The 144,179-nt window shown below is 37.2% G+C and overlaps 2 protein-coding genes and 1 pseudogene across 2 annotated transcripts; 2 read left to right on the top strand and 1 right to left on the bottom strand.

Moving 5' to 3' along the window:
• The first annotated feature begins 41,666 nt into the window (after positions 1–41,666).
• LOC101424985 (olfactory receptor 2T2-like) lies at positions 41,667–69,071 on the top strand. The gene is made up of 3 exons (XM_058277241.1): positions 41,667–42,016; positions 42,836–42,914; positions 67,935–69,071. Exon 3 carries the CDS (start codon positions 67,956–67,958, stop codon positions 68,919–68,921), a length of 966 nt encoding a protein of 321 aa, XP_058133224.1. The 5' UTR covers positions 41,667–42,016; positions 42,836–42,914; positions 67,935–67,955; the 3' UTR covers positions 68,922–69,071.
• A 12,499-nt stretch (positions 69,072–81,570) lies between these two features.
• On the top strand, positions 81,571–82,524 carry LOC101425429 (olfactory receptor 2T11-like). Its single transcript, XM_004467489.1, has one exon. It carries the CDS (start codon positions 81,571–81,573, stop codon positions 82,522–82,524), a length of 954 nt encoding a protein of 317 aa, XP_004467546.1.
• Positions 82,525–92,061: 9,537 nt separating this feature from the next.
• On the bottom strand, positions 92,062–103,583 carry LOC101425887 (olfactory receptor 2H2-like; annotated as a pseudogene).
• Between the last annotated feature and the right edge of the window lie 40,596 nt (positions 103,584–144,179).

Raw genomic sequence — 144,179 nt, 5'->3', positions numbered from 1 at the left:
AAAGGATTTCTATCCAGAACAAATAAAGAAATCTTTCAACTTAAAAACAAAAAAGGCAAACAAACTTAAAAATGTGCAAAATTCTTGAACAGGAATTCCTCCAACAAAAGCTATACAAATGAATATAGTACATGAAAATATATTTAACATAAATAGCCATCAGGGAAATGCAGGTCAAAACCACTATGAGATACCATTTTATATCCATTAGAATTGCTATTATTAATAAATTGAAATTACTAAGTGTTGAAGAACTGGAGGAATATGAACACTCATTCATTGTTGATGACAATGTAAAATCATTTAACTGCTGTGGAAGGCAGTTTGACAGTCCTTCAGAAAGCTAAGTGGAGAGCTACTATATGACCTAGCATATAGGCATATATCCATGAGAATTGAAAGCAGGGACTCAAACAGATATTTATTTGCACATTGACGCTCAGAGTGGCATTATGTACAATTGCCTAACATGAAGGCAAATTAACTGTCCTTCAACTGATGAATGGATACATAAAATATAGTATGTACATACAATTGAATGTTATTCAATCTTAAAAAGGAATGAAATCCTGTTATATGCAACAACATGAATGAAACTTGAAAATATGATATTAGGTGAAATAAGAAAATTGAAAGAGAACAAAGGCAGTCAATTCATATATATTTCACTTCACTGCCATTCATTTGTGTAATTCATGGCATGTAACTGTGCATTATTATTTACTACTGAACACTATCTTTAATCACAAATTAAGTTCCTGTTTTTCACTTCCTAGTAAATTCCTGTTTCTCACTCCCTAACAAGTTCCTGATTTTTTCCTCTCCCTCATATAAAACTTAATACAGTTGTCACTCTAGCCATAGAAGAAATTGTGTCATTCATATGTAGACAGTGGCCACTGAAGTTGCTAAGGGTAGGAAGTGGGAGGAAGATGTGTGATATGGTGCATTTTCAGGACATGAAGTTGTCCTGAATATTATTGCCAGGACAGATGCAAGACATTGTATATCCTTTCTGAACCCACTAGATGGACTGGGGGAGAGTGTGAGCTACAATGTAAACTATGGTCCATTTGGTGTGGTAGTGCTCCAGGATGAATTCACCAAATGCAATGAATATGCCTTATTGATGAAATAGAATGTTGATGTGGGAGGAGCAAGGGTGGGGTGGGGAGTGGGAAATATGGGAACCTCTCATGTTTTTTCTAATGTAACATTTTATGTGATCTATTTACCTTTTTAAAAAAGAAAATAAGAAGAAACAAAAAATAAAAATTAACAAATAAAACATACACCAGATGGAGAAGCCTGAGAGAAAGGACACTTTAAGGAGCACAATTAAAGTGATCAAAAACAGTGGCTCTGAGCTTACCCATTCTCCTTTTCCTCTTATGCCCACTTTGCAGACCCTAGTTTGCAGGAGGACTCAGGTAATAATATCCCTTTTCCTACTCTATTTGTCTAATCCTAAGTGAAATCTTGCCTCCTTTGTTCAGGGAGAGCAGATTTGAGACTATCTTCTTAATTCTGGTATCTTAATAATTTTTCCCTAGTGTGCTCAGTTTTGGTATAGATTGACATTCTCTGTACTGTTTAAGAACCTAGAGAACCCCACAGGTTCCCCTTTAAAGGTGTAAATGTCATACCATGCAAAGACTTCACTCTTTGAAACAATTAGAAAAATATACTCATAGAATCAGTATCTAAAATGCATTTCCAGAAAACTGGTTGAAGATAAGAAATGGGATATTAAGCCTTAAAGTATAAAGGACTCTTATTTGGAATGAAGGAAATTTAACTAAAGGATGGTGATGAAGGTAGCACTACATTGTGAATACAATTTGCAACACTGAAATATGTATTTACAGTATGATTTGAAGTGGAAATATTACATTGAATATGTGACAATAGAATACAATTTTTAAAGTACATGGAAAGCACTATACAAACAATGAAAACTAAATTAATTCTTGGACTTTATTTTTTTAATATACTTTTTTTTAAAGAAACTTAAATTACATAAATGTTACACAAGAAATAGGGGATTCCCATATGCTGTCTCCCTAGTTCTCCCACATTTTCCCACATCAACAGGATCCTTCCTTAGTTTGGTACATTTGCTACAATTGAACACATCTTGGGGCATTGCCACTAAGTGATGATTACAGTTTACATTGTAGTTTACAGTTTCTCCAGTACAATTTTGCAAGTTATTACAAGATATACAATGGCCAGTATCTGTCATTGCTATGTTACGCAGGATAACTTCCAAGTCCCAAAATTCCCCGTATTACACCTATTTTTCTCTATCCCTCCCTACCCCGTGGCCACAAGTCAACAATAGAACAACTGTAAGTCTACTCTAGCCCATCATCCATTCTCCAATACAGAGGAATCTCTGATGGTGATGCTCACTCTACCTCTAATTGAGAGGGGGCTTAGATTCCATGGTGCAGATGGCTGGGACTTTCTTGCTTGTAGTTATGGCCTCTCTCTCTTCCTTGAAAGAGTTGTTTTCAGTAATCATCACCTTGTTAGTTGTCCTGGGTGAGTCTAATGAAATGAAGAGTAGGTAGTGCAACTCTGTTGAGATTCAGGGCCCAGCTGTGACATGGGCTGCCCAATACTTAAGTTTCTTGGACATACAACTACCAACTTCAATACTAACTATAGTTATAGTAAATTAGTTCAAATAGAGGGGCAGCAGGATCATGTATAGGGATAACATGACTGAGTCCAACTCTATCACACTGATTTAATGAAGAGCACTCTGGGCTCTAAATCATGGACTTTAATTAATAGTACAATTATCAAAAATATGCTTGTCTTAGAACAAATGTTCTAGATGGATGCAAGTTGGTGGTGTAGTGGTATACGAGAATCCACTAATTTATGTATGATTGCTCTGTAAACTCACACAACTTCTCTAATAAAGAAATAAATGCATTGAAGTAAAATAACAGTGAAATTTGTGGAGAAGTGAATTGGGTAGTGTGACAGTTATGTTCACGTACCAACTTGGCCAGGTAATGGAGCCTGGTTATATGGTTAAGCAAGCCCTGGCCTAGTTCTTACTGTGTAGACATTTTGTGTACTTAAATCATTAATAAATTGATTGCATCTATGGCTGATTACATCTACAATCCATTGAGAAGAATGCTTTCAGCAATGAGAGAAGTCTCATTCAAAAGTTGATGGCCTGGGAGAGAGATCAAGACGGCGGCTGAGTGAACTTGCCTTGCGGTCTCTCCTGGGAAGAGGTGGCTGGAAGCCACTGGAGGTTCTCCGAGGCTGGGCTTTTTCGGGATTTTTGCAGGGCAGGAAGTGTCTGGACATCGATTTGGTGGAAAGGTAATGGAGAGGATTGGTCTATAAGATATAATTTGGGTTCTATGGCCCAGAGGTGAGACCTGCACATGGGTTGCTCCCTCTTTGGGGGTGGGTGGAGCACAGTATCAGCACGGGGTCTCTGCTTTTTGGTGGCTCTGCAGTGCTGGGGAGTTCACAAGTCCTGGGCGGGATGTTGGGGGGTTGATGGGACGGGACACCTTTGCGGATCGATTTGGGGAGACAGATGGTGTTTTGCTGGGAAGCGGGGGAATTTTTGATTGCGGACACAAATAATAGTGCTTCCACCTGGAGCCCCAGCCCCACAAGCCCAGCTGCTGATCTGCAATGGAATTAGATTGTTGGCAATAAAGGGATGTAATTGGGAGGCTGTTACAGGCTGCAGTGAGGAAGGGGGACACATCGGGAAGCCAAGTGGGGAATATTTTGCGAAGCCTAGGAATTTCGGTTTTGGAATCTGTTTTCGGCGTTTCCAACTGGAGCCCAGCCCTCGGCCCGGGCTTCAGATCTGCGTCATTAAATTGGCTGCAGTGTAGAGGCTCCCTCATGTGGCCGTTTCGCAGGATCACAGGGTGGGAGCTGTCCAAAAGCTGAATTGACGATATACCCACAAAATAAACCCTACTGAGTAAGTGAATTGCAGGGTTCAGACATAATATAGACTTTGCAGATCTGACTTCCCCCATAGGGCTGGCACCCAGCTGCGGGGATCCCTGAGGGCTGTGTTACACTGCAGTACTCCTAGGCTTCCTGTTGACCAGATTTGAGGTTGCCGGGTCTGAATCCCCTAAACTCTGGTGGCCCACACCCCAGAGTCTTACACCTCTTGTGCCTTCAATATCTCAGACTTTCCACTCTTGAATCCATCATGCCCTGAGGTCCATCTGAGGCACTTGAATGCCCTAGCCTACATCGTTTGCGTTTTTTCTTAATCATTTCATTTTGTTTTGTTTTTTTTTAATTTTATCTTATTTTTTTTTACTTTTTTTAATGTCCTGATTGCTAATATTGCATTATCCCCTAGTCTTTTCTCCCAGCATATCCCCCAAAGTCTTTTTTTTTAATTCAGTTATTTAGGGTTTTTTTTTTTTTTCCTCTTTTTGTTGCTGTAGTTGATGTTGCAATTTTGGTTTGTGTATATCTGTTCTTTTCTTTCCCCTACCTGTTCCCCACCCTTTGCTCACCCCCACTTTCTTTCTTCCTTTCTTCTCTTTTTTCTTTTTTTTCATTTTTTTTTTCTGTTTTCTCTCTCCCTCTTGTCCCTCATTTTCTACTTATTTTATTTTAACGCAATTATACAATAGGTGTGGCAGGGAACACCTCACATTTGCTGGGTTTTCTCATCCTCCACTGCCTCATCTCTGTGTGAACTGATTTAGGCTACCTACACTATCCCCTTTCCCCTACATCTTGATATCTGCCATCATCTACTGTCTCTCTTATATTCCATCTCCCACCTCCCTTTCTTTGATCCACAAAGTGTTTAACTCTTAATTTCTAATACCTTTGTTTTGTTTGCTGTCTGTTATCCACTCTTGAAACTATTACCTTTCTTTTCTCTTTTCCTCTCTCACGTAAACAATAGCTTTTTAGATCATACAATATTCCTCCCATATTCAGTCATCTACCTCATAATAGGTACTCTATCTACTGTTATAACTCTACACAATTTACATGAATCTAACCTCCATCCTCCCAGATCTCATATTCTTGCTTTGTTAACATATATCACCAATACTACTTTACACTTTTTCCTTGCTTACACAATTGCCTTTCCCCGGCACTAATACTTTCCTTTAAAGAGAACTTAATCAGCAACAAGAAATTAGAATAAGAAGAACAAAGTGACAAAGAGAAGATATAACACTTAGGCAAAAACAACAGCTAATTAATCTCCAAGACTAGACAAAGAAGCTAAGGAACTAATTAAACCCGTCAAGATAAAATGCTGACCAGACAGCAACAGAAATCTACAAACCAAACCAGTAATCAGGAAAACATGCCTGAATACAATCAGCAAACCAAACATCAGGAAGGGGAGCAGAACTTCGCACAAGCAATGAAAGATCTCAGAACATTTATCACCGACAAATTTGATGAAGTAATGAAAGAGGTTAACAACATGAAGACAACATTTGGAGGGGAAATTGCAGACATACACAAAAAGATCACAGATATGATGGGAATGAACACCACAGTTCAAGAAATCAAAATACACTTGCAGCAAATATCAGCAGACTAGAGGAGGCAGAACAGAGAATTAGTGATGTGGAAGACAGTACATCAGAAATCAAACAGATAGTGGAAGGGGTCGATAAAAAGATAGAAAAAATCCAGCTAGGACTTAGGGACCTGAATGACAATGCAAAACGCTCAAACATACATATAATAGGCATTCCAGAAGGAGAAGAGAAGGGAAAGGGGTCAGAAGGAGTGTTGCAGGAAATAATGGCTAAAAACTTGCCAAATCTACTGAAAGAGACAGAAGTACATATCCAAGAAGCACAGTGCATTCCACTAGTCATAAACCCCAACAGGCCACCCCAAGACATATACTTGTCAAATTATCCAATGCTCAAGACAAAGAGAAAATCCTAAAAGCAGCAAGAGAAAAGAAAACCATCACATACAAGGGAAGCTCCATAAGATTAAGTGCTGATTTCTCATCTGAAACCATGGAGGCAAGAAGGCAGTGGTATGATATAGTCAAGGAACTAAAGGAAAAAAATTTCCAACCAAGAATACTCTATCCAGCTAAACTAGCATTCAAACATGATGGAGAGTTCAAAATATTCACAGATAAACAGAAACTGAAAGAGTATACCAACAAGAAACCTCCCCTTCAAGAAATTCTAAAGGGAGTTCTGCAGGAAGGAAGGAAAAAACAGGACAGGGAGAGTTGGAGGAGAGTATAAGAGCAACAAAAAAAGACTAAAATAGAAGAAAAAATACAAACAAAATATAACAAACACAAATCCAATCAAAATATGGCTAACACAAATAATTCCTTGAAAGTAATAACACTTAATGCCAATGGATTAAACTCACCTATCAAAAGATTCAGACTGGGACATTGGATAAGGAAATATGACCCATCCATATGCTGTCTACAAGAGACACATCTTAGACCCAGAGATGTATGGAGATTGAAAGTGAATGGCTGGAAAACAATCATACAAGCAAACAATAACCATAAAAAGGCAGGAGCAGCTATATTAATATCAGACAAAATAGACTTTAAATGTGAAACAATTGTGAGAGACAAAGAAGGATACTACATTTTAGTGAAAGGGAAAATTAGTCAAGAAGATCGAACAATCATAAATATTTATCCTCCTAACAAGGGTGCCTCTAAATACATGAGGCAAACGCTGGAAAAACTAAGTGAAACAATAGATGCATCTACAATTATAGTGGGTGATTTTAATACACCACTATCTACCTTGGACAGAACATCTCAAAAGAAAATGACTAAAGAAACATTTGAATAGTAAATTAGAGGAGCTTGATCTAATAGACATATATAGATCATTACACCCAAACACAGCAGGATATACATTTTTCTCAAGTGCACATGGAACATTCTCCAAGATAGACCATATGCTAGGCCACAAAGAAAGGCTGAATGAATTCAGAAAGATTGAAACCATACAAAAAATATCTCTGACCACAGTGGAGTCAAGTTGGAAATTTGAAAGGGACAGAGGCCCAGGTTTCACACCATGGTTTGGAAATTACACAGCACACTCTTAGAAAAACAGTGGGTCAAAGAGGAAATCTCAAAAGAAATCAATTACTACCTTGAAACAAATGATAATGATAACACAACATACCAAAATTTATGGGATGCAGCAAAAATTGTACTGAGAGGGAAATTTATAGCCATAAATTCATATATCAAAAAAGAAGAAAGAGCAAAAATTGAAGAGCTAAGTGCACATTTGAAGGAATTAGTAAAACAACAACAAAGGAACCCAACAGGAAGAAGAAGGAAGGAAATAACAAAGATAAGAGCAGAACTAAAAGAAATAGAAAATAAGAAAGCACTTGAACAGATAAACAAGCCCAAGAGCTGGTTTTTTGAGAAGATCAAAAAAATTGACAAACCTTTAGCAAGACTAACAAAGAAAAAAAGAGAGAAGATGCAAATACACAAAATAAGAAATAAGAAAGGCGATATCACCACTGACCGCACAGAAATAAAGACTATCATAAGAGGATACTTTGAAAAACTATATTCCAACAAAAATGACAATTTAGAGGAAATGGACAAATTCCTAGAAACACATAAGCAACCCAAATTGACGAAAGAAGAAATTGATGATCTTAACAAACCAATCACAAGCAGAGAAATAGTATCAGTCATTAAAAATCTCCCAACTAAGAAGAGCCCAGGGCCAGACGCCTTCACAGGTGAATTCTACAAAACATTCCGGAAAGAACTAACACCAATCCTGCTGAAAATATTCTAAAAAATCGAAACAGAAGGAACATTGCCTAACTCCTTCTATGATGCCAACATTACCCTAGTACCAAAGCCAAACAAAGACACTATAAGAAAGGAAAATTACAGACCAATTTCTCTAATGAACCTAGATGCAAAAATACTTAACAAAATACTGCTAATCACATTCAACAACACATTAAACGAATTATACACCACGACGAAGTGGGATTTATTCAAGGTATGGAAGGATGATTCAACATAAGAAAATCAATCAACGTAATACACCATATAAACAGATTGAAGAAAAAAAATCACATAATTATATCTATAGATGCAGAAAAAGCATTTGAAAAAATACAGCACCCTTTCTTGATAAAAACACTCCAAAAGATTGGAATATAAGGAAATTTTTTGAACATGATAAAGAGTATATACGAAAAACCTAAAGCCAACATTGTTTACAATGGAGAAATCCTAAAATCCTTCCCTCTAAATTCAGGAACAAGACAAGGATGCCCATTGTCTCCACTCCTATTTAACATTGTCTTAGAAGTACTTGCTCGAGCACTGAGGCAAGAACCAGATATAAAAGGCATTCAAATTGGAAAGGAAGAAGTCAAAATTTCATTATTTGCAGATGACATGATCCTATACATAGAAAACCCTGAGAGAACTACAACAAAGCTTCTAGAACTCATAAATGACTTTAGTAAAGTCGCAGGATATGAGATCAATGTGCAAAAATCAGTAGCATTTCTTTACACCAATAATAAGCAAGATCAGGAGGAAATCAATAAACAAATACCACTCACAATAGTAAATAAAAAAAATCAAATACTTAGGAATGAATTTAACTAAAGAGGTAAAAAACTTATACACTGAGAAATATACAAGACTGTTCAAGGAAATCAAAGAAGACCTAAATAAATGGAAGAATATTCCTTGTTCATGGATAGCAAGACTGAATATTATTAAGATGTCTATCCTACCAAAACTGATCTACACATTCAATGCAATCCCAATAAAAATCAACACAGCCTTCTTTAAGGAACTAGAAAAGCTAACTATGAAATTTATTTGGAAAGGAAAGAGACCCCGAATAGCCAAAGACATACTGAAAAAGAAAAATGAAATTGGAGGAATCACACTACCTGACTTCAAAACATACTACAAACTGTTCAAGGAAATCAAAAAAGACCTAATTAAATGGAAGAATATTCCTTTTCATGGATAGGAAGACTAAATATTATTAATATGTCTATCCTACCAAAACTGATCTACACATTCAAAGCAATCCCAATAAAAATCAACACAGCCTGCTTTAAGGAACTAGAAAAACTAACTATGAAATTTATTTGGTAAGGAAAGAGGCCCTGAATAGCCAAAGACATATTGAAAAAGAAAAATGAAATAGGAGGAATCACACTTCCTGACTTCAAAACATTCTACAAAGCTACAGTAGTGAAAACAGCATGGTATTGGCATAAGGAGAGACACACAGACCAATGGAATTGAATTGAAAGCTCTGATATAGAACCTCATGTATATAGCCATATAATATTCGATAAAGCCACCAAACCCTCTCAACTGGGAGAGAGTGGCCTATTCAACAACTGGTGCCTGGAGAACTGGTTAGCCATATGTAGAAGAATGAAAGAGGATTACCATCTCACACCTTATACAAAGATCAACTCAAGATGGATCAAAGACCTAAATATAAGAGCCAAGACCATAAAGATCTTGGAAAGCAGTGTAGGGAAACATCTACAGGACCTTGTTATAGGAAATGGATTCATGAATATCACACCAAAAGCACGAGCAGCAAAAGAACTAATAGATAAATGGGACTTCCTCAAAATTAAAGCCTTCTGCACCTCAAAGGAGTTTGTCAAGAAAGTAAAAAGGGATCCCACACAATGGGAGAAAATATTTGGCAATCATATATCTGATAAGAGACTTATAACTTGCATATATAAGGAACTCATATATCTTGAAAACAAAAAGATAAACAACCCATTTTAAAAATGGGAAAAAGATTTAAACAGACACTTCTCCAAAGAAGAAATACAAATGGCTAAAAAGCTCATGAAAAAATGCTCCAAATCTCTAGCTATCAGGGAAATGCAAATCAAAACTACAATGAGATACCATCTTACTCCCATAAGATTGGCAGTTATGAAAAAAAACAGAAGAATACAAATATTGGAGAGGATGTGAAGAATGGGGAACACTCATCCACTGCTGGTGGGAATGCAGAAGGATCCAACCATTCTGGAGGACAGTTTGGTGGTTTCTCAAAAAACTAACCATAGATTTGCCATATGACCCAGCCATACCACTGCTGGGTATATACCCAGCAGAACTGAAAACAAGGACACAAGCCGATATGTGTACACCAATGTTCATAGCAGCATTGTTCACTATCGCCAAAAGTTGGAATCAATCCAAATGTCCATCAGCAGACGAGTGTATCAATAAAATGTGGTATATACACACAATGGAATACTACTCGGCTGTAAGAACAAATACACTACAAACACACGTGATAATATGGATGAATCTTGAGAACCTTATGTTGAGTGAAGCAACCCAGGCATTGAAGGACAAATACTACATGACCTCAATGATATGAAATAAGCAAACTGCCTCAGAGAGCTAGAGTCTGGAAAAGAGGCTTACAGGAAATCGGGGGGTGGAGGAAGGATGTGAGTTAACGTCTGCAGGGGTCGAATCTGTGATGAGCTGGTGGTAAGTATGAGCACAAAGAAGGGACAAAATGGGGGCAAGGGTTGCTGTTGGGTGGGGCTTTGTGGGTTTGAGGGGGGCTGGGGATGGGAAGAGGGGTAATATTGTCCAAAAATTGGGGGGAGGGAGGGGCAACATACGAACATGGGAGAGTGTCAGGTGTTCTTTGAGAACAAAATGTTGAGAAAATCGTATCAAAGTATAAGTAGGAGGGTTACCTGTTTAGGATGATCAGGGGGTATGGTCTGATGCGGGACGGACTCCGGGGGAATAGCTGAAGGCTCATTTTGCCAAGGTGGGTTGTACCATTGGGAAGAGACCCAAGAAGTGAGAGTTGGGGTGGACCCACATCCTGAGGAGGACTAATGCCGTCAAATAGAGAGAACTGTATCTCTTGTGAGAAAGGATGGCTCCCAGGGCATTAGGGCAGTTGAGAAAGTCAGGCCCTGAATACTGCTGCAAGTATCTCTGGAAATGGCTTCTTGGGAAATGGAGATTGGCTGGCATTGTGCACCCCAAGGGGAGGGGAAAATGGATGTGGAATGGATGGAACCAAGGTAAATATGGGGGCAAGAGAGGAGTTCTGTGAGAGTACACGAGGATGAATATAAAACATGTAATATTACACCAAAAACATATAGGGGACTACAGACAAATAATGTAAACCATAAGGTAAAACATAGGATAACTAAAAAATTTAGAAAACTGTACAACATAAAGTATGGACAACATAGTAAGCACAGATATCACCTTGTTTGAAAGCTATTGTCTCGGAATCTGTACATCAGTTTCAGGAAATATGATATGAATAAGCTAAAAGATTATCGCTGTGGAAGGGAAAAGGTTTTATGGTGGATCTGGGGAAGTACTGTATATTGTATATATAAATTTCGGTGATCTAAGACTCTTGTGAAGCTGACATTATGTTGGGATTCACTTTACAAGAAGTTTTGGATCACAGAGTGGTTCAACAATGGCAGTGGAGGAATACTGATATAGGATATTATTGACAGGATATATATGGTTGACAGGGAGTTATACAGGGCATATGCTCAGGGTATATAGTAATGTCTAGATATACTCATAGTGGAAACAATTAAAATCAACGGCTGGGGGGGTACTGGGCCCCTGGCCGAGGGGTCACTGTCATGGACCCTGGGGGAGCAGCGGCAGTCCCGCAGGTGCAACGGCAAGAACCAGGAAGGAAGGAGGGCCCAACAGTGGGCTCCTGATACTAATGGCTATGCTTTTGAACTTATACACCTGCAATAAGAACAAGGAATAGAGTAGCACTGTGCCTGGGAGTTTCCTCCTGACAGCCTTCATGTTACTCAAATGTGGTCACTCTCACAGCCAAACTCAGCATGTAGATGCAGTGCATTCCCCTCAGCATGGGAGATGATGCCCAGGGATGAGCCTCTCTGGCACCGAGTGATCACTACCACATACCAGCTGAAGATGCAACTAGAAAATGACCTTGAATTAAAGGTTCAATACAGATCAGCAGAATATCCCTGTCTACATACAATAACATGACTTCAAAATGCTGTTTTACCTAATGTAAGGGGGAAATGGAAAGGAGAAATGAGATTATAAGGCTATGAGTCTCTAAAAAAGAGTCTGGAGGTTGTCAGAAGGAATGTCCTTATGCACAACTGAACAGAGTCTAAGAGACAGATAAAGTAGATACAAGCCCAGGTATTGGTTCTTTTGAGGGCTAAAGAAACCCACGGGTTCTATGGACATGGCAGATGGGGTTCACTGCCATGGCAGATGGCCCTTCTTTGGAACTGGTGTTTCTGCATAATGGAATTGGACTCAGAGGGGATCTCATCTCACAAGACTTGCATGCTACTTTATTGGAATAGTAGTTGGTGCTGGGGTTTAAGATATATTTAGGGGATTTGAATCTCTGGACTGATAATATGACACCCAGGCCCAGAGCCTCAACGGACTTCAGCTCCTACACTTTGATTTATTGGACTTACCCCACTCAGCTAACATGGAATTGAAGAAGGTCAACCACCACACCATGGAGGCTAGAGTGTCTACAACTGAAAGCAGGAGGAGTGCATCCAGTATCCATGTGGAATCTAAGCCCCCACTTCAGATAGCTGTGCAATGGACACAACCAATCCGATGTCCACAGAGAAAATGTGGAATGGGTGTGGAAAGGGTAGCCATGGTGGCTGCTGGGTTTGGGGAATGGGAAGAAGAGATGAGATGTGGAGGCATTTTCGAGACGTGGAGTTGTCCTGGGTGGTGATTCACGGACAATTACGGGACATTGTAGATCCCTCCAGGGCCCACTGGATGGAAACGTGGGAGAGTGTGGGCTATGATGTGGACCATTGACCATGGGGTGCAGTGTTGTTCAGAGATGTACTTACTGGGTGCAATTGATGTGTCACGATGATGGGAGAGAGTGTTGCTGTGGGGGGAGTGGGGGTGGGGGCGGTGGGGTTGATTGGGACTTCATATTTTTTTAATATAATTTTTAAAAATAAATAAATAATTTTAATTTAAAAAAATACTACAAAGCTACAGTAGTGAAAACAGCATGGTATTGGCATAAGGAGAGACACACAGACCAATGGAATCGAATTGAAAGCTCTGATATAGAACCTCACATATACAGCCATATAATATTCGATAAAGCCACCAAACCCTCTCAACTGGGAGAGAGTGACCTATTCAACAAATGGTGCCTGGAGAACTGGATAGCCATATGTAGAAGAATGAAAGAGGATTACCATCTCACACCTTATACAAAGATCAACTCAAGATGGATCAAAGACCTAAATATAAGAGCCAAGACCATAAAAACCTTGGAAAGCAGTGTACAGAAACATCTACAGGACCTTGTATTAGGAAATGGATTCATGAATATCACACCAAAAGCACGAGCAGCAAAAGAACTAATAGATAAATGGCACTTCCTCAAAATTAAAGCCTTCTGCACCTCAAAGGAGTTTGTCAAGAAAGTAAAAAGGGATCCCACACAATGGGAGAAAATATTTGGCAACCACATATCTGATAAGAAACTGATAACTTGCATATATAAAGAACTCATATATCTTGAAAACAAAAAGATAAACAACCCATTTAAAAATGGGAAAAATATTTAGACAGACACTTCTCCAAAGAAGAAATACAAATGGCTAAAAAGTTCATGAAAAAATGCTCCAAATCTCTAGCTATCAGGGAAATGCAAATCAAAACTACAATGAGATGCCATCTTACTCCCATAAGAATGGCAGCTATGAAAAAAACAGAATACAAATGCTGGAGAGGATGTGAAGATAGGGGAACACTCATCCACTGCTGGTGGGAATGCAGAAGGATCCAACCATTCTGGAGGACAGTTTGGCGGTTTCTCAAAAAACTAACCATAGATTTGCCATATGATCCAGCAATACAACTGCTGGGTATATACCCAGCAGAACTGAAAACAAGGACACAAACCGATATATGTACACGAATGTTCATAGCAGCATTGTTCACTATCGCCAAAAGTTGGAATCCACCCAAATGCCCATCAACAGATGAATGGATCAATAAAATGTGGTATATACACACAATGGAATACTATTCGGCTCTAAGAAAAAATACACTACAAACACACGAGATAACATGGATGAATCTTGAGAACCTTATGTTGAGTGAAGCAACCCAGGCATTGAAGGACAAATACTACATGTTCTCAATGAAATGAAATAAGCAAGCTGCCTCAGAGAACTGGAGACTGAACGATAGGCTTGCAGAAAATCGGGGGGTGGAGGTAGGATGTGAGACAACATCTGCAGGGGGGGAATTTATGATGAGCTGGCGGTAAGTATGAACACAAAGAAGAGACAAAATGGGGGCAAGGGGTTGCCTTTCGGTGGGGCTTTGCGGGTTTGAGGGGGGCTGGGGACAGGCGGATGGGTAATATTGCCCAAAAAGTAGGGGGAGGGAGGGGTAGCATACCAACATAGGAGAGCGACAGGTGTTGGTTGAGAGTAAAATGCTGAGAAAATCGTATCAAAGTATAATTAAGAGGGTTACCTGTTTAGGATGCTCGGAGGGGATGGTCTGATATGGGATGGGCTCCTGGGGAATATCTCAATGCTCATTGTGCCAGAGTGGGTGGTACCATTGGGTAGAGACCCAGGTAGTGAGAGTGGGGGTGGACCTACATCCTGGGGAGGACAAATGCCATCAAATAGAGGGAACTGTATCTCTCCAGAGAAAGGGTGGCACCCAGGGCATTGGGGCAGTTGAACAAGTTAGGCCCTGAACACTGTTGCAAGTATCTCTGGATGTGGCTCCTTAGGAAACGGAGGTTGGATGTCACTGTGGGCACCAAGGGGATGGGAAAATGGATGTTAAATGTGTGGAACCAAGGTAAATGTGGGGTAAGAGAGGAGTTTCACGAGAGTACACAAGGATGGATATAAAACATGTAATATTACACCATAAACATATAAGGGACGACAGACTGAGAACGTAAACCGTAATGTAAAACATAGGATAACTAAAAATTTAGAAAACTGTGTGTCCTAAAGTATGTACCACAATGTAAGCACAGATGTCACCTTGTTTGAAAGCTATTGTCTCAGACTCTCTACATCACTGTAAGTAAATATGATGTGAATAGGTTGTAAGATTATCTCTGTGGAAGGGAAAAGGTTTTGTGGTGGCTGTGTGGAAGTGCTGTATATTGTATATATGAATTGCTGTGGTCTAGGGCTCATGTGAAGAGAAGTTCAATAATTAGGGAAAAAAGAAAAAAAAAAGGAAAAAGATAGGATGTAGAATTTTTCCAAGTCAACACATATTCTATATCTAACCTTTAAACCCATCGCTACATGCCATTTTACTAGTAAGGGATCCTGACATTATATTGGGCTTCAATTTTCAGGAAGTTCTGGATCACAGAGTGGTTCAACAATGGCAGCGGAGGAATACTGGTATAGGATACTATTGACAGGTGATATATGGCTGAGAGGGAGCTATACAAGGCATATGTCCAGGGTGCATGGTAATGTTTGGATACACTCATAGTGGCAACAATTAAAAACTACAGCTTGGGGGGGGTACTGGGTTCCTGGCCGGGGGTGCTCTGTCATGGTCCCCAGGGGAGCAGCAACAGCCCTCCAGGTGCAGCGGCAAGGACCGGGAAGGAATGAGGGTACAACAGTGAGCCCCTGATACTAATGACTATGCTTGTGAGCCTATATGCCTGAAATAAGAACAAGGCCTTGAGCAGCACTGTGCCTGGGAATTTCCTCCTGACAGCCTTTATGTTACTCAAATGTGGCCAGTCTCGAAGCCAAACTCAGCATGTAAATGCAATGCCTTCAACCCAGCGTGGGACATGACACCCAGGTATGAGCCTCCCTGGCACCGAGGGATCACTATCAACTACCAATTGATGATGCAACTGGAAAATGACCTTGAATTGAAGGTTCGATGCGGATCAGCAGAATATCCCTGTCTACATATAATAACATGACTTTAAAATGCTGTTTGACCTCATGTAAGGGGGAAAAGGAAAGGAGAAATGAGTTTATATGGCTATGAGTCTCTAAAAAAGAGTCTGGAGGCTGTCAGAAGGATTTCCCTTATGCACAACTGAGCAGAATCTAAGAGACAGATAAAGTAGATAAAATCCCCAGGTATTGGTTCCTTGGAGGGCTAAAGAGACCCACGGGTTCTATGGTCATGGCAAATGGTGTTCACTGCCATGTCAGATGGCCCTTCTTTGGAGCTGGGCTGGGTGATGAAACTGGACTCAGATGGGATCTCTTTTCATAAGACTTTCATGCTCCTTTACTGGAATTGTAGATGGTGTTTGGGTTTAAGATATATTTAGGGGATTTGAATCTCTGGACTGACAATATGATAGCCAGGCCCTGAACATCAACAGACTTCAATGCCTACACTCTGATTTATTGGACTTACCCCACTCAGCTAACATGGAGTTGAAGAAGGTCAACCACCACACCATGGAGCCTAGAGTGCCTACAACTGAAAGCAGGAGAATTGCATCCACTATCCATGTGGAATCTGAGCCTCCTCTTGACATAGAGGTGCAATGGACACAACCAATCCAAGGTCCACAGAGAAAAGGTGGCATTGGAGTGGGAAAAGTGGACATGGTGGCTGATGGGTATGGGGAATGGTAGGAAGAGATGAGATGTGGAGGCGCCTTTGGGACTTGGAGTTGCCCTGGATGGTGCTTCAGGGGCAATCACCGGACATTGTAAATCCTCCCAGGGCCCACTGGATGGAATGGGGGAGAATATGGGCCATGATGTGGACCAGTGACCATGAGGTGCAGAGACGCCCAGAGATGTACTTACCAAATGCAATGGATGTGTCATGATGATGGGAGTGAATGTTGCTGGGGCGGGGAGTGGTGGCGTGGGTGTGGTGGGGTTGAATGGGACCTCATATTTTTTTTAATGTAATATTTTTACAAAATCAATAAAAAAAATTTATATTGAATAAAAAAATAAAAATAAAAAAAATAAAAAAATAAGCTGATGGCCTGACAAGGAGAAGTGATTATTTCAGCACTCAGAAGAATTTTCATCTCTACTTCAGGCAGCCAACTTCTTCTAGGGAAATCATTGGAAACCTTCATCAGAGTTCCCAGAAAGTACCCTGTCCTATAGAATTTGGATTCATGCATCCCCATAGTCATGTGACACAATTTTATAAAATCTCATATTTGCAGTTCTCTCCCATCATTTCTTTTTACCTAGAGAATCCTGACACATACAGGAGGAGATTCATGAATTTAGTGAGGATAAAGCCTATACTCTAGAACAACCAGCTTTCAGGAGACAAATTATAATGCAACTTAGAGGAGGTCTTCTGAGGTTAAAACAAATATGAAGTACTAAATTTAAAAAACTATTCTGTTGATGGAGCAACAATCTCTTTAGTTTAGTTTGTAGAGGAACATATGACCTATGGCTTTGTTGTAAATGAAACAGGATTTTGACCTAGTCAGTGGAGTTTTAGCATCTGTTTATAGGCAGCAAAAGAAAGGAAGAGATTCCTACAAGTACCCTGCCATTCTGGGGTGACTTCTTGGCATATCCAAAGCTGCACCTCCTTGAGGAACAATATTATAAACTTAACACTTGGGGAGGATGTAGACATCACTAAGACAATCCTTCAGGTAAATAAAAATGTATATAAGTACCTAATGGAGTGCACTGGAGGTGGGAGAGGGAACAATGCTCAGAATTGCTACAGTATATTTTTTTAAGCACCCAGCTTCCATAAAAGGGGGGTCATGCAAAGCAACAGGAAAGTAAAACCCATGCAAATTAAAAAATAGCAGGAACCAAAACTGATTGTTAGAGTGACCTGATGTCATATGTTAACAGGGAAATATTTCAAATTACCCATTAGAAAAGGGGACACAGAACTATAACATTGATAAAAGAAGTTAAGCAGTGTATTACAATATCACTTCAATAAGAGAACATTAGTAAAGAACTCTTTTTAAATAAACAAAGGGGAATTATGGGATTGAAAAATGCCTTAACTGAAATTAAAAAGAAAAGCCCTAGACATTTTCAAGAGTAGATTTGCACAGGCAGACAAAAGTGTTAGCAAATGTGATGATAAATCAAAAGAGAATATGCAAGCTGAAGAACAGATAAAAATAAGAAAAAAAATAAAACCACAACAGAGCCTAAAAGGAAAATGGGACATCATTAAACACATCAACATATGCAAGTTGGAGTATCAAGACAGGAGAAAGAGGGGGAGGAATTATTTGAAAAAAAGATATTTGGCAACTTTCAAATTTATTGTAAAATAGTAAACAACAAATTGAATAAGGTAAACAATGCCAAGCAAGACAAACACAAAAATCCACAGGCATTTTAAAAAACATAAAGTAAAAAACAGAGAAATCTTGAAAGTAGAAAGAGGAAAAAATGTGTTGCTTACAATAAAATCTTAATAAGAATATTAGCTAACCTCTCAGCAGAAACAATGGAGGCCAGAAAGCATTGAGATAATGTTTTCAAAGTGCTCTAAAATGCAAAACAAACCTGTCAGCCAAGAATCTTATATCTAGCAATACTATAGTCCAAATAAGAACATGAAATAAAGACCCAGATAAACAAAACTGAGTTCATTTGTTGTTAGCAGATTTGCCTTACAAAAAACAGAAAAGTAAATTTTTCAAACAAAAGGAAGTGATAACAGAAGATTATTCAATTGATGGTACATTGATGAACCTCATTCTTGTAAAATTGAAACTCAGCCTGGTATTATATGCCAAACAGTTACTTCTTGAAAGCCTACTTGTTTTTCAAATGTTGTCTTTCTCTAAGCCAAACTCAGCATATAAACTCACTATCTCCCTCCTGACATGGTGCCTGGGGATGAAACTCCCTGGCACCAAAGGATTATTATCAAGCACCAATGAAAATGCATTTTGAAAAATATCTTGACCAAAATGGGAAAATATTAAATACAAGTGATTTTTATGGCTAAGAGATTTCAACGTGAGTCAGAAGGTCATTCCAGATGTTATCTTTATGCACATCTCAGGAAGATCTCATTGACTGCCACAGTAAACAGTGCCTCATGAAAGGGGGTTCCTGAGGACTTGTAGACACTATGGCAGAACAGACAACCACAGGAATTTGCCACCCTGTCAATGGAACTTACCTTGGAATATATGACCCCCAATATAAAAGAGTTAGGCTCATTTATATTTTCCCCACCCCTTGCTCTTTTGCCCTTTATATTTGAAACTATAATTAGCACTATACTCATTAAATGTAAGTCCCAGAGTCTTAAATCCACTGTCTGTTCATATGCCAGTTGAGCTCTGAATCTCAGCAGAGTTGAAACACCTACTCTTCAGTTTAATGAACTCACCCAGGGCAACTAATAAAAGGATAAAAATGGACAGTGACCCCCCCAAAACAGAGATTACACCTGCAAGCAAGACTGTTCAATCCATCTGCCCCATGGGATCTAAGCCTCCTCTCAATCAGAAGCAGAGTGGGCATCACCATTCCCAAATGCTCAAGATTTAGGAATGAACAAGCAGAAGAGGAGAATGCAAATATGGATTAAAGAAGACTTATTTTCTGAGTGATGGAAGAACTTCTATTATTGATATAATGGCAGTGGTCACCAAAGTTTCTGAGAGAACGGAGAGGGAAGAATTCATGTAATGTGGGGCATTTTGGGGGACATTGGAATTCTTCTGTATTACATTAAAATGATGATACAGACCATTATATATTTTGTCAGAAACTTTAAAATTGTGTGGTGCAAATTTTAAACCATAAGGTAAACTTTAGAATATATTTAGTAGCAATACTTCAGTATTTGTTCATCAATAGTAATAAATGTATCACACTATTGAAAAATATGGTTAATGGGGATAAAAATGTGGGAAAGGCAGGGTGTTGAATATATGGGAATGCCTCTATAGCTAAAGATTGGTGAAAAAAATTAAATAAATAAAACAAATAAGGACATAGGTAAAGGTAATTATGCATTCATATAAGGCTATTAATCCATATTTTCTACTTTATATTCAATTTGTTTGAAAAGAAATTATATTAAATAATATGTATATAATATAATTTGGAAACTATTACATATAGAAATGCAATATATGTGTACAATATTTTCCTTTAACACCACAACAGAAAAGAATTAGGAAATTATTAAAAATATTAAACCAACAATTCTAACAATATAATATTGGCCTTTTAACATTATTTGACAGATACAGGAGTAACATTTTATATATTACCATGACTAAAGCTAACATAAACTGAAGCTGATTCTGATAATTTAAGATGTATATGATAACCCATATAAAAACAATTAAAAATATCTATAAAAAGGGAAATTATTAATGAAATTAATTATTACATTAGAAAATATTTACTAAATGCAAAAGAAAGGAGGAATAGATAATTTTTAAAAATGTAATAAATGGGAAATAAGATGGTAGATATAAATCCACTTATTTGAATAATAACATTAAATGTGAATGGATTAAACATTCCAATTAAAAAGCAAAAATTGTCAGTCTGGATTAAGAAAACAAGTAACTTGATGTTTTGTACCCTGATGAAATATTTTAGATTCAACAGCACAAATAGATTAAAAATACAAGGATGTTAAAATTTATATCATACAAATAACAGCCATAGATAAGCTATATTTTCTATAATGTTTTCAGATAAAGATATTTTAAAAATTAACAAATATTATTATAGAAAGGGACACCTTATATAATAAATAGTTCAATCCACTAGTAAGATATAATATTTAACTACTTTTTTAACCCATGAAAACATATGAAGGAAAAACAGACAGAAATGATGGGGAAAAACAGCAGTTCAGCACAAAATTGAGGGACATTAATATCCCACTTTCAATGAAAAATATTTCATTTGGGCAGAAGGGTATAAGGGAGTAAAAGAAATAAACCCAATTGTATACCAAATCGACTACATAAACTTCTATGAACATTCTTTAATGGCAGAAAAGAAATTATTTTTGGTGCCTCATCATCCTGTCTAACTTATTCATAAGTTACCCTGTTCAGCAACCACCCACTTAGCATTGCTCTGGGCATACATGAAACTAGCAGGGTCTACACCTCCATCATTTTGGATGAAAAGAATTATCCATAGCTTCCCCAAATGGCTCCTATTTTTTCTTTTTTTGACCTTCTGCCCTTTGGTAGCACATACGTAATTCATAATGTATGTATCACCATTTGGTTTGAATGTTTTTTTAATAGGTGACATTCCAAATTTATTTTCTAAAGTCACAGAACATACTATGTACAGTCAGGTTCTCCTAATGACCCTGGGCACTTCTGCTTTCTGTGCCATTTACTTTAAAACCATCTGTTTCTAAAATACACAAGAAGATTTCTCCTCCCTGGGTCACAATAAAGGCAAGAAACCAGGACCCACTTATGTCCTTCTATTTCCCCATCGGTGCAACCTTTCAAGGAGGCTAGGTAAAGTAAATCCACTATCCTTTAATACTTTTTCAGTGAGTTGGGTATTTATACTGAATCCTCATCACCAGAACTTCCACATAACATCTGTGATGGTTAGGCTAATGTGTAAATTTTTTCCAGGTAATTTTTCCCAGATGTTTGCTTAAGCAAGAACTCAGCTGATTGTAATACCAGGAAATTTATGGGCTTTGGTCATCAGTGAGTTTATTTATAGATCACTGATCACATCTATTCTAATTGGACTCAAGTGTACTAGTGACTCCAGTTTGAAAAATCAAGGTTCCACTTACAGTCCATGGCATGAGTTGACAATGGAGATACACAAAATATCACCAATTGATTACCCTTCTGCCATGCTTATAAGAGGCAAGCATCTGGGTGAGAGTGTTTTCAAAACTTTAACAGAGTTTCATGAAATCAAAAGTCAAAATGATTTTGACTGGCTCCTCCTAGATAACCTGGATACAGTTAGAAAAGAAAAGGAAGAGCCAAAGTCTTCAAATTTAAACTTAAATGCCACACAAATGATATGAAAGTTTCTATGTTTGCTCTTAAAGAAAATATTGTTTCATGCAGTCAAGGTTTGAGATCTCTGAAAATCTGTATCAGTCTCATTGCATGAGTAGCAGAGGTACAAAGGAACTAAAATCTCAAACTCACATGTGTCTACTGTTAATTGAAGTCATTTCATTAGTTTTTCCAACTTATATAGATAGAAATTGGGGGATATGTGTGAGAATGGATACTAAGTTATGGAATAATGGTGGAAGAATATAAAGTAGGATCAGGCTGAGTTTATTGATATGGACCCACAAAACAGAAATTCTGGATTCAACATTGTACCTCAAGTGGTTAGAAAGGGGTTTGGGCATCTGACTGAAACATGGACAAAAAGATGGTCATCATTTCTGAGAATGGGATGCACAATTTATGCTGATATAGAGAAGAGGGTATCCAAAGACTTTGAGAGATTGGAGTGCTAGAATTGATTTATCACTTAAGACTTGCACCCCACCCAAGAATGTCTAGAGGACATACCTTTAACCATGACTGTGAGGAATAAATTTGTAAGATGAGCTCCATCTTCCTTGAAGAGTTCTGTGGTTGCTCTTCTTTTTAGGCTAGTTATTATTGTAGGAACTACTATAATGGAACTGTAATCCTTAAGCATGATCAGATCTTGGGCCAGTAAAAGTCAAGTATTGGCAGTTAATTGCAAAAGATAAGGTGGGAATGGCTACCACACTGAAAGGCAGACTCAAAGCAGCAATCAAACAATTCTTAGTTGCATAAGGTTATGGCATTAGCTAATAGATATAGGGGTATGTAGAAGTGAAATAGATGGCAGCCTAGTAAATTCCTTCTTGATCTGTACAGGCAGAAAAATTTTAGGTTGAGTGAACAAAATCCTAAAAGGAGTTGCAGACACAGGGAATCATGGTCCCTTAATCAATTTCCAGTCTTGTGATAGTTTACAGACTCAGAGCCCCTTGAATGAGGAGAAGACCAGGTCCCCTTGGGGAAGGATCCTGTTACACTGCCAAAAATTTAAACTGTTAATCTTCCTCCCAGCTTTCCCCAAAGGACACCAATGACATCTTAAGAGAGTAATTGCATTGGGGAAAAGGAAATGAACAGATAATTTGGAGATGATTAAACATTTGTTCAGAGGTGACATTAGTTCCAAGACCCCCAAAATGCCACTGCAGTCCACCAGTGAGAGTAGGACCTTATGGAAGTCCGGTGATTGATGAAGGTTTAGATATGACCATCTAACAGTAGGTCCAGTGAGTCCCCAGACCAATTCTGTAGTAACTTCCCTAGCTCCAGAATGCATAATTGGCATATACATTCTCAGTAACTGGCAGAATCCCCACATTGGAACACTGACTTGTGGGATGAAGAATATTACGGTAGGAAAAACCAAGTGGAAGCAACTAGAAATGCCCCTAACTAGCAAAACACTAAATCAAAAGGAATATTAGATTCTTGGATGGATTGCCGAGATTAGTACCACCATCAAGGGTTTGAAAAATCCAGTGGTGGTGGTTCCCAGCATTTCCCCATTCAACTCTCCTATTTGACCTGTGCAGAAGCAGATGGATCTTGGAAAATGGCAGCAGATTATTGTAAACTTAATCAGATGGTGTCTTTAATTGCAGCTGCTATCCTGCATATGGTATCAATATTTGAGCAAATCAACACATCACCTCACAACTGGTATGCAGCCATTGATCTGGCAAATGTTTTCTTCTCAATTGCCATTAGTAAAGACCATCAGAAATAGTTTCCTCTCAGTTGGTAAGCCCAGCAATATTCCTTATAGCAGTTTGATATTATTGATGAATCCCAAAAAGAAATATTGGATTACATTTGTAAAATGGACTTTTCCTCTGGACACAAATAAATAAATTATGATTCCTTCACTGTCCTGCCAAAATGGTATACCAATTCTCCAGGAGTGCTATATCATAATATTGTCTGCAGAGAGCTTTATCTTACCTCCCTCCCAAAGGGAACAACACTGGTCCATTATATTGATGATAACATGCTGATAGGATGTAGTGAGAAAGAAGTAGTAAAGACTCTAGACTTATTTTTTTTAATTCATTTTTTAAAAAATATTACATTCAAAAAATATGAAGTCCCATTCAACCCCACCGCCCCACCCCTGACTCCCCCCACAGAAACTCTCTCACATCATCATGACACTTCCATTGCATTTGGTAAGTACATCTATGGGCATCGCTGCACCTCATGGTCAATGGTCCACGTCATAGCCCATACTCTCCCACGTTCCATCCAGTGGGCCCTGGGGGGATCTACAATGTCCCATAATTGTCCATGAAGCCCCACCCAGGACAACTCTAAGTCCTGAAAATGCCTCCACATCTCATCTCTTCCTCCCATTCTCCGCACCAAGCAGCCACCATGGCCACCCTTCCCACACCAATGCCACATTTTATCTGTGGACATTGGATTGATTGTATCCACTGCACCTCTATGTCAAGAGGGGGGGGGCTTAGATTCCACATGGATACTGGATGCAATCCTCCTGCTTTCAGTTGTAGGCACTCTTGGCTCCATGGTGTGGTGGTTGACCTTCTTCAACTCCATATTAGCTGAGTGGGGTAAGTCCAATAAATCAGAGTGTAGGCATTGAAGTCTGTTGATGTTCAGGGCATGGCTATCATATTGTCAGTCCAGAGATTCAAATCCCTGAGATATATCTTAAACCCCAGCACCAACTACAATTCCAGTAAAGTAGCATGAAGTCTTGTGAAAAGAGATCCCATCTGAGTCCAGTTCCATCATGCAGAAACACCAGGTCCAAAGAAGGGCCAACTGACATGGCAGTGAACCCCATCTGCCATGACCATAGAACCTGTGGGTCTCTTTAGCCCTCAAAAGAACCAATACCTGGGGTTGCATCTACTTTATCTGTCTCTGAGACTCTGCTCAGGTGTGCATAAGGGCAATCCTTCTGACAATATCCAGACTCTTTTTTAGAGACTCATAGCCATATAAACTCATTTCTCCTTTCCTTTTCCCCCTTACATGAGGTCAAACAGCATTTTAAAGTCATGTTATTATATGTAGACAGGGATATTCTGCTGATCCGCATTGAACCTTTAATTCAAGGTCGTTTTCTAGTTCCATCTTCAGCTGGTATTTGGTAGTGATCCCTCGGTGCCAGGGAGGCTTATCCCCGTGTGTCATGTCCCATGCTGGGGGGAATGCACTGCATCTACATGCTGAGTTTGGCTTCGAGACTGGCCATATTTGAGTAACATGAAGGCTATCAGGAGGAAACTCCCAGGCACAGTGCTGCTCTAGGCCATGTTCTTATTTCAGGTGTATAGGCTCACAAGCATAGTTATTAGTATCAGGGGCCCACTGTTGGACTCTCATTCCTTCCTGGTTCTTATCGTTGCACCTGGGGGACTGTCACTGCTCCCCTAGGACCATGACAGAGCACCCCCAGTCAGGAACCCAGTACCCCCCCCAGCTGTTGATTTTAATTGTTTCCATTATGAGTATATTCAAACATTACCATGCACTCTGGACATATGCCCTGTATAACTCCCTGTCAACCATATATCACCTGTCAATAACATCCCATACCCGTATTACTCCGCCGCCATTGTTGCACCACTCTGTGATCCAAAACTTCCTGAAAAGTGAAGACCAATATAATGTCAGGTTCCCTTACTAGTAAAATGGAATATAGCAATGAGTTTAAAGGTTAGATCTAGAATACATATCGATTTGGAAAAATTCTACATCCTGTCTTTTTCCTTTCTTTTTTCCTAACTATTGAGCTTCTCTTCACAAGAGCCTTAGATCACAGTACTTCATATATACAATATACAGTACTCCCACACATCCACCATAAAACCTTTTCCCTTCCACAGCGATAATCTTTTAACTTATTCATATCATATTTACTGAAACTGATGTACAGACTCCGAAACAATAGCTTTCAAACAAGGTGACATCTGTGCTTACATTGTGGTCCATACTTTAGGATATACAGTTTTCTAAATTTTTTAGTTATCCTATGTTTTACATTACAGTTTACATTATTAGTCTGTCGCCCCCTATATGTTTTTGGTGTAATATTACATGTTTTATATTCATCCTTGTGTACTCTCAAAAAACTCATCTCTTGCCCCCACATTTACCTTGGTTCCATCCATTCAACATTCATTTTCCCCTCCCCTTGGGGCCCACAGTGACAGCCAAACTCCATTTCCCGAGGAGCGGCATCCAGAGATACTTGCAACAGTGTTCAGGGCCTGACTTGCTCACCTGCCTTAATGCCCTGGGAGCCACCCTTTATCTCGAGAGATACAGTTCCCTCTATTTGATGGCATTAGTCCTCCCCAGGATGTGGGTCCACCCCAACTCTCACTACTTGGGTCTTTATCCAATGGTACAACCCACCCTGGCAAAATGAGCATTCAGATATTCCCCAGGAGTCCATCCCACATCAGACCATCCCCTCTGAGCATCCTAAACAGGTAACCCTCCTAATTATATTTTGATACGATTTTCTCAGCATTTTACTCTCAACCAACACCTGACACTCTTGTATGTTCGTATGTTGCCCCTCCCTCCCCCCAACACTTTGGGCAATATTACCCATCCGCCCATCCACAGCCCCCCTCAAACCCGCAAAGCCCCATGCAAAGACAACCCTTGCCCCCATTTTATTTCTTCTTTGTGCTGATAATTACCACCAGCTCATCATAGATTCCACCCCTGCAGATGTCAGCTCACATTCTTCCTCCACCCCCTGATTACCTTAAGCCTATTTTCCAGTCTCTAGCTCTCTGAGGCAGCTTGCTTATTTCAAATCATTGAGGTCATGTAGTATTTGTCCTTCAATGCCTGGGTTGCTTCAACCCAGTCAACATAAGGTTCTCAAGATTCATCCATGTTATCTCGTGTGTTTGTAGTGTATTTCTTCTTACAGCCGAGTAGTATTCCTTTGGGTGTATATACCACATTTTATTGATCCACTCATCTGTTGATGGGCATTTGGGTTGATTCCAACTTTTGGCGATAGTGAACAATGCTGCTATGAACATTGGCGTACACATATCGGTTTGTGTCCTTGTTTTCAGTTCTGCTGGGTATATACCCAGCAGTGGTATTGCTGGGTCATATGGCAAATCTATGATTAGTTTTTTGAGAAACTGACAAACTGTCTTCCAGAATGGTTGGATCCTTCTGCATTCCCAACAGCAGGGGATGAGTGTCCCCCTTTCTTCACATCCTCTCCAGCTTTTGTATTCTTCTGTTTTTTTTTTTTTTTCATAGCTGCCAATCTTATGGGAGTAAGATGGTATCTCATTGTAGTTTGGATTTGCATTTCCCTGATAGCTAGAGATTTGGAGCATTTTTTCATGTGCTTTTTAGCCATTTGTATTTCTTCTTTGGAGAAGTGTCTGTCTAAATATTTTTCCCATTTTTTAAATAGGTTGTTTATGTTTTTATTTTCAAGATATATGAGTTCTTTATATATGCAAGTTAAAAGTTTCTTATCAGATATATGGTTGCCAAATATTTTCTCCCATTGTGTGGGATCCCTTTTTACTTTCTTGACAAACTCTTTTGAGGTGCAGAAGGCTTTAATTTTGAGGAAGACCCTTTTATCTATTTGTTCTTTTGTTGCTTGTGCTTTTGGTGTGATATTCATGAAGCCATTTCCCATTACAAGGTCCTGTAGATGTTTCCCTACACTGCTTTCCAAGGTTTTTATGTTCTTGGCTCTTATATTTAGGTCTTTGATCCATCTTGAGTTGATCTTTGTATAAGGTGTGAGATGGTAATCCTCTTTCATTCTTCTACATATGGCTATCCAGTTCTCTAGGCACCATTTGTTGAATAGGACACTCTCTCCCAGTTGAGAGGGTTTGGTGGCTTTATTGAATATTATATGGCTGTATATGTGAGGTTCTATATCAGAGCTTTCAATTTGATTCCATTGGTCTGTGTGTCTCTCCTTATGCCAATACCATGCTGTTTTCACTACTGTAGCTTTGTAGTATGTTTTGAAGTCAGGAAGTGTGATTCCTCCAATTTCATTTTTCTTTTTCAATATGTGTTTGGCTATTCGGGACCTCTTTCCTTTCCAAATAAATTTCATAGTTAGTTTTTCTAGTTCCTTAAAGCAGGCTGTGTTGATTTTTATTGGGATTGCTTTGAATGTGTAGATCAGTTTTGGTAGGATAGACATAATAATAATATTTAGTCTTCCTATCCATGAAAAGGAATATTCTTCCATTTATTTAGGTCTTCTTTGATTTCCTTGAACAGTCTTGTATAGGTCTCAGTGTATAAGTTTTTTACATCTTTTCTTAAATTTATTCCTAAGTATTTGATTTTTTTATTTACTATTGTGAATGGTATTTGTTTCTTGATTTCCTCCAGATCTTGCTCATTATTTGTGTACAGAAATGCTACTGATTTTTGCACATTGATCTTATAACCTGTGACTTTACTAAACTCATTTATGAGTTCTAGAAGCTTTGTTGTAGTTCTCTCAGGGTTTTCTATGTATAGGATCATGTCATCTGCAAATAATGAAATTTTGACTTCTTCCTTTCCAATTTGAATGCCTTTTATGTCTGGTTCTTGCCTCAGTGCTCGAGCACATACTTCTAAGACAATGTTAAATAGAAGGGGAGACAATGGGCATCCTTGTCTTGTTCCTGAGTTTAGAGGGAAGAATTTTAGGATTTCTCCATTGTAAACAATGTTGGCTGTAGGTTTTTCATATATACTCTTTATCATGTTCAAAAAATTTCCTTGTATTCTGATCTTTTGGAGGGATTTTATCAAGAAAGGGTGCTGTATTTTCTCAAATGCTTTTTCTGCATCTATAGATATATTCATGTGATTTTTTCCTTCAATTTGTTTATATGGTGTATTACGTTGATTGATTTTCTTATGTTGAACCATCCTTGCATACCTGGCATAACTCCCACTTGGTCGTGGAGTATAATTCGTTTAATGTGTTGTTGAATACAATTAGCAAGTATTTTGTTAAGTATTTTTGCATCTAGGTTCATTAGAGAAATTGGTCTGTAATTTTCCTTTTCTTGTGATGTCTTTGTTTGGCTCTGGTACTAGGGTAATGTTGGCAACATAGAAGGAGTTAGGCAATGTTCCTTCTGCTTCAATTCTTTGGAATAGTTTAAGCAGGATTGGTGTTAGTTCTTTCCAGAATGTTTTGTAGAATTCACCTGTGAAGACATCTGGCCCTGGGCTCTTCTCAGTTGGGAGGTTTTTAATGACTGATTCTATCTCTTTACTTGTGATTGGTTTGTTAAGATCATCAATTCTTCTTTCGTCAATATGGACTGCTTATGTGTTTCTAGGAATTTGTCAATTTCCTCTAAATTGTCATTTTTGTTGGAATATAGTTTTTCATAGTATCCTCTGATGATAGTCTTTATTTCTGTGGGGTCAGTGGTGATATCGCCTTTCTCATTTCTTATTTTGTGTATTTGAATCTTCTCTCTTTTTTTCTTTCTTAGTCTCACTAAAGGTTTGTCAATTTTGTTGATCTTCTAAAAAAACCAGCTCTTGGTCTTGTTTATCTTTTCAAGTGCTTTCTTATTTTCTATTTCATTTAGTTCTGCTCTTATCTTTGTTATTTCCTGCCTTCCTCTTCCTGTTGGATTACTTTGTTGTTTTTTTTTCTAATTCCTTCAAATGTGCAGTTAGCTCTTCAATTTTTGCTCTTTCTTCTTTTTTGATATATGAATTTATGGCTATAAATTTCCCTCTCAGTACAGCTTTTGCTACATCCCATAAATTTTGGTATGTTGTGTTATCATTATCATTTGTTTCAAGGTAGTCATTGATTTCTTTTGAGATTTCCTCATTGACCCACTCTTTTTCTAAGAGTGTGCTGTTTAATTTCCAAACCGTGGTGTGAAATCTGGGCCTCTGTCCTTTGCAAATTTTCAGCTTCACTCCACTGTGGTCAGAGATAATGTTTTGTATGATTTTGATCTTTCTGAATTCATTAAGCCTTTCTTTGTTGCATAGCAGATGGTCTATCTTGGAGAATGATCCATGTGCACTTGAGAAAAATGTATATCCTGCTGTGTTTGGGTGTAATGATCTATATATATCTATTAGATCCAGTTCCTCTAACATATTGTTCAAATGTTTTGTTTCTTTAGTGATTCTCTTTTGAGATGTTCTGTCCAGAGTTGATAGTGGTGTATTAAAATCCCCCACTATAATTGTAGATGCATCTATTCTTTCACTTAGTTTTTCTAGCATTTGCCTCATGTATTTAGAGGCGCCCTTGTTAGGAGCATAAATATTTATGATTGTTTGATCTTCTTGACAGATTGTCCCTTTCACTAAAATGTAGTATCCTTCTTTGTCTCTCACAATTGTTTCACATTTAAAGTCTATTTCATGTGATATTAATATAGCTACACGTGCCTTTTTTGTGGTTATTGTTTTCCGGTATGATTGTTTTCCAGCCATTCACGTTCATCCTCCATGAGTCTCTGGGTCTAAGTTGTGTCTCTTGTAGACAGCATATGGATGGGTCATATTTTCTTATCCAATGTCACAGTCTGAATCTTTTGATAGGTGAGTTTAATCTGTTGACATTCAGTGTTATTACTTTCAAGTAATTATTTGTTTTAATCATATTTTGATTGGATTTGTGTTTGTCATATGTTGTTTGCATTTTTTTCCTTCTCTTTTTGTCTTTTTTGTTGCTCTTACACTCTCCTCCAACTCAGCCTGTCCTGTTTTTTCCTTTCTTCCTGCAGAACTCCCTTTAGAATTTCTTGAAGGGGTGGTTTCTTGTTGGTATACTCTTTCACTTTCTGTTTATCTGTGAATATTTTGAACTCTCCATCATTTTTGAATGCTAGTTTAACTGGATAGAGTATTCTTGGTTGGAATTTTTTTTCCTTTAGTACCTTGACTATATCATACCAGTGCCTTCTTGCCTCCATGGTTTCAGATGAGAAATCAGCACTTAATCTTATTGAGCTTCCCTTGTATATGATGGTTTTCTTTTCTCTTGCTGCTTTTAGAATTTTCTCTTTGTCTTGAGCATTGGATAATTTGACAAGTATATGTCTTGGGGTGGGCCTGTTGGGGTCTATGACCAGTGGGGTGCGCTGTGCTTCTTGGATATGTACATCTGTCACTTTCAGTAGATTTGGGAAGTTTTCAGCCATTATTTCCTGTAACACTCCTTCTGACCGCTTTCCCTTCTCTTCTCCTTCTGGAGTGCATGTAATACGTATGTTTGAGCATTTTGCATTATCATTCAGGTCCCTAAGTCCTAGCTGGATTTTTCTTTTTATCGACCACTTCTACTATCTGTTTGATTTCCGATGTACTGTCTTCCACATCACTAATTCTCTGCTCTGCCTCTTCTAGTCTGCTGATATTTGCTGCAAGTGTATTTTTGATTTCTTGAACTGTGGTGTTCATTCCCATCATATCTGTTATCTTTTTGCGTATGTCTGCAATTTCCCCTCCAAGTGGTGTCTTCATGTTGTTAACCTCTTCCTTTACTTCATTAAATTTGTTGGTGTTAAATGTTCTGAGATCTTTCATTACTTCTGCGGAGTTCTGCTCCCCTTCCTGATTTTTAGTTTGTTCATTGGATTCAGCCATGTTTTCCTGACCAATTGTTTGGTTTGTAGATTTTTGTTGCTGTCTGGTCATCATTTTATCTTGACAGGTTTAATCAATTCCTTAGCTTCTTTGTCTAGTCTTGGAGATTAATTAGCTGTTGTTTTTGCGTAAGTGTTATATCTTCTCTTTGTCACTTTGTTCTTCTTATTCTAATTTCTTATTGCTGGTTGAGTTCACTTTAAAGAAAGTATTAGGGCTGGGGAAAGGCAATTGTGTAAGCAAGGAAAAAGTGTAAAGTAGTACTGGTGATATATGTTAACAGAGCAACAATATGAGATCTGGGAGGATGGATGTTAGATTCATGTAAATTGTGTAGAGTTATAGCAGTATGTAGAGTACCTATAATGAGGTAGTCGACTGAATATGGGAGGAATATGGTATGAATTAAAAAGCTAGTGTTTCCATGAGAGAGGGAAAGAGAAAAGGAAGGCAATAGTTTCTAGATGGATAACAGACAGAAAACAAAACAAAGGTATTAGAAATTAAGAGTTAGACACTTTGTGGATCAAAGAAAGCGAGGTGGAATATAGGAGAGACAGTAGATGATGGCAGATATCAAGATGTAGGGGAAAGGGGATAGTGTAGGTCGCCAAAATCTATTCACACAGAAATGAGGCAGTGGAGGATGAGGAAATCCAGCAAATGTGAGGTGTTCCCTGCAGCACCTATTATATACTTACGATAAAATAAAATAAGAAGAAAATGAGGGATGAGAGAGAGAAAGAAAAAAAAAGAGAGAAGAAAGGAAGAAAGAAAAAGGGGGTGGGTAAAGGGTGGGGAACAGGTAGGGAAAAGAGAAAAAAGATATACGCCTATCACAGCAGTCAAAATAACAAAAAAAACCCTAATTAACTAAAAAAAAGATTTTGGGGGATACGCTGGGAGAAAAGACTAGGGGATAATGCAATGTTAGCAATCAGGACATTAAAAAAAATAGAATAAATATAAAAACAAAACAGAACAAAACAAAAAAGAAAAAATGAAACGTTGAGGGCTAGGACATTCAAGGACCTCAGATGGACCTCGGGGCATGATCGATTCAGGGATGGAAAGTCTGAGATATTGAAGACTCAAGAGGTGTGAGTCTCTGGGGTGTGGGCCACCAGGGTTTAGGGGACTCAGATCTGGCAACCTCAAGTCCAGTTAACAAGGAGCCTGGGAGCACCGCAGTGCATCACAGCCTTCAGGGATCCCTGCACCTGGGTGCCAGCCATATGGGTGAGTTCACATCCACAGCTCTATCCTGTGTGTCTGTACCCCACAATTAACTCACTCACTGGGGTCTATTCTGTGGATGTATCACCAATTCTACTTCAGGACCCTTCCTACCCTGTGATCCCCCAGAATGGCCACCTGGGGGCGCCTCTACACTGCACCCAATTTAATGATGCAGATCAATAGCCAGGCCCAGGAATGGGGCTCCAGCCGGAAATGCTAATAACAGAGTCCAAACCCAAAATTCCCACGCTTCGCAAAATATTCCCCGAATCGGCTTCCAAACCTCTCCCACCCTGCCAGACCCTAGTGGCATCTCTTTATTGCTATCAATTTAAGTCCACTCTAGATCGGCAGCCGGGCTTGGGGGGGGCGGGGCTCTAGGCAGAAGCGCTATTTTGTGTCTGCAATCAAAAATTCCCCCGTTTCGCAATAAAACTCCTGTTTGTCTCCCCAAATCGGTCTGCAAGCACCTCCTGTCCTATTAACCCAATAGGCCGTTCAGGGCTTATGAATTCCCCAGTACTGTAGAGCCTCAAAAAAAAAAAAAAAAACACGCTGCGGCAGCACCTGGTGCCACAGCTCCGCCCACCCTAGGAGGGAGTGTTCCGCGCGGAGCCCAGACCTCTGTGTAAAGAGTCTTGATTATATTTTATAGACGTATTTTCTCTGCTACCTTCCCACCAAATCGATGTCCAGACACCTCCTGTCCTGCAAAATTCCTGAAACAGCCTGGTCCCGAAGAACCTCCAATGCTGCCCAGTGGCTTCTTTGCAGGAGATATTATCAGGTAAGCTCACTCAGCCACCATCTTGCCCCGCCCCCTCTAGACTTATTGATAAGGTATTTGTGTGAAATTGGATGGAAGATAAATTCAACAGAAATACAGGGGACTTCCATGTTGGTGAAATTTCTAGCTATCCATGGGTGTAGATATTCCTTCTAAATTGAAGGATAAGCTGTTACATCTGGCCCTACCTACAACCAAAAAAGAAGCACAACATTTAATTTGTTTCTCCAGATTTTAGAGACAAAGTATTCTGCATTTGGGTGTGCTACTCTGGCCAATCTGTTGAATGACCAGAAAGCTGCTAGCTTTGATTGGAGGCCAGAACAAAATTTAATACAGTTGGTGTAGAGTGCAGGGTGACTTGATGCTGACCAATTTTAGCCAAGTGGGAATATCCTTATGCTGCTCTTGGCTTACTAATGTGCTATGCCAAATGGCTAGAACACTTTGGGAAGGCTCTATCACTTGCTGTTATTAATTGGCTTTGCTTTGCTTTACACTTTGTTTCTGTAGGGTGTTGCCTAGATTAAAAATGCCAGATTGTGGAAATATTAAAGGCCAATGGACCAGCAGAGAGGCATGTGTCAGCTCCCAGGAGACTGCTTAATTTGGTCATGTGTGTTACTAGGACAAATAAAGGGAAAATGTGTCCCTATTGCTTGCCCAAAAAAGGACTGAATAAATCCAGTGAAAATTTGGTATAAATTAACGGGCTATTATTCTTTGATTACATAGAGATCCACCTAAAATATAGGAAAGTGTTGGGAGCAGTCAATATGAGCATACACTGAGTTCAGCAATGCTGGAAACATGGCCACCAGAGCAGAGCCCACTTCCTTGTTCTTCTCCCTCCCTGCTCCTTTGTTCTCCGTCTTCCCGCCACTGCCCAGACTGATAAGATAGTGCACAGGCACAAGGCGTGAAACTAAAGTCTGCCTTCCTCCCCAGCAATAGCAACCACCAATCCCCAACCTCCACCTCCTCACTCACTGCTCCTCCCCTTCCCAAGAGTATATATGCTTTGTTCCCCTCAATAAAAATTGCAGCTTGATCAGAACACTGTCTTGTTGTCATTCTTCATGTCTCTTGTCCCACCATTCTTTCTCGGCAGGTTTCAAGCCCCGGTTACCGTCCCACGAGCCAGGACAGACTGGCACCCAACGTTGGGGCTCGACGATTCCCTGTAATCGAGAAAAGAATGTCGCTTCACCCAGGAAGGGGGTACTCCCAGCATATCAGCCAATGAAAGGCTCCCAGCGGTGGAATGGGAACAGCTCTGCACCAACCCGTAAATCCTTCAGTCATTGGCGGTGGCCAAGCAGGTAAGTGAAATACTCTATTTCACTTCATTTCTTTATAATCATGGGACAAGCAGAATCTTCGCAGTCATTGTTTATTAGCCAGGTAAAAGAGGCACTCAAGTCATGAGGAGTTAAGGTTAAAAAGAAAAGCTTAACTGAGTTTTTCAAGTTTATTATCAAAACCTGTCCATGGTTTCCCGAGGAGGGCACAATAGATGCAAAGTGTTGGAGTAGAGTAGGTGACTGTTTAACTGACTATTATAAAACTTTTGGACCTGAAAGGGTCCCCGTCACCACCTTTAGCTACTGGCGGCTAGTACAAGATGTACTAGGAATCACCCCCCAACCTCCTGATATAAAGAATTTAGTTACAGAAGGGGAGACTGCTTTATAATTAAGTTCTTGACCCCCCTTCGGGTTGCAGTAAAAAGTCTGAACATCACTCGCAACCCCATCACTCACGCCCAAACCTTTGGCCCCAGGAGAATTCCCGTCACAGCCTTTAACTACTGGCAGTTAATGATATTTTAAAAGTCACCCCTCTTGCCCCAGATATCAAAAACATTATTAAAGAGGGAGAAAATATCCTGAGACTACATTCCCGCCCTGCCTCCTCCCTCACTAATATTAAGCAGGGGCCAAAATAACCCTTTTCAAATTTTGTAGGCAAATTGTGCATGGCTGCAGAAAAACTCTTTGGCAATACCAACACAGAAACAGACTTTGTTAAGCAAATTGCCTTTGTAAATGCAAATGCGGCTTATCAGACCACAGTTAGATCTTATAGAAAGTAGGAGAACTTGTCTGGTTACTTCAGGCTTTGTTCTGAAATTGGCCCCGCCTATCAACAAGGCCAGCCACAAGCCCCAAAATCCAAACAAGCTTATAAGGCAATCAACTCTGTTCCAGCAAATGCCCACCCCTTTCACAACTCCTCGGGCTCCCTACTATCTACATGACAATGTAGCTCTGGGCTAGTGAAGGCTAATATAGTTAATCCACTGGTATGAGAGAAAAACGTGGCAACGTTTGTGTTTTGTTTTATTTCCATGCTAATTCTGATTGGGCTTATTTAACCAAGATAATAAAATGAGTACAAAATTTTTATCAAGGTCTAAAAGGAGTTTTCAGTTTTAAATCAATAATTATCTCCAGAACTTCAAGTCTCAGTATAGTCTTACAGTAATTATCCAAAAATGTGTGCTAATGGTCTGCCTAACTGCTGCTCAAGTTATTTTAACTGATTGCTGATAACTAATAAAAATGTTTCCAAGCACAAGCTTGCATATTACAGGCAACATGAATTCCAGAAGAAATCTTGAAAGGTACAATCTAAGATGTGCTATATAACAGGATTTAAAAGCAGCTATACCAAGAAAGTAAAGAATTATGAGTCGATTGTAAATAAATTGTATGTTTCTGTTAATGTGTTGTAATTGTTTTGTGTTTGTCTGTCTGTTCATTCAATGTCAATGTATATTGTGATACCTCTGGATGGTAAATATAAATTACTAGAAATTTTTAAAAGAGCTCTATTCAAATGGCCAAAAATCAAATAAGCGCTTATATTAATACTTAAGTTTATTATATTAATACATAAGTTTAAATGTTAATAAGATATCTACAATAATAAAAATTGTGACTCTTGATTAAAAAACTTACTATGCCTTTTCATAAAAAATGGTTATTGCCTAGATTGAAATAAATAGCTTATCTTTCTTCACAGGATAATATAAAGAATGTAAAGCTTAAATGAATATTAAAAAGGTTAAAAGTTTGTGAAAATGCTAACTGAAATGTAATATGTTTTGCAAAAAGGCGTATTTTGTCCTAAAGTAGGATGGCTAATTTTTCATAAACTCTTGAAACTTAATTTGCATGTGGCAAGTTGTAAAAGGTATTGTGATAACTTTAAGTAAGGAAATGTGTTCTGTAAAGATAAAATTTGTCTTCAATAGTCTATATGGTTATAAATAATTATAAAAGGTTTAATAAAGCATTGTTTACATTAAGGTATTAAATGGCTAATTCCAAAAGGCCATTCTTAAATATATATAAAACTGAATTGATGATAATAATAATAAAAGGTAATTTTATAACAGGAAAGATTAGCAGCAACCAGCCTTCCCTGCCAACTTGCTTCTAGGAAACTGTTTCTAATATTGCATGCTACTAAGTATTTAAAGAAAAGTTCATTATTTTAACAAGCTTGTTTTGTGTTCACAGTATTATGTTATAAAAGGTTTGCTTAATAACTTTGTATGTAGGCTATATGGAATTTGTTTTTATTATTAAAGAAACAGAAAATGATTTTGTCCTGAGATAAAATAATTGATTATTGGAAAGAGTAGAGTATAGAACAGAACCTGAGTGAATGCTGAAACTGCAGAAGGTTGGTAGAAAAGGAATTTTTACAGTTAAAGTTAAATAAAATTTAATGGGTCTATCTATAAAATTTTACAGGCTTTGGTGTTGGGTAGTATGCTGATGCAAAGTTAAAAATTTTTGTTCTTTCTCAAGGCCTCTCACCATTAATCTGTTTTGGTAAAAGTTCTTATCCTCGGTCAGTATACAAAGAAAGTCTGTCTTGTGTTTCTTGTGCTTATCATTTCCTAGGTATTCCAAGAAAGAAAGCTTTATCTCTTAAAGAAACATAATGTTCAAAACTGTTTCTCAAAACCTAATCCTGAACAGTAGCCTTTTATTCCAAACTAATTATAAGAGATTTGTTCTTTTACCTTGAAAGAAAACTTAAAGTAATAATTAAGTTCATTTGATATAAGTTAAATAAAAGGTGTTTTAAAGTGTTATAAAATTAACAAGTTTTTTCTTTCCTTTAACCCTCTGTTAATTAAAGTTGTCTGAGTGAAAGTTTTCTATAAATGCTTAAGAGTGTATAAAGTTACCAATATTTCAGCATAATATTAAAGAAAAGTACAATGTGGTTGATTATTGTTTTAATTATTATAAAAGAGTATGTGTCACAAAAACAACCTCTTATCATAGATTAAAGTAACAACACTAGTATGCAGCAATCCCAAATACTGCTAGTTTGTTGCAAAAAGTTAAAGTCCAGCTATATTGCTATCACTTTGTTTTAAAACTTGCTAAGACTTTATTAGTGTCTTCTTAGACAAATCAAGCCAGCTGCATTCCTCTATCTGTAAAAAACCCAACAGTAAACTTTTGCAGTGCTTTTCAAGGCTGTGTGCATAGCCCAACCATCCTGTACAGTATTTACTGATAGTAATAGTAATGGAAAAGCAGCATATGTTACTTTTCAAAAAGAACAGGTTTAGCCAACTCCTTATTCATCTGCTCAATGCACAGAGCTTTAAGCCATCATTAAAGTTTTACAAATGTTTTAAGAGCCCTTGAACATTGTCTCTGACTCTAAATATGTAAGTCTTACTGTCAAGCATATTAAAACAGCTCATATCTTTGCTACTGATGAGTTATCTTAACTTTTCACTGACTTGCAACATCCTATTTACATTAAATAGTTAAAACAGCATCCTATTTACATTACTCACATAAGCTTCTCATGCCTCTTTGCCTAGTCCTATGACATCAAATAATGCTCGAATTGATTTATTAGTAAGGTGTTTACAAAGTGCTCATAATTGCCATGCGTTAACTCCTATTAATGCTAAAGGCCTGTGAAATAAATATCAAAAGTTAACAAGACTACAGGCACAAGGAATTATCTGTACCTGTCCCACCTGTAGACCCTTAACTACAGTGTCTTTTCAGGCTGGGACTAATCCCAGAGGCCTGACTCCTAATCAATTATGGCAAATGGATGTTACTCACATACCATCCCCTAGTAAACTACAATCTGTTCACGTTTAGATTGACACTTATTCTCATTTTATATGGGCTACTGCTCAAAGTGGGGAACAGTTTCATCATGTTCACTCACACCTCTGGTCTGCTTTTGCTGTAATGGGATGCCCTCTGAAAATTAAAACTGATAATGGACCTTCTTACATTAGTAAATCGTTTGAATCTTTCTGTTTAAAATATGGTATTGAACATGTTACCAGCATTCCTTATAATCCTACAGGTCAAGCCATAATTGAATGCAGCCATCATACCCAAAAAACTATGCTTTTAAAACAAAAAGGGGGAGATGATGGTATTATAACACCAAAAGGTCAATTAGCTAAAGCTTTATTTACTTTACATTTTCTTAATGTTTATAATTCATTGACACCTGTGGAATGTCACTCTGGAAAATATCAAACATCTACAGTAGATACAGGAAATGAAGATCAACCAATATTCTGGAAAGATATTTTAAAACAATGTATGGAAAAAAGGATTATAGTAAGGGGGTGAGGCTATGCTCTTATCATTTCAGAAAATGGAGAACAAATTTAGTTATCTGCGAAAAGGATTAAAATCCAGAATGAAGAGATGGAGTCTTCTACAACTTCTGATGATGGTGATCCTAAGTAATAAGGAAGCTGCCAGTAATTACACTTATTAGGCCTATATACCTAACCCCCCATTACTTAGTGTTAACCTGGAAAAGTCCATTCTTTCTTTTATATCTGAATAAAACCCATATATTCCCTATACTAATTGATAATCGATTGCCAATTAAACCCTATTAAGAAAAAGAATCGATAATCTCATATTACCATTTGATTATCAACGCTCATGCATTGGTAATCATCCTTCCTGTATGTATGTTAAAAATCGGGTCACAGCTATCTTCAAAAATAATAACTCAGTTTATTGTGACTTTATTTCCCTCTTATGATTTAATCATGACTAAAAATCCTACTTATGATTGTCCACAAAAAGACAGTAGGGATAAAGAAGGATGGCAAGAATGCCATATAGGAAGAAAATCTGTGATTTTTAATGATTCCTATGGAATAGTGTGGGAAAGTGCCCCTATGGGGAGTCCCATTGAATATAATGACAGATTTATTTGGCATGGTCTAAATAGTAAAGGAAAACAAAAAATATTTTTTACTAAAAATAATAGTGTTTGGAAACAGAAAGGGAAATGAATCCCTTCTCCATGGTGTAATATCACATCTATACACAAGCAGAAGTATCTGTGAAAAGTTTTTCTAGGAATAGCTCCTACTATAGAATGGATTGGGAATAACAGTAAAGATGGTCAATATCTGCATTTAAATCAAATACATCTTCAGGCATGTGTAAGAGATCCGTATGTGTTTGTGGTTGGAAAATTAACTATAACCCAAAAATGTTCTGTTCTATAAAAATGAGGCCTTGCATCCTAGTAGCCATTATCCCACAACTAACATACTATGGAGAAGGCAAACTAAAAAATTTTACTATCCCCATCTGTGTCAAAGAGAGCCACCTTCCTCCCTATATTGGTAAAAAACTAGCCTCACAGGTTCAGTCACTGCAGCTGCCACAGCACGTGGTGCTCATGGTCATGGCCTCATCAGCTTGCAATACTTTGAACAACAATGACTAATTAGCCTAGAATCCAGTGTGCAGTCTCTTAACTCTATGCAGCAGCAACTAACATCCCTTGCCCAAGTAGCTTTACAAAACCACAAGGCCCTTGACTTACAGCTGAAAAAGGGGGAACCTGCCTTTTCCCCAGGAAGAATGTTGCTACTATATAAATAAATCTGGTATTGTTGAGCAAAACATTAATATGAGAATTGCAGGAAGGGATACTGCCCTCCCAGTCATCCTCCTCCCCAATGTTAGTGTTATTAATGGAACTGAACCTGTACCTATTCCCAGCATGGACTACATTGCCAGCCACTCTAGAAGAGCTGTGCAACTTATCCCACTTTTTGTTACCTTAGGCATTTCTGGAGCCCTAGCCACTGGTACTGCGGGGTTAGGACTCTCTCTCTTACCCAATATACAAAATTATCTAAGCAATTAATTGATAATATCCAGGCTTTGTCGAGCACTATACAAGGTATTCAAGATCAAATAGACTCTGTAGCTGAGGTAGTGTTACAGAACAGAAAAGGGTTAAATCTGCTTACAGCAGAACGTGGAGGAATATGTCTAGCTCTGCAGGAACAGTGCTGCTTTTATGCCAACAAGTCTGGCATTGTTCAAAATAAAGTTAAAAGGCTTCAAGTGCAACATTCTTAATACCCCATAATAATACAAAATGGCTGTGTTCCTCCACCGGCCTCACCCCACGTCTTAGCGTCCAAGCCCTCAACACCACCTGTGAAACCTGCATGCTTGCTATTATACTCCCCCGCATTTATTTTTATAATGATAACCACTTCTTTAACTCCTGGCAGCGCCACCTTCTACCAGCCTATGTACAAAAAAGAGAAATCCTTACCGCCATCACAATCGCTCCACTTCTAGGTCTCGCTGAAGCCGGCACCAGAGTAGCAGCCCTAACTACACAACAAACTTCTTTCTCCTCTATCAGGCGAGCCGTCGATGAAGATATAGCCCACATTGAAACCTCCATTTCCCATCTAGAAAAGTCCCTAAATTCATTATCTGAGGTTGTCCTCCAAAACCGCAAATGGCTAAAACTCCTCTTCCTTAAGGAGGGAGGGATTTATGCTGCATTAGGAGAGGAATGCTGCTTTTATGCTAATCATTCTGGCTTTATTAGAGATAACATGGCTCAGCTCAGAAATGGACTAGCAAAGCATAATAAAGAGAAGCCCAAGGAAACTTTTCCTGGGGATTCAATGGAATCCTTCCTTACATCCTCCCTATACTAGGCCCATTAATAACCATACTTCTCATACTGTCTCTTGGACCTTGGGCCATAAAAAGAATTATTCAGCTAATTAAAGACCAAGTTGCCTCCGCTCTTGGCAAGCCCATACAGGTGCATTACCACTGGCTCCACTTTGCTGATCAGGGTATATCTATGCACCATCCAGACTGCCTCCCCTACTAAACCAACTTTCCCCACCAGTAAGCTGCTGAGTGCAAGGCACAGCACTGCAAGAGACAGTCAGAAGGTAAGCACAACCTAACTGATCTCTGAGAAGTATGCCTCATTGTTACAGGGGTGCGCTCTGTTTGCTAAGGCCACTAGGCAGGGTGCTTCGACCGCACTCGGCCTGCATAGATGGGCGGGATGCATCGATAGCATTCTGACTGCTCAGGGAGCTGGGCTGGCTAGCCAATGATGGGCAACTGAACCGACCTAACAGTCAACCTAAGACAGGGACATGGTCTTTTGCTGCCATGCCTCCCCATGATGGGTAAGACTGGTCACGTGCGTGAGCAAGCTGAAATGGCTCATGGGTGCAGTTCCGACCTAAGACAGGCACAGCCCCCTCCCCATTCCATTTGCCTTTGCTGCACACTCAATAAAACCCCTTCCCGAAAAATCAGAGCCGTCTACATCAGGGTAATGAGGCCTCTACTTCCCTCAGCTAGCCGTACAAAAAATACTGTGCTAATAAAAGAAAAAGGGAGGAGATGTTGGGAGCAGTCAATACGAGTATACACTGAGTTCAGCAATGCCGGCAACATGGCCACCAGAGCAGAGCCCACTTCCTTGTTCTTCTCCCTCCCTGCTCCTTTGTTCTCCATCTTCCCACCCCTGCCCAGACTGATAAGATAGTGCACAGGCACAAGGCGTGAAACTAAAGTCTGCCTTCCTCCCCAGCAACAGCAACCACCAGTCCCCAACCTCCACCTCCTCACTCCCTGCTCCTCCCCTTCCCAAGAGTATATATGCTTTGTTCCCCTCAATAAAAATTGCAGCTTGATCAGAACACTGTCTTGCTGTCATTCTTCGTGTCTCTTGTCCCACCATTCTTTCTCGGCAGGTTTCGAGCCCTCATTACCATCTCGCGGGCCAGGACAGGAGAGCCCTTCAAACATCTATGCATTTTAGGCAAATCAGAGGTAAGTTCTCATGGGCTGGCAGTTGGTTCTGTCTTCCCAATCACCCATAGGATGAGGATGGCATTATATTGAGATGGGAGATGTTATTGCTCAGTCCTTTCTGAGCTATTTCTGCTAGAACTTGTCCAAAGTGTTATACCATCACTGGGTTTAGGGAATATTTTTTCCCTGCCAGCACCAAAAGGGAGGGGAAATACTCCTGATCAGAATAACAGGGCTCCTTGCTGGCCGAAGAGATGCCTGCATCTGTGACTGTCATGTTGTTTTTTCATAGCTGTTAATGATTCTCATCATTGACCCATGGGTTATAGAGTGACCAATCTTTGGCTGTAGAAATTTACCTTTTTAAAGTCAGTTGGGACATGCTATATAGAGAGGAAGAAGAATATGAAACAGAGAAGAGGGACATCACTCCCCAAATGATTCTGCCTACAACTTACAAGGTCAAAGAAACCACAGGCTTATCAAATACTAAACCACAAACCAGAAATTTTACCAGACTATAAAGTCCCTGGGAATATAGCCATTGGCAACAAATAAAAGCCAGTACCTAAAGGTAACTCAAAGGTGATAATTGGATCTGGGTAGTGAAGGAATGTGATCCATGTAAAATCGGCCCATGAACAAAAGTTTTGTAATTCAGAATTAGAAATATATTTGTGCCTGCAAAAGTATCTAAAATTAGGTGGAAAATAAACTGAAAACTAATAGCTGTTCCTGTAATAAACTGAGGGTTCAACAGGTGAAATGCTTCTGGATTCTAGAGACAAAGAAGTTGAGAAGGAGAAATCCAGAGATCAAGCTCAGATTTAACCCAAAACAACAATGATTTCCTCTAAGGAATGGAGCAATTTTCAGGAATCAGGCCAAACTAAAAAGATTTAGAATAGATTAAACGAAAACACAGCCCTTCTGAAATTTTCCAAAATGTCAATATAAAGTGATTGAATGCAATTAACATTCCTGTGACCTAAGATGAATACAGCCTCTTGAGAAATCTGTGTTCACCTCAAGTGGAATCCTCTCCCCTGATTCAGATTCTTCTTCAGTTAACAGTTTAACAAGTTGTCTACCCACATGTGCTCCTCAAGTGTGTGACTCGATGGGACGGATAGTGCATTTGGATTATACCTGTCACGTGGTGCCTGTTAGGAAGTGCCAGGATGTCTGTTGTGTTGTCCTCAAAACAATGGTTTTAGTGAATCAGTTAGCTTCTGTCAGAAATCTACTTCCCTTTTCATTATTAGCTTCTAGTCAATGCAGCTGTGCTCTGAAAACACACTTTTTTTCAAGCCAAAGAGCTCAGCATACTTAAACAGAATGGTTATTCTACATCTTTGGTAATGATAATCCATTTAGGCTATTTAGTACATTAGTTTATTGTAGAGTCCAAGTATTTTATGCTTGTATGGATTTTTACTTATTTTACATACTAACTTAATTGTACTTACATGTACAACTATAATCTTGGGTTTTTCAAAACGTCTTTTGAATTATGTCTGTTGACTTTTATAAAGGATATTTATTTGGGGTATGTGCTTATGGTTACCAGGCTGTAAAGCATAAGTTACTTCACTCACCAAAGTCTAATTCCAAGTGTTAGACCAGTATGGCTACAAATGTATGCCAAGTGTTCAGGCTTGCTGGGTTCCTTTCTTCCCAGGGTTCCATTTCTCTCTGGGCTCAGAATTTGATTTCTCCAAAAGGTCAACTGTAGACTATCAGGTAACTGACTCTGTCTCTCTCTCCAAAGCTCCTCTGTGTCCTTACTTGCTGAAGCTCCAGCTCAAAACTCCAGTTTCAAAACTCCAATATCAAAACTCCAACTCTCCCATTTGCCATGTCTTTTCTCTGTGAGACCCTGTTCTCCAAGGGGGCAGGGATGCAACATCCTAGTAACACAGCTCAATCAAGACCTTAATCATTATTTAATAAAGTAAACCTCTGAATCCAATATAATTTAATATGGTCAGAGGTAAATATCAGTTTACAAGTATAATCAAATATTTATTTTTGGAATTCATCAATGATGTCAAACTGCTACACCTCCTTAACTGAAGTAACCTCATTGAGAGACCCTACTTACAATGAGCTCACACAGAGGGGAATGGATTAAATTTATGAACATGTTTTTTTCTGGGGTACACAGCTCCAAACAACCATAATACTATTTATTTTATGAAGAGTTATGGAGTGGGTCAATTATTCCAGGTATGTTTAATTTGTCCTCCTCATCTTGTTTGGCAAAACCTGATTCTCCTGGACCCTTTTTGCCCTCATCCTTCTAATTCTTATGCTTTCTATCACAGCCACACCATCATTGTCATCCAAGTGGGCATCCACCTCCACACTCCCATGTACTTCTGGCACAGCCAAATATCTCTGAGAGACATCCTTACATATGTGCCATTAGGCTCAAAATGCTGGTTGACTAGTTAGTGGGACAATCAGCCATTTGCTGTGGCAGCTGCCTTTCCTCTTGACTTTGTCAGGGGTACACCTGTTCCTCTTATTCATCTACTGCCTCAGGAGTAAGCATGTCACCGAAGTCCTCTAGAAGGTTCCATGGTTGATGTTTCTTCACAAGGAGGTAAATGCATTGTAAGGAACATAACAGCTAAAAGAGGGTTGAAAATAAGGAAACAGGAATCTATCACCCCTTTGAATTCAAGTAATATCTTCCTAGAAATTTTAAAAGTCACCCACATGCTAGGGATTGTGCAACATTCTCTGAATTTGGAATTATAGCTGTGAAATTTTGAATGATGTGATATTTTTTTGAAAGGTACTCAGTTTCTGAGTAATGAGCAACATTGGATAGAGTGGGAATAAAGCTGGGGTTTCAGTAGTCAACTCATCTTTTGTCAAAGCAAACACTCAATTAGAAACAATGCAGAGGCTTCTGGCACTCTTGGTTTGAGCTATATTTGGTCAATTTAAGGGAATAACAACTTTATTTGTTCCTATAACTTCTCACTAATCTTTCAACTTATGCATTGCTTTCTGGCCAACTTATTGAAATCGACTTCTCTAATAGTATTTTCATTTGACTTCAACTTTTATTTCAATATCTACTTGATTTTTCTACTAATCTTCCATAGATAGACATATTAACTAAATCAAGCTACTGGTGGCATCATTATTGTTGAAAAAATTGGTCTGTTTATATTCAATTAATTTCTTAGATTAATTTGATTGGCATAGCTTGCTTACATGGTAGAACAGGTTAAATTAATGAGAAAACTTTAGTGAAAATTTTATCATTATTTTGTTAAAACATTTTACAAAAATCATCTCAGAACAATGAACTTAATGTTTTGAAAAAATGTAGCTGTAAGGCATTGGTTAAAAAAATAATAATTCCTACATTTTCTATCCCTTATCACCACTTATCTCTTAATGTTATCATTTAATAGGAGCAACATGACAGTTTCAAATGATATATATTTTAATAAATTTAAATTGCCTGATGGTTCACTGTGCTTATTTTTGGAATATAATCATCAAAATGAATAGTAATCTCTTGAAGATAAAGTTTGGTTTATTCTTTTGGATATTAATTCACATTCCTCACTATTTTCTATTGTATTTTACTTTTGCCTATGTAAATAACAATGTTAACAATTTGTTGTATATTAACTAGTATTTTTACAATATTGGATAAAATTACTTTTATCTCATCTTTTCCTTTCTCTTCTTTACACTAATACTCAATTTTAAGACTACAATTTTACATTCCTCTAATTCAACATCATGGAACATAATTATCCTATATTTTAGTATCCAAGAAGGAAATATTTTACTTTATGAAGAACAAAATAAACTTAGCCACAAGATAAGTTTCTAATGTATATATATTTGGGTGATTTAAACATGGGTGGACGATTCAGCTAGGCATTAACATATGTCTCAGGAAAACCAAAGCTTCTGTACATTAAAAAAAAGAAAAGGGTCAATTTCTCTACTAAATGGCTTTAAAAGGCACATTATATTTCTATCCTGAAATTTCAAAGAGCACTTAGGGTTGAAGATAGCATTGCCTCTTACTGTTAATTATAGGCATCTGATCCTTTATCCCTCAATATTATCAAGTTTGGAATCAGAAGTTGGGGAGTCAAGCCTCCACCCTGCTCTGATGTCCCAGGATTCCTCAGCCACATCACTCACGCTCTGTGAGATGTACTTTTTTCCATCTGTAACATGGGGAGAGTGAATACGATCAGGAAAAGAATTATTGGTTATTTTCTGATTTAGAAAGAGTGAGTAAGCTTTGTAAATGGATTCTGTATAACAAAGTAATGTGGTATTAAGAAAATTAGACTGGCATTATAGAGACACTTTCTCATCATAGCTCTCACTCAGTTCTCTCTATAGATAAGTTTACTGTGTCATACTGAACAAAACAATTTAACATTGACTCCTGTTACTCAGTGTATAAGATTAGGATATTTTAATCTAATTCTCAAATCAGCATTATGGAAGTTAAACAACACACTCAGATAAAAAGTGGGTCAAGGAGAAAATCACAAAAGAAATCAGTTTAACTACTTTGAAACTAATGAAAATGACAACACAACATATTAAAACTTATGACATGTAGCAAAAGTTGTACTGAGAGGGAGCTTCATAGCCATAAATTACTACATCAAAAAAGAAGAAAGAGATAAAATTGAAGACCTAACTACACATTTAGAGGAATTAGTGAAAAAATTAAATTAATAAATTAAAACACCAAAGGAAGAAGAAAGAAAGAAATACAAAGACAAGAGCAGAACTTAATGAAATAGGAAATAAAAATGAACTAGAAAATATCAACAAAACAAAGAGCTGGTTCTTTGAGAAGATCAATAAAATTGACAAAGCCTTAGCTAGACTAACAAAGAAAAAAAGAGAAAAAATGCAAAAATACAAAATAAGAAATGAGAAAGGGGATATCACCCCTGACCCCACAGAAATAAAGTCTATCATAAGATTATACTTCGCAAAACTGTATGCCAATGAGAAGGACAATTTAGAGAAAATGGACAATTTTCTAGAAAAACATAAACACCAAAATTACACACCAATCTCTCTAATGAACCTCGATGATAAAACCTTCAAGAAAATAATTGCTAATCATATTCAACAACATATCAAATGAAATATACACAATAACCAAGTGGGTTTCATCCCTGGTGTGCAAGGATGGTTAAAAATAAGAAAATAAATCAATGAAATACAACATATAAACAGATCACAGAAAAAAATCTCATGATCATATCTAAAGATGCAAAAAAAGCATTTGACAAGATACAGCACCATCTCATGATAAGAAACACTGCAAAAGATAGGACTAGAAGGAAAATTTCTGAACATGATAAAGGGTATATATGAAAAACCCACAGCTTACATCATTTACAATAGTGCAATCCTAAAATCTTCCCTTCTAAGGTCAGGAACAGGACAAGGATGCCCACTAACACCACCCTTATTTAACATTGGGTTAGAAGTACTTGTTCAAGCACTGAGGCAAGAACCTGATGTAAAAGGCATCCAAAATGGAAAGGAAGAAGTAAAAATTTCACTATTTGCAGATGACATGATCATATACATAGAAAATCCTGAGAAAACTGCAACAAATATTCTAGAACTTATAAATGAGTTTAGTAACATCTCAGGCTATAAGATCAATGTGCGAAACCAGTAGCATTTCTGTACAACAATAATGAGCAATCTGAGTAGGAAATCAAGAAACAAATACCATTTCCAATAGTAAATAAAAAATCAAATACCTATGAATAAATTTAACTAAAGATGTAAATGACTTATACACAGAAAACAGCAAACACTGTTAAAGGAAATTGTAGAAAACTTAAATAAATGGAAGAATATGTCCTGTTCATGGATAAGAAGACTATATATAATTATGATGCCTATTCTACCCAAACTGATCTACAGATTAAATGCAATCCCAATAAAAATAAACACAGTATTTTAAAATGAACTAGAAAAATAACTATGAAATTTATTTGAAAAGGAAAGAAAACTGAATAGCTAAAGACATATTGAAAAAGAAAAATGAAATTGAAGGAATCACACTACCTGACTTTCAAGTATGTTACAAAGATACAGTGGTCAAAATGGCATGGTATTGGCACAAGGATAGACATACTGACCAAATTGAGAACCAAATTGAGAGTTCTGATACAGATCCTCACATATACAGTCACCTGATATTTGACAAGGCCACAAAGCCCACTAAACTAGGAGAGAATGGCCTCTTCAACAAATGGTTCTTGGAATTGGATATCCATATACAAAAAATGAAAGAGGATTATCTTCTCACACCTTATGCACAAATCAACTCAAGATAGACCAAACACCTAAATATAAGAATGAAGACCATAAAGACATTACAAAAACATTAAGGAAGATCTTAGGTCATTGTAATAGGAAATAGCTTCATGAAATTCACAGTCAAAGCTTGAGCAGCAAGGGAACATATAGATAAATGTGACCTCCTCAAAATTAAAGCCTTTTGCACCTCAAAAGAGTTTGTCAAGAAAGTGAAAAGACAGCCTACCCAGTGGGAGAAATATTTGGTAACCATATATCTGATAGCAGATTAATACCCTGCATATATAAAGAACTCCTATACTCCACAATAAAAAGACAAACAACCCATTTAAAAAATGGGCAAGGGATTTGAACAGACACTTCTCTAAAGAAGAAATACAAAATGGGTAAAAACCACATAAAAAGATGATCAAAATCACTAGCTATTAAAAAATGCAATTCAAAGTTACAATGAGATACCAACTTACTTCCATTAGACTGGTAGCTATTTAAAAAACAGAAGACTAAAAGTGTTGGAGAGGATGTGGCAGAATGGGAATAATCATCCACTGCTGATGGGAATGCAGTAGGAACCATTCATTCTGGAGGACAGTTTGGCATTTCTTCAAAAAACTAGCTATAGATTTACCATATGACCCAGTAATCCCTCTGCTGGATATATACACAAAATTACAGAAATCTAGGACACAAAACAATATATGCACACCAAAATTCATGACAACATTATTCACTATTGCCAAAAGTTGAAATAAACCCAAATACCCATCAAAAGATGAATGGATTAACAAATTGTGGTATATACATACAATGGAAATTGGGGGGAAGAAGAAGATTGTGAGCAGATGCCTACATTGGTGAAATCTATGATAAAGTGGTGGTAAATTGTTGGGGAGGGAGGGTAAGATGAGGGCATAGGGATAATATTCACTGCAGCTTTACAGGCTTGATGGTGGCTAGGTTTGGAAGGATGGGTCCAATGGTCCAAGGAATTAGGGGGAGGTTAGGGAAGAACAGATGAACTGGAAGATTGTTGGGTGTATTTTTGAAACTATAATGTTGAGGAAACTCATCAGAAAATATAATAAGGAAGTGTTACTTGTTTAAGATGCTTAATAGGGGGCACCTGGCAGAGGTGCAGGCTTCTAGGGAGTGTGTGAGTGCTCATCTTGTCATATTGGGTTAGAGCATTGGGTGTAGAGCCATACAGTGAGTGAGTGGGAAGGTGTACTGCCATCCTGGGGAGGCCTGAGGTTCTCAAAGAGAGGGAAGGGTGTCTCTTGAGAGCATTAGTGGCTCCCAATGGGGGAGGAAAATCTAGTGTGTCCAGCCCTCAGCATTGTTGCAAGTATGTGTAAATCTGATCCTTCAAGCTGTGAAGCTTTATTGTCACTGTATACCCTGAGGGGAGTTGGAGAGAAGAATAGAATAGGTGGAACTGAGAGTAAATAGGGGCAATGGAAGTGTTCCGCAAGATCATGCAATGATGGATACAGGACATGTTAAATTTCACCAAAAATTTATAAAAGTGCATAGTTTAAAATGTAAATTATAATGTAAACCATAATATAACCAAAAATTTAGAAAAGTGTACAGTCTGATATATAAACCATAATGTAAATCAAAATGGAACCATAGTTAGTAACTATGTATCAATATCTATACATCAGCTGTGACAAATATAATATGAACATGTTAAAAATCATTGCTGGGGAAGGGGGAAAAGGGTTTGATTTTGGATATATGGAAGTCCCCTATATTGTATATGTGATTTTATTGTGATCTAAAACTATTTTGCTCAAGACAATATTAAAATTTTTAACAAATGATATAGAGTGTGAGGAAGGAATGAAAGAGATTGCCTTGCCACTGTACATACAGTGCAACACTTATTACAGAGATGAAAGACAAAATGTCAAAAACCAAGTTTTATGATATTTTTAATTGTTTTAATACCCCAAATTGTTTTTAACTTTATTTTAGGTTTTCTAAATTAGTATGTGTTCTATTTCTAATCTTTAATCTTATCGTTACTATCTCATTTTCCTACTGATTTTGGCAATATATTAGGCTTCATTTTTTATGAAATTTTGAACCACAGAGGGATACAACTATGGCAGGGGAGGAACACTGTTGTGAGGTGCTATTGATGGGGGGCAAATGGTCGGGAGGGAGTTCTCCAGAGCATGTACATAAGGTATATAAAAATGTTCAGATATTCATTGGGTATTGTCATAGTAGGTAGAGTTACAAATAACAACTGAGGGAGTATTGAATTTCTCTCCAGGGGAGCTCTGTCATATTCCCCAAACGAAGAGCAACAATTCCCTATTTGCAAGGGGAAAGACCAGTGAATATGGATGATCCAATGATGGGTCCATGATACTGGTGACTATGCTTATGAACCTGTGTGCCTGAAATTTGAACTAGGCCTAGAGCTGCAGGGTGCCTAAGAGTTACCTCCTGAAAGACTCCATTTGCTCAAAGGTGGCCAATCTCTAAGCCAAACTCAGCACATAAATGCATTACCTTACTGCTATGTGGGACATAACTCCAGGGAATGAGGCTCCTGGTGCCAAGGGAGTACTACCAATCACCAGGTTTTAATGCAACTATAAAAAGTTCATGAATAAAAGGGAAAAATGGTAAAGAGAAATGACTTTATATGGCTATGAGACTTTAAAATGAATTAGGAGCTCATCAGAAGGGTTGCGCATATGCACAACTCAGCAGGATCCTGGAGACAGCCAAACTAGACACATCCCCAGGTTTGGTGCTCCTGAGCATTACAGAAATATAGGTTCTACAGTCATGGCAGATAGCTCTGGAATTCAGTGTATTGTCAGTGGGCCCTACTTTGGAATTTGTGTTCCTGAGTGTGATGGAGTGGACTCACATGTGACCTTTTTATACATGCTTCTTCTGTCACTTTTACTTAATCTGTGATTGGCACTGGGGTTGGTGTATACTCAGGAGACTTGAATCTCAGGAATGACCATGTGCCACCTGGGACCTGAGCCTCATCTGAGTTGCAAAACCTTCTCTATGGTTCATTGCACTTACTCAGGTCAGCTAACGAGGAGGTGATGGTGGTCAAGCCCACAATAGGTAACTGAGAGTGCCTACAACTGCAAGCAGGAAAATCACATCCATCAGCCATGTGGGATCTGAGCTCCCTCTTGATTTCAAGGTGAAGTGGACATCACCATCCCAAGATCCATATAATGGAGGAATAAAATATGGATTAGAGTGGACTTTCTGGTATTCTACTATAGAACTATTATGGCTCTAGCAATGGAAGAAATTCTATCATTGATGCAGAGACAGTGGCAACAGTAGTTGCTGAGGGCAGGGAGATGGAAGAAGAGATGTGATGTGGGGTCATTTGGGGGACTTGGAGTTGTTCTAAATGATATAGCAGAGGCAGATGTTGGTCATTATATATCCTGCCATAACCCACTGAATGTGCTGGGAGAGAGTGGAACCTATAATATAAACTATAATCCATGCAGTTCAGCAGTGCCCAAAAATGTACTCGCAATTGCAGTGATTGTGCCATAGTGATGAAAGAAGTTGTTGATGTGGGAGGACTATGCAGAGTGGAGTATATGGGAACCTCTTATATTTTTTCATTTAACATTTTTTGTGATCTATGTATCTTTTAAAAAAGACAATAAAAAAGGAAAAGAAATAAAAATATATATTAGAGGGTAACAAATGTGGTTCAAGTGATTGAGAGCTTACTTCCCACATGAGAAATCCCTTTTTTTGGTTCCTGATACCTCATTAAAACAAACAAAAAACAAAAAAAAATCAAAACAAAAGAGGAAACCAACTCAGTGGGCCAATGTGTTTCAGTTGTTGAGTACCAGCTTCAAATATAAAAGATTCCAGCTTTAATCCTCAGTGCCTAGGAACCCAAATATATACATAAGAAGCATGTAGCAGAAAATTTGAACTGATGGAGGAGAAAATTAGTGAATTGGAGAACTGACAATCTGAGGTTGAAAAGATAGCTGATTAGAAAAAGACAATCATGACAATAATGGAACAGGCTCTCAGGGAATTTAATAACAATGCAAAATGCACAAACATGTGCTTTACCAGTGTTCAAAAAGGAGAAGAGAATGAAAAGTGGCCAGAAAGAATATTTGAGGAAATAATGACCAAAAACTTCACAATCCTTACGAAAATCATAAATATCAATAGTTGTAATTGACAACACACCCAAAACAGAATAACCCCATATAAACCTGCTTTGAGACATATACTACTCAGAATGACAAATACTAGAGATAAACTGAAGGTTCTGAAGGCAGCAAGCAAAAAACAATGCATCACATGCAAAAGAACCACAATAAGAATAATGAGCTTTCATCAGAAACCATGGAGAGAAGAAAGTGGTATGATGTATTTAAGGGACTGAGAAAAACTGCCAGCCAAGAATTCTGTATCAAGGAAAAGTGTCATTCAAAAATGAGGATGAGGTAAAACTGTTCACAGTCAAACAAACCTTGAGAGAGTATGTTACCAAAAGATAGGGCTTATAAGAAATAATGAGGGAGTGCTACAGTCTGAAAGGAAAAGACAAGTGTGAGAGATTTAGAAAAGTGTATAGGAATGAAGATTACTGTTAAGAGTAGCTAAAAGACTAAAAAGATAGATAACAGTGGATTATGTCAACAGAAAACCAAAAGATAAATTGGATGAAGTAAGTAATGCCTTTACAGTAATAACATTGAATGTTAATGGATGGAACTTCCCAATCAAAAGACATAGACTAAGAGAATGTATTTAAAAAATAATAATATATGAGCCATCCAAATGTTGTCCAAAAGGAAATCACTTCAGATATAAGGACAAAATAAGGTTGAAAGTTATAGGTTGGATAAAGACTTTCCATTCAAACAGTAAACTAAAAAAGATCTAGAGTAGTGAAACTAATAGTGGGCAAAATAGATTTTAAATGCAAAACCATTAATGAATTATATATCAATTAAAAGGGCAATTCACCAAGAAGAAATAAATATAATGAAATTTGTGAAGCTCATCAGGGTGTTCCAGGATACATGAGGAACACCCTGGGAAAACTGAAGGGAGAAATAGACATCTCCACAATAATTTTTGGATATTCGATACCCAATACACCACAATTAGCATTGGCTAGAAAATCTGGGCAGAACATGAATAAGAAAAGGAGCATAAATAAAATGATAAATGAACTAGACCTAGCAGACATTTATAAAGCATTACACATCAACACAGCAGGATACACATTCTTCTCAAGTTCTCATGGATACGTTTTGATAACAGATCAAATGGTGCATGTCAAGACAAGCCTTAATAAATTTAAGAAGATTGTAATGATACAAAGGACTTTCTTTGATCATAATGGAGTGAAGTTGGAAATCAAAAATGGAAAGAAAAAGGGAAAGTTCATAAATATATGGGATTAAACAAAAAACTTTTAAATAATCAGTGGTTCAAAGAAGAAAATTGCAAGAGAAATCACATCTCATGTTGAATGAAAATGAAAACACAACTGTTTTAGATCACAAAGTGTTGCCAATGCAAAGTACCAGAAATGTGTTGGTTTTTATAAAGAGTATTTATTTGGGGTAAAAGCTTACATTTCCAAAGCCGTCAAAAGTCAAACTCAAGGCATCAAAAGAAGTACTTTCTCAAACAAGTCAGCTGCCACAAGTTGAAACTATGTGGTACACAATCTCTGCCTGGTCTCTGTCTTCCCCTCTGGGCTGTACTGACTTCTGTAGCTCAGCTAAGGGCAACCAGAGGCCTTGTTTCTTACTGGACTCCTCTCAGGCTTGACTACTCTACTTTTTTTGCAGTTTCCATTGTAAGCTATCAGGCAAATGGCTCTCTCTCTCTCTCTCTGTCTCTCTCTCTCTCTGTCTCTCTGTCTCTCTCTGTCTCTCTCTGTCTCTGTCTCTTTCTGTCTCCCTCTATCCTTGTCTCTGTCTCTGTCTCTGTCTCTCTCCCCCCCCCAACTTCCTCCCTCTCCCCTTCTTTCTTTCAGCCTATTGTGGACTTTCCTTTTCCTGTAGTCCTCTCTCTCACACTGCAGAATCTAGTGTGCTGGATTTATTTTCCTGTCTGTGTCTGTTTGAGTCCATTTATATCAGACCCAGCAAGGGTGCAGAGACTTCCCTTGAGCCATACTTCATTGACATAATTCAGTCAATTTGTTCTCACACCCATAAGAATGGATTAGTTTAAAGCATAATATTTTCTTACTGGTATTAATAAAATAATTTCAAGCTGCTGCAACAACATATCAAAATATATGGGTATAGCAAAAGCGGTGGTGACAGGGAACTTTACAGCCCTGAAAGTTTACATTAAAAAAAGATGAAAAAGTTAAAATCAAAGATACACTGATAAAAACAGAATGATAATGGCAAAAAGATTAACATTTTGAACATGGAACCAAATAGAGAACTCAGACATAGACCCAGTTAAATGATTTGTGACAAAGCTATCCAAGCCCACCCAGCTGGTGTAGAACAGTCTATTCAACAAATGATGCTGGGAGAACTGAACATCCATATTCAAAAGGAAGAGGACACCTATCTCACAACTTATCTAAAAATGAATTCAAAATGAATCAAGGATCTAAATATAAAACTACAGTCATGAAACTCCTAGAAGGAAATGTAGGGAAAAATCTTCAAATATTGTGGTAAGTAGTAGTTTCTGCAACTTATACCAAAGCACTAGAAATGAAAAAAAAAAATTAGAGAATTGGGATCCACACAAATTTAAACAATTTTTTTCTTTAAAATACTTTGTTAAGACATTTAAAAAGACAACCTACTCAATGAGAGAAAATATTTGTAGACCATATATCTGATAACGGTTTGATATTAGTGTTATATAAAGCGTTCATACAATTTAAACAAAAAATAAGCAAACCAATTAAAGATGGACAAAAATTTGAATATATATTTTTCCTAAGAGGAAATACAAATGAGCACATGAAAACATGTTTTACCGCACTAGCTATTAGTGAAATACAGATCAAAATTACAATGAGATATCACTTCAATTATTAAATGAACAAGATTAAAATTAAGAAAACTGCCATTGATTGAGAGGATGTGGAGGAATAGAACAATACCTACACAGTTGGTGGGAATGTAGATGGGTGTGGCCTCTGTGGAAGATAGTTTGGTGGTACTTAAAGAAGTTGAGTGTAGAGCTTCTGCATGATCCAGCAATCCTGTTACTAGGAATATAATCAGGAAAACTGAAAGCAAGGATGTGAAATGACATTTACAAGCCCAAGTTATAGCAGCATTATTCACAATTGCTAAAGTACGGAAACAACCCAAGTGTCCATCAACAGATGAATTGATAAACAATATGTGAGATAGAGATAGATAGATAGATAGATAGATAGATAGATAGATAGATAGATAGATAGATAGATAGATAGATATACAATGGATTACTATTCAACTGTAAGAAGAAACAAAATTGGGATGCATATTACAAGATGGATGAACTTGGAGGCCTCGTGTTGAATGAAATTAGCCAGGCACAAAAGAAACATATTGTATAGTTGCATTAAGATGAACAAAATACAATGAGTTAACTCAGGTACATCCTGGAGTATAAGTTACTAGGATATAGAGTGTGGATTGAGAAATTTTAATTAGGTTTATTTTAAATGTATGGAAATATATAGTTGATGAGTGTAAATAACGCTTCTGATTTATAAATGTGATTGTGGCAGAAAGGGATATTCTGTGCATGCAAATGTCAAATGAAAGAAAGCGAAAGCATAATCTAAGAACTATAACAATGATTTGGAGGTGGATGTAGATTGTATTTAATAGTATAAATGTAAGAATGTTCTTTTATATATAGTGTTATGAATACAGTAATACACAGGATAATTACAACTAATGTAACTAATGGACAATAGTCAACAGTAATATTATAATATTTTTGTAGCCATGGAACAGAAGATATTATATTAATTCTAAGAGACAAAAATAGGAAGTATATGGGGATATGGGAAAGTGTTCTATAATTGACTGAGGTGATGACAGCACAACTCTGTAATGAAAATGAGAGCCACTGAGTGTACATTTTGGATTGTACAAAACATGGGACTATATAACACAGTGAATCCTATGGTGAAATGCATTTTTTAACAGAAAAAAAGAGAACATTCTCTTATATATTAAAAATATATAATACTAATTCAGGGTGTTAATAATTGGGTGGGTTGGAGGGAAATACTTCAACTGTAAGATATGGGCTATAGTTAGTTGTAACATTTTGATGATGCTCTTGCATGGTTTGTAAAAAACGTTTCACAACAATGAAAGATGTTGGTGGTGGGGTGATGTATGTGAGTGCTGTATGATGATATGCTTGTTTGTTTTGTAAATTCACTATGTTTACCATAAAATAATTCTATATGTTTGTTCATGTATTGAATGATATACTTCAATTTTTTTTCAAATGAATAAATATAATAATTACCTCACTAATATTTAAATAGTGGCTGCAAAGTCACAAAGTCACTTGACATTGATTTTACCCTAACTTCAGATATTAAATAAAATAGGCCAAATCACAATAATATGAATTCTTTATCTTGCAAGGAAACTCCTCAACCAACTCTGTAAAATTTGGCCTTACCCCCCCACACTCTCACCAGCTCAGTGCAAAAAAAGTAATCACATGCCTCCAGACTTATTGTTTCCTCCATATTTGTTTAAGTTTCTGGCACAGACTTGATTCTCATATAATAGAATGAATATAATAAAAATAAAATTCTGGAACACCATTTTCCTTAACATCTGCATATTATCTATCTTTAGAGTAGTGTTAGCAAATAGACCGCACATGTGCGTTAGTGGGCTCTATGACTCCCCAGTTTAGCCCATTTTTTTTTTAACTGCCTTTCTTTCTTCCCATTCTTCTTTATCTTCCCCTTATTTCTATTCCTCTTTCTTTCCCGTTTAATTACACTTACCTTCTGCTTCCAAATCTTCTGTTCTCATTTCTGTTTCTCACCTCTGCTCTTACAGTTTGTCTACTCCCTCCTTTTCTATTACTTTGATTATGCTCCAGGACCCACTCATGGATCTGTAGTGATATTCTTCCCAGAGCTAAGTGATAATGTTCATTATTTTAAGTTATCAGAATATCAAGGAACAGGGAAATTTTGGCATCTTTTAAAATGGGTTTCTACTCTGTATTTGTAATGGTGTGACAGGTAAAGGAGATGGAGCCAAATTAGAGAGAGTTAAAGTAGAAACTTATTCATTGTAAATTTGTCTTTCTTGGTCAGAAGTACATATCTACTGCGGTTCTGGTCCAGGGAAGATTTTGCATAATGAAAAATGTAGGAAAATGTATAGCTGCTTTCTCATTTTAATGTTCAATGGGTCACTATGTTTCTAATATCCTTATACAAATTTTAATCTGAAATATCATGGAATTCCCCCAATATTCAGATTTTAAATGCTCCATAAAAAAGGAGAATAGTTGGGAGAATTTTCTGTTTAAATTGGGGGAACACACCTGATTCCAACTCATGACAGCATTCTCTATTTCAGATGTCTGATCACTTCACATGTGCTTTGGGGAGACTCAATTGTTGGGTTTTTATGCATGTTACTTCACTGCTGATATCAACATCATTTGTCTTGCAATACTGATTCTTAGTTCAGTGATTCCTGTTTTTTGTAGTGTCCCAAGTCACTTTCTATAGTTTCAAGAGAAACATTATAAACATGATTTCCTTCACTGGATTTTTTAAATGAATAAATATTTTAAGTCCACATTGGTAACAGGAATAAGATTCCTTCATATTATGTAATCATCATGAAACAATAAGATATTAAGAATAAAGGAAACCTTATTTAAATTCAGCTTTATAGAATATTGGAGCATGAATCAACCTCAGAGAGGACTGTGTGAAATATTATTTAACATATGGAAAATATGTGCTTTTCATGCCCAAAGATACAAGAGAAATCACCCCCTATAGCTGCAACCCAGATATAATTATCCCAAGTTCAGGAAATCTCTTAGCACTTTCCTAATGTGGTTCTGCCTTGTTAGCAATTCTCAAAAGTAGATGATTTCATTATATAACTTCAGAAGTATCTTCTGGATTCAATATTCTTTCAGCTGTGACATTGTTTTCATCCAGCTTTCTGTCATTTCTTTTCATTATTACTGTAAGTCTGCATCTCCAGCTGGCATCCATTGATATGTGTCTCTTTCTTCTAGGGACATGAGCAAAGAGATACATTTTAAAAATTTAGAAAGTACTTTCTAGTAAAAATTAACTTACATCTTAATATGATAAATAACAGACTTTTTCAAATGAGAATTTATTTACTCTGAATTGCAGAAAGTTCATGAATTGCAGTTTTTCAGACAGAATTATTTTAAATCTAAGCAAATTATTTAAAATCAGTCTAAAGACCGATAACCTAACCTCCCAATCTTTGAGAAACACCATTTTAGATTGTAGGGATCACATCTACTTCTACCTCTATTATGTTAAATACAACTGGAAAAGTGATGGAAGAGCTGCAGGGCAGGGAAAGAGTTTAAGAAGAAGATGAATGAGATCCATGGAAAAACAGATTGAGGAGTCACACAATATCTATATATTATGAAAAATTTGGACTCTTTTCAATTTCAAGCAAGTTGGCTAAATTCAACATTGTAAGAAAAAAGAGTAATATATGAATCAGGAACATAGACTGATTCATACAATCTTTATATTTGAGCTATTTCCCTTAACAAACTTGTTGATAATAATTATAGCAGCCTGATCTAATTATTATAGGAGCACATTACAATTATCCAAAATGACATGGAAACCAAAGTCAATGGTAATCATATGGGACATTGGGGTAAATAGAGGTTGCTGCTGACACAAAAACCAACCCATTGGTGCCTTTATCCATCTCAGGCTCTACCAGTCCAATTAAGGTCTGTAAAGGTCAATATATGGTTATAACCCCTGTGTGGCTCTGTAGTAAGCCACTTCAACCCGGATGGAAACATATTTAAATTGAATCAATATCTGCTTGAAGAAATATTATATTTATTGATGCTTCCTATAAATATTATATAGGAAGAATTCATTGTATATTAGCATTTTTAATGTTTGGAAATGTATTCTCTCTTCATCTATACTGTAGTAGGCACATGGCCTATGTCTGATAGTATTGCATATTTAAAAATCACATTAGTAATGTGCATGTTAACATGACTATGTAGGAGAAACAGTTGGTGATGATGTTGTTGTTCAGGCTGTTGTTACTTCAGTTGCTCTCCTCATCCACAACCACTTCCTTCTTTTCCTGTTTAGAGATAAAAATGAATTTAAGAGTTAGAAAATTCAATTTCCTTCATATTTAAATATCTTAAAATACCTATTGTGATGGTTAAGTTAACATACCAATTAGGCCAGGAAATGGAACCTAGTTGTTTGGTCAAGAAAGCACTGGGTTAATTGTAATACAAGGACATTTTCTACATTTTAATCAACAGTGAGTTAATTGCATGATTGGCTGGTAACAACTACAATCAACTGAGGAGCTTGTCATCAGCAATGAGTGGTGTTTTATCCAATCAGTTGAAGGCCTTAAAATGGGAAGTGATTTCACCATTCAGAGAAAATCACATCTCTATTTCAGACAGTCAGTGTCTGCTGGGGAATTCATCAAGGAAATTCATTGGAGCCCCTGGTTTGCAGCTTGCCCTACAGAATTTGGACTTGTGCATCCCAATGGTTATATGAGGCAATTTTATAAAATCTCATGCTATTTACAGATATCTCTGGTAGGTTCTGCTTCCCTAGAGAACCCTGACAAATACACCTAAGCAAAAGAATTTTCAGAAAATATATGACTTTTTCCTACTTTACTCCATCACTTCTTTTTTTTCTTTTCCTGTCTCTTTCCTTCTCCCTCCACACTTTAATTTGTTCTTTCTCCTCTATTTCCTTTTTCTCTTCTCTCATTCTCGTGTCTCTTGCTATCTATACTAATTTTGAATTTCTTCTCTGATACCCATTTGATGAATAAGTATAAAACTGCTTAACATCCATGAGTGTAAAACACACATCCTTTAATAAGTTTTTCCCCAAGCAATATAGGCCAATGACATGGAAGGGAAATTTACATCAGTTTGGTACAGACTCTTAGTTCATTGCCATAGTCCCCCTTAGAAATGTTCAATTTTTTTCAGTGCCTATCCCTCATTCCCAAATCACATTTTTTATTACTCCATAGAGATATCAGAATTAGACAAACAGTTATATGATGAAATATCAAGAAGTAATTACAACCTTTCACTTGGGAAAAAATTTTCCCTCTGACAAAAGGGGAAGGATTTTAGTTGACCTTCCTCTAAGGCATAAGGTAAACCAAGAAAACTTGAATTAATTGCTAACTTGGGTTTTCCTCCTGAGAGAGGAAGAAATATCTGTCTTTTGACCAAACAACTCCTCCATAATCAAGTACTTAAGAAGTCTATAATTTCACTGACTAAGGCTTGGACTCAGCTGATCTGAGGTAGGATCTTAGTTTTTTGTGGAAACCAGATTGTCCATCTCCCTAAAAGGGGATGTTTTCTTTAGACATCACTGAATTAAAAGTTCAACATACTATGACCTTATCTGTTAACTACAGAGGCAATAGTCTCTTCAAGAACAAAGATGCATATATAAGTAAATACATTCACTTTCTGGCAACTTGAATATGGGAAAAGGGATAATTTAGGTTGAAACATACAAAGTTAAGGGACATCTTGTAATAGTTTGTAAGGGCATGGATTTATTGAAAATTGACAAGGAAAAGTAAGTGCTATTGTTTGGAAAAATACACAGTATCCACTTTGAGGAATTTTAACATATTAATATGTGGGGTATAAGCATGTGTATTATTAAGAGAGAAACCTGGGATTTCCTCTAAATAGTTTTAAGGCAAGTGTCATGGTCTTTGTATGGTAAAGGTTTTCTGCATGCTTTGAAGCAGATAAAAATTATTGAATATTTTCTTTTATACTTCTGATTTTTAACCACTTTCTTCTTTTCTTATCCCATTCACATGTGCTATCAGAATATCAAAAAACAAACTCTTTTAAAATATAAAGAAAGGTAATAGTCCTTGAAGAACTCCCCTGAAAATAATCCCAGCATGGGTATATAAAAGGCTTCTGGGCTGATTGATGGAAAGAAATTGGTTTATTTATATGTCACATAAGTAGATTATATTGTGACATAATGAATTTACTATGTTTAGTGTAGCAAGTCTTGTCCTCTCAAGAACCACACTACTAATTCAGGTCTTGGGTAGCTGCTCTTTTCTTCAGTCTCCACTTATTATTCTTTGTATTAGAATGTGGACAAAATTCTTTTATGAATATTTGTCACAAAACAAACTGTCTGACAGGACTGCTCAGAAAGATATATGTGTGGGTAAAAATAGCAGCTATCTTTCTGGCAGTGGAGCTTGGAATTTAGAACATTTAGCAAATACTGTAAGAGCCTACCTGTACTTTTTATTTGTTTATCAATACTGATATACTTATCATTATTTTTTGAGATAAATTAATTATCAGAATTTGAATTCAAGTGTTTCCAACATTGCTACTTCATGATACAGTTGGTTATCAATATATCCACATTCCATTATCCAATTATTTTTAGTTTTTAAAGTAAGGGAAGGCTCTTTTATCTTTGCTGGTTTATGTTAATTTTCATCTTTGAATAATCCCAAATTAAAGGGAATTGTGGGAAGAAGTAGTAGATGCATTCCCATTGCACTAATAAAATAAGGAATCTAATGGAGGAATAGAACAGGTGAAAGACATGACGAAGGAAATATATAATAATGAAGATTTGAGACAATGAGAACTAAAATAGATCAGTTGAATTTCAATTTGCCATGGGGAGAAGGGGAAACAATGTTCAAATATTTTCCTGATTTATCAGAGTAGAAAAAAATTACAGGTTTTGTAGACACAAACAAGGAATACAAAGACAAGGAACTCTGTAATTGCAGTCCATTGTAGCATCAATACAAAATACTAATACTAATTAATATTAATCATTTTGCTTTAAAGACTGCCCTGATTAAAACTGCCAACTATATCTTTAGCCATGTATTTCTTCAACGGTTTCATCATGTAATTTTCCTATTGAAACAGTTCATTATTTCATCCTATTTCCAGATACTTTGGGTCAAAAATCTTGTCTTCACTTTTCCAACCCATTATGATTCAATTCAACCTACACTGCACACATCACCTTTCCAAGGCAATTTTCTGCTTCAGATAGACCAGACCCTCCATCACTGCCTCCACCCATGTGCCCTCCTAGTTCTACCTGAGAGGTTTTCCTGACATGGGTTAAAACCATCCACGATTCTGTCTTCCCAGTTTTTTTATCTCAAATTTTAAAGTCAGAACAATTTTAATCTCTGTCCTCATATTCTTTGTTCTAACGAAGCTGATCCCAGTCTTGTCTTGTTTCTTATTGTATCACTAATATTTCCCAAGTAGGTAACATTTAAGTGTTCTTTAAGTGTTCCATGCTTTCAGGATATTTCAGTCTCCAGCTATAATGTATGTTCCTTGAAGTAAAGACTCTGATATAAATTACTCAGTCCATAGCACAAAGTCTTTTTGGAAATGATTGTTTACTCTGATTCAACATTTGGAAAATATGTAAAATCTGACTGGTACAAGGCAAGCTTTGTTTGCTCTGTTTGGGTTTGGTGACACTGCAGCCTCTTTTTTTATCCTCCTACCTCACTTGTTGCCTTCCACATATATATTCGGATTCTCATGACAAACAGTCCCAAAGTAGATATGCCCCAGTATGCATCCCTTGATCACATTTTCCTTATGCAGCAACAAATAAACTGTTAATCTTTGAGCTGTATGGTATTTTTGACTAGTGGTATAAACCCATTTTATTATCTCTGCATTTTTTTAAATGTTACATTAAAAAAAATATGAGGTCCCCATACACCCCCCACTCCTCTCACCCGACTCCTCCCACATCAACAACCTCTTTCATCATTGTGGGACATTCATTGCATTTGGCGAATACATTTTGGAGCACTGCTGCACAAGATGGATAGCACACTACATTGTAGTTTACACTCTCCCCCAGTCCCCCCAGTGGGCCATGGCAGGACATACAATGTCCATCATCTGTCCCTGCAGTACTATCCAGGACAACTCCAAGTCCTCAAAGTGCCCCTACATCATATCTCTTCTTCCCTCTCTCTACTCTCAGTAGCTACCGTGGCCACTTTCTCCACATCAATGCTATAGTTTCTTCCATTACTAATCACAGTAGTTCCATAGTAGAATATCAATAAGTCCACTTTAATCCATACTCTATTTCTTCATCCTGTGGACCCTGGAATGGTTATGTCAACTCCACCTCTATTTAAAGAAGAGACTTAGATTCCACATGGATGATGGATGATGGATGAAATTCTCCTGCCTGTAGCTGTAGGCACTCTTGGATCCCTGGTGTGGTGGTTGACCTTCACTTCCTTGTTAGCTGGCCAGAGTAATCCCTTCTTTATACCTTCAGAAAGCAGACATCTGGAGAAGTAGTTCAGCTTGTAAAAAGTAAACAGCTTCTGTAGGGCCTTTGACAAAAGAATTCTTTAGCACCTTTGGGCATGTCATCTCTGGGTCTAATGAGATGGTTCCACAAAGGTAGCTAAATGGGTTTCTACTATACTACTTAGGTCTGCTAAAAGACTTCAAATCTTCCCAGTATAATGTATTTTGTCCTCCCTAGAAATCTCCATTTTAGCCTTATAATAATCTTTTTAACCATTATTTTAGGTGTGTTTTATTTCTCAATTCCTTTATATACTCCTTAATCATAGTGGGAGGTGTTAATCAATACTTGTAACAGTGCCTTGAATATAGATTGTGTTTACCCTGGAGGCATTTTTCTCTCTAAGAAATGAATGGAAAAAAATGTCTTTTGAAGGCATTGTAAGCATTTGAAGGAAGTGTGAGACAGAGGAAATCATTTCTGGTTAACAGCATTACTACTACAGTGTTCATCAAGTACACTGACAACTTTCTTCTCAAAGTTAATCATGATAGATTCCTTAGAAAAGTCTCACAAAGCATTGGTCAAGAAGATCTTGATCTTGGGCAGATCATTTTCTTCTGGTAAAATGTAAACTGACCTCACCAGAAGGACTCTTTTACTGTGTTTTGTTGTATATAGTTGATTCGCTGAGAAAAGTAAAATATGCTTTTTGTTCTACATCAGTTTCATATGTTGCTCTACCTTTAGGATGGTGTTTTCTCTTCACACACATACATGAGCATATATGAGCATACACACATATGAACTGGAACCAATTTGTAGTTATTTTACTTGCTGCATCTCTGAGTCTTAAAAAAGTAAATTAGTTGACTTAAATTACAGTTTTGAAATTTTTAATTTTCCATTAATTTAGAGTCTACTCTAAAATAGGATCGATGAATTGGAAAACTTTTTATCCCTCAAACAAATTACATGAAGTAATGATATATTGCCTCCTCATTTGAAACCCTATGGGTTTCTGAATGGTTTTATGAAACTGAATGGTTTTATGAAACAAAATTCACTGGCCCGTTTTCAAGCAACATAGTTAATTTTCTTAAGTGATTTTTAGCTTGACTTATTTGTCACTTTCTCGCCCTTTTCTGTTCTTCAATGTGTACTTATGAATGGATGGTTAGAAGTTGATGTGACACTATCAGGTTATATACAAATTCTGTGTATGTAAGTGAAAAAAATTAAGTGAATTATGTCAAAATAAAGTACTGCTTGCTGGAAAAATTATTTTAATTTTCAAGCAATTATTGCAGAAGCCCTCTTGAACATAAGTTTAGTTGTGAGACTTTATAGGCAGTCTCTTGACCTATGATTCAGACCTGTGGCTGTTATTGGGAAATTTCTTATATACTAAAGAAATAAAAATTTGCTGATTTTCATCAAATTTATCAAATGTTAATCTTTAACATTTAGGAATGGTTTCTTAGATATATGGACATTTGTTTCTTTCTTTTTTTTTCTTCAACTGGCAAGAGATGAAGCATTTCTATTTCAGCATAGACCGAGAGAAACTGGAGCTTCCTGGGGGAGTTGTATTTTATATTTTGTTTCATTTTTGCTTTGGAAAGATGACATTATTCGTACTCATTTTTGACACTCAGAAGGGATGCAGAAGTCCATTTATTTTTCCATAATTATAGTTTCAACTTAAAGGGAAATTCCTTCTGGAGCCCTCAGAGACCATTATTTGTCTATTGTGAACCAAAGGATTCAGGAATATTCACATTTTTTTGTGGCTAATGTATTTTACAGAAATAGGCTTCTTCAGTAATCCTCTCATTGAAATTCTGAGAGCCACACTATGTTAAGTACTGACAAAATGGAAATAATAACTGACAATTTATCCCTCAATATTCCCAAATACATCAAAGAGATGGTTATTTATATTTTTCAAGGATAAAAATGAAAGAAAACACATTTCATTTTTTTTTCCAGCATTCTCTAATACATTCTCTTAAGTGAAGACTTTCATTTCATCTAGAGTCACCTTTACTTACAAATATGAAGAATAGACACCATGGTAAGAAAATAAATATAATGAAAGATGTTATCACTTAGAATGAACTACTAGGATAATATATTATATGGTGATATGTTCAGGATGCCACCCTTTAAGAGAAATTGTCCTAACCTTTTGATAGAACAATATTTTATGAAGTTTAGGCCATTACTGAATGATATAAAGTGGTAATAAATCATACGATTTAGGCAGGCTCCAGGTTATTAACCAGAAAACATTCCACAATGATCAATTCTAAGACCTGCTTGTTGAACAAAGTTCCTTGAGGTACTCATTCAAAATTTATGACACTCAAGATATTCTTTTAGGAAAGATAACCAGTTAAATAATGTGATCCAGGTTTAAAACATAAGCTGCCTTTGAATTCCAGCAGTTGACCTTAAACAGCAGTGGCCCGTGATCTTCAAATGAAGTGAGCAGTCCTTGTTTGTAAATTCTTGATGTTTCAAACAGTCACAACCCTTAAAAATAAGAATAGGCAAAAAAAAAAAAAAGATAAAATTACCGATAGTGATTGGCTCCACATTTATTTTTCTATCAATTTATTAAAGCACCAATTGATGACTTGGAATGATCCTAACAATATAATCCTCTTAACAATGAAGAACTATTTGAATTCAATTTCCATATGGATACCGATTGCAAGGAAATATGGGGGATGTTCACAGCTACCAATGTCAGAAAATGTTCAAACTAAGCAAACATGTTAGAAAATACTGGTAGAATAAAATAAAATAGACTCTAAAACTGGTACTTTATGAATTTTTTATTTATATTTCTTTTCCAGCCGATAACAATATATACTTTATATGAACTTTTCACTGATGATGATACTGTTTTGGGATTAGTCACTCTAAAATGTAACACATGGGTAATCTTGGAATTAAGATTCAAAATTATGAATCTGAAGTCCCTCTTCTATCTTTTAGTCCACACTGCTCTGCCAATACTATTTATGGTGGGTCCTCCCTAGACTCTGGATTGCTAACTAAACAACTTTCTGCCTTTAAAATCCTAGGAGCTATTATGTGAAATAGACATGGAAGCCATTATTAAGAACTCCACTGACTTCATCCTCTTGGGACTCATCACCCATCCTGTATTTCCTGGGCTTATCTTTGCAGTGGTTTTCTCCATCTTTGTGGTGGCTGTAACAGCCAATGTGGTCATGATCCTGCTCATACACATGGACTCACGTCTCCACACACCCATGTACTTCTTACTCAGCCAGCTCGCCATCATGGATACAGTGTATATCTGCATCACTGTTCCCAAGATGCTGCAAGATCTTCTGTCCAAGGAAAAGACCATCTCCTTCCTAGGCTGTGCAGTTCAGATATTCCTCTACCTGACCCTGACTGGAGGGGAAGTCTTTTTGCTGGGCCTCATGGCCTATGACCGGTTTGTAGCTGTCTGCAACCCCCTCCGATACCCTCTCCTCATGAATCGCAGGATTTGCTTGTTTATGGTGGTGGGCTCCTGGGTGGGTGGCTCCTTGGATGGTTTTATGCTGACTCCCTTCACTATGAATTTCCCTTACTGTGGGTCCCGAGAAATCAATCACTTTTTCTGTGAGATCCCAGCTGTGCTGAAGCTGTCATGTATTGACACCTCCCTCTATGAGACGTTGATGTATGCCTGCTGTGTGCTGATGTTGCTAATCCCCATATCTGTCACCTCTGTCTCCTACACACGGATTTTGATAACTGTTCATCGCATGAACTCTCTTGAGGGCCGGCGCAAAGCCTTTACTACCTGTTCCTCCCATATCATGGTGGTGAGCATTTTCTATGGGGCAGCCTTCTACACCAATGTTCTACCCCATTCATACCACTCCCCAGAAAAAGACAAGGTAGTGTCTGCCCTCTACACCATCCTCACCCCCATGCTCAACCCACTCATCTACAGTTTGAGGAATAAATATGTGGCAGCAGCTTTAAGAAAGGTCATGGGGAAATGTTGCTCCTCTCATAGAATCAGAGCAGGTGAGGTGACCAGGAAATAGTAGGGATTCCAGGCCCTGGGTACCAACAGCCCACCTTGTTTTCATTTCTTGGCTCCTCAAGCAAATACCATACAATGAGTTGTCTTAAATAATGGGAATCTATTTTCTCACAGTCGTATGACTAAAAGAAAATTCAAATCAAGGCACCATCAGGACGATGCTTTTTCCCCAAAGACTGGCATTCACTGACTGCTTGCCAGTGATCCTTGGTCCTTAACTTGCCATGTGTCATGGCAAATGGAGGAGTCTCCTGGTTTCTTTCTTTGATATTGAGCATCTGGCTGCTTCCTCTGTGGCTTTCTCTCTCCACGTGACTTTTATTCATCTTACAAAGGACTTCAGCCATAGGAATTCTTAACTAAAGTATCGTCATAAAATGTCCTACTTAAAAGGGACTCACAGTCACAGGAATGGATTAAACTTAAGATGTTTTTCTGTGAAAACTTGACTCTAAACCATCACATATATAGTCTTTTAAGAAAACATATTCTTGCTTTGGAAAAATGCTTATCATCTTTTTCATAATCTGGAGATATTCTCAGAAAAAATTCGTTCGGTTACCTGCATCATATAAGAATTATAACTGAGGGCAGTAAGTAACTCAATATTTCAGATGTGCTTTTATGGATTGACTGACATGGTTCCTAAATAATTCTGATGTTGTCAATCATTTGGAATTTTTTTTTTAAGGTTTCATTGTAATAACATAAATACAACTCAGAGTTTTCTGTTTTAATCACTTTCAAATGTTCAATTCAATGGCATTAATTGTATTAACAAAATTGTGCTACCATCATCACCATCAATTACACAAACTGTACTACAGGAGTTCAGGTGTCCTTCATGTATCTATTGCTAATCTACTGTTCATTGGAAAGTGGCTAGGCACACTTGCCGAAAGTCACTGATGATCTAATTTTTAAAATGTAGCCCAAGTAAAATATTATCTGATGATAATAGCCTAACAGTATTATTTATTTGGGAAACTTTTGTAAATATGATTTGATTGTATTTTGGGTCTCTCTTCTTAGTCATATTCTTCTTACCAATGAATTTAAAATGTAGTAAAAGGAAACGGACTTGGCCCAGTGGTTAGGGCGTCCATCTACCACATGGGAGGTCCGCAGTTCAAACCCTGGGCCTCCTTGACCCGTGTGGAGCTGGCCCATGCGCAGTGCTGATGTGCGCAAGGAGTGCAGTGCCACACAGGGGTGTCCCCCACGTAGGGGAGACCACAAGCAAGGAGTGTGCCCTGTAAGAAGAGCCGCTCAGCGTGAAAGTGCAGCCAGCCAAAGAATGGCGCCACCCACACAGATAGCTGACACAACAAGATGACACAACAAAAAGAGACACAGATTCCCGTGCCCTGACAACAACAGAAGCAGACAAAGAAACAAGATGCAGCAAATAGACACAGAGAAGAGACAGCCGGGGTGGGGAGGGAGGAGAGAGAAATAAATAAATAAATCTTAAAAAAATAAAATAAATAAAATAAAATGTAGTATAAAATGTATTCTCTTACCACTGAAATTAAAATATAGTATAAAGTGGACTTTATCCCAAATAAAGCTTAATCCATGCTTTGCAGTCAACAAACATTCTATGATTGATTGAAATTTGATTTCTTCAATTAAGATCATAAAGTTGCTGCAACCTGCATAGTTTTCCATGTATACTTTAATAAATGGTAATAGAGAAATGTAGGAGGAAAAGAATAAGAAAATTCACTTAACTAATTTAACACCCTTGAATGAAGGTGCTCAATTTTCATCATCTCAACTTTCTCATTTCATATGTTTGTAGATAAACATTTCCCTTTTAACCTAGGCATGGTGCTTTAAAAGTAATTGTGAATCTGTATGCAAAGGCCTAAAATATAACCTGAGCAGAGGACACTCTGAACTTTACACCCTCCATTTACTTAAACTTATCTACCTGTTTCTTGTAAGGGGTTTCCGATATTATGAATAAAATTGTTTTTATTTACCTGTAGTATATTTTCCTTATCAATGGAAGGCTTAGAAAAGAGTAAATGGTGGACAAATTGAGTAATTTTTTATGGAATATTATTCATGCAATATTTATTCTAGGAATAAAGAGATTTCTTCTACTGTAAATTTAGAAGAGAAAATGTTTCCTCCATAACTACTGATGTTGGTTAAAAATATTCCCTTCAGCATGCTAATTATAAGGTTAGTTTTATCTCGAAAGTTTCTAATAACTAAATCTTTCCTCTTACATGAAACAAGCAAACAACAATAACAACAGCAAAGGAAAGAGATGGAAAAAAAGTCCAGGTGTCTGAATTTCTTCAACAGGAAAAATGGATCAGTGTTCAGTTACAAAATAATTCAATGTGACATTATTTCAGTGCAATTCTCTTTTCAATTAGTTTTGATTTTTTAAATTTAATTTGATTTTTAATTATCTTTTTTTAAGTAAATAGATCATACAAAGTGTTAAAATTTTTTTTTATATTTGAAAAACCAAATAGGGGAACTTCTTTATTTTATTTTTTTTAATTTTTAATTAAAATTGTTTATTTTTACGAATTACATTCAAAAAATACGAGGTCCCAATCAACCCCATCGCCCCCACCCCCACTCCCCCCACAGCAACACTCTCTCCCATCATCGTGAGACATCCATTGCACCCAGTAAGTACATCTCTGAACATCCAAAGTGTTATATTAAGAAACCTAAGAGGTTCCTATATACCCCACTCCCCACCTCCCCAAGCCCATCATTTTTTAATTGTATTTTTTGAAGGTACATAGATCACAAAAAAATGTTACATTAAAAAATATAAGAGTTCCCATATACCCCCCACCCCCCACCCCCCACTCCTCCCACATCAACAACCTCTTACATCATTGTGGCACATTTATTACATTTGGTGAACACATTTCCCCTGCACTTGATGTAATCCCTACTCTCTTTTTCACCCCACTCTGCCTGGTGCCCCTCCTGGGTTTTCCATCCACAAAATAATTTTGTGCTGCAGATTTCCCCTCTACTCTGAGGTGTTTTTTTTTTTTTGTCTTTTATTGCCATTTCCTCAGGATCCTACTTAGGACAAGTTGCTATATATATATAAAAAAGTTTCTTTCTTAAATGCCCAATATAAATTGCACAATTAACAAAAGCACTTAACACAGACATTAATAAATATTTCCAAAATACCTGGAAAAAATCAAGCAAGAAGTTTTATTTGGGTGAATTCTGAGGAATATCATAGGAGTTATATCTAGGGAACTTCTGGGATGTTATTAACAGACTATTCTTTGACCTTAGTGGTGCTTAAATGGTGCATTCATTTTGTGATATTTTATTACACTCAACAGTTAAATAGTGTGAACTTCTATTATGCTATATCTTAATATAATTTAAACTTAAAAAGTGACATCATATTTATCCTGGATGCCTATTCCTCCTTATAAATAGGATAGGTTTCTCCAGTCTTCTGACCAAATTCCTATAAATGAAACTTTATGGCCATAGATTTTTTTCTTCATTAAAAATAATATGAAACATTAACTTGGTTATGAAAATTATAAATTTTAATAAAATTAATACGATGTTCATTTTACCCTCATTATGCCAAACACTTCTAGTGTTGGGCAAGAGATAGAGTGAAAACTGTCCTCATTTTTCATGGCATATTCAGCTACTTTATCTGGCTTGGATTCTGATATTTACAGAGTCTTACATGGTATTGCATAATTCCCAAGCAACAGACACATGGGAGCCTCAGAATCATATCCTCATCCTCATTCAGTGATTAGGTGCCAAACCATAGCATTGCTATTAATTGATAGAAGTTTTCCACAGGCAGGGAGGATGCTGCACAATGTACAGCTGCCAGGTTGTTAATGCTAATAATGACCTGGGGATGAATGTCCCTGAGGGAGCAAATACAAATAAAGCTTATGTTCATTTTCTGAAGGACACCAGCTTGGCTGGTCTACCAAGGACCTGATATTCCTTGATAAGGTGCGGCCAGATGACCCCCAGTGAGGTCTTTCTTCAGGTGAGGGATATGAACCTTACATTAGCTAATCCTTTGTGGCTACACATTTATTTCATAAAAATACAAAATTTATAATACTGTATAGCATAAAACATACTTATATAATTTATTAAATACTCAGGAAGATTTCAGAAAAAGGAATGATAGGTAAAATTGAAGCTATTTAGTTTGGAGAAGAGATTGCATTCCAAACCTCTCTATAGTTTGAGAGAAGTCAAATCCTGCTAAAATATCTGTAAACAATGTGACAACAAAATACGTGTAACATCAATTCCTGACGTTATAGAGCAGCTATTTAGACATGGCAGAGTAATTGTAATAATAGATAATTTCATGGCAGTGAACAGGGTTGTCAGGGAAAAAAACAGACTGATTCATAAATATATAATTAACTAAGATCAGAAGTTTTGAAAATACTTTTCATTTGGGATTATGTTGACATTAATTTTTTTTAAACCTGAATGTCTATCTTGGTCTTGTCACACATTTATCAAGCATCTGTGTGTGTGTGCTTCCTTCAAAATCCCAAATACTCAAAGATGAGGAGAGTTTTAAATATTTCTTTCTCCACTACATACTTTGGATTTCTGCGATTTGCTAAGAATATATGTGATGTGCCAATGCCTAGACAATCGTACTGGCTTTTGATAGATTCATCTTGAATATTCTTTCTCTTTTGCAAGCATGAGTTAAGTCCAATATTGTAGGCATTTGCTTATTCTAGTGGTGAAAAGAATGATACCTTCTTCCATATTGACAGAAAGTTTGGATGTGAGAACAAAGCCAGTATTAAATAAGTCTGTTTACATCACTAAAACTATGCATTGCCTGAATTTCCAAAACGCTTAACTGAAATGACTAGGGATTTTAATACATTATCCAATAAACTTAGAAAGGTGCCATTAGGAAAACTTTGACTATAGCTACAACCACATCTCTGGACCTCACCTGTCTGAGAACTAATGAAGACAGAAATGGAACCAGCTACTTGACTGCCCATCCAGACCAAGCTTCTAAAAGAGATAGGATAATATTATTCAGACCTAAGCAAAACTGACTACAAATAATGGTAATTTCTTATCTGAAAGGGACTTTGGAAGATTGAAAATATCTTTATCTTCAAGTTGATTTTAGAAACAAGTATGTCACGTATACTGTGCAAGTGTTGGGGCTTTCCGTCTAAAGGAGGAGAACTGGGCCAATACCCGGGTTTTGTTTTCTTTGTGCTTGTGTGTGTGTGACAAGGAATGATTTCATAATCTTTTCATATAATATTTCCTATGACACCTTCTTTATGTACTGGGAATGCTAGATAAGGCATTAAGATGAAGAAAATACACTTATATATACTATACTTGTCAGTTTTGAATTCAGAAGTTAACTCAATTCTTCTTATACTTCAGATTCTTGTATATCCCTTGTTTAATAAAAGTGGAGAAATATTTATTGCAAAAGAAGGGAGATCTTAAAAATTACAACCTGCATTTCTTTAACATTATGTAGTGCCAGGTACTTTTCTGAGAGGCATGACATGGATTATTTCATTTAATCCTTACAATGATACTGAGGAGGGTTCTGTTGTGCCCATTGCAAATTAGGAAATGGAGGAGTGACGTGACCTGCACAGTGTTTTATAACTAATAAGCAGCAGACACCAGGAAGTGTATGTCCAGATTCTGTGCACTTTAGAAACAGACTGAACTGCCTCAGGAGCAAAGGGTAAAGTGATATTTTAGAGTTTGAATATACTGCAGAAAATTGGAAGATTTAACTTACCACCTAGAACTCCTTTATTCCAATGGGCAATCCTGCACCATTTGAAGGAAGTCTTTGGCATGCATTTCCCTTCTCTCTTTTTTTCTCTTTATTTATTTTTTTAATGTTACATTAAAAAAATATGAGGTCCTCATATACCCCCCACCCCTCACCCCACTCCTCCCATAACAACAACCTCCTATATCATCATGGGACAGTCATTGCACTTGGTGAATATATCTCTGAGCACTGCTGCACCACATGGTCAATGGTCCACATTATAGTTTACACTCTCCCCCAGTCCACCCAGTGGGCCATGAATTTCCCTTCTCTTTGCTGAAGAATTATTTCACATTTCTATTATATTTGTTTTTTTCTATTTTATTTCATACTTCTTGAGTAACTCTATTTGTTTATGAGTGTCAATCAATGAGTACCTTTAAATCTCATCTAAATGGCCAAAGTCCATCAATTAAGAATTCAAACACTTATTTCAGGTTTTGTGCAATGCGGCTTATAGTTTGGGGAAGAATCAAGTGAATTATTCTCTGGGACACAGGTGCATAACTGGGCAATAGGGTATGTTCTCTCATCACAGAATGCCCCAGCATGTTTCATAGAAAGATTATGCTTCGAGGATTCTGAAATATTTGTCTGAGTCTCTGAGTGTGAATCCTTAATGGGATTCCTGGTTTAAATTCTTGCCAGCCCAGGCATCATCCAAAGGTTGAAATACTGAAATGTGGAAAGCTATATGTTTTATTCTCCATGTTTTTAATAACCTAAAATAAGATTGTAATAACTGAATATTTTTACATATGAAACTTATAAAATTTTATAAAAACAGAAATTATAGACAAGAAAATAATGAATAACACTTGGAATACCACCAATGATTAAAAGTTTTATTAACTTTATAATTATTGTCACTTTATATATATTAAATTAATAATGAGGAAACTAAAATGTGAAACCTTTCATTCAAGAGTACAATGACACTGGCATCATATATTAATGAACATAAATCCACCTTATTTTTCAAAGGCTTATTGGAATTCCATTTTTATTAAATTTATGGATCGGGTCTCAAATTAGTAAATGCTCCAATTAGAAACCTCAGCTTTCTAACCATTCCAAACAATGAATAAATTTTGCAGATTAAAATTGTCCATTCCTCTGGTTATTTTCTAGGAATGGAAGTTTGCACACATTTTTTAAGGCATTTGATATTGTCTTGGTTCTCTCTGAAATAAAAGAGAAAAGAGATACCTGTTTCCTTTCCCACCAGTAATTTTTGAGAAGCATTCGAAATACTCAAATGTTGATACAACCCAGCAATCACCTAGAGAATCAAATTGAGTAAGATTGGCTGAAACTCATTTTTGCACTATGTGGCTTTTGCTGAAGAAAAGTGATGATTCTCTCAAATATCAAGCCTGTTGAGAAGAGTTTATTATTTTTGTACTATAGGGGAGAAAAAATGTTCAATTTAAACTACATTTTAACCTTTGACTTTTGGCCATACAATGCTACCAGCTAAATGCAATCAGACCAATGCCTTCACATTTCGTCTTACTGTAGTACAAAAATTAGTTGAATGTAGCATCTAATTTGGAGTGATGGAGCTATACCCAGTGGAGGATGTAGATGGAGTTATTTTCATGGATTCATCCAGGAAATTCAAGAGGAGAACATCTAGTGTAAAAAAGGAGACCTAGGATATTTATGATTTCCCAATGACTTTCACTAACCCTATAGAATCAGGTCCAATTAGACATATATTAAGAGTGGTATACTGTGTTTCAATGAGAAATTAAACATAAGCATAAGAATAATAAAGCCTAATTACAGAGAGAACATTTTATTGGCATGTTTTAAAATACTGTTTTTAAAAAACGACTCCTTCAACTATTTGGGAGTACCTCTATCTAGTAAACTATAGTAAAGAAAGGCAATTATGTTAACCAAAACGTAATAATAATTTAACTCTTAAAGTTTTAGTTTGGTATATGGTTGATAGGATTGGTCTAGAGACATTTCTCTTTATTCCAAGAGGATATAAATTGGGTACACACCCCTGGGCCGTTTTTATAAACATCATTGTTTTCTATTGTTCACTTATTGTAAATAATAGCTGTGTACTTAAGGACTATTTATTCTTTAATGAACTCTCACACATGAAAGAGTATTTCTTTCAAATATCAGATCCCCAAGAGGAATGTGGGTATCACCTCTGCTGAGCTGGTTATGTAATGGTGAAGCTCTGTGAGGATATTGAGGCATGAACATTGTTTGGAACATTCCTATGCCTGTTTAGGATAACACGCAGTTGCCATTGGGAGTGGATGTGGCACTTTCAACAATAGGATTTGTGGATCTGGCTTTACTGATTCCTCCGCAGATGTGGTGTCTGTGTTCTTAGAGATTTTTTCAGGGTAACTTTAGTGAGAGATTTTTTTTCCCTTGAACCTCAATATGAAGTCATGCTCCAGCTGGCATGTGATAACTAGGATTGCCCAAATGTTAGGAAACATTAGGAGTTGTTTATAGAAATAAAAAACTTTATTTTGTTATCTTATTTTTAACAACTTTAATCAGATATGCAAATTTTTTCTGGAGTGTGATCATGTCCTCATGCCTTATTTCCTTTTACTTGTCTCAGCTGATTGAAATGTTAGTTGATACTTAAAGAAGCATCATTTCTTCATGGGGTAAGTGAGCACAGTGGCTGAAATCATGGAAGACAAAGTCAGATTCCTTGAGTCTAGTCTAAAGTCTCCCCCAATCCACCTATTTATACCTTAATAGCTCCTACTATAAATGGTGATAGGGGTGTTTTGAAGAGTGACTATGCCAAAATATTGGAGCATGTAGAAGGTAACCTGGCACACAGTAAACACTGCAAGAGTACTGTGTGATTTACTATTAGCAACTTGTTTCAATTACTTTAAAAAACTATTTATTGATACATAGTTTCTTATTGCTGCCTAACTAATTACCTAAATTTTAGCGACTTAAATAAATGCAAATTTATCATGTTACTGTTCTAAAGGTCAAAAGTCCAATATGGGTCTTACTGGATACAAATCAATATATCCTAAAGGCTGCATTCCCTATGAAAGTTTTTGGGGATAATATAGTCCTTGCCACTTCCACTTCTAGAAGCTGTCCACATTAAATGGTTCATGGCCTCATTCCAGCAATCCCATAATTTCAAGTTCTGCTCCATCATCACATCTTCTTTTTCTGCCTCTCTCTTTACTTAAATCAGGATCATGTGATTACATTGGGTCTATCTAGATAATCTGTAATAATCTCCTCATTTCAAACTTTTTCACCATGAAATATTTCAATGCCTTTTACCCATATAAGGTAACATAGTCATTGCTATCAGGGACTAGAACATGGATACCTTAGAGGAAACAATATTCTGCCTAACACAGTGTTTTTCATTTAACACTAAGGCACACCTATCACAAAAATATTAAATTTTATAAAATCATGAAATAATAAGCCTATAAAAGACAATATTTCAGGTAGTAAGAATATTTAGTGCTAAGCAAATACTTTTCTTTGTTTTTATCTGTTTATAAACATTAATCAAAATTTTCAGTAAAATTTCTAGATAGATAACAATAGCTTAAGGTACATGTATCCTGTAAAAAAGAACTCAATGAAGAATTATCATAACAAAGGTACATTCAGATAAAAAAGGAAGCAATGAACCTTTTGTTATTTTATAAATTATGCTATTTTTATTACTTTTTACAAGGTACTATATTGCATTTAATTTTTAATTAGTAATTCTATTAAAATTGTAGATATAAAGACTCGCTGATTAAATGTACAAACTGTATTACCATTTGATATTATAAATATTTGATATATTTCTACTTCCTAAAATTAAGTTTACTATTGTTAAATTTAAGTGGACAGTATTTTATGGCCAATGTATTTGGATTTAGGTAAACACAAAGGCCTGGCCTTTGTAGAAGAAATGCGTGTCCTTTTATATATTTTATAGAACGTAACTAGACATACTTTATAGGAATTCTACTAGAAGTATATCTTCTTAAAAAGTATAGAAATTGACCTATTTGAGTTTTTGTGACTTCTATTGTTTAATAACTCTTCCTTTTAATTATTCAACAAATATTTACTATGTTCCAGACATTCTTTAAGATGGTGAGAACACATATTAAATTAATAGATAAATCTTTGCTTATCAAAAGATTGCTTCTTATTGGCAGATGACAAACACGTATGTACATATATATGATAGGTCATGTTAAGAAATTTGAAGAAATATTCAATCTAAAACATTGTCAAATGTACGGAGGTTGCTATTTTAAATGAAATGAACAGAGTAACCCCCTATGAGAAGATGATTTTCAGCAAACATCTGAAGGACAGAAGGGGCAACCATGAACAGATATAGAGAGGACACCCCAAGCAGAGGGAGCAGCAGAGGGAAAGGATCAGAGGATCAGCAAAGAGGCTGCTGGAGCTACAGCACTGGGCAAGTGGATGGAAGGGGGACGGGATGATTTCACAGGGTAAACGACTAAAACAAAAAGGGACTTACAGTAAGATATGGAACCATTATTGCAGGAATTTAGAGATCATCATGGTCTGATCTAAGATTCTAAAGCCCACTTTGAATGTTTTGTTAGTACTAAAAGACTATATATATAAAGCTGGGAAATAGTGGGGAAATTACTGGAATAACCTAAGTGAAATAAAATAAAATAATGGCTTAAACCTGATATTACTAATCATGGAGGTGGTAAGAAATGTGGATATATGTAACTGAATAATTTTACACTTTTTGTGTAAAATGTCTGAATAAACTTTACTTGATAAAGGGAAAATTGCCCTTGGTATGGATTATTTTATTAAGAAGTTTGGGGAGACTACAATAACATGAAGTTTAAATTAACTATGAAATTATTTTTAGAAAACTGTCTCATTTGTCCATGGGGTGTTGAATGGAACTTAAGTGAATTGACCTTGAGGCCAGATAAAGAGCATAAACACATTGCTATTAGATATTAGAGTTTCATCCAGTGGGTATTTTTGAGAGGCCTGATAAACTAGACAATTGATTTGATCTATTTTTAGAGTATTGGAATAGATCATTCAGAAGGATTTCTAGAGTGAGGCAATTTAATTTTGATGTTGTTAGTTATTATATCAATTAAATGATAGGTACTGATAATTATTGGTTATATTTTTTGAGTCTATTGGTCATTTTTCATTATCATTACTATTCATGGTAAAAGATAAATTTGAATTACAGAAAAACATCCAAATATTTCTTTATTAAAAGAATATAATAATTATTGTATGGGACATGCTTATACAAAAAAAAAGCACATTTTTTCCTGAAAGTCACATTTAACTGGCATCCAGCATTTACTTGCTAAATGGACTACCTTAGATAATAGGGCTTATGGTACCTGTCAGTATTCCAAGGAATGCCACAAATAAGAAAATTGCATTGCAAATCTGGGCTATACTTTTAATTGAACTTTGGTTTTTACAGTGATGAGTTTTAGATGCTCAGTAAACTAAGGTCTACCTTTTGAAAGTGCTTTAACATTTCCGTGGAATTTTCTCTTATTTTTTAACATTTAAAATTTTAATTCATCTGGTGTGAGTTAAGGATATAAATTATTTTTCTAAGTTTTTTCCTGATGTTGTAATATTCTTATATAATTTTACTTCTTATATATCTATCCTACAATTTCTTAAACCTGCAGTTAACTTTGGCATCAAAGTATAGGAAAATAAATGGAAGGTATCTTGCTTAACTATTTACTCCTACATGTTTATTGGTGAGAAGATTTCAAGTTGCCATTGTTTTCTTTTTACCATGTCACCCTCTTCCACAAATCCAGAGTTGCAATGTGGAGCTACATAATTAAAGAAGGGACTGACTGTCATAATTTGTTGTTTACAGATTTTAAACCTAAGAACTCTATTGAGGAGGAGTTAAGGAATAAAGAAACTATTAAAAGAAATAATGTTAGGTGCATCACAATGAAGTTCAAGCAAATGCATAGAGACCTACATTTAAGAACCAGCAATGAGAAAGAAAAGAGAGATAGGGAATATTCATGAAGACCCAACAAAGTATGAAAACTTCATTACCTAGTTTACTCATTGTGCTCAACTCCAATCATTCAATCAGTCAATCAACAAATCAATGATCCTTTTCTCCAACTAGTCTTAACTTAGTTAATTTGTTGGTTGGGCAAGGTGGGGAGTGGGGAATATGGGAACCTCTTATGTTTTTTGATGTAACGTTTTGTGTGTTCTATTAACTTTAGAAAAGACAATTTAAAAATGAAATAAAATATGGATTAGAGTAGGGAAAAAATACTGAAAACAATGTGGGAGGAGTGGGGTGAGAGGGCTGGAGGTATATGGAGACTTCTTATATTTTTTTAATGTAACATTTAAAAAAATAAAGAGAAAAAAACACTGTTGAATAAAAACATGCTTTTCTCAATTTAAAAAAAAAACAGGGCAAACAGCACAAGGATAGGGGGAAAACCCTATTCCTTTTACAGCAAATGCCAAATGTATTATTATTATGCAATTACCATAACTACATTTGGAAGGAAGATTAAAAAAGGACATTTGCCAAAGGGAAAGCTAGAGCCATCATCTCTGCTTTATGATGTGACTAGTTTTAGCTCTGTTTGTTTTTCTCCAGGAATCTTTCCTGGAAAATTTCATCCTGAACAGTACCTTCTGTGGTGGTGTCTCCCTTATAAGTTTCTCCCATATTGAATGTGCTATCTCACACTTCCCTTTTTCATCTCTGTGGCTTCCTGCTTCCCTGGATCTGCCATAGGCAATGGCAATGAAAAACAGAACTTCACCTTCAGGCTTTATCTTGCTGGGGCTTCTGCAGAACAGCAGGGTTACGGGCATTGTCTTCACAGTTATCCTTGTTATCTTCTTGGTGGCTGTAACTGCAAATTTGGTCATGATAATTTTGATTCAGGTGGACTCCCGCCTCCACACTCCCATGTACTTCTTGCTCAGCCAGTTGTCCATCATGGACACCCTTTTTATCTGTACCACTGTCCCCAAGCTCCTGGTTGTCATGGTATCTGGAGAAAAGACCATTTCCTTTGTGGCCTGTGGCATCCAGATCTTCCTCTACATGACCATGATAGGTTCAGAGTTCTTTCTTCTGGGCCTCATGGCCTATGACCGCTATGTGGCCGTCTGTAACCCTCTCAGGTATCCAGTCCTGATGAACCACAAGGTCTGTCTTCTTATGGCTGTTGGTGCCTGGTTTGGCGGCTCCCTGGATGGATTTCTCCTCACCCCCATCACCATGAATATCCCCTACTGTGGCTCCCACAATATCAATCATTTTTTCTGTGAAATTCCTGCACTTCTTAAATTGGCTTGCTCAGACACATCCTTGTATGAAACCCTGATGTACATCTGCTGTGTAATCATGTTGCTCATACCCATCTGTATCATCTCAACCTCCTACACGCTAATCCTGTTAACTGTCCACCGCATGCGCTCTGCTGAAGGTCGGAAAAAGGCCTTGACTACATGTTCCTCTCACTTGACTGTAGTCAGCATTTTTTATGGAGCTGCTTTCTATAATTATGTTCTGCCCCAGTCGTTCCACACACCTGAGAAGGACAAGGTAGTGTCAGCATTCTATACCATCATCACACCCATGCTGAATCCTCTCATCTACAGCCTCAGAAACAAGGATGTCATGGGAGCATTTAAAAAGATATTTACACAATGCTCATCTGCTCAAAAAGTAGCAACATTGTGAATGGGGACCTCATATATTTTTAATGTAATATTTTTAAAAAATGAATTAAAAAATTAAATTAAATTTAAAAAAAAGTAGCAACAAATGCTGCTTAGTAGTCTACCATGCAAGTGATGGAGAAATTTTCCACCATGAATATTTTCTCAAAGAACTGCATGAGTGTCTGTTTTTATTATAGAATAGTTGGTCAACTACTAAAGAATACCGATAATAAGCAATCAAAAATGTTCATTCTGTATATATTCTTGTTCCAGAGTGTTGGTCAGGGAAAGATAATTCATGAGCTGTGCAGACATTTTTGTCTATAAGGCTACGAGTTTCTAAAAAAGAGTCTGGAGGCTGGCAGAAGGATTGCCCTCATGCACAACTGAGCAGAGTCAGAGAGACAGATAAAGCAGATACAACCCCCAGATATCGGTTCCTTCGAGGGCTAAAGAGACCCATGGGAGTTATGGTCATGGCCGATGGGGTTAAATACCAGGTCAGATGGCCCCTTTTTGGAACTGGTGTTTATGTGTGATGAATCTGGACTCAGATGGGATCTTCCTTCATAAGACTTTCATGCTAAGGTGATGGAGGTGCAGTTAATGTTGGGGTTTAAGATATATTTAGCGGATTTGAATCTCTGGACTGACAATGTGATAGCCAGGTCCTGAGCCTCAACAGACTCCAGCACCTACAATATGATTTATTGGACTTATCACACTCAGCTAAGATGGAGTTGAAGAAGGACAACCACCACACCATGGAGCCTAGAGTGATTACAACTGAAAGTGGGAGGATTGCATCCAACATCCATGTGGAATCTGAGCCTCCTCTTGACATAGAGGTGCAATGGACACAACCAATCCAATGTCCACATAGAAGAGGTGGCATTGGATTGGGAAAAGTGGACATGGTGGCTGATGGGTATGGGGAAAGGCAGGAAGAGATGAGAGGTGGAGGCGTCTTTGGGACATGGAGCTGCCCTGGATGGTGCTTCAGAGGCAATCACCGGACATTGTAAATCCTCACAGGGCCCACTGGATGGAATGGGGGAGAGTATGGGCCATGATGTGGACCATTGACTATGAGGTGCAGAGGTGACCAAAGATGTACTTACCAAATCCAATGGATGTGTCATGATGATGGGAACGAGTGTTGCTGGGGGGGGGGAGAGGTGGGGTGGGGGGGTGGGGTTGAATGGGACCTCACATATATATTTTTAATGTAATATTATTACAAAATCAATTAAAAAAATGTAAAAAAAAATTTATTCTCTAACAAGTAAACAACAGTAATTCATCTGTTTTTGGTTTTTGCCTTTTGGTGGCAGAAGCAGATATTAGAGGTCACTGTAACTCCCTTTACTTTAAAAACAAACAAACAAACAAAGACCCTGCAAAGCTAGCAAGCATTTGGTGCCAAAAATCCGTCATCAATTTTGTAGCAAAAAGGTATAGCAATAGTAAACCACAAGTGAGAAAGAAGAAATCACACAATTTTAATGGTATTTTATTACTGCAACTGCACTAAACAGATTGTAAGCTGTATGAACATCTTTTCATATCCTGTGCTGACTGCTGTAACATACTATGAAACAATAAATAGTGGTTTGCCTTAATTAAATTGACCATGAATGTATGAATTACTAAGGAGTACACATCTATTTGAAAAGACTGGAGTATTTAATATTTATCAAGAAAGAGAAACACAATGCCAACTGATTTGTTACTGTAACAGTGTAGTAAGCTGTATGAAGCAATAATCCAACACAGTAAAGAACTTCACATTTGCCAGTTCTGTGTGATCCCACTAAAACCATTAGAGGAACTATGGGTTTTGTCTTGAGTGTAATAATAAGTCCCTAGAGAATTTTCAATAGAGATTTGACAAGACAAAATTTACATTTTTTAAAAAGATTACTTATGAAATGATTAATATACCTATAGTGTGGAGAATATAGAATATAGCAAGGATAAACACAGGAAAATAATTTGGAAGACATCAAAGATGAAAATGAGAATTGCTTTGAGTAGGTTGAGCAGTAGAGGAAGATTCTTGGTATAATACCCAGTAGGATTTATCTCTTTGATTGATTATATATTGTCAGAGAAGATGGAATGAAGTTTAACTCAGTGGGTTGAGTACAAGGGTCTAAAAATAATGTAATTTCTAATTCCTGAGATTTTGAACATTTGCTGGGATGGAAGGTTTGAATGGGAACAATAAAATATTCAGATGCTGACAAAATAAATTTGAGGAATCCATTATATTGGCAAGTGATATGTCAATAAATGAATTGTAATTCTTCAGAACAGAAAAAATACTTGAAGACAGAATCAGTTAAGATAACTTAGGTAAGATAAAGTGTTTGAGCCTGAGCCTTGAGGCAGTTGGAATGAGTTGGGATGCACATGAGATATGAATAGGTGAAATCTCATAGAAAAATGAAAGATATGCTTAAATAAGAAGAGAATTTTCACAACTGCCATAGGGGAGGATAACTAGTGTGGGGTGCCAGTGATGGAGGGAATGTGTAGGGAGGGGTGCACTTGGGGCAAGGTTCTTATGGCAAATGAATATGTTCAAGTGGTCATGATGTGTAGTCTTGGTGGATAGAGACCCACCTAATAACCATAAGAACATTTAATTCTCCTCAAGGGAAGTGCTGCTTCATTCTCTAATGGAGCAGCAAGAAACCCCAAGTACATGGGCAGTGCCTAGTGAATTAGGACAGACCATTATGACAGGCCCTTGATATTGATGGTTGTACTTACCAACCTTGTCATTGTAAAAATGAAACTTAGCTTAGTATTATATATTGCCTAAGAGTTACCTCCTGAGAGTCTCCTAGATGATCATGTCACCTCCCTTAAAACCAAACTCAGCATATAAACTCACTACCTCCCCCAGCATGAGTGATGACTACAGGAATGAGCCTCCTTGGTACCAAGGGATTATTACCAAGTGCCAACTAGCAGTGCATTTGGAAAAATACCTTGACCAGCAGGGAGAAACATTAAATACAAAAGAGTTTGTATGGCTAAGAAACTTCAAAGTGAGTCAGGAAGTTATTCCAAAGGTTATGCTTGTGTACATCTCAGCAGATCTCATTGTCTGCCACAGTAAGCAGTGCTTCAAATAGTAGGAATCCTGAGGGATCTGGAGACATCTATACACTATAAGCAGGGAAGACAGTCTCAGAAACTTGGCACTCTGACTGTGGGCCCTTACTTTGGAATATATGCTCTCCAATGTAACAGATGTAGTCTCATTTATAATTTCATACACATTGTTCTTCTGTCCCTTTTATTTGAAACTATAATTAGCACTATATTCATTAAATATATGTCCCAGAGACTCGAAATCTTCAGACTGTTCATTTGTCAGTTGAGCTCTTAATCTCAGCAGAGTTGCAACATCCACTCTCCAATACTTTGGACTTGCCAAAGAAACCCAAACAAAGAACAATGACAGAAAATTCCCATCCCTAAGAAACAGAGAATATACAAAAATACAAGCAAAGCAATTCTATCCATATGCCCCATGGGATCTAGTTCCATTCTCAATCATCCCAAAATCCTCAAATTAAGAATTAACAAACATCAGGGTGCAAAGCAACCTTGGACTAAAGTAGATGTTCTTATTCTTGCAATGTATGAACTTGTATTATTGTATAAAGGCAGTAGTCACCAGAGGTTCTGAGGGGAGGCAGAGAGAAGAACAGATTTAACCTGGTCTATTTTCAGGACACTGAAATTGTACTGCATGACATTGTAATTACGGATACAGGACATTATACATTTTGTCAGAACCTATAAAATTGTGTAGTGCAAACTGTAAACTATAATGTAAACTTTAGACCATGGTTAATAGCAATGGTTCGATATGTGTTCATCAACTGTAACTAATATGCCTCACTAATGAAAGATGTGGTTAATGGGGGAATGTGGGGAAGGTGAAGGGGGTATGGTGGGTAGTCATCAGCTAGTTTAAAGGTAACTTTAAACTGTAGTTTAACTACAGGAAGAACTGATTTCTTTGCTGAAAGCAAATAAAGAAATAAATAAAAAATTTGGTTTTTCATATAATTTTTATACAAACAATTTTATTGATACATATTAATAAAACATTCAGTTTCTCCCAAAGTCTACAATCAATAGTATTTGGTATAATCACATAGTTGAGTGTTCATCACTTCAATCATTATTAGAGTATTTTCATTATTTCAATAATAATAACAAATTAAAAACAGACAATTAAGAAAATTCATCACCTTTCAGTCTCTGTTTCCCCTGCTATACATAGCTGCAATTTCTTGCTATTCACACGCAAGAATTTATTCGTTTATTAAGCAAATTATTTTGATATATTCACATACCCTATGATCTATCCAAAGTGGATAATCCATGGCTTTAAATATGATCACAATAGTGTACATTCATCATCTCAAAAAATTTAGAATAATTTCATTACTGTAAAAAGAAACCTTTAGCATTCCTTCCCCAGCCCTACACAACCACTAATCTACTTTCACCTTTATAAATTAATTCATTTTAAAATTTTATAGAAATGCAATTAAAAAATAAGTAGCACTCTGTTTCTGGTCTCCTTCACATAGTATAATTTTTTTTCTGATCTTAACATTTTGTAGTATCATGTACGTACAGTTTATCAGCTTCAAAGAAAAATGTTCATATATATATAATTTTACCCATATTCATATTTTACATAATATGTTTATATTTCACACAATCTATTTAGCTAATAATAGGGCAATCATACAGTATTTTTCCTTTTGTTTCTGGATTGCTTCACTCAATATAATGTCCCCAGGTTCATCCATGTTGTGATATGTTTCACAACTTCATTTCTTCTTACTGCTTCATGATACACCATTGTGCATACACTCCACAATTTTTTTATCCATTCATCACCTGATGGACGTCTGGATTTGGCTATCAAGAATAATGCTGTTATGAACATCGGTGTACGGATTTCTATTTGTGTCACTGCTCTCAGTCCTTTGGGTATATACCTAGCAATAGTACTGTAGGGTCCCATGGCATGTCTATATTCTACTTCTTTAGGAAATGCCAAACATTCCTCCACAATGGCTATACCAGTCTACATTCCTACCAACCGTGAGTAAGTATTCTTATCTCTCTACATCCTCTCCACAAATTTCAGTTTTCTGACTTTTTAATAGTGTCCAGTTTAATAGGTGTGAAATGCTGTCTCATTGTAGGTTTGGTTTATTTTTTAAAGATTTATTTTTTAAATTCCCCCCACACCCCCCCTCCCCATTGACTGCTCTCTGTGTCCATTCACTGTCTGTTCTTCTGTGACCACTTCTATCCTTATCAGCGGCACTGGAAATCTGTGTTTCTTTTTGTTGAGTCATCTTGTTTTATCAGCTCTCTGCACTTTCTTTCACACCGGGGGGCTCTCCTTACAGGGCACACTCCTTGCGCATGGAGCTCCCCTATGCAGGGGACAATCCTGTGTGGCAGGGCACTCCTTGCACACATTAGCACTGTGCCTGGGCCAGCTCCACACGAGTCAAGGAGGTCCGGGGTTTGAAGCGTGGACCTCCCATGTGGTAGGCAGATGCCCTATCCACTGGGCTAAGTCCACTTCCCTCCAGTACAGGATTGCAAGGACATCCCTTTCAACTTGAATCCATTGGTTCCTTATGGCCACAGAATAGTTTAAAGGGTGTTAGGAAACAATTGTCTCTAATGAATTAAGGAAAAAGGCAATAGCACAGCTCAAGAGAGATACAATCTTACATGTCTTTTAATCTCTTTTTAGATTGTAGGAGGAAACGTCGTGCCTAAAAGTGTTGAACCAGAAACAGAGCTTAAATGATCACCACAATGGAAATACTTGTGAAACCACTAGTGTAATAGCCACCCAGAGCAAGATATAAAACACTGGCCAGACCATCAGAGCACTTCAGTGACTCTTTCTAATAACTACACTCCCCAACACAAACCTTACTCTGAATTGTATTGCTCATTTTGAATTACTTTTAGGCATATAGAAAATTTGTAAAATTAGTCCAATTTCCATATCTGCTTCATCCATATTCCCTGAATAATTGTATTTTCATATTCATAACACAGTCAGTCACCAGAAAATCATTTCATGTTTTACTACTGTCTTTCTGTTCCAGAATCCCATTCAGAATTCTGTTGCATTCATTTCTTATTTTTCTTCAGTCTCCTCCAGTCTTTAACAGTTTCTCAGTCAAAACTTGATAACTTTGAAGAACTCTGATGAATAATTTTGACAAATGAATTTGATGATTCATTGCATTGCCTGGTAAAATCTGTCCCTGAACATTATAGCTTAATTTTTAGTGTGTTGTTGAAAGCTGTATAAGTCAAAGTGTACAGTAATAACAATTAGTGTTTTGCTGGAATTTTGGGAATATTCTGCTTTTCTGTAATGAGAGGAATGCATATTAGTGCATGTATACCACATTCACACACAAAAACAAATCTAGGTATTTTATCATTAGTCCAAAGAACAATCATTCACTGTTGGAGAAAGTTATTCTGAACCCCAGTGTGGAAACCCATAGATAATTTAAATAAAACCAGACTTGTAACCTGGTGGGAAAAGATGGTATTACAAATGTAGGTACTTGTCAGATGCTTCAAGGCAAATGCAAAAAAGAAAAGACTAAAAGATTAACCCAAAACAAAATACAGTTTCATTGTTGTCTAGCCCTAGACCAGGTCTCCAGAGTCTTCACTATATGAAGAAAAGAATGGCCATGAACAAAACTTAACTTGACTTAGCTGAGACCCAGACTTTTTAAAAGAGAAGTGAAGAGACAGTGCCACTGGCACTCACCAGAAGAGCTGTGGAAGGAAACCAAAATGCTCAGTGAGCTATGATAAAGCATATGAAGATCAGAAATATACAAAGCAATATAGTGACTTGAATCATGCCACATACCCATGATGGAAGTCAGAATCATGGTTATTTTTGGTGATTTTAGATATGTTGGGCATTTTGATGTGTTGGTAATAATAATTTTCTTGACTCCAGTCATGAATAAATGAGTATGTTTACTTTGCGTAAATTTATCTATGTATGAGCAACATTTTTGGACTTTTCACTATGTAATTTAATTTTTAAAATTTTATAAAAAATAAGTATTCATTTCAATCTATATTTGATAATTCAGTAAATATACTTGCATAATCAAAGACCTTGTGCAAGTGGGTGTGAGTATTACACAGGTGTGTGTCCATGTGGGTGTGTCAAAGAAAAGCAATGAATGTCATATCTGGTTTCATTAGATGAAGGAAGATTCAAATCATGTGGCAGGGAAAAAAAATAATTCACAAGCTGACATTGGGAAGATATGACTAGGTGTTCCCTAGTAACAATTATCTCTCTCATCCTTACTAATAAATCACCTAATATTTTCTGGTAAGCCAAATACTCTAATTACAAAAAAAAAAAAAATCCATTGGAAAACATGTTGCCATGTGTCATTCTTTTTTTGCTATTTTCTAATTCCAGCTCCCTCAAATATAAATGTGGTGAATGGAGTTAGAGCAATTGTCTTTGACTACACAGAGAAATCCTTGTTCAGAAAACCGTGAAGGAAAGCAGAAGTAGAAGAATATTAACATTAATCGATATCTGAAAAAATTCAGAAGCCACAGATAAGAGATAACTTCAGAAGTCTAATTCTCTGGTAAGTCACACAAATCTAAGGAAAAGCAAGTATCTTTACAAATGTTGAGAAACCAATGGTTTTAAAGCCAATTTTGAGATATCATGATTTAATGTGGTATTTGTGTTCAAATGAGAATAGAAACTATTTTGAACACTGCAAAAGCACTTTGTAATATCAGGTCACTCTAGTTAATGGACATGTGTTTTATGAAAATATTCAAAACAGTTGATTTCTAATGCTGTGATTTTTTTTAGACTGAGTGTAGTTACACGAGGTTTACAGAAAATTCTGAAGAATGATGTTTACACATGTATCCTCACTTCTATCCTATGTCCCTCATCTCTATTTCTGAAATTGGAAATATATGTAAAAAATCATGTTGATACATTTAATCTTATAGGATAGCCACAGAGTAAATATACACAAGAAATGATGTGGTTATTGGCATTGCAATTGTGTTGAAATTTGGGGCTCAACTGGCACATGGATGGACCAAAGATTTAAGTCTCTGGGACATATATTTATCCAGTATAGTGCTAATTATGGGTTCATATAGAAGGAGCAGAAGAGCTATGTGTAGAGAGCCTATAAATGAGTCAAATGGCATAGTATATTTAATTTGTAGATATGTCCATAAAGAATGATTTTGAGTTTAGAAATACATAGAATATTCTCTCTAAGGTCAAAACAGCAAGAATCATGCAATAGAGGAATACTTAAGTAAAAATTAACAGAAACAGCTAACTTGGTATGTCTTATTTAGTTCGAAAGCATCAATCATTACAACACATTTAATCATTATATACAGAGAGCACATAATTATATGTAATTATCAAGCAAGTCATGATAAAATATACTTTCTATATTATTCAACAAAAAAATTAATATAACTATCAAATATCAAATACTGTATGAAGGGTTAAAAGAGTGCAAAAATAGCCTTTGTCTTTTCTTAGTTTATAATATAGTATGATTACACATAAGTAATTGTCTAATATATTATTAAAAGTGATCATACAAAAGATAAAACTGATGCAATTTTAAAAATTTGTTACAGATTATTGGTCAACAAATGATTTGGGAAGCACCAAACTAAAATGATGAAGAGTTTTGCTGAAGGTGTGCAAAGAGGGAACTTACATTATGCAAAGGCATAAGCAAGTGAGGAAAAAAATCTGATTAGATATTGAAGCTGCATTATTTGGGTTTGCCTTGGGTCAGGGATTGACCAAGACTAGATACTCTAATCTAATGGCCTCCTCTATTTTAACAATTATTGTAATAAAATAATATTTTTGTCCAACAGAGGAAATTAACATGTGGAGTTGGTTTCAGATGTTGAAAGCCTGAAAGACCAAACAGAAACCTTGAGAAAAGCCACAGGTAATGATTATAGGAAGCACATTTTCTTTACATGTTTTTAGGGAATCAGACAGAACAGATGGAGTAACTATGACCTCAGATCTCAGAGGAGACCTTTAGACCTCTGAGAAGGGCATGCTTCCTGTCTTCTGCTGAATTCTAATCACCACATCAAAGAGCAGAATAAACCGGGGTAGATTTCAAGCTGAGAGTCCATGGACAAATAACTGGCACTTGTTTGATTTCCAGTAATAAGGACGTAGGTTCTTTCCATTCCCCTTCCTCCTACAAACAACTCCTCCTCAGCACACACACACCTCCTCCCATCATCCTGATAACATTATGGATGTAATGTTTTTGTTAAAAATTACACTCAGTGTTTATATTGTTACATTTCCAGTAAGATGCAAAGTTTCTTCCTGGAATTGATCATATCTTAGGCTTGTTTTTTTGGTTTGTTCGAATGATGCTTCTCTGCCATATGTATAATTTTACTCTAGATAAATAGCATCTCCATATTGCAGCCACTTCAGAAATGCTTTCAATTTCTTCTTCATTTCAACCGCTATATTAAAATTCCCTGATGATGTCTTGATATGGGTTCTTTCCATCATTTGTGCTTGAGATTTGAGAGGCTTTTCAATCTTGAATCCAGGTCTTTTAATTCAAGATTATTTCCTCAAAGCCTTTCTATAATATTTTTCTCTTTCCTAATTTTTTCTATTCCTTTCTTCTTGATTTCTTATGTTTGGAACTTGGGTCCCCTAAACTGAATACCTAATTTCATTATGTTTTCTTCCCTAATGCCCATCTCTTATTTTTGTTTTCCTTTATAATTCTAACTATCAAATATTAAATTTTAAAGAATTTTAATTTTATTCCATCCTGTGCTAGTTTTACATCAGTTCATAGGTTATCCCTCTGAGTAGATTAATTACAGTTCTTTTTTTTTTAATTGACTTTGTAATAATATTAATTACAGTTCTTTTTTGAAGAAGTTCTTTTGTTCCCTATAAACTCTATGTGCCACCTGTCTCCCCGCCCATTTTTTTTAGGGAAGGAAACTGGGACCTCATACATGGGAAGCATGAGGTCAACCACTGAGCTACACCCACTCCCGTATGTCTTCCCATTTTTTCCATGCTTTTTTGATTTGGAATATGCCTTTCATTTTAAAAAATGTATTCCAAAGGCTAGTGGCCCCTGACAGTCTCCTAACTGAAAGGACTTTGGTCCTGAGCAAGACTTATAACTGGTAGACTTAACTGAACCACAGTCTCCCAGGTTTTTCATTTGAGGACCCATAGTTATCAGTTTCCTGAGATATTTCCTTTGGGAGGTCTGTTTCCTTTGGCTGCCAGGATTCCAGGAGCCAAGGAGCAAAGGAGATAAAAGAGTTGGGAGTGGAGAGAGTGGTCCTCACAACTCAGTACATAGACAATGCACTTGCACCCCTTCTATTCTAATGTTCCCAAATTTAGCTGCTCTCTTGGGTTTAGTATCTCCTTAAAGTAATCTTCTACCATACAGCCTCATGTAGAAGAAGCAGTTGCCTAACCGGATGAGGTGGGTGAGAGGATCTGGGGACTAAGAACTATCTACACAGAATTTTAGCCAAACCTCTTGTTTTCAGATATACCTGTTTAGAGATATCTGGAAACGCCGACTTGAAGCTTTCGAAGGTGTTCTTCAGCATGATTCGACGTGATTCTATTGTCTCACCAGATCCATGTCCAGACACCTCCCGAAACAGGTTCCCAAAGCAGCCTGCTCCAGCAGGACTCCGTCGCCACACAGCCGGTCCTTTGTAAGAGAGATGACGACCTATTTATTTATTTTTTAGTGAGTGATAAATGCTCAGACATTTTAATTTTCACTTTCAAGTGATAATTTTGTTGAGTTTTAAATTCTGGATTGAGAATTCACAGTATTTTCTTTGCTACTTCCTATTAGATCCTCAGATTATTTAGAAGCATATTCTTTAGTTTCCAAAAATGGAGACTTTCCTATTGTCTTTGTTATTCATTTCACATTTTAATCCATTATTGTCATAGAACATACTTTGTATGATTTCGAGTGCTTTAAATTTCTTGACTTTTGTATTATGACCAATGATATGGTCTGTCTTAGGGTATGTTCATGGGTGCTTGGAAAATTAGACTGGTAGAATATTAAATAACTATTATTTACACATTTAATATAATTATATTGTCCTAGTGGTTGCCCTGAAGTTTATATTAACAGGTATTAATTTACACTGTGATTTTTTAAAAATTAATGAATCAATGATATGACTTTTTCCATTCTTTTATTTTCAACTTGACTCTTTCATTGACTTTAAAGTCATTTTTAAAAATAAAGTGCATGCTTTTTTATCCATTTTGACAATTTCTATTTTTTGATTGGTATATTTTGACTATTTATATTGAAAATAATTATTGATATGTTAATTTTATGGTTCTTTGTTAATGCTTTTCTGTTTGTTTCTTTTGACTATCATTCTCTTTCTTTTTTCTTGCCTTTCTATGGTTTCTTTTAGCAGAGTTTGTAATTCAATTTTTATTTGTTTATAGTTTTTTAATTAATTTTTTAATCTTTTTGAAAGTTCTGTATATCTACTTAGAAGATTACAATATATATGTGAACTCTCATAGTCTACTGATATCAACATTATACCTCTTCAAGTGAAGTGTGGAAACTTTAGTTCCGTTTAGTTTCTTTTACCTTTTCAAGCTTCTAATATTATTGTACTAGACAGCAGATGGTATTACAGTGTTTGTTTTTTAAAAAAATATAAATGATTCTTTATAAAACCCATGAAAGAAAAGATGTGCCCATAGCATTGTCTTTCTGTTGTTTTTCCTTCCTTATGGAAAGGATTTCTTCTATTATCATTTATTTTCTGTTTGAAGGTTTCCCTTTAGCCAATGTTTAAGAATTAAGTGTGATAGCAATAAATTATTTAGTTTCCCTTGATCTACATATGTCTTTATTTTTCTTCCATTCCTGAAAGATAGTATGGCCTTATATAGAATTAGTGGTTGGTAAATACTTTTGATCAGCATGTGAACAAATGTGCCAGTTCCTACTGGCTATTATTGTTTCAGATGAAATACCCACTGTCTTTATTTCTTTCTGCATTCAGGATTCATTGAGACTCAGGTCAGGATTATAGTAGGACTTAGAAGAAATTCCAACCCCACTGCTGAAATATCACATAAAAAATATCGAGGATAATTTTTGCATCCATCATTCATGTGTAATCTAAGCCCCCTCCTATATAGAGGTGGAGTAGACATCACATTCCAGGGTCCACAGGATGGAGGAATAAAATATGGATTAGGGTGGACTTACTGATATTCTACTGTGCAACTATTCTGACTAGTAATGGAAGAAATTTTAGCACTGATGTGGAAAAAGAGACCACGGTAGTTGCTAAGGAAAGGGAGAGGGAAGAAGAGATGTGATGTGGGGGTATTTTTGCGACTTGGAGTTGTCCTAAATGATATTGCAGGGACAGATTTTGGACATTGTATATCCTGCCATAACCCACTGACTGTACTGGGGGAGAGTGTAAAATACAATGTGAACTATTATCCATGTGGTGCAGCAATGCTCCAAAATGTATTCACCAAATGCAATGAATGTGCCACAACGATGAAAGAGGTTGATGTGGGAGGAGTTGGGTGAGGGAGTGGTGGAGGTAATGGGAACCTCTTATATTTTTTGAATGTAACATTAAATAAAAAAGAGACAGAGATCATAGAACCAAAAAAAAAAAAGAAGAAGAAGAGTGAATAGTGCCCTAATAATTGCACATTTTCTGGAGAGTTTTAGAGCATTTCTGGTTGTACCCAGAACAATTGGATATTGTTAGGCAAAACATTTCTGAAAATGTCTGTTATTGTTTCTTATTAGAGATTAAATATGGTTTAAGATAAAAAAAATTTAAGGATATGTTTTGTCTAATCTATTGATGAACATAAGTCATACAATGAAATAGTGTAAGGGGAGAGAAAAAGGATATATATTACATCATAATACATGAGTTTGACTTTGAAATATAATTGATGAAAGCATCAGTCATGGAAATATAGAGGACTTGAAATTATAAATGGGTGCATAAAGAAGTCATCACTATGTAATAGAGTCAAAACAACACTTCCAAAACTTGGTTCCAGCAGGCATCAATGTTTTCAACCAATCTGAAATTGTGGAAAGCAAGTTCCTCTCTTCTGTCATTAAAGCTGAAGAAGCTCTACAGATTTGGTTGGTTTCAACATCATCAGAAATGAGTTGACTAAAGATAAGATGAATTGGTACAGTTCATTAATACACACTTAATAAAAACACAAATTATCAAATGGAGAAAAGAAGCACCAGTTTACTCTAACTTGGTGAACACATTGTGGATGGTACTGTGAAGGTCATAACTTCATACATGAGAAAACATTTTATGCATTGACCAAATCAGATTTATTGACCATGTGCAGTGAAAGAGGGCACTCCTCAGGAGCCATGCAATAACGTTCAATAGATGAGAGGAAGGAAGAAAGAATATTTTGTATAGTTTGGGTTCTTTCTGAAGGATTCTTTGGAGGTTGTAATGAGGTAGGGGCCATTTCTAGATTAGTTCTTGTATCTGAGGTGGGATTAGGAGAAGTGAGGTATAAACAGGAATTAGGTGCTGTCATGAGCGGAGGGTGGCTTAGTCATTAGGTATACCTAATCAGTGGGTATACCAAAATGGGTTTGGGAAACATGAGTGAGAAATCAATAGACCCACTAGGACAGCGTCTTTATGGCATTTCACAGCTGCTGTAAGACTTTGGGAGAATCTATGTTCCCTCTGAATATTTTTTTAACTTTTAATTTTTATTTTTATAGAAGCTTTGGATAACATAAATTTTGTTCCCTCTGAATTTCACAGTTGTTTTATCCGTTTCTGTTTCCCCATGTGAATAATTCAGGGCTAATTTTTCTTCTTTTTTTCTTGTCAGAAGAGATTTTCATTTCTTTATTCTTTCAGTGAGAAAAGGCTTTTGTCAGTATTACACTATGGACCTGTCTAAAATAATAATAATAAAACCTCAACATAATGGACGACTCTTACCCTTAGTACCAGCGGCCATTAAAACTGATTCAGGATGTAGCGAAGGATGAATCTGTGGGTGAAAAGTATGAATTACCACAGCTAAACAGATCTGGTAGCAACTGAAAAATTATTAGGGAATTAAATATATGAAAGATGGAAATGAATGGAATAAACTATAAAAGAAGGAAAAATAATTTCCTGGATATTTAGAATTCAGAGGAGAGTGAAAACAGTAAAGGAATGAGGAAAAGAGAAGCAGAAAAGGGGAAACACTTATCTGTCCCTTGAATGGGAGAGCCAGCAGGCCAACAAGCAGGATTTCTTGCAATTTTTCCTTCCCCAAAGTTTTCTTAAATGTCCAAAAGCACCTTTTATATATAGCTCTTTGGAAAGGTAACTCCCACTTGTTCCTCAACTTCACAAAGAAAACATAATCTGCCCCATCCTATCTACAGGAGACATCTTCAGCTGAGTCCCTCTTTCATCATTTTCCATGTTGTAGACATTATACCTATGTCCAAAATCACCTATGTTCATGTGATAAAAATCCACTGATACCCTTTTCATTTCCACTATTGGAGACATATGAAGGTTGCAAAATTCTGCCTACTTAAAGTTAGAAATGACCATCAGACTTGCTTTGTCCATTGAAATATGATAGGAAGTAGAGTGCTTATCTTCCAGGAGGAAGCATTTAGTTATTAGGTTTGGCTTGGCTCTCCAATCCTGTCTTTCTCTGTCATGTGAGCACGTATGGAAATGGTGATGTCTGAAAGGACAAAGAAGCTTGGAATGTCAAACCTATATGTAGAAGATACCTGCTTCAGAGAGTCACAATGCATATGAATGGAATGCTTTATGTGCAAGAAATAAACCCATTATGTGCATTTAGGCGATGACGATCTGCAGTTGTTCCCTTATCCTGATTAATTCAAACATTCACATTTTACAAGGACCTCAAATCTAGTCCTAACATGAGGTCATCTTGTTCCCATACATTTTAACATCAATGCCACCCCAGACCTGTGTTATAACCGAATTTTGGTAATGATATTCTCTAATCACCTCAAAGATTCTGATAAATCAAGGAATGAATGACTTACACACTCTTTAAGTTACATTGTTACTTCTCACAGAACAAGTTTCTAGAAGAAGTTGAGTAAATCTTAAAATTTCCAGCTCAGTTTGTTGACTTGAATTGTTAGTTGTCCTTCATATCTATATCCCTTATGCAAAAACTTTCATGGATTTAGACAGAGTTGTATGTCTAAAATTTCATAAAAATGGAAATAACATGGGAAATACATATGGTAATTCAAATTTTTATATGGGTTAAAATGATATGAGTTTTATTTTATATAAATGGAAAAAATTTGCCTAAATATTGAGCATTTATTTAATCCTGTGGATGAAACTAAATTTGGATTACATTTAGAGATCTAATTGTCTCAAGGTGTGAGTGCCCACACCTCTTTTGGGTTAAACTAATTCAGAAACATTATATTGTGGTGACTTACAAGTATTCCAGGTATAGGAAAATTATAGTACTAAAACATGAAAAACCTCTTTTTTGTACTCCAATTCTCATTCTTACAGCAAAACAAAAAATGAAAAATTTTTATACACACAAAACACTTAAGGGCTTTCTGAGGAAATTACCTTCCCCTCAGATTTCTATAAAAGAATATATGACCTACAATTCTCTCTACTGTTTTTGTTAAAGCTCAAATAATATGTATTTATAATTTATTTGTTTGCTAATTCTAGACTGTTTAGCTTAGGGAGTTTTTTATTGCTTGAGAAATAATAATGTATGTTCTTCAAAAATTAATTCTGCAGCTAATATTTGGCACAGTGAAATATATATTGAGCATTTATTACATGACAAAAATTGTGATATTACATTTGTACATATTTTTAGCAAGATCATATATAAGATCACAGGAAAATAAAGTAAGTTTTCAATTATTAAATATTTCAGGTAAACCCACACATTTGTAGTGGCATTTGAAAGACTAGCTATTCTTGGACCCTTTAGAAAAGATTGGATTGATGTCATGATTTTGAAGTCCCTTTCATGTTCAAAAGATTCATTAACTATTTTTTTTTCATATGCTGATCTCCTTCTGCTGAAGTCTTTGTAGAGCGTTTTTACATCTTTGTTTCTTAGGGTATAGATGAGAGGGTTCAACATAGGTGTGACAATGGTGTAGAAGAAGGTGAAAAACTTGCCATGTTTTGAAGCAAAGTTGTTTTTAGGGTCTGTATAAACCATTGCCACAGTACCATAAAACATGAAGACCACAAGAATGTGGGAGAAGCAGGTGGCAAAGTCCTCTCTGCCTTCCATCCTCTGACCTAACTTTCAAAATGACCTCACGTATGTAGCCATAGGACATTAGAATCAACCGCACCTGGACAACAGTGAAGAGGACAGCAGAGATGGTGATCTGCAACTCATTGTAGGAAGTGTCTCCACAGGCCAGGCATATGAGGGCAGGCACCTTACACAAAAAGTCATCCACACAGTGATGGGCACAGAATGGAAGCTGCATTGTGATGGGGGATTGGATCAGAGATTCCATCTGGCCAGAAATCCATGCAGTGAGTGCCAGCTTCCAATAGAGAAGGTGATGGAGTAGCACAGTGGCTGGCAGATGGCTACGTAGCAATCAAAGGTCATTACCACTCACAAGACACCTTCTGTAACACCCACACAGAGGAAAACATAGAGTTGGATAATACAGCCTGTGTAGGTGATAGTCTTGTCTGGCCCCCACATGTCTGACAGCATCTGAGGCACAGCAGTTGTGGTAAAGCAGAGCTCCAGAAAGGAAAGATTGCTAAGGAAGACGTACATGGGGGTGTGGAGGTGAGGATCTTTGCAAAAAAGTAAGATAATGGTCAACCAACTGGGAAACTTTTGTTGGTCATTCCTGCAGGGATTGACATTGGGTTTAGACATAATAACAAGTAATATTTTGTAAACTGATTTTGTAGAAAGACTCTACTGCAAATTTTTTGAAGAAGGCAAACACTGTTTTTTCTAGGAAGTCTTGAGACACAGAATATATGGATGTTTGCTCTTACCTTAAGCCAATAGTGATACAATCTTTATCTCATAAGACCATATTGTTTACACTAAAAAGGCCTTTGTAAGTTACTATCCCTTGGAATTCACCTCCAAAATCTGCAATCACAACATCCATAGTCACTTCCTCCAATTACCTTAGATAATTTGAACATTCTCCCTAGGATGATCTTTCAGTGACATATTTATTATCTATTCTAAAATATCTATAATAAAATGCTAAATTCAAATCTTATTCTTTGAATGTATAGTCTCAAAGAGTAAAATAATTTTATTTCTCAAAGTATTATGATGTTAATAGGGATACATTAATGGATATAATCCCATATAAAAGGTCTTCTGCCTCTCAGTGACTGGTAACAGATCCTAAACAATTATTCTTTGAGTGCCTGAAGAATCACCTTGGCATAGGAGACAAATCATCTTTTAAATGAAGCAACTCTAGGTTGGATACTTACTTTTTTTTACTTCACATATGTTAATTTGAATTGCTTACAGTCAACAATTTAATCCTGTCACTATTCTCATCTGAAAATGGTTCTATTAACTCCCATTTTTGCTGCAAAAGGGGATAAAGTTATAATAGAGCCTCCTACATTGTATCATAAAACACTAAGCACTATTAAAACTAATTTTTATGTAATTTGTGTCCCACAAATATCCATTATTTTTATCCTCAATAATCAATTGGATATGAAAATTCAACCAAGTATCACAATTAAAAGAATAGAATTTACCTATAATCTATTTGTTAACTCCATGAATTTACAGAATATATTTAGTTCATAATTGTGCACTCATACAGTGTTTATCCTTTTATGTCTGGCTTACTTCACTCAATATAATGTCCTTTCAGGTTCATCCATGATATACAAAAACATATCTTTGTGTTTATAACTAACCTAGATGTTATATGAATATGACAGTGGTTGAAAGGGAAAGTCTAAGGTCCTGTATGTCACTAGAAGTAAAGCTAAAAACTAGAGCATAGGAGTATATAAGATAGTAAATCCTCATGTAAAACATGAAGAGAAGTGATATTGCATATATTAGACTGTTTTTACAAAATACAAGTATATTAAAGAGAAGGGAAAAGAATAGCAGCTTTATATGGTGAGGAAAGCATAAATTGAGAGGTGATAAGATTTGTTTATTATTGTTGTTAGTATTATTACTGAAAAATGAAAGTGTTCTAAGAATGATTGAATGGATGAATGCACAGATATGTGATTATATCAAATAGCAGTGAGTTTACACATTGGATAGATTTATAATTTATTAATGTGTATCAATAAAACTGATTTAAAAAAAATAAAAAATGAAAAAACTCAACAATTAGAAATCTGTAATTATTTAAACTTTGTTTCATGAAAAGGAAACACAGAGGCTTTAACTAAATACTACCTTGGAGAATTGGTTTGGGAGAAGATTTTCATTGAATATTAATTTTCTGTCTTCAGGAATTGTCAAGAGTTCTAAAGGAAATAAAGAACATGATGGACTCAAAATACACTGCTTGTTAAAAAAAATTTGATTCATGGATTGTAAAAAGTAAGTTATGAAATTAGCCAAACTATGCAAAAGTTTGAACAACATTTTTTGTTGCTATCTCTGTTTAATAGCAATTCCATTCTTTTGTTTATTCTGTATCTTTTATATGCCAGTCATTATGCTGTGGTTTAGGCATACACTATGAATAAGAAAAATGAAATCCTTGCTTTTATACATTCCAAAGGACCTGGATGTCATAAGTAGCAAATAAATTAATGATCCAGTAAATAAATCTTATAAATTCAACAATTTCAGAAGATGTGTTATATAAGGGAAAAAGAAGAGAGTATTATAATTGAAGAGAGGAGCAGATGCAAGAATTAGAGGAAGATAATTTCATGTATCAAATATCTCTTGATGTAAATGTGTTGAATAATAAATTGCTGGTATGGCTGGGGCAAACAAAATTGGGTGTGCACTACAGATACCTTATGTGAATTCAGCCTCCGTCCTTTTACTTCCTAAAGTTCCTTTTCTGAAGTCATTTTATTATTTTTCTTTTCAAATCACACTGAATTAATTACAATGTTCATTCTGTCTTCAACCATTGGTTGAGTTTTCTTAACTTTTACAGACACATTCATTTTATTTACTTACCTACCCCGGCTAATAATACAGTACCGTACTAAATTGTGGAATATGAGAAATATTTTGCAAGTTGTCATTTTGTGGGGTTTTTTTTCCCAAATAGATGGGTTATATTTTGTATGTGTTCTTATGTGTTAAAATACTTTTAAAAATATGAGTCATTTGAATATGATTTAAAGTAATATTCCATCTTAGTATAATTTATAAAACAATTTTCTTCTTATTTAGAATGTAGGCTTTCAATATTTTCACTAATCTAAATGAACACTGAAATGAATAATTATATGAAAAGCTAGCATATCTACCTGTGAGTTAATTTTTCATTAAAAATAGTGTACCTTTTTGATTCATAAGTTCAGGCTATTATCCGTCAAAATCTACCATAACCATATACCTTGGAAAGCAACACGTGGAGACACTTTTTGCTTTACTTGTGACACCACTGATAAGCATTCATTTATCTTCTCTGCAATTCAGCAAATAAAAGAAAGGGACACCATTGTTTCTTTAACTTGTACTTTTTAACATTAATGCATTATTTTGAATTTATTGGTCATCTGCTAATTCCTCTTCACTGAAATCTTTCTAGGTGCCAATTTTTTAAATTGATATGTTTCATGTTTGTCTAATTAATTTGTAAGAGATTGTTATAAATTACTAACCTTTCATCTTTGTTTAATGTGGCACACACAATTATACTATTAAAAAGACTTTTAATATGGCTTGCTTCTTTATTCTCCTCAGAATTCTTTTTCCTTTATTGAAACATAAATTTATTTTCCACAGCATTTTGATAATTGCCTGTGCTCATGGTCTATATAAAATTTTACCCAAACTTTTATCTACTTTTTAAAATTTCAGTTTCTTTGTTGAAACCTTTCTTCAGTTTGATGTATTTTATTTAGTGTTGTACAGAATCTAAAATTTATTTCCTAATGATCTATTAAATTTTCCAAAACATAGTCGTCCCCTAGAATCATGGTATGGGCCCCACTTTCCATTCCCTTAGTCTGGTAAAAAAAAATGACCTGATCCTTCCTGCCATCTCTTTCTCTTTCATTGTTATTTTCATCAGGTTATGACAGAAGAAACTTCCATTGATTTCATTAAGTTGTAGCTAATAAATTATCCTGTAAATTTTAGGTCTAAATAGTCCATAGGTTTATAAAATGTGAACCTTTTTCTAAACAATAATATATAAAATATCCATACATATGAAAATTAAATATAGGTATATATTTTAAAACTCACTAAAATACCCATCTTCATACCTTTCAAAATGAAGGATTTTTAAAAATAAGTGATGTGACATGACAAATATAATAGCATACAATAACATTTCTGAAGCAAGAGTCATAGAAATATTTGATTGTTTTGGGTGTATGTTTTAAAATGCAAAATCTACAAAGAATTTGCAGCACAGGATTCTGAGACAGAACAGACCGGTGATAACTTGTGAATCTTAAAATATATCCTGTTCCATAAATTTCCCTTGAACTTAATATAAATTCCATTCAATTCTAGGGAAATGGTATGCCTTCTGAGCTTATGAAAAGTAAGTTTATTCCATTTTAATTTTCTGACATTTACAGCTCAGAAATATAGGCAGCTTACCTGGCTTGGCAGAGTTGTGCAAAGTTTTCTTCTACTTGTATCACCCTGTCTCTGTCCTGAACTTGAGGTCTCATCTTAGTCTCCCATATTCTGTCTGCCCATGTATTTAAGCATGTGCTCATATACACATTAAGAGGTGGGCCACAAAGGAACATCCAAATTCTTTGCCATTGAGGGAAAGTTCATAACGAGCAAAGATTGAACTGTGGTTCTTAGGAGATCCCTGGGTCATTTTAACCTTGCAAATAATTAACTGCCAGGCTAAAAATAATGAAACGATAGAGGAAATGAAAGAAGTTTTATTTTCAATAAATTAAGCTATGACTATTTTCAGCTGACACTTTTAAATAGTTTCTTAACATTATTAAGCAATTGATTGATTATATATTTATTAATTTCACATTTTTTATTTCTTCTGTATTTCCAGCCCTGTGTTAGTCACTGGAGATAGGAACAAAAGAAAATCAGAAAGAAATGAGGCAAAACTTTGGTATTCTGAAATAAATTTCATATAATAAAAAAACTATAAAAAGAGGAGAATGAAAAATTCAAATACAAAAGAGAAAGAATTTTATAATGAAGTCATGGTGTTCAAGGATAAAATGGGATACAGAAATATCAAAGGTTAATCCGAGACATGCCATTATACCTTACAATAAAATCTTTGCAACACATAGAAAGATCTAAAAGGCGTTAGATCTTTCAAAACCAATTTTTGGAAAAAATAGACTGTAATATCTAGTAATGGAAACACATTTCTCTAAAATAAAAAATGTGAGGAGAGGGGCAAGATGGTGGCTGAGTGAACTTGCCTTGTGGTCTCTCCTGGGAAGAGGAGGCTGGGCGCCGCTGGAGGTTCTCCGAGGCCGGGCTTTTTCAGGATTTTTTCAGGGCAGGAAGTGTCTGGACATCGATTTGGTGGAAAGGTAATGGAGAGGATTGGTCTATAAGATATAATTTGGCTTCTATTGCCCGGAGGTGAGACCGGCAGACGGGTTGCTCACTCCTTGGGGGGCGGTGGAGCTCCAGTATTGGCGCTCCAGCTGTGCTTTTGGCAGCTCTGTGGTGCTGGGGAACTCGAGAATCCTGGGTGGGCTGTTGGGAGGTTGAGGGAACGGACGCCTTTGCGAATCGATTTGGGGAGACAGACGGTGTTTTGTGAAGTGGGGGAATTTTTGATTGCGGACACAAATAATAGCGCTTCCGCCTGGAGCCCTGCCCCTCAGGCCGGGCTGCGGATCTGCAATGGAATTAGATTCTTAGTAATAAAGGGACGTAATTGGGAGGTAGTTACAGGGTGCGGTGAGGGAGGGGGACACGTCAGGAGGCCGATTGGGGAATATTTCGCGAAGCTTGGGAATTCCGATTTTGGAATCCGTTTTCGGCATTTCCAACCAGAGCCCAACCCACGGTGGGCTTCAGATCTGCTTCAGTAAATTGGCTGCGGTGTAGAGGCGCCCTCATCTGGCTGTTTTTTTGGAATCACAGGGTGGGAGCTGTCCAAAAGCTGAATTGTCGATTTACCCACTAAAACAAACCCTACTGAGTAAGTGAATTGCAGGGTTCAGACATAATATAGAGCTTGCGGATCTGACTTCCCCCATACAGCTGACACCCAGCTGCGGGGCTCCCTGAGGGCTGTGTTACACTGCGGGGCTCCTAGGCTTCCTGTTGACCAGATTTGAGGTTGCCAGGTCTGAATCCCCTAAACTCTGGTGGCCCATACCCGAGACTCACACCTCTTGAGTCTTCAATAACTCAGACTTTCCACCCCTGAATCCATCACGCCCTGAGGTCCATCTGAGATCCTTGAATGCCCTGGCCTTCAACGTTTGCATTATTTCTTTATCGTTTCATTTTGTTTTGTTTTTATTTTCATTCTATCTTTTTTTTATTCAGTTATTTAGGTTTTTTTTTTCCTACTTATTTTATTTTAACTCAATTATACAATAAGTGCTGCAGGGAACACCTCACATTTGCTGGGTTTTCTCATCCTCTACTGCCTCATTTCTGTGTGAACTGATTAAGGCTACCAACACTATCCCCTCTCCCCTACATCTTGATATCCGCCATCATCTACTGTCTCTCCTATATTCCACCTCCCACCTCCCTTTCTTTGATCCACAAAGTGTCTAACTCTTAATTTCTAATACCTCTGTTTTGTTTTCTGTCTGTTATCCACTCTTGAAACTATTACCTTTCTCTTCTCTTTCCCTCTCTCATGAAAACAATACTTTTTAGCGCATACCATATTCCTCCCATATTCAGTAATCTACCACATAATAGGCACTCTACCTACTGCTATAACTCTACACAATTTACATGAATCTAACCTCCATCCTCCCAGATCTCATATTCTTGCTTTCTTAACATATATCACCAATACTACTTTACACTTTTTCCTTGCTTACACAATTGCCTTTTCCTGGCTCTAACACTTTCCTCTAAAGTGAACTTAACCAGCAACAAGAAATTAGAATAAGAAGAACAAAGTGACAAAGAGAAGATATAACACTTACGCAAAAACAACAGCTAACTAATCTCCAAGAGTAGACAAAGAAGCTAAGGAACTGAATAAACCCGTCAAGATAAAATGATGACCAGACAGCAACAAAAAACTACAAATCAAACCAGTAATCAGGAAAACATGGCTGAATCCAATCAACAAACTAAAAATCAGGAAGGGGAGCAGAACTTCGCACAAGCAATGAAAGATCTCAGAACATTTATCACCGACAAATTTGATGAAGTAATGAAAGTGGTTAACAACATGAAGACAACACTTGGAGGGGAAATTGTAGACATATGCAAAAAGATAACAGATATGATGGGAATGAACACCACAGTTCAAGAAATCAAAAATTCACTTGTGGCCAATATCAGCAGACTAGAAGAGGCAGAGCAGAGAATTAGTGACGTGGAAGACAGTACATCAGAAATCAAAGAGATAGTGGAAGGGGTCGATAAAAAGATAGAAAAAATCCAGCTAGGACTCAGGGACCTGAATGACAATGCAAAATGCTCAAACATACGTATTATAGGCATTCCAGAAGGAGAAGAGAAGGGAAAGGGGTCAGAAGGAGTGCTGCAGGAAATAATGGCTGAAAACTTCCCAAATCTACTGAAAGAGACAGATGTACATATCCAAGAAGCACAGCGCACTCCACTAGTCATAAACCCCAACAGGCCCACCCCAAGACATATACTTGTCAAATTATCCAATGCTCAAGACAAAGAAAAAATCCTAAAAGCAGCAAGAGAAAAGAAAACCATCACATACAAGGGAAGCTCAATTAGATTAAGTGCTGATTTCTCATCTGAAACCACGGAGGCAAGAAGACAGTGGTATGATATAGTCAAGGTACTAAGGGAAAAAAATTTCCAACCAAGAATACTCTATCCAGCTAAACTAGCATTCAAACATGATGGAGAGTTCAAAATATTCGCAAACAGAAACTGAAAGAGTATACCAACAAGAAACCTCCCCTTCAAGAAATTCTAAAGGGAGTTCTGCAGGAAAAAAGGAAAAAGCAGGAAAGGCAGAGTTGGAGGAGAGTATAAGAGCAACAACAACAAAAACAAAAAACAAAAAAAAATTACAAACAAAATATGACAAACACAAATCCAATCAAAATATGGCTAAACAAATAATTCCTTGAAAGTAATAACAGTGAATGTCAACGGATTAAACTCACCTACCAAAAGATTCAGACTGGGACACTGGATAAGGAAATATGACCCATCCCTATGCTGTCTACAAGAGACACATCTTAGACCCAGAGATGCATGGAGATTGAAAGTGAATGGCTGGAAAGCAATCATACAAGCTAACAATAACCAAAAAAAGGCAGGAGTAGCTATATTAATATCAGACAAAATAGACTTTAAATGTGAAACAATTGTGAGAGACAAAGAAGGATACTACATTTTGGTGAAAGGGACAATCTGTCAAGAAGATCGAACAATCATAAATATTTATGCCCCTAACAAGGTTGCCTCTAAATACGTCAGGCAAATGCTGGAAAAACTAAGTGAAACAATAGATACATCTACAATTATAGTGGGGGATTTTAATACACCACTATCAACTCTGGACAGAACATCTCAAAAGAGAATCACCAAAGAAACAAAACATCTGAACAGTATATTAGAGGAGCTGGATCTAATAGACATATATAGATCATTACACCCAAACACAGTAGGATATACATTTTTCTCAAGCGCACATGGATCATTCTCCAAGATAGACCATATGCTAGGCCACAAAGAAAGGCTGAATGAATTCAGAAAGACTGAAATCATACAAAACAATATCTCTGACCACAGTGGAGTCAAGTTGGAAATTTGAAAGGGACAGAGACCCAGATTTCACACCACAGTTTGGAAATTAAACAGCACACTCTTAGAAAAACAGTGGGTCAAAGAGGAAATCTCAAAAGAAATCAATGACTACCTTGAAACAAATGATAATGATAACACAACATACCAAAATTTATGGGATGCAGCAAAAGCAGAACTTAGAGGGAAATTTATAGCCATAAACTCATATATATCAAAAAAGAAGAAAGAGCAAAAATTGAAGAACTAACTGCACCTTTAAAGGAATTAGAAAAATGACAACAAAGTAACCCAACAGGAAGAAGAAGGTAGGAAATAACAAAGATAAGAGCAGAACTAAATGAAATAGAAAATAAGAAAGCAATTGAAAAGATAAACAAGAACAAGAGCTGGCTTTTTGAGAAGATCAACAAAATTGACAAGCCTTTAGCAAGACTAACAAAGAAAAAAAGAGAGAAGATGCAAATACACAAAATAAGAAATGAGAAAGACAATATCACAACTGACCCCACAGAAATAAAGACTATCATAAGAGGATACTTTAAAAAACTATATTCCAACAAAAATGACAATTTAGAGGAAATGGACAAATTCCCAGAAACACATAAGCAACCCATGTTGACGAAAGAAGAAATTGATGATCTTAACAAACCAATCACAAGCAGAGAGATAGAATCAGTCATTAAAAATCTCCAAACTAAGAAGAGCCCAGGGCCAGACGGCTTCACAGGTGAATTCTACAAAACATTCCGGAAAGAACTAACACCAATCCTGCTGAAACTATTCCAAAGAATTGAAGCAGAAGGAACATTGCCTAACTCCTTCTATGATGCCAACATTACCTTAGTACCAAAGCCAAACAAAGACACCACAAGAAAGGAAAATTACAGACCGATTTCTCTAATGAACCTAGACGCAAAAATACTTAACAAAATACTTGCTAATCGTATTCAACAACACAATAAATGAATTATACACCATGACCAAGTGGGATTTATTCCAGGTATGCAAGGATGGTTCAACATAAGAAAATCAATCAACATAATACACCATATAAACAGATTGAAGGAAAAAAATCACATGAATATATCTATAGATGCAGAAAAAGCATTTGACAAAATACAGCACCCTTTCCTGATAAAAACACTCCAAAAGATCAGAATACAAGGAAATCTTTTGAACATGATAGAGAGTATATATGAAAAACTTACAGCCAACATTGTTTACAATGGAGAAATCCTAAAATCCTTCCCTCTAAACTCAGGAACAAGACAAGGATGCCCATTGTCTCTGCTCCTATTTAACATTGTCTTAGAAGTACTTGCTTGAGCACTTAGGCAAGAACCAGAAATAAAAGGCATTCAAATTGGAAAGGAAGAAGTCAAAATTTCATTATTTGCAGATGACATAGAAAACCCTGAGAGATCTACAACAAAGCTTCTAGAACTCATAAATGGGTTTAGTAAAGTCGCAGGTTATAAGATCAATGCGCAAAAATCAGTAGCATTTCTGTACACCAATAATGAGCAAGATCAGGAGGAAACCAAGAAACAAATACCATTCACAATAGTAAAGAAAAAAATCAAATATTTAGGAATAAATTTAGCTAAAGATGTAAAAAACTTATACACTGAGAACTATACAAGACTGTTCAAGGAAATCAAAGAAGACCTAAATAAGTGGAAGAATATTCCTTGTGCATGGATAGGAAGACTGAATATTATTAAGATGTCTATCCTACCAAAACTGATCTACACATTCAATGCAATCTCAACAAAAATCAACACAGCATTCTTTAAGGAGCTAGAAAAACTAACTATGAAATTTATTTGGAAAGGAAAGAGGCCCCGAATAGACAAAGACATATTGAAAAAGAAAAAGGAAATTGGAGGAAGCACACTACCTGACTTCAAAACATACTACAAAGCTACCAGTAGTGAAAACAGCATGGTATTGGCATAAGGAAAGACACATAGACTAATGGAATTGAATTGAAAGCTCTGATATAGAACCTCACATATATAGCCATATAATATTCGATAAAGCCACCAAGCCCTCTCAACTGGGAGAGAGTGGCCTATTCAACAAATGGTGTCTGGAGAACTGGATAGCCATATGTAGAAGAATGAAAGAGGATTACCATCTCCCACCTTATACAAAGATCAACTCAAGATGGATCAAAGACCAATATATAAGAGCCAAGACCATAAAAACCTTGGAAAATAGTGTAGGGAAACATCTACAGGACCTTGTAAGAGGAAATGGCTTCATGAATATCACACCAAAAGCACGAGCAGCAAAAGAACTGATAGATAAATGGGACTTCCTCAAAATTAAAGCCTTCTGCACCTCAAAGGAGTTTGTCAAGAAAGTAAAAAGGGAGCCCACACAGTGGGAGAAAATATTTGGCAACCATATATCTGATAAGAAACTTATAACTTGCATATATAACGAACTCCTATATCTTGAAAATAAAAAGATAAACAACCCATTTAAAAAATGGGAAAAAGATTTAAACAGACACTTCTCCAAAGAAGAAATACAAATGGCTAAAAAGCACATGAAAAAATGCTCCAAATCTCTAGCTATCAGGGAAATGCAAATCAAAACTACAATGAGATACCATCTTAGTCCCATAAGATTGTCAGCTATGAAAAAAACAGAAGAATACAAATGCTGGAGAGGATGTGAAGAAAGGGGAACACTCATCCACTGCTGGTGGGAATGCAGAAGGATCCAACCATTCTGGAGGACAGTTTGGCGGTTTCTCAAAAAACTAACCATAGATTTGCCATATGACCCAGCAATACCACTGCTGGGTATATACCCAGTAGAACTGAAAACAAGGACACAAACCGATATATGTACACCAATGTTCATAGCAGCATTGTTCACTATCACCAAAAGTTCGATGCAAATGCCCATAAACAGACGAGTGGATCAACAAAATGTGGTATATTCACACAATGGAATACTACTTGGCTCTAAGAACAAATACACTACAAACACACGTGATAACATGGATGAATCTTGAGAACCTTATGTTGAGTGAAGCAACCCAGGCATTGAAGGACAAACACTACATGACCTCAATGATATGAAATAAGAAAGCTGCCTCATAGAGATAGAGACTGAACGATAGGCCTTCAGGAAATCGGGGGGTGGAGGAAGGATGTGAGCCGACGTCTGCAGGGGTGGAATTTATGATGAGCTGGCGGTAAGTATGAGCACAAAGAAGAGATAAAATGGGGGCAAGGGGTTGCCTTTGGGGGTCTTTGTGGGTTTGAGGGGGGCTGGGGACGGGCAGATGGGTAATATTGCCCAAAAAGTCGGGGGAGGGAGGGATAGCATACGAACATAGGAGAGTGTCAGGTGTTGGTTGAGAGTAAAATGCTGAGATAATCGTATCAAAATATAATTAAGAGGGTTACCTGTTTAGGATGCTCGGAGGGGATGGTCTAATGCGGGACGGGCTCCTGGGGAATGTCTGAATGCTCATTTTGCCAGAGTGGGTGGTACCACTGGATAGAGACCCAAGTAGTGAGAGTGGGGGTGGACCCACATCCTGGGGAGGACTAATGCCATCAAATAGAGGGAACTGTATCTCTCAAGAGAAAGGGTGGCTCTCAGGGCATTGGGGCAGTTGAGCAAGTTAGGCCCTGAACACCGTTGCAAGTATCTCTGGACGTGGCTCCTCGGGAAACGGAGGTTGGCTGTCACTGTGGGCACCAAGGGGATGGGAAAATGGATGTTAAATGTGCGGAACCAAAGTAAATGTGGGATAAGAGAGGACTTTCACGAGAGTACACAAGGATGGATATAAAACATGTACTATTACACAATAAACATATAGGGGACGACCGACTAATAATGTAAACCATACTGTAAAACATAGGATAACTAAAAATTTAGAAAACTGTATATCCTAAAGTATGGACCACAATGTAAGCACAGATGTCATCTTGTTTGAAAGCTATTATCACAGAGTTTCTGCATCACTGTAAGTAAATATGATATGAATAAGGTATAAGAATATCGCTGTGGATGGGAAAAGGTTTTACAGTGGATGTGTGGGAGTACTGCATATTGTATATATGAATTACTGTGGTCTAGGGCTCTTGTGAAGAGAAGTTCAATAATTAGGGAAAAAAAAAAAGAAATACATAGAATGTAGAATTTTTCCAAGTCAACACGTTTTCTATATCTAACCTTTAAACCCATCGCTCTATGCCATTTTACTAGTAAGGGATCCTTACATTATATTGGGCTTCAATTTTCAGGAAGTTTTGGAACACAGAGTGGTTCAACAATGGCAGCGGAGGAATACTGGTATAGGATACTATTGACAGGTGATATATGGCTGACAGGGAGCTATACAGGGCATAAGTCCAGGGTGCATGGTAATGTTTGGATATACTCATAGTGGCAACAATTAAAAACTACAGCTGGGGGGAGGTGCTGGGTTCCTGGCTGAGGGTGCTCTGTCATGGTCACTAGGGGAGCAGCGGCAGTCCCCCAGGTGCAACAGTAATAACCAGGAAGGAATGAGGGTCCAACAGTGAGAGCATGATACTAATGACTATGCTTGTGAGCCTATACACCTGAAATAAGAACAAGGCCTAGAGCAGCACTGTGCCTGGGTATTTCCTCCTGACAGCCTTCATGTTACTCAAATGTGGCCAGTCTTGAAGCCAAACTCAGCATGTAAATGCAATGCCTTCCCCCCAGCGTGGGACATGACACCCGGGGATGAGCCTCCCTGGCACTGAGGGATCACTATCAAGTACCAACTGATGATGCAACTGGAAAATGACCTTGAATTGAAGGTTCAATGCGGATCTAGCAGAATATCTCTGTCTACATATAATAACATGACTTTAAAATGCTGTTTGACCTAATGTAAGGGGGAAATGGAAAGCAGAAAAGAGTTTATATGGCTACGAGTCTCTAAAAAAGAGTCTGGAGGCTGTCAGAAGGATTGCCCTTATGCACAACTGAGCAGAATCTAAGAGACAGATAAAGTAGATACAACCCCAGGTATTGGTTCCTTTGAGGGCTAGAGAGACCCACGGGCTCTACGGTCATGGCAGATGGGGTTCACTGCCATGTCAGATGGCCCTTCTTTGGAGCTTGTGTTTCTGTGTGATGAAACTGTACTCAGATGGAATTTCTTTCCATAAGACTTTCATGCTACTTTACTGGAATTGTAGTTGGTGCTGGGGTTTAAGATATATTTAGGGGATTTGAATCTCTGGACTGACAATATGATAGCCAGGCCCTGAGCCTCAACAGACTTCAGCTCCTACAATCTGATTTATTGGACTCACCTCACTCAGCTAAGATGGAGTTGAGGAAGGACAACCACCACACCATGGAGCCTAGAGTGCCTACAGCTGAAAGCAGGAGGACTGCATCCAGTATCCATGTGGAATCTGAGCCTCCTCTTGACATAGAGATGCCATGGACATAACCAATCCAAGGTCCACAGAGAAAAGGTGGCATTGGAGTGGAGTGGGAAAAGTGGACATGGTGGCTGATATGGGTATGGGGAATGGCAGGAAGAGATGAGATGTGGAGGCACCTTTGGGACTTAGATTTGCCCTGGATGGTGCTGCAGGGGCAATCACCAGACATTGTAAATCCTCCCAGGGCCCACTGGATGGAATGTGGGAGTGTATGGGCCATGATGTAGACCATTGACCATGAGGTGCAGAGATGCCCAGAGATATACTTACCAAATGCAATGCATGTATCATGATGATGTGAGTGATTTTTGCTGGGGGGGGGGGGGGTGGGAATGGTGGGGTGGTGGTGGGGGTGGTGGGGTTGAATGGGACCTCATATTGTTTTTTTAATGTAATATTTTTACAAAATCAATAAAAATAAAATAAAATAAAATAAAAAATGTTTCTGGTTAGCAAGCATTACATATCAAACTTGGAATTGTTATGCATGACATTGCAATGGCAGATTTAAGATATAGATTTTGTCAGAACCTATAAATTTGTGTGATGTAAAGTATAAAGTATAATGTAAATTATAATCCATGGCTAATAGAACTGATCCAATATATGTTCATCAAGTTTAACAAATATACCACACTAATGGAAGATGTTCTTTATGTGGGAAAGTGTGGAAGGGGAAAGTGATGGGTAAATGAGAATCCATTATATTTTTGATGTAACAATATTGCAATCCAAAGCATAAAGTATATGCTTAATTACATGTAATCTATAGCATAAAGTAAAAAGTATAAGTGAAAAATGAAGGATGACAAGAAAATATAACAAAACCACAATGAAATGTTACATTATATCTACAAAAATTATAAAAAGTTATATTCTCTGAAATAAAAATATAATAAAATATGGTATTTCTGTGAAAAATTCCAATGATATAGGAATAAATATAAAACAAAAACACAGACAAATACAACAATGTTCAAGTAATAAATAGGGGAAAATATGAAATAAAAATCAATTTATTTTAAGAGAAAATTATATAAACAAACCAAAATACTTAAGGACTTGCACAGAAGCTTTAAAATGAAATTTAAGAAAATGCAACAGTTCAAAATTAGGTGAAGAATGCAGGATGATGGCATTCAAATAGGGTGGCTAACCTCAACTCTCTTACAAAAAGTAACGGCAAAAGGACAAAAAGCCATCTGAGGGAGCTGCAGAGTGTTTTTCATTGTCCACGAGGGAGAGCAGTAGAGATACTGAAGAGAAAACATGAGTTATTATCTATTGTGTCTGGGAACAGCACCCAACCATCACCCCCAAGGTGAAAAGCCTGGGTAAAACCCATGGCTCACTGCAGCCAACTGAGATGGGAATGGATGAATTCTTCCTTGTGAGGAGGGAGGGTGCAGTGGAGGGCAGAGAGTGCTTTCTTTTCAGTAAGTTTGGTGAGCAGAGACTTTTACAACTTTACTCTGACCATACCTGCAAGTGGACATTAAAAAAGACGTAACACTTATGCAAAACTCAGAAGGATCTCGTAGACTGCCAAAGCAGATACTACCCCAAATAGTGGGACTCTTCAGGTCTCTGGAGACATCTAGGTCCTACAATCATGGCAGAAGCTCTGGAGTGTGGTGCCTTGCCAGTGGGTCCTACTTTGCCATTCCTGCTCTTGAGTGTGACAGAGTTAGACTCGGTTGTGACTTCTCTACACATGCTTCTGCTGTCCCTTCTATCTGAACCTATGGTTGGTGCTGGAGTTGGTAGATGTATGTCAAAGAGACTTAAATCTTTGGGGAATCCATGTGCCAGTTGGACACAGAGACTCAGTGAAGTTGCACCACCTACTCTCCAGTGCATTGGACTCACCCAGGACAACTAATAAGAGGTGGAGATGGACAACTACCATACAAAAGAACAGGGAGAGTCTACAGCTGCAAGCAAGAGAGTCCCATCCATCAGCCATGTGGGATCAAAGAATCCTCTCAATTAGAGGTGGAGTATGCATCACCATCCCAGAATCCTCATGATTGTGGAATAAAATATGGACTAGAGTGGACTTACTGGTATTCAACTATAGACTTAGTGTGATTCCAGCAATGGAAGATATTGATTTGAAGACAGTGGCTGCTGGAGGTACAGAGGCAGGAAGAGGGAAAGAGGTGTCAAGCAGGGGAATTTTGGGGACTTGGAATTCTCCTGAATGGCATTGCAATGGCAGATATGGACCGTTATTATCATGTCATAACCCACAGAATTGAGTGGGAGAGAATGTAAACTACAATGAAAACTATAATCCATTCTTAGTGGCAAAGTTTAAAATATGTTCATCAATAGCAATGCATATACCACACTAATGAAGGACGTTGTTAATGTGAGGAAAAGTGGGAGGCATGGAGAGTGGTTCATATGGTAACCCCTTACATTTTCTATGTAACATTTTATGAACTCTAAGTACTTTTTAGAAAGAATAAAAATATATTTAATAAACAATAGACACAGCTTATAAAGATTCACTGAAGAGCACAAGCTACGGGCAGACTAGAAAATGGCAAGAATGAAAATAGTTTTATGGAGTTCCTAATATACAGACACTCCTGAATTTTGTCTGCACTCCATTAGTGTTCTGGGCCCCATTTTCACAGCTCAAGCTTGGCAATCTTAAAGATTTAGAACAGTTGACCCAAAAATCAAAGAGACCTATGTCTACATGGGCGAAAACTATATAAAGTGGAAGAAAGTAGTTGGGTAGTGACGGAATAAGATGGGGCATAGGAATACTATTGGGTGGGGATTTGCAGGCCTGAGGGGGGATAAGGTTGGAGGATGAATGAGATGATCTGTGGAATTGGGGAGGAGGGTTTGTGGGGAGAGGTGAACATGGGAGATTGTCAGGTACATCGTTGAAACTATAATGTTGAGAAAACTCTTTAGAAAACATAAGGAAGAGATACTTGTTTAAGGTGTTTGATGGGGGCATCTGGCAGAGGGTGCACCTGTGTCAGGCTTCTAGGGAGATGTGAGTGCTCATCTTGTCCTAGTGTGTTATATCACTTGATGGAGACACATAAAATGAGCAGGAAAGTGTTGTACTCCCATCTTGGGGCAGGCTGATGTTCTCAAACAGAGGAGAGGGTGTCTCTCAAGAGCATGGGTGGCTCCCAATCGGGGAGGACAGACTGGAGTGTCAAGCCATCAGCTTTGTTGAAAGTATGTATGAATCTTGTCCTTCAAGCAGTGAAGCTTTACTGCTTCACTGACAACTTCCACAGTTGTCACTGTGGGCCCTTGGGGGACAGGGAGAGAGGACTAGAATAGATGGAACAGGAAGTAACTGGAAGGGAATGGAAACTCTCCGCAAGATCATGCAATGATCTCCAGGTCATGCATATAGGGTTTATAGATATGTTCAGATATTCGTTGGGTATTGTCATAGTGGATAGAGTTGCACCTGACAACTGAGTGATGCAACTAGAAAAAGACCTTGAATAAAAGGGGGAAGTGGTTAAGACAAACGAGTTTATATGGCTGAGAGGCTTCAAAATGTGTCAGGAGGTCATCAGAGGGGTCACACTTATCCACATCTCAGCAAGATCCCAGAGACAGCCAAAGTAGATAAAATCCAAAGTACTGGTGATCCTGAGGGCTGTGGAAACACACAGGCTCTACATTCTTGACAGATGACTATGGAGTTCATTGCCTTGCCAGTGGGCCCTACTTTGTAAATTGTGCTCCTGATTGTAACTGAATTAGGCTAACATGGGTCCTCTCTACACATGCCTCTTCTGTCACCTTTACTGAAGCTGTGATTGGGGCTAGGGTTTGTGTATGCTCAGGAGCCTTGAATCTCTGGACTGTCCATATGCCAGCTGGGTCTTGAGTTTTGACAGAGTTGCAATACTTACTCTCTGGTTTGTTGGATTTACCTAGGTTAGCTGCTGGGGAGGTTAGAATGGTCAACCACCACAGTTGGGATCCAAGAGTGTGTATAACTGCAAGCAGGAGAATTGCATCCATATGCCATGTGGGATCTAAGCCCCCTCTTAATATAGAGGTAAAGTGGATATCATCACCCAGGGTCCACAGGATGGAGGAATAAAATATGGATTAGAGTGAACTTACTGATTCTACTATAGAGCTATAGAGAATAATAATTAAAGAAATTGTAGCATTGATGTGGAGAAAGTGGCTACAGTAGTTGCTGACAACATGAAAGGGAAGAAGAGATGTGATGTGGGGGTATTTTTGTGACTTGGAGTTGTCCTAAATGATAATGCAGAGACAACTACTGGACATTATATATTGTGCCATAACCCATTGAATGCAATGGGCTAGAGTGTAAACTACAATGTAAACTATTATTCATGCAATGCAGCAGTGCTCCAAAATGTATTCACCAAATGCATTGAATGTTTCACAATGATGAAAGGGTTTGTATATGTGGGAGTAATGGGATGGTGGTGGGTGGGGTATATGGGGACCTCTTATATTTTTAATGTAACATTTTTTGTGATCTATGTATCTTCAAAAATAAAATAAAAATAAATAAAAATTAAAAAAAAAAAAAGAAGAGTGTTTGGGTGACTGCCACTATTTACCCAATCTTTGGGTTAGAGTGTTAATCCCCCAGTACAGTGATGTGAAGACAATATTCTCCCTAATTTTGATATACAGGCTCAACCCTCAGAGCAATGAGTTGACCACCTGGCCTTCCCTAAACTTTAGAGGACAGGTCCACCCCTCTCACACATGTGGGGTACTGACCTTAACCCCCTAATACTCAGGGAATGTGCTCCTCCCTCTCTGTACCCTGGAGTGGCAAAACTCTCCATGAACATTGGGCAGGAAGATGCACTCTCTTCCACTGCAGGGGCAAACTCACCCTCTCTGTACACACGGGTGGGGTTCCTCTCTTGACCCAAGGTGATGTCTTAATTACAAATCTCAGCTTCCATGGTGTTCCTCTTAAAGCTGTTCCTCCTTCAATCTCTTCTTTCCATGTCCCTTTTGGTTCAAACTGAATGCTTTTTTTTTTTTCATGCAGTTCTCTCAAAAACCTTGGTCGTTTAGCATATAAGAAACAGGGACCCAAGCCATCAGACAGTAAAGCTTTCCACAAGTCTTTCTGAGATAACTGCATCTTCAATCCTGATTTACAAGTTCCATGTTTTGTTAAGTCCTCCATTGGTTTACATTATAGTTCACACTTTCCCCAATTGCACCCACTGGGCCATGGCAGGACATACAATGTCCAGCAACTGTCCCTGCCGTACCATCCAGGACAACTCCAAGTCCTGAATATGCCCTCACATCATATCTCTTCTTCCCTCTCCCTAACTTCAGCAGCTACCATGGCCAGTTTCTTCACATCAATGTTACATTTTCTTCCATTACTAATCACAATAGTTTGATATGCATTTTCCTAATTGCTAGTGATGTTGAAAAATTTCATGTGCTTTTTGGTCATTTGTTTTTCTTTTCAGAAAATGTCTATACAAATCTTTTGCCCAATTATGAATTGGGTTGATTGCCTTTGTATTTTTTATTTGTATAATTTCTTTATAAAATATGGATATCAAACTCTTATCTGACATGTGGTTTTCAAATATTTTCATCCATCACATAGGTTGACATTTTACTTTCTTGACAATGTCTTTCTTAGAAAAAATCTTTAAATTTGAGGAGGTCCCATTTATCTATTTTTTTCTTTCATTGCTAGTGCTTTGAGTGTAAGGTTTAAGAAATTACCACCATCACAATACCTTGAAGAGGTTTCTGTTCATTTCTCTGAACACAATAGAATGTAGCTAGAAATCATTTACAGATGGAGAAATGAAAAACACACAAATATGTGGAAATTAAACAGCAAAACTCTTAAACAGTGAATGGGTTAAAGAGGTAATTAGAAGTGATATTAGGAAGTATCTTGAGGACAATGAAAATAAAATTACAGCAAAGGCAGTTCTGAGAGGGAAATGTATAAGCTTTATATGCTTATATTAAAAATAAGAAAATCTTAAAATCAAAGAACTAACTTCAAATAGAAGAACTAGAAAAAGTAGAGCAAACTAAATCCAAAAAGAAAAAGGAGGACAGTACAAAGATTAGCATGGAGAAAAATGAATAGAAAAAGAAGAGAAAGTCAACAGAACCAAAGTTGTTTCTTTGATAAGATCAATAAGATAAAAATAATTTTAGACTAACAAAGAAAAAAGAGAAGATAAAAATAATGAAAATTAGAAATGAAAAGTGAGACATATCAAACATGCCTACTGAAATAAAAGGTCTATAATTGGATATAATAAACAATTATATGTAAATAAATTAAGTAACATAGAAGAAATGGACAAACTCATAGAAGCACAGACACTAACTACATTGACTCAAGATCTCAATAAAACTTTTACAAGGAAAGAGATTTAATATTACATCAAATACGTTCCAATAAAGAGAAGCTCAGGACCAAATGGATTCTCAAGACATTCTGAGAAGAATTAGTTCCAATTTTGCTTAAATTCTTCCAAAAAATGCAAGAGGAGGGAATGCTCTCTAATTCATTCAGTGAGACCAATACCACCATCATACTAAAGTTGGCTAAAGATACCACAAAAAAAGAAAACTACAGACTAATATACCTTATGTAACAGATGTAAAAATCTTGAATAAAATACTAGCAAACTGTATCCAAGAGCACATTAAAAGAATTACACACCAAGATCAAGTTGGATTTATCCCTGGTATGAAGGTTGGTTCATCATAAGAAAATCAATTAATGTAATATACCACACTACTAGAATAGAGGAAAAAACATATTATCATCTCATTAGTTGCAGAAAATATAAAATATGATCCCCTCTCTTGATTAAACCACTCACAACACCAGGAATAGAAGAGAATTTCCTCAATATGTTAAAGGGCATATATGCAAAACTCACAGCTAGCATCTTACTTTATGGTGAAAGACTGAAAGATTTTACTCTAAGATAGCAACAAGGCAAGAATGCCCATTAAAACCACTGTTATTCATTATTTTACTGGAAATTCTTGACAGAAAATTAGCAAAGAAAAAGAAATATAAGGCATCCAAAATGAAATGGGAAAAAAAAGTTTTTCTTTTTAGGTGATATAATCCAACATGCAGAAAAATCATGAAAATTTCAAAGTAAATTTCTTAAAGGGAATAAATGCATTCAACTAGTAGGATATAAGATACAAAAATCATTTATTGTTTCAATACACAATCAATGAACAATCATAAGAAATCAAGAGAAAAATCCCATTCACAAAAACAGTTAAAGAATCAAATATCAAGAAATAAATTTAACCAAGAATGCAAAAGAGTTGTACCCAAGAATTACAAAATATTGCTATAAGGTATTAAAAATGGCCTAAATAAATAGAAGGGTAGTCATTGTCCATGGATTGGATGACTATATATCATTAGGATACCAATATTTCCCAACCCAGTTTATAAGTTCAATGTGATTGTAATAAAATTCTAACAATATTTTTCACAAAAGTCAAAGAGTCATTCATCAAATTTATGTGGAAGGTTAAGTAGCCCCAAATAGCTAAAGCCATCTTGAAAATGAATGAAATTGGAGGACTCACACTTCCTGATCTTAAATCTTATTACAAAGCCATAATACTTAGAACACTATGTTGTTGGCACAAGGACAGACATATAGATGATTGGGATAGAATACAGAGCTCAAATTTACCCTCACATTTATGGCCAACTGATTTTTGACAAGCAATATGGCAAAGATCACACAATTGAGAAAGAACAGTCTCTTCAACACAAATGAGGCTGGGAAAACCAGATCTCCATTAGCAAACAAAACAAAACAAACAAACAAAAAAATGAACACTTACCTCATATATAAAATTACTTCAAAATGGATCCAGGACTTTTACATAAGTTGTAGGACTATCAAACTCCTGTAAGAAATCATAGGGAAATACTTTTTGGGTATTATTTTATGCAAAGTTTTCTTAAAATTTACACCCAAAGGCCAGGCAACAACAACAAAATTAGGTAGATGGGATATTATTAAAATTTTAAAAAATTAGTCCTGAAATGATTTCAACATGAAAATTAAAGAACTTACACAATACATGAAAATATTTGGAAATTACATGTCCTTTAAAGGATTTCTATCCAGAACAAATAAAGAAATCTTTCAACTTAAAAACAAAAAAGGCAAGCAAACTTAAAAATGTGCAAAATTCTTGAACAGAAATTCCTCCAACAAAAGATATACAAATGAACATAAAGTACATGAAAATATATTTAACATAATTAGCCATCAGGGAAATGCAGGTCAAAACCACTATAAGATACCATTTTATATCCATTAGAATTACTATTACTAAATAAATTGAAATTACTAAGTGTTGAAGATTTGGAGGAATATGAACACGCATTCATTGCTGACGACAATGTAAAATCATTTAACTGCTGTGGAAGGCAGTTTGACAGTCCTTCAGAAAGCTAAGTGTAGAGCTACAATATGACCTAGCATAAAGGCATATACATAAGAACTGAAAGCAGGGACTCAAACAGATATTTATTTGCACATTGATATTCATAGTGGCATTATGTACAATTGCCTAACATGAAGGCAAATTAACTGTCCTTCAAGTGATGAATGGATACATAAAATATAGTATGTACATAAAATTGAATGCTATTCAATCTTAAAAAGGAATGATATCCTGTTATATGCAACAACATGGATGAAACTTGAAATTATGATGTTATGTGAAATAAGATATAAAATTGAAAGAGAACAAAGGCAGTCAATTCATACATATTTCACTTCAACTGCCATTCATTTGTGTAATTCATGGCATGTAACTGTGCATTATTATTTACTACTGAGCACTATCTTTAATCACAAATTAAGTTCCTGTTTTTCACTTCCTAGTAAATTCCTGTTTCTCACTCCCTAACAAGTTCCTGATTTTTTCCTCTCACTCATATAAAACTTAATACAGTTGTGACTCTAGCCATAGAAGAAATTGTGTCATTCATATGGAAACAGTGGCCACAGGAGTTGCTAAGGGAGGAAGAGAGAGGAAGATGTGCGATATGGAGCATTTTCAGGACATGAAGTTGTCCTGAATATTATTGCCAGGACGATGCAAGATATTGTATATCCTTTCTGAACCCACTAAATGGACTGCAGGAGAGTGTGAACTACAATGTAAACTATGGTCCATTTGGTGTGGTAGTGCTCCAGGATGAATTCACCAAATGCAATGAATATGCCTTATTGATGAAATAGAATGTTGATGTGGGAGGAGCAGGGGTGGGGTGGGGAGTGGGAAATATGGGAACCTCTTATGTTTTTTTAATGTAACATTTTATATGATCTATTTACCTTTTTAAAAAAGAAAACAAGAAAAAACAAAAAATAAAAATTAACAAATAAAACATATACCAGATGGAGAAGCCTGAGAGCAAGGACACTTTAAGGAGCACAATTAAAGTGGTCAAAAACAGTGGCTCTGAGCTTACCCATTCTCCCTTTCCTCTTATGCCCACTTTGCAGACCCTAGTTTGCAGGAGGGCTCAGGTAATAATATCCCTTTTCCTACCTCTATTTGTCTAATCCTAAGTGAAATCTTGCCTCCTTTGTTCAGGGAGGGCAGATTTGAGACTATCTTCTTAATTCTGGTATCTTAATAATTTTTCCCTAGTGTGTTCAGTTTTGGTACAGATTGACATTCTCTGTACTGTTTAAGAACCTAGAGAACCCACAGGGTTCCCCTTTAAAGGTGTAAATATCATACCATGCAAAGACCTCACTCCTCGAAACAATTAGAAAAATGTAGTCAAAGAACCAGTATCTAAAATGCATTTCCAGAGAACTGGTTGAAGATAGGAAATGGGATATTAAGCCTCAAAATATAAAAGACTCTTATTTGGAATGAAGGAAATTTCACTAAAGAATGGTGATGAAGGTAGCATTACATTGTGAATACAATTTGCAACACTGAAATATGTATTTACAGTATGATTGGAAGTGGAAGTGTTACTCTGAATATGTGATAATAGAATAAACATTTTAAAAGTACATGGAAAGCACTATATAAACAATGAAAACTAAATTAATTCATGGACTTTATTTTTTTAATATACGTTTTTTAAAGAAACTTAAATCACATAAATGTTACACAAAAATAGGGGATTCCCATATGCTTTCTCTCTAGTTCTTCCACATTTTCCCACATCAACAGCATCCTTCCTTAGTTTGGTACATTTGCAACAATTGAACACATCTTGGGGCATTGCCACTAAGTGATGATTACAGTTTACATTGTACTTTACAGTTTCTCCAGTACATTTTTGCAAGTTATTACAAGATATATAATGGCCAGAATCTGTCATTGCAATGTTATTCAGGGTAACTCCCAAGTCCAAAAATGCCTCCATATTACACCTATTTTTCTCTCTCCCTCCCTATCCCATGGCCACAAGTCAACAGTAGAACAACTGCAAGTCTACTCTGTCATCCATTCTCCAATACTGAGGAATCTCTGATGGTGATGTTCACTCTACCTCTAATTGAGAGGGGGCTTAGATCCCATGGGGCAGATGGCTGGGACTTTCTTACTTGTAATTATGGCCTCTCTCTCTTCCTTGAAATAGTTGTTTTCAGTAATCATCACCTTGTTAGTTGTCCTGGGTGAGTCTAATGAAATGAAGAGTAGGTAGTGCAACTCTGTTGAGATTCAGGACCCAGCTGGGACATGGACAGCCCCATACTTAATTTTCTTGGACATACAACTATCAACTTTAGTACTAACTATAGTTATAGTAAAGTAGTTCAAATAGAGGGGCAGCAGGACCATGTGTAGGGATAACATGACTGAGCCCAACTCTATCACACTGATTTAATGAAGAGCACTCTGGGCTTTAAATCATGGACTTTAATTAATAGTACAATTATCAAAAATATGCTTGTCTTAGAACAAATGTTCTACATGGATGCAAGTTGGTGGTGTAGTGGTATACGAGAATCAATTAATTTATGTATGATTGCTCTGTAAACCCACAACTTCTCTAATAAAGAAATAAATGCATTGAAGAAAAATAACAGTGAAATTTGTGGAGAAGTAAATTGGGTAGTGTGACAGTTATGTTCATGTTTCAACTTGGCGAGGTAATGGAACCTGGTTATTTGGTTAAGCAAGCTCTGGCCTAATTCTTACTGTGTGGACATTTTGTGCACTTAAATCATTAATAAATTGATTGCATCTATGGCTGATCTACAATCCATTGAGAAGAATGCCTTCAGCAATGAGAGAAGTCTCATTCAAACAATTGATGGCCTGAAAAGGAGAAGTGATTATTTCAGCAGTCAGAAGAATTTTCATCTCTACTTCAGGCAGCCAACTTCTCCTAGGGAAATCATTGGAAACCTTCATCAGAGTTCCCAGAAAGTACCTGAGGGCGAGAGCTGGTGGGCCTCGCAGCAGGTAAGACCGTCACGAGTGATACTCACGGAGACTGGCTGATGGCGCAGGTCTGCTTTATTGTGGAAGTGCACACATTTTTATAGGGCACAGGGTGACGTGTAAGCCACTCATTGGCTCAGCCACTAGAAGCCTCTGATTGGTCACCATAAGCAGTTGCTAGGGAAAGTTTTGAAATCTGAGGGCGGGTACTAATGGGCGGCTGTCAGGGTTAATGAGAGCCTGAAGCGAAGGGCCCGGCACTGGCACCATGGCTGGCACTTTGGAGCGGGCTTTCAAGGAGGCAGATTATCTACCTCATACTTGATGCCTGCAGGGGAGGCACGTATCAACCTCAGACCCTGGTTTCAGCTACTTGCACCAGCCATATTTTTGCCTGCCTGCAGACCCTTCCTTCAGTTCCCTCTTCTTTTTTATTTAAGGCGAGGGTGGCTAAGGCTATAAGCTTTTGTTTTGTTTGAATAGCTTGGATAGTACGCATTATACATTTCCAAAGAGTGAACATAAGCAATAGTACAACAATTATGGCACCATACGTGATTAAGGAAGAGGGGAAAAACAAGGAGGTTAATTTTTGTAAGATGTCTTCAAATATGCCAGTGGAGTAGGCGGGAAGGTTTAAGTCTGCTATGTCATTAATGTCTTGTTGCAGGTTGCGTGTAAAGTTCCAAAAGCTAGTATTATATGAGGTGATGATCCATTTGCGAAGATCGTACCATGAGGAATTGGCGACTGGAACTGGAGTGATGCAGAACCTTGAGAAGGGGTACCGTCCATCACAATGGGTGCTAGCAATTTGCCATAGGGCGAAGGTTTCTTCCGAGAGAAGGTCTATTTGCTGTTGCAGATTTAGTATTGCCTGATGGGTAACAAGATTTATCTGCTGCTGCTCCTGAAGGGCGGAGGCGACAGTTTGCATTAGGTTGTTGATAGTAGCAACGGTAAGAGTTTGTTGAGTTAATGAGATCACGGCAGTGGTGACGGCAGCAAGGCTGGTGATGAAGATGAGTGCTATTATGGCAGAAAGTCCAAAGTCTCTTTTTGATCGCGGGGTGAGGCCAATGGTGTCGTACTGATAGTTGATGGGCCCCACCCAATTGGAGACGTTAACAGGAACCCACAGTAATTTCGGCTGTTGTATAATGAAGGCATAGGGGTGTTCGGCGGTCCAGCAGTTGGAGATGTTGCAACGAGATGAATTATCACCTGTAAAGTTAACTGAGGGGCACGTAAAAAAGGCAAAAGGAGGTCTGACACAGGGAAAGCTGGAACTCCCAAGGATGGAACTAGAGACATTGAGGTGGGTTATATTATAATATGTGTCATTATAGGTAAATGTGCCATTTGAAAGGGTGCAGTTGGGAAAGCAGAGGAAGTGTCGCAGATCTAGACAAGAGTAATCGCCACAATACTGGAGGGCTGCAAAAATGGTACGGTGGGGCATTGGAATAGCACGGGTATTAAGGATTCCATCAGAGGGGGAAGGGTCCTTGTACGGATGGACAGCGGGATGTACCCAGAGGTGACTGGTGGAGTGGGTGGTAGTTAGACACGGGCACCAAGTGGAATCTGATTCTAGGTTTGTGGAGAAGTTACCAAGAAGGTCACAGAGTGGCAAGTCAGGTTTTTGTGTTCCTAGGGGCTGAGTATTATTCTGAGTTGGGGAGTGGCCAAGTGCCATTAAGCATGAAGAAGGTTCCTCACGGGATGTTAAAGTCCCCCATGGTCATATTGTGGAATATGATGGAGTTTATGTAAGGGAAGGTGGAGGCATTGTATCCTGGCTGATAGAAGTATCTTATGGTGGTTATGTTTATGGGACGTCTTTGTTGATGCATGAGAAGTAACCCATCCGTGGGGGGCATCATGTCGCTAAGGGAGAGATTGAACCGGACAGAATGGACTTTGGTTTCGGGATCACAGGGCAAGGATAGATTGCATGATGTGGTATATGGTCTCGGGAAGTTAGGACTTTCAGGGGTTAGAAAGAGGAATCCGGGAGGGTGGCGAACTGCACCCCAGACTATATCTGCAGCGCCGGGGTTTAGCAGAGAGAGGAGGAGAATGAGCAGGGCATGTAGGGTCGTAGGGGGAGAGTGATTTTGTCGAGTTCCCCAGTAAAGGGAGTGGAGCTCAGTCAGGAGCCGGTCATCGGACGGTGTTCTCGGTATCATGTTGGTGCTGAGTCGCCTCATCTGGTAGATCACTGTGTGCAGGCGACGTCTCTCGCGGTGCGATGACCGGCGTGCCGGTGTAGGGCTTGATGTTTCTGCCCAGGATCCAGATAGGTTGCGCTGCATCATCTGGAAAAACACAAGTGAATCCTCTCCCTTGGGTTAACAGGGAACTAGGACCTTTCCATTTATTGTCTTGAGGATCCTTCCAGTGCACTAACGGTACAGGTATGGGTATTATTGATGGACCCCAGTGTTTGTGTAAAGGGGACAGTCCATTTTTGTCAAAGGTTAAAAGGTTAAGTTGTATTAATGCCATGGTAACTAGCTCGTCAGGGCTTGCCTGAGGGTATAGGGAGTGCTCCTTTTCAATTAATTGTTTGAGCTGGTGATGCGTTTTTTCAATGATTGCTTGCCCTTGGGGACTATAGGGTATGCCAAAGTGATGGGTTATATTATATAGATGCAGGAATTGATGGAAGGATTCGCTGCAGAATGCAGGCCCATTATCTGTTTTTAGGTCCCAGGGCACACCCATAAAGAGGATGGCTTGTCGTAGGGCTTTTATGCAATGCTTGGCTTTTTCGCCAGAAAGGGCGACGGCATAAGTTAGGCCAGAATAGGTATCTTTGACTACATGGACATATTTTAGTTTGCCAAATCTGGGTATATGAGTGACATCCATTTGCCATCGCGAGTTAGGTTTTAATCCTCTAGGGTTTACCCCCTGAGGCTGTAAGGGACCGAGTGGTAAAAACGGAGCATAGTTACTACAGGAGCATACAAGATGTTTGCAAATGTCCGCAGGGAGGTAAGGTAAGAGATGTTTAAGGGATGCTGCTGAGAAATGAAAATGAGCATGGAGTGTTTTTGCTTGATCTATGAGATTTTTGGAAAGGGTATTAACTATTATGATGGAAACCTGGGCATCTGCTAATGCATGTCCAGCCATTAATGGTCCAGGGAGATTGGAATGGCTGCATATATGCATGATGTACCATGGAGAGGCTTTACATTGTAGTGTCTCTTTTAAGAGTTGTATAGCTCGGTCAAGTGGAGCCTGGGTTGGAAAGAAAACGCTGAACGAAAGGACTTTGCAAAGTTGGAAGGCATATTGACTGTTGGTAAAAATATTGACGGCTTCCTGAGTGTAGGTTTGTAGGGCTGCTATGATAGCCAAGATTTCTCCTCTTTGTACTGCATTGTTTAATGTGAAGCATTGTTGGTCTGGCATTTTTCTACCTTGGGTATATGAGACAAACCCGAAGGCACCTTTGGATGCATCAGTGAATATGGTACGTGCCTGAGGGATAGGTGAGGTGGAAGGGAATGCATATCCTGGCTGAAAAGGTAGGGCTTTTACTGCCTATAGCATTTTGCTGGTTGGATAGTGATTGTCAAAGGTCCCTGTGTAGGTGGAGAACAGAATTTGCATGGAAAGATTATCTATTATTAACATATTAACTTGCTTAGTGGATAGAGGCCATATGATGTTTTCGGGATCTGTATTATAAGTGTGTCTACTCAAGAAAACCAGATCGAGGGCTAGTTGGATGAATGCCTCAACTATTGGTGTACACTTAGAGAGTTTGGATTTTGAGAGATGTGCCCAGATAAGAGGCCCATCTTGCCATAGCAGACCCATAGGCATCTCAGATGTATTAAGTATAAGTGCCTTTATAGGTCATTGAGGATTATGTCTTTGAGTGGATGATTTTGCCAGGGCTTCTGACACCTTTTGTATGGCTTGTTTGGCTTGTGATGTGAGTTTGATTTTGGTGTTTGGATAATCTGGTGCGAGGGGAGATTGTTGTAGGAGACCAAAAAGAGGTTCTAAATGTGCAGCTGATATGGGCAGATTAGGTCTTAGCCAATTGATGTTTCCACAAAGTTGCTGAAGTTCAGTGAGTGAGGTGCTATCTGGAATTTTTAATTTTGGTGATATAGGCTTAATGTGATTAGTGACATGGTAGCCAAGGAAGGTAAAAGGTGGTAATTTTTGTATTTTTTCTTGTTTAATATGCAGCCCGATGGAATTCAGGTTTTCTTGCAACTGATTAAGGCCTTGGCTTAATTGTTGTTCGCTTTTGTGAGCTATGAGTATATCATCCATATAATGGATAATAAAAAATTGCTCCCTCAGTGGTTGGACTGCTACATTAACAAAGTTTTAACATATGGTAGGGTTGTTTTTCATGCCTTGCGGCAGGACAGTCCATTGATATCTAGAGTTTGCTCCCTGATTGTTGGGAATAGGAACTGTGAATGCAAACTTGTGTTTATCGTTTGGATGTAAGGGAATGGAAAAGAAGCAGTCCCTGACATCTACGATGCAGATATGATAATTACAAGGAATGGCTGATGGATGCGGCAATCCTGGCTATGGAGAGCCCATTGGTAGAATATGTTTGTTTATTTCTCTTAAATCATGTAGAAGCCTATACGCATTTTTATCCTTTTTGGGAATGACAAAAACTGGTGTGTTGTAAGGACTAGTGGAGGGTTCTATGTGTTTCTTTTGAAGTTGTTCATCCACTAGTTTTTGTAAGGCTTGTAATTTGTGGGATGGAAGCGGCCATTGTTCTACCCATATAGGGTCCTCTGTGTCCCATTGCAGAGGAGTGGGTGGTGGTTTTACCACAGGAACAATGGCCTGCATTATTGGGGGTGATCGATGGTAATGACAGCCTGACTTTGCTCTAGGATATCTCAACCCCATAATATAGTAGGAAGGGCTGGTACAAAGAGTGGTTGGAAGACTCCAGAAAGCCCTTCTTCATCCTCCCATGGAATGAGGCGTTTTGTTTGCCTAGATGCTGCTTCTCCTGTTGCTCCTTGTATGGGAGGGCCATCTTTTGTTTCCCATAGATGTTCATAGCAAGCAGGGAAACAGGAGACTTCGGCTCCCGAGTCTAAGGTGCCGTGAAACCATTGACCTCCGGCTTTTATTGCTAGCAGGGGTTTGTTTTGTTGTACCGGAATGGTCCACATTATGGTTTTGGATATGGGGGAACCCCTTTGTTGTGGGGCTGGGGCTTGCCCCCTGAGGAGTTTAAAGGCTTGCCTTGCCTGTCTGTCTTTGACCTACAATCTTTTGCCCAATGGTAGCCTCTTCCGCATCTAGGACAGGGAGTGGGTGGTTTTATTTTGTTCTCTAATTTTTTCTTAGGGCATTCCTTAGCAAAGTGGCCTGATCCTCTATAATTAAAACAATTTCCAGGGTTATTCAGGACTAAGGCCTGAGCTAAACTATTAGCTAGGGTAGTGGCTAAGACTTGCGTTGATTGGTCTAAGTCCCGACATTGCATAATCCAGTCGTGTATCTCGGCAGTGCGCATAGTGCTTATTGCTTGCTTACACACAGTGTTCACCCCCTCTAGTATTAATTCATGAGCCAATGCTTCTTGAGCCTGTGGGTTATCTACTTTCCTGATGCAGGCTTCTTGCACTCATGATACGAATGCAGAGAAGTCTTTGTTTTTCCCCTGAAGCAATTTAGTAAATTTCTCAACTTTTATGGCAGAACAGTTTTTAAAAGCCTTTAAGCACAATTTTTTACTTGATCAAAGTACATTGGGGGCACCTGTGTATAGACTGCTGGATTATTGTATAAACCTGTACCTAGCAAGCACTCTAGATTTAAGGGGACACCTCGCTGTCTGTTACTTTCTGCTTGTTGCTCGCATTGATCTTGGTAATGGGCTTTCCAATTGACATATTGTCCTGGGTTTAGTACTGCTCTGGCTGGGTGGTTCCAATCTAGGGGAATATTTAAATTGATGGCTAAGTTATCCAATAACTGTTGGGCATATGGACTGTTAAGTCCTCTTCCTTTACGGCCTCACGGAGGTGCTTAATGTCTCCGTGCTCATGAGGATACCAAGGGAGAGGCCGTTGTGGGGTATGGTTCATGTTCATGGGGTATATGGGCAGTGCTGTTTCTGCTTCTCGATTTTCCATCAGGTTTTCCCATTGTTCTCGGTTGGAATCTCGGGCTTGGCACATGGCTTGAAAATAGGCGTTAGTGGTTGGAATGCCTGGCCAAAGGGGTGTAGTTTGCTCATATAGAGCAAAGAGAGGACTTGCCTGGGGTAAAACGGGGTTTTTTGAGCCCTTGTAGGGAACTTCAGTCCCAAAGCCATTATGAGCTGAATTGAAGGCATTAAATGGGGAAGCGGTGGTTCCATAAGATGGTGGAGGAGAGGTAGCCACTCCTTTCTTTTCAGGAAGTTCCATTTTAGGAAGTTCCGGGTATATGGACCGCCCTTGGGTTGGGGATGAAGAAGAAGGTGGAAGTTCGCCATCTTGGCAATCTGCACTTTCGTTTTTCTTGTGGGGTAGATTAAATTGTTTTTCTCCCCTTTTTAACCCTTCTTTCCCTTCCTTAGGGTAATCATCAGTTGAGTAGTCTGAGGGCTGGTCTAAGAGGTTATTAAGTTGAAAAACTAGGGATGTTTGGTCCGAGGGGGTTTCTTCGTCGTTATCAGACGAAGGATCTTGTTTGTCTAATTGGTAGGTGGCTGTTGGTGGGGCTGCACCTTGAAGACAGGATTTTATGGTAAGGAGCGTGGGGATTAATCCAGGGGAAAAACTTCTCTTTTCATGTTCCATGGCAGCGGTGACCCGATCAATTAGCATGTGGTAGGTGTCAGGGTCCCATAAATTGGCAGTTGCTAGCCATGGGTTAAAAGGAAGGAGCAAAGTCCAATAGTGCTGAAGTCGTCGGGCAGGAACCCAGCACTGGTGGCATTCTAAGAGCGCTGCAAGCGCCCGTACCTGTGGGGCTTGGCGTTTAGAAAGCGTGGAGCCCATGATGTGGGCAGGGGGTCTTACCTGAGGTTTGCCAAGGGTCCCTGTTCAGGCGCCACTTGAGGGCAAGAGCTGGCAGGCCTCGCAGCAGGTAAGACCGACGCAAGTGATACTCACGGAGACTAGCTGATGGTGCAGGTCTGCTTTATTGCAGAAGTGCACACATTTTTATAGGGCACAGGGTGACGTGTAAGCCGCTCATTGGCTCAGCCTCTAGAAGCCTCTAATTGGTCACCATAAGCAGTTGCTAGGGAAAGTTTTGAAATCTGAGGGTGGGTACTAATGGGTGGCTGTCAGGGATAATGAGAGCCTGAAGCGAAGGGCCCGGCACTGGCACCATGGCTGGCACTTTGGAGCGGACTTTCAAGGAGGCGGATTATCTACCTCATACTTGATGCCTGCAGGGGAGGCACGTATCAACCTCAGACCCTGGTTTCAGCTACTTGTGCCAACCATATTTTTGCCTGCCTGCAGACCCTTCCTTCAAGTACCCTGTCCTATGGAATTTGGAATCATGCATCCCCATAGTCATGTGACACAATTTTATAAAATATCATTTTTGCAGTTCTCTCCCATCATTTCTTTTTACCTAGAGAATCCTGACTCATACAGGAGGAGATTCATGAATTTAGTGAGGATAAAGTCTATACTCTAGAACAACTAGCTTTCAGGAGACAAATTATAATGCAACTTAGAGGAGATCTTCTAAGGTTAAAACAAATATCAAGTACTAAATTTAAAAAACTATTCTGTTGATGGAGCAACAATCTCTTTAGGTTAGTTTGTAGAGGAATGTATGACCTACGGCTTTGTTGTAAATGAAATAGGATTTCGACCTAGTTAGTCAGTGGAGTTTTAGCATCTGTTTATAGGCAGCAAAAGAAAAGAAGAGATCCCTACAAGTACCCTGCCATTCTGGGGTGACTTCTTTGCATATCCAACGCTGTACCTCCTTAAGGAACAATATTATGGACTTAACACTTGGGAAGGATGTAGACATCACTAAAATAATCCTTCAGGTCAATAAAAATATATATAAGTACATAATGGAGTGCACTGGAGCTGGGAGAGGGGAACAATGCTCAGAATTGCTACAGTATATATTTTTAAGCACCCAGCTTCCATAAAAGGGGGGGGGGGGGGTCATGCAAAACAACAGGAAAGTAAAACCCATACAAATTAAAAAATAGTTGGAACCAAAACTGATTGTTAGAGTGACCTGATGTCATATGTTAACAGGGAAATATTTCAAATTACCCATTAGAAAAGTAGACACAACTATAATATTGATAAAAGAAGTTAAGCAGTGTATTACAATATCACTTCAATAAGAGAACATTAGTAAAGAACTCTTTTTAAATAAACAAAGGGGAATTCTGGAATTGAAAAATGCCTTAACTGAAATTAAAAAGAAAATCCCTAGACATTTTCAAGAGTAGATTTGCACAGGCAGAAAAAAGTGTTAGCAAATGTGATGATAAATCAATAGAGAATATGCAAGCCGAAAAGCAGATAAAAATAAGAAAAAAAAAATAAAACCACAACAGAGCCTAAAAGGAAAATGGGACATCTTTAAACACATCAACATATGCAAGTTGGAGTATCAAGACAGGAGAGAGAGGGGGAGGAATTATTTGAAAAAATAATATTTGGCAACTTTCAAATTTATTGTAAAATAGTAAACTTCAAACTGAATAAGGTAAACAATGCCAAGCAAGACAAACGCAAAAATCCAGACATGTTAAAAAACATAAAGTAAAAAAAAAAACAGAGAAATCTTGAAAGTAGCAAGAGAAAAAAAATGTGTTGCTTACAATAAAATCCTAATAAGAACATTAGCTGACCTCTCAGCAGAAACAATGGAGGCCAGAAAGCATTGAGATAATGTTTTCAAAGTGCTCTAAAATGCAAAACAAACCTGTCAGCCAAGACTCTTATATCTAGCAATACCATAGTCTAAATAAGAACATGAAATAAAGACCAAGATGAAGAAGAAGGAAGGAAGGAAGGAAGGAGGAGGAGGAGGAGGAAGAGGAGGAGGAGGAGGAAGAGGAGGAGGAGAAGAAAAGACTTAATATTTAAAGAAGTTAAGTAATCCTTGATGGGAAAATTGATATACAAGTACGACATAGTGCCCTATAGTGCATATCTGAATTGATCACATACATAGCAAAGAATACTTGAATTTCAGTTCAGGTTAGAAAATAAGCAAAAGGTGATTTGAGAATTGTGAATACCCAGATCATCATAACTGTTGCTGGGCGGCAGGGCCGCTCCTGAGCGGCGGGCCCAGCTCGGCGTCCCCACCTCCTCCCGCCCATAATCAGTGACGAGGTCCGCTACGTAAACCCAACGCGGAGGGATAAAGAAGAAAACGGGGAAGGAGCAAAGCTTTGGTTACAAATGTCTTAATAATGAGCAAATGTAGCAGGAAAAAATATATTAAGACAAATCTAAGACAAATGACCATGGAAACAATTGAATTCCAGCAGGATGGAAGTGTAACAGATTCTGTGGCAGAGAGCAAGTCTGCTCATATGCAGACTCAGACTGGTCAAAATTCAATCCCTACTTGAGCTCAGGTTTCTGTAGCTGGATCAGGCACCGGAAGAGGCTCCCCAGCTGTAACTTTAGTGCAGTTACCTTCGGGCCAAACTGTACATGTCCAGGGAGTAATTCAGACACCACAGCCATCGGTTATTCAGTCACCACAAATACAAACTGTTCAGGTAGCAACAATTGCAGAGACAGATGAATCTTTAGAATCAGAAGGTATAATTGATTCTCATAAACGTAGAGAAATCCTTTCACGAAGACCCTCTTACAGAAAAATACTGAATGAACTTTCCTCTGATGTGCCTGGTGTTCCCAAGATTGAAGAAGAAAAATCTGAGGAAGACGGACCCCTAACATTGTTACCATGGCAGTCCCGAGTAGCATATATCAGACTAGCACAGGGCAATACAGTATGTATGCCAGCATTCAATTTGGTACAGCTCTAGCTTTAAGTCTTCTGTGGTTACGTTGAAGTAACTTGGATTTTGGCATTAAATTATTCCATTTGAAAATGCATCAACAGTACCAAAATGTGTCATAGAATGAAAAGTGTATGTTAAACCAGAGAGATTTGTATTGACAGCTGTCAAATACTTTTGAAAAGTAAAAAAAAATTACTACTGAATATAGAAGAAAAGTTGGGCTAAGAATAAACAAGGAAGGATTTTTCCTATTTATATGATTATATTCATCTCTAGTAAAATTTAAAACTTATTGTTTTCTGTTGTCTTTATGGTACATGCAAACATGATAAGATGTCAATGTCTGTATTTCATTCTTGTTGGCTTTTTGTTACCAACACTTACATATTATAATTTCTAATTTAAAGAGATACACTTATGTTTTAAATTTGTTTTAAATGTAATTCTGTTTTCACTACTCTTTACTGTATTAATTTATCCTACAGTTTTTCCTAAAAGAGAACAGAAAATGTTTTATCTTTTTAAAACTAAAGCAGTCAGATTATTTTATTTGAAATTTTAAGCATTGGAAGCTTTAAATAAACAATACATTTACATTTACAAAAAAAAAATAACTGTATACTCCAGTAAATATTTGCTTAGGAAGTTACTACTAAATAGTTAAAACATAAATAACTTCACAGTTGGGCTCCAGAAAAAAATCACAGGATCCCAATTTATCTTGGGCAACATTTTATTCATCTAAGCTAAAGAAAATTGTTCGTTCATGTAGACTATGACACTGGAGATATCACATCAAGATCTTTTACTCACCATAAACTCAATCTTAAACTATCATGTGGTGAACATTGCCTAATCCCAAACCATTCCCTTCATAGAACACACTAAACAACTTGGTCCTAAACTACTTGGTCCTACTCCTCAAAACCATATTCTCCCTAACTTCCTCCTTCTGAGTTCTGTCAAGATAAAATTTTCTCTGATTGAAAATTTAATATGTTCTGCTTAATCATCAGTGATTATTAGGAGGTCTCTGAGGGATAATTTAATGTTTTTGCTTAATGCATAATAAAATATTATATAAGCATGTTATAATGTTTTCACTTAATACGTATTAATACAATATTATTTGTAGTGAAATTTTCATTAAACTTGTAGTGTGGCAAATAGTATTTTTTCTAGCTTCAGTACATGAGATGTGTATGGGAAAGAGGGAACTCAAACTTTAGATAATGCAAGTGATTATTTAAGGTCACATAAAATATTGGAGATAGATCCATTAATTTTGTTAGTCTTCATTACATCTAACCTAAAGTTTAATGAAATTAAAAATTAGATACTGCATAATATACTTGGCACAACTGGAATTAATTATTTTTTAAAGAAAGTCCAGAAAATAATTAACATCTCTAAGTTGAAGATGAGGATTGGTTCAAATTGGAATATATGTGCCAAGGCATGGCCAAGAGCAACATACTGAAACTGTCAACTAAGAAATAACAAACTAAGTTGTAATGATGTGGGCTATGGGTGGAAGGCTCTTTGTCTCTTCAGAGATAACCTAAGCTGAAGGTTGTGGGTGTGGAACAGTAAGAGGCTGCAGTCCTGCCCTTAGGGACAATGGCAACAGGCTCCAGTCCCAGGAAACAGTTTAACAATGCAAGGGCTACAAACTTTAAGTATTTAGGGGAAATGCAAAAACCAAATATGCTAAAAGCTTATCTAGAATATCTGGAGTCCATGCTAAAAGCTTACCTAAGATGTGGAAGATATATATGCTAATTGAAGCCTATTGAGAACTGAAACAAAGGGACCATTTGGCCTTTCCTCTCTATATAAAAGATGTTTGAAAATCTTGTTCAGGGCTCGGGATTCAAACAGAAAGCTCCTGAGTCCGGCCGGCCATCAATAAACCATTTTTCCTTCTCAAAATCATTCCTGAGTCCTGGCCTCTCTATACTCAAATAATTGAACTTCTCTCAAATTCTACAACAGTAAGATTACAATGGCATTGATATGGAGCTGTATAACAGCAATTAATGGAGCACAGATTCAGATAGAAACCCAAATCCTGTCCTGTCCTTGCATTCCCAAGCAAGAGATTTAAAGGAAAAGAAGATTTAAAAAGTTAGTTGTGTCTATTGGACATTTGGGATACTCCAAATGCCCTACAGTTAAATAGATTGTGGATCATGGTGTCAGAATTTCCTTAGAGTTTGAAGAACTTTATTGCTTGAGGCTTTGCAAACTTTGCCGTTGGTGACATCTGACTAAGACAACTTCATTGAAGTCTTGCAACTTCATTTTAAATCTCTTAGCCATAATAAATCCATGTTGTTTTATTTCCTTAAATATGTGTACCCTGTTGCTCAAGAACTTTCCCCAAAAGCATCACTGATCAATGCTTGACATTAATCCCTTAGCTACAGGGAAGCTTATCCCTGGGAGTCATGTCCCATGTAGGGATAGATAGTTAATTTGCAGAGTTTTGCTTTGACAGAGGCCACAATCTAGCAATAGTGAGGTTTAGGTATAATTAGGCTTAGTTTCAACAAAACAGTAAACTTTCATAAATGCAAGCTTCATGAAAATGAGCTTAGTGCATTAGCATGCCTTAGGAGGTAGCTGGGGCTGTTATTCTGAAGATGAGAGAGCAAATGAGTGTTAACGTACTGGTTATTGTTGGAGATTTGGATCCAAGCTTATTGGGAATGAAAGAAAGAGAAAAGGGAGAGGAAGGAAGGAAGGGAGGGAGGATGGGAGGAAGGGAGGAAGGGAGGAAGGAAGGAAGGAAGGAAGGAAGGAAGGAAGGAAGGAAGGAAGGAAGGAAGGAAGGAAGGAAGGAAGGAAGGAAGGAAGGAAGGAAGGATGGACGAGAGAGGGATCAGGGGGTCTGCGAGTAGAGACACATCAGACAACTTTATTGTTTACAAGGGGCTCTCTATATACCCCAGTATACGTGACAACAAGCAGCAACATGTAGCCTGCATGACAACAAGCAGCAACATGCAGTTAACTATTAGCATTACTCATAGTCTAAGGAATTCTAAGGAACTCAAAAAATCTTATCTTAAGGTACAAAGTCTAAGTGTTCTATTTACTACAAAAGGTATGTGCTCATCTTTTCTTTCAGCCTTTAACAGCTTCATCTTGTTTGCCAGGAACTCTTAATTACCACATTCCTTAGGTTGCAAGCATAGCCATGGAAACAGCAAGTCTCTCCTTGTGAGACCACTGTGCCTCAGTTTCCAACAGTTATAATAAGAAAAATTGGTTTGCCATGATGATGTGAAATATGATATGAATTCAGCCTACCAAGATTTAAGATTTAGGCAACTTGATAATTGCCTATAGGTTTGACCAACAACTATAGTTCTTCTGTGGAGTCTAAATTAGGGCTGAGCTAGCAATTTGATAGAATGACTGTCTTAGTAACTTTTTGTGTGTCTGAGAAAAGGAGTGAATAATTCTAAGTAATCAGGAAGAGAGGATAATTGTGAAAATGAGGAGTTTAAAAATGGATAGGATTCATTACAGGAAGGACAGAGGTGAACTGGGGTACAAAAAGAGGAAGGGAGGAATAAAAAATGTGCATAAGAGAACTAATGAGATTAAAATGGAATTTATGGCAGGCATTATTGAGTTCATTCAAACAGATTACAATCATGTGTGGTCCTGGTTTTTGATTAGCCATTTACATCAGATGATGTTTCCTTTTTGGTGACTTAAGACAGACCTGGCTGTTGGGATAGCTGTCTACATCAGAGGTCATCTAATTAAGATCCTTGACACAATTTTTTCTTTACCCATTCATCAGCTGATGAACACTTGGGTTGGTTCCATATTTTAGTAATTGTGAATAATGCTGCTATAAATATCACTGTGCAAATGGCAGTTCATATCCTTGCTTTCAGTTCCTCTGAATATATTCTTAATAATTAACTTGATTGAACAAATGACTGTTCTATATTTAGTTTATTCAGGAACTGCCAAACTGTCTTCCACAAAGGCTTCACTATTCTATATTCCAACCAAGAATGAAGGAGTGCTCCTATTTTATTCTCACATATTCCATCATTTGGAGATTTCCGTTGTTGTTTTTTTTTAAATGCCCATACTATGCTATGCAAAATGGTATCACATTGTAGTTTTCCTTTTATTTTGCTTTTTCATTTTTAATTTTAAAGAAGCTTTAGATTAAATGACTGTTCCATCAAAAATAAAAAATGTAGGAGGACTCCCAAATACCCCATCTCCTCCCTTTCCCATACTTTCACACTTTAGCAACATTTTTTATTTATGTGGTATATTTGTTACAATCAATAAACACATATTTAAGCATTGCTACTAACCATTAACTTTAGATTCTATTATACTTTACACTTTGCCTTGCACAAATTTATAGCTTTTAACACAAAGTATAATCCATCATTGTAATGTCATGCAGAATATTTCCAGTCTCCTGAAAATGCCCCCATGTTATATTGATTCTTCCCTCCCCTCCCTCAGAAACACTGGTGGCCTCTCTCATGCCTGTAGTATCTAGATGTCTACTGTGTTCTCAGGAGATTCCTTGCTTGAGAAGCTGTTTTCTCTGGCAGCCAATGAGACCCTGCTGAGAAATGCATAAGTGTAAACTCTAGAATGACCTCCCAACTCACATTAAAATATCTTGCTATAAGAACTCATATGGGGGGAGTAGCTGTGGCTCAATCAGGTGGGCTCCCATCTACCACATGGGAGGCCCTGGGTTCACATCTGGGGCCTCCTTGTGAAGGCAGGCTCACCCTTATGCTGCTTAGAGCCATGGGCCCATATGCACTGTAGAGTGCTGCCCAGCCCGCAAGTGCCACGGAGAGCCAACTCAGCAAGGTGATACAACAAGAAAGGGAGACAAGCAAAAACACAGAAGAATGCACAGTGAATGGACACAGAGAAAGACAGCAAGCAAGCTGCAAGGGGGGGAAATAAATAAATAAAAATAAAAAAAATTACACATAAAGAAGAACTCACATTAAATGGACACAGAAAACAGAAAGCGAAAAGCTGCAAGGGGGGTGGGGATTTAAAAAAACTCATATATTTAATATTTTCACCTCTTGGTCAAGATATATTTCCAAATGTGTTACTAGTTAGTTCTTGGTAATAATCCCTTGGTGTCAGGGACCCTCAACCCAAGGAGTCATGTACCATACCAGGGGAAACATAGTGCATTTATATGCTGATTTGGCTTAGAAAGAGACCATATTTGAGTAACAAGGAGGCTTTCAGGAGGTAACTCTTAGGCTATATATATATATAATACAAGGCTAAGCTTCAATTTCACAAGAACAAGGCTCATGAGTAAAACCATCATTCTTACAGGCCTGGCATATTGGACTTTCACTAGGCATTGCCCGTCTACTTTAGGAATTCTTGCCAACCTATTAGAAAATACAGTAGTAATTCCCAGGATATGAATACAATATTCTTTTGGTTTTTGTGTTGGTCTCCACCCACTGAAACAACAGCCCATGAATACTACAATACTTGAACATATTCATATTAAATAAAGATATGCCCTAAGTTCTCCCCTCCCCATACATTTTCCTGTCCTTGGCACCACACACCAGTGATCTTCCGCTGCCACATTTGGGATGTTTCTGCAATTCAAAACTTCCACAAAAACAAAGCCAAAAAATTAAATGAATAAAAATATTTTAAGAAAGAAGAAAAAATGAAATAGAAAACTATTTAGAAAATATATCATTTTGTCTTTTATCACCAAAAAATGTTAATTTTTATATAGAGAGGCAATTTTTTTCTGAATGTTTCCTGAGTATCTTATATTTTTCAATTTATTTTCAAAAAATGTTTAGGTTACAGAAATGTCATATAGAAAATATAGAGGATTCCCCTATATCCCACCCTCTCCCCTCCCAAATTTTCCCCTAATATACATCTTATATGAGTAGGGTATATTTGTTACAATTGATAAATATTGAAGCATTGCTACTTATCACAGTCAATGTTTTGCATTATGGTTTACATTTTACCCCATACACTTTTAAACGTTTTGACAATTTTTATAACAGCCTTTATCCATCATTGCAAGGTCAAGCAGAATCATTCCAATGCCCTAAAATGCCATCTTTTCCATCTATTATATTCTTCTCTCTCCCACCCTTCAGAGCCTACAGGAAACACTAAGTTTCAATTTTTGAAAAATAATTTTCATAGTTAAATGCATTAATATTGAGAGCTTGACATATTGGTATGTTTTATTAAGCACTGCATTTGTTCTTGAGAGATTCTTGCCCCTTATTGAAAACATAGCAGGACTACCAAGGGTGGGAGTTTAATATTCTCTTTATTGTGTAGGTTTCCACCCCCCAAGGTAACACAATATGAAAAGATGAACCTCATTTATTCCATATAAGCATGTCCCAGGAGCACGCTATCCCACACATCCACCGTGATGTCCTGCCCCAATAACCATGACCTGCCATTATTGCCAACAGATTCTCACAACACAGCTTTACCTGACCAATTGTTAAATCCTCTAAAATATTTATAAAAACCCGTATTGATAATGCAGATGTTATCAGATATACAGAGGGCTATCTCAAAAGTAATACAGTAATTTATCATTTTTCATATGCTAATACATTTAGTCAAAAAATAATAGAAGCAAGTTCCTGAACTAATCCCATGTCATCCCAGAAGGTGAAATTTTGCCCCCACAATAACCTGTATGATTGCATAGAGGACAACAACTAATATAAACACTGTTGTATGACTCTGGGCTTGTTCAGGATTTGGAAATATTATGGATACAAGAAGTATTTCAATTTCCAGTGGGTGAGGAGGTGGAAAGAGCTTCTATATTACAAAATTCCTAGATTCTGTAGTGTTACCAAATGCTTTGGCTTCATTTAAAATTCCACATCATTCTTAGGAAAATACAAAAGAAAGCACTGGCAACCACAAGGCAGATAGTGCTGGAAAAATACATACATATATTATAATCATATTTTTCTTTCAACAGTGATTTTTGAATGAAATAACTCTATTGGTAATATAAAAATATCACTCCTTAAATTTCAACCAAACACTCCTCCCCTGGGGGGGAAAAATAAAAAAGGAAGTGAAACTTCCATCTGCTTTTGTTAAGCCTTCAATTGCATCATGATTTAGCCCTAACAGTAAACTTCTTAATTGCCATGAAGAAGAGTTTTGGAATACATTCATATTATTTCTCACTGAAATATTGCTAAAATGGTATACTGAAGAAAGAAATATTTCTGGACACCATCATCTAAGTGTAGCTATGTGCATATAAAAACATTATTTACTTTGTCCCAAGTATAATGAAGAAAATATTGTCCATAAATCTCCAGTACATTTTCTCGTACCCTGGAACTTTTAAAATTTGGCAATTGGACTTCATTCATGTACAACCATCCCAAGGCCATATATATAATGATTTATATATATATTCACATTTGGCTGAACATTTCATTGTAGATAAGTTACTGCTACTATCATTAAAAAATATTTGTGTAGGCTGGTCACAAAGATACTAAAACAATAATTTTATCTACCACATCTGGATTGCTCCTGATGTGAATGGAGAGTACCTTTCAGCATTAATTTCATAGTGCCAAAGGCTGCTATGCACCAGGCTGGTGAAATACTGGAGTTTCCCTCCAAGGCCAACATTGCTCCAGCATGCAGGCTGTGTGAAGTATATATCAAATGGAACAATAATTACCAGAGTAATATGGGTTGAACTGAAATAAACACAATTGGCATTATGGCCTGCTTCTATGGAGACATAAGATATATGTTACTGTAAACCCTGAGCTTAGATCTATTAGGAGCTCAAAGAGGAACTTCTGCTTTGATCAGTACATTGATTAGTATGTACTGCACTTACATACCTGGATATAATAATAGCTCTTCTATTCTAGGTCATATGCAGAGGGATATTAAATATAAAGTCCTGGTAAACTTAATTCATTTTCTAAGTAGTTAAAGAATGTGCCTACAAGAAGAAAGGATTGTCTCTCAAATACTGTATTTTGCTTGCCATATGCTGTATTGTTGTTGCCTATACTATTTTGTGAGTTTATATCTAGGCAGTGCCTCTCTTCTTACCTCTCCTAGCCATCCTAATATAACCACCACCATGGGAACTGAGGTTTTTAGTTTATACCAAACCCAGGAGGTCTACCACAATCTCTCCTTAGAGTTAACCTACAGCATAAAAGAAATTAAGAAAGAATGCTCTTTCTTATCAACTTTGGTAGGATGCAGCATCTGAAGGCACTTGGTCTTTCTCACTCTAATGGTTCAGTACATCTTGGCTGGTACACATTTTGGGCATACTTACCACCATTTTCCTTATTCTTTTAGTAGGACTGTTGCAGAATTTAAGAGAAGTTCAATTATTTGAGTATAGAGAGGCCAGGACTCAGGAATGATATTGAGAAGGAAAAATGGTTTATTGACAGCCGGCCGGACTTGGGCACTTCTGTTTGAATCCTGAGCCCCGAACAAGATTTTCAAACGTCTTTTATACAGAGAGGAAAGGCCAAATGGTCCCTTTGTTTCAGTTCTCAATAGGCTTCAATTAGCATATATCTCTTCCACACCTTAGGTAAGCTTTTAGCATGGACTCCAGATATTCTAGATAAGCTTTTAGCATATTTACTTTTTGCATTTCCCCTAAATACTTAAAGTTTATAGCCCTTGCATTGTTAAACATTTCCTGGGACTGGAGCCGCTTCCGCTTCCACTGTCCGTAAGGGCAGGACTGCAGCCTCTTACCATTCCACACCCACAAGTCAAACAACTTAGTTATCTCTGAAGAGACAAAGAGCCTTCCACCCATAGCCCACATCAGGACCATGTGTCTTAAATTCTCACTAAATTTATTTCTTCCAGAAAAAAAATGCCTTCCAGAACAAGGAATTAGTCACATGGGGATTTCTTCCATTTCCAACCACAGTGCTGAACCATCTTACCTCAACTCAATAGAATAGTCAGAGGGTTTTACACTCTGTCAGGCAAGACCAACTCTCCTTAACCAGCAGGAAACAGCTACAGAAGAATTCCAATTGCCCTTCAGCTCCCCCTTATGAATGATGGTGTAAATTCTCTGAAGGGAGAATTGAGGCAAGTTAGTATAGTGAAAGAGGGAAGGTGACTATGTCTCAGCTGAGAACATGGCTGACAGAGAAATGGTCAGTAGAGAAGATGGTCAAAGACCCCACCCAGAATCATCCTGAGGGGAGGCTGCTATTAAAGAACAAAGCTGGAAAGATCGCACAATAACTTCACCATGAGGTCCCATTTAGAACTCTTCCCAGGGTCAAGGAAAAGCTCCAGATAGCCCCAAGAAAGCCTTCTTGTTGGGACCCTGAAAGCTAACATCAGAG

Source organism: Dasypus novemcinctus, chromosome 16 (genome assembly GCF_030445035.2).
Source record: "Dasypus novemcinctus isolate mDasNov1 chromosome 16, mDasNov1.1.hap2, whole genome shotgun sequence".
Lineage (NCBI taxonomy): Eukaryota > Metazoa > Chordata > Mammalia > Cingulata > Dasypodidae > Dasypus > Dasypus novemcinctus.
Note: the sequence above shows the minus strand (reverse complement) of the source record. Positions and strands in the feature narration are given on the sequence as shown.

Excerpts from the sequence above, each read along its gene's own strand:
- LOC101424985 (XM_058277241.1), top strand. The coding sequence starts at position 67,956 with ATGGAAGCCATTATTAAGAACTCCACTGACTTCATCCTCTTGGGACTC.
- LOC101425429 (XM_004467489.1), top strand. The coding sequence starts at position 81,571 with ATGGCAATGAAAAACAGAACTTCACCTTCAGGCTTTATCTTGCTGGGG.